At 48.5% G+C, this 144,179-nt stretch overlaps 1 protein-coding gene and 1 pseudogene across 1 annotated transcript; both read right to left on the bottom strand.

Moving 5' to 3' along the window:
* Positions 1 to 42,329: 42,329 nt before the first annotated feature.
* On the bottom strand, positions 42,330 to 134,170 carry RNPEPL1 (arginyl aminopeptidase like 1). Its single transcript, XM_075340370.1, has 11 exons — positions 132,878 to 134,170; positions 132,559 to 132,699; positions 106,763 to 106,914; positions 97,087 to 97,203; positions 94,979 to 95,214; positions 94,719 to 94,832; positions 82,063 to 82,175; positions 81,877 to 81,985; positions 81,573 to 81,800; positions 49,233 to 49,375; positions 42,330 to 45,950 (listed from the first exon to the last, which is right to left on the bottom strand). The coding sequence occupies exons 1-11, from the start codon at positions 133,883 to 133,885 to the stop codon at positions 45,708 to 45,710; spliced, it is 2,604 nt and encodes an 867-aa protein (XP_075196485.1). The 5' UTR covers positions 133,886 to 134,170; the 3' UTR covers positions 42,330 to 45,707.
* LOC142297910 (U6 spliceosomal RNA) lies at positions 103,987 to 104,100 on the bottom strand (annotated as a pseudogene).
* Positions 134,171 to 144,179: the final 10,009 nt, after the last annotated feature.

The raw sequence follows: 144,179 nt of genomic DNA, 5'->3' as shown, positions 1-144,179 counted from the left end.
TGTATAACTGACTAACTGTGACACATGAATATTTTCAACATTTTGACCTCTCCATGTTTACCAAAGGTTTTATAGTACGGGAATACCCGGGTAGATTAAGAAAGAGAGAAAAAAGAAACGAGTAAGACAAGAAAGGTTTAGCGAGAAACGAGCGGGGGGGGGGGGGAATACATAAGGGGAAAGGGGGAAGGAAGGGAAAGACACTGTGACACGAACGAACACAAAGCAGGGATCCACCCTCTCAGAGCACCTCCGTCCCACGGCATCCATGGGGCCCCCCTCAATCAGGGGGTATCCATGTGCCGTACTCATTAGAGTATTTAAACTCGATCCAGGAGAACTAAGTTTTGTGAAAGGCCTCATGTCTATCGTAAAGAGACGCTGTCAGGTCCCCAATGTACAACAATTCGTTCACCCTATTTGCCCACATCGATAACGTCGGCGGGGAAGGGGATCTCCACCACAGAGGGATGGACGTCCTAGCGGCCATCACCAGGAAGCTTAACAGAGACCCTTTGTACGCACGGACAGAGGACTCTGTTGATTGGAGCAGGAAGAGTTCCGGGCCCAGGGTCTGCGTGTGTACAGTCACATGCATGATCACTCCCCGTACCCCCTCCCAAAACTGCTGTAGCGCAGGGCATTCCCAAAATATGTGTAGGAAGTCTCCATCCCCTGTGCCACATCTCCAGCACTCCGGGTCCACTGCTGGGAACATCCTGTGGAGTTTTGTTGGGACCTTATACCACCGGGAAATGCATTTATAGTTGGCTTCTTGAAGTTTTGAACTGATGGATGCTTTGTGAGCAAAGGACAGCACCTTGTTTCTCTGCGTGGCAGAAAGGGTGAGGTCCAGGTCCGACTCCCACTGCAGGAGGAACCTACGAGGAAGCAGATCCGTAGAGTTGTTTAGCATGGTATGTGAGATGGCCAGTGAGTGTCTAAAGGTCCCCCCCTCCATGCATAATTTCTCAAATTCGGTGAGGGGTCTGTCAAACTGACTATAGTCTGGTAGAGAGCACAGAAAATGTCGAAGCTGCATAGAATGCCACAGGCCCAAAAGTCCAGGGACCCGGAAGTTCTGGAGTTCCTCCGACGTTGGCCAATGCCCCCCAACTCCAATTTGGTGGGCTCGAAATCTATTTCGGGAGATTCATAGGCAAAACACCGGGTCAGAGAGACCCGGGGGGAAATCTAGAGCGCCAACGATCGGGGAGAGGGTAAAGGGATTAGGGATCTCCGGACCACCTCTTGAGAACAACAAGTTGGCGTGGCGCCAATCGTCGGATGGGTCCTAAGTTCTTTACCTGTTGGGGAAATCACCCATGGGAGCGCCGCTAGTGGAATATCCGTGAATCTCTGCTCCACCGACACCCAGGGTTTGGCCTTGGAATGCCTGCGCCAGTCCACCACTCTGGCTAAGTGAGTAGACATGTGGCGCCTTGGACAAGCCAGGGGCCACAGAGAACAACACCCACGCACCCCACACTCCCGGTCAGGCACACCGAAGTCAGACACAAAACCCTTGTTGCCTTCCTCCAGGGGCTGATGTTCACACCAGGGGGGTGGGCCAGGCGGTTGGCCCTGCCCACCGAGGAGTTCACAGTCCTGGAGGCGGGAAAAGTAAGACAGTTCAGTTTTGGAGGTGAAAGTGGAAGGAAGGAAAGTGGTAGCAGAGCAACTAACTGACAGCGTCCGGGTGTGTGGCCCGGGCGGTACAGCAAGGTTGGCAGACGGTGGTGACCGTCTGCAGGAGTGGCCTATCGGGAGTCTACCGTAAGGACCGTGGACGGGCGGTGGCCCGGCGGTACCGGACCGGTACACAAAGAGAAGTCAGCACCATCTGGCAGGGGCTTACGGACCCCGGCAAGGCTAGGAGTCGCCGTGAATTTGCCAAATCCGTCAGCGAAGGGAACCTCCTGGGTTTCCCAGCAGCCAAGTCCCGACAGAAGGCAACAGTCCAACCGTGAGAGGGAAACACAGCCACCGCCAAGGCTACCGTTCCCAGGGCCAGAGCCTGCGGGCAAAAGGGGCTCCTCCAGCCCATATCCAAGCTGGGGAGCGGGTTACCGGTGGGAACCCATTGGAACCGTTTACCATACATAGGTGCAGGGAAAGGCAGTCACCATCAACCTGCCGGGAGAAACAACACCGCAGCCGTCTGTGGGACCCGTCTACCCAGCCGTGTGTTACCGAAAACTGTGTCCTCATCATTGGCTGAGTGAGTACCACCGTGCCGTGCGGCACAGCGCTGCCCCCGCGACCCTGCACCTCACCAGGCCCCGTAACCCGCCTGCCATCTACTCCTACCCCATCACCGGGCCACGGGACAACCAACCCCCTACCCACGGAGGGGAGAACTAACAACAAAGCTGCTCCCTGTCACCGCTCCCGGGATCCCCGTCCAGAGCAGCGGTGGTGTTACCAACTTCACCACAACCGTGGGTGGCGTCACGGACAATAACCAAATCCCCACAATCAATCCCCACCCTTTTCACTCACGGGCGAGGAGCGCCGCTCGAGTCCCCGGGATTCGGCCCACCGCTCGAGCCACCACCGAGCAGCGGCAGCAGCAGCGGCCGGACCCGAGCAGTGGGAGAGCGCAGCGTCTCCTTCTCCGCCCGCGACAGCTACATAGTATGCCTTGAGATCCGGGAGGCCCAGCCCACCCCGGGTTCTAGGTCTACACAACAGCGACCGCGCCAATCTCGCCGGCTTGTTTGCTCACAGGAACCTCGTTTGCATAGAAGAGACTTCTCAAAAAAAGGTCTTGGGGATCCCGATGGGCAGGGTCTGAAGGAGGTACAGCAATCTTGGGAAGATATTCATCTTAAGGATCGCTGACCGTTCAAATCACGTAAACGTGCCTTTTGACCAGGTTTTACAATCTTCTTTTATTTTTTGGAGGAGAGGAGTAAAGTTCAGCTTGAATAAGGAGCTCACATCTGCTGACAATTTGAGTCCCAGGTATCGCAATTACTGCGGGGCCCATTGGAAGTCAAAGGCTCCCCGCAGCTGCAAGACTACTCCCGAGGGGAGGTTAACGCTTAGTGCCTCTGATTTAGACAAGTTAATCTTAAAATTCGAGAGTGTGGAGTAGCGTTTAAATTTCTGCATTAGCGCTGTGAGCGATGTGGTTGGGTCTGTGATGAAAAATAATAGGTCGTCAGCAAAGGCCGCTATCTTATGGGTCGCGCTACATATCTTGGGCCCTTTGATGCTCGAGTTCTTCCGAATGTGTCACAACAGAGGTTCTAATGCAAGTATAAAAATTAATGGGGAAAGAGGACAGCCCTGCCGTGTGCCATTGGCTATAGGGAATCTCTCCGACAACACCCCATTAACCCGTATGCAGGCAGACTGGGAATTATAGAGATATCCTATCCATCTGAGCATGTTGCCCCCCAATCCCAGAGAGGCAAGGACCTCATCCAAAAACATCCAACCGACTCGGTCGAACGCCTTGTCAGCGTCCGTGGACAACAACATAAGAGATCCACCATCTGACCTAGCCCTATGAATCAGATTGATGGCCCTCGTGGTGTTATCCCTAGCCTCCCTGCCCAACATAAAACCCGCCTGACTAGAATGAACTAAACCCCCTAACATAGGGGACAGACGATCAGCTAGAATCTTAGCAAACAACTTTAAGTCTACATTAAGCAGGGAGATTGGACGATAATTGGCACAGCAGGTGGGATCCCTCCCCTCCTTGGGAATGACCACGATGTTAGCCGCTAGAGAGTCCCTGGGTAGTGGAGAGGATGTGCATGCTGAGATATTATTGAATGCTGCCAGAGAGTGAGGGGATAGTATAGGACCTAACCTCTTGTAATAGGACAGCGGAAGTCCATCCGGTCCCGGTGCCTTACCCGTGGGGGATTTCTTTAGGACCGAGGAGAGTTCCATTTCGGTTATCGGAGCCTCCAATGTCTCTATATCTTCCGGAGTGAGCCTCGGGAGGCCTGAGGATCTTATGTAGTCCTGGATGCGTTCCCTAGCTGTCTTCCTATCGTCCTTCGTCAGGATGTCGTCAATAGAGTATAGGGCAGTGTAAAAGTCCCTAAATGCTGAAGCTATGTCGCCCGAAAGTGAGGCCCTCTCCCCCGATTGCTTCTGTATGTGAGGTACATATCCCTTCAACCTCTGGGTCCGCAATGCCCTGGCCAAGGTCCTACTGTTTTTGTTACCGAATTCGTAAAAATGCCTCCGGCAGCGCGCTAGCGAGGCCTTAGCTTTATTAGAGAGTAGCGATTTCAGCTTCTCTCTTTTTTGAATGAGAAGGGTTTTGGCACCGTCGTCTAACCGGTCTTTGTGGATCCTCTCCAGGGCGTGTATGTCGACCAGTAGAGATTCCATCTCCGCATTCCTCTCCCGCTTCATACGGGCTCCATGTTTTATAAACAGTCCTCTCATTACACATTTATGGGCTTCCCACGTTACAGCGGGCGTGGTGTCTCCCCCGCGCAGAGGTCAAAATATTCTTTTACCACCGTCTGTACCTCCAGCATAGTCACCTGGTCAGCCAATAGCGAGGTATTCAATATCCACTGGCCCTGTTTGATAATCGGGCGCATCAGGGAAACATTAAGGATTATCAAGGCGTGGTCGGAGAACACAATCTCATCTATTTCAGCATCCAGCAGGCAGTGGAGGTCTCTGTGTCTGATAAAGAAGTGGCCTTGAGTACGAGTCATGGACCGCGGAATAGAAGTAGTCCCTGTCTGCCGGATGCTGCAACCTCTACGTGTCTACTAGCTGGTGTTCGTGTAGACCACGCCTGATCCGGCTATGGGCGGCCCTGGGCATGTTAGAGACCCCCCTCGAAGTATCCACCTCTGGATTCATAACAAAATTAAAGTCCCCTCCCATTATCAATGTGCCCTCTGAAAACTCATCCAGGATGTTCAGGAGTCGCAGCAGGGCATTACACTGTCTCGTGTTGGGCAAGTAGAGGGCTGCAAAAGTGAAGACCTGGGACTGGACCTGACCCTTTATCAAAATCTGTCTCCCCTCCTTGTCCGTGCGGGCTTCTATCAGCTCCCATGGCAGAGAACTCGCAATTAGGATGCTAGTCCCCCTGGACCGTGAATCAGGAGATGGGGAATGGTAGATCGTAGAGTATCTCCGGTCCGAAAGCTTGTAAGGTTTGTCTAAACAGTAATGTGTTTCCTGTAGAAAGATTACCTGAATTCACCTTCTCCACAATAGATTCATGAGGATTGAACGTTTCTCTGGGCTGTGAAGGCCCTTGACGTTTAGAGATCCCGCTCTTAGGTCAGGTCTGGATACCTGCTTCATGACGGTGACGAGGACCTATGGGTAGACGACAAGGACAAGACAGACAAACACACCACCAGGGGAAACTCAGAGCAAGGTGGGAAGAGGGGGAAGGAAGGAGGAAAGCTGAAGACTGTGAAAGGAAGTGGGATTAGGGAGAGGAGAGAAGAGAAAGGTTAGAAACGAAAAGAAAAAAGAGGAGAACAAAGAAACAAAAAGAAAAAGAGGAGAGGATAAACAGCTCACAAGGAGCTCGCAGACCTATGGACCAGCCCTAGGCCTACTAGGACACTACCGACGGGGTCGGGTATGAACACTCATATGGAGCCCCCCCACCCACCACCCTTGAATTAACTGACTACCTTCCCTGTGGAAATACCAGAGGCGAAACTTATTTTAAACTCTAACTCTAACGGCCTCTCCTCCGTCACCCCCCAAACCATGCACCATCCCAAACCTCCCCTACCAGCAAGGCGAAGAGGGATACAATCGCACAAGCCCCTCCCAAAATGATAGGCCAGGGGCCCTTTCCAACATGAATGGGCACAGTTTAACCTCCCTGCAGCTAGAATCCGTGCCGAGCTGACTTTTCAGCCCCAACCCCCAGATGGCGACAATGCTGGATCCTTTTCTCTCCTCCGCGTCGGGGGACCCAGGGACTCCCAGGATAGCCAATCAGGGATGGTAAGGTCAGGCAGTTCCAGAAACTTGCACAGTCCTGGTAGCTCTGCAGGACATCTCAGCGCGAATGTAGATGACCCCTTCCAGAAAATGAGGTGGAACGGGTGCCCCCAGCGATACGAGGCGTTCACCTCTTTAATTTTGACCAATAGCGGATGAAGCTGACGCCTCATGTAGAGTGTGCGACTGGAAACGTCCGGAAAAAGCTTGATAACCGCCCCATCCATCTTCACCGGTCCGAACTCCCAGGCCTTCCTCAGGATCTGTTCCTTGTCTGTAAAATAATGTAGGCAGCAAAGGACATCTCTTGCACTGGAGGAATTGGCACCTTGATAGGCTCTAGCAACTCTGTGGACCCTGTCACATAGGTATGTGGCATCCATTGCTCTGGCGGTAACTTTATTGAATATTTCTTGCACTTTAAAGTGGAGAGCCTCTGCAGGCCAGTCCTCTTGGATACCCTTTAGCCTTATATTGTTGCGACGGCCTCGGTTCTCTTGATCATCCAACAATAGTGCCATGTCCCTGGACCGGGCATTATATGCCTCACAGTTCTTTTCCAAGCGTGATACTCTGCATTCCAAGGACTCCTGGTCTTGTTCAGTGGCCGTGACTATCTTCTAGGGCACCTATCTCCTCCCTCACTGAGGAAATGGCTAGTTGGTGGGACTGTTCAATTCTGCAGACCAATTCGTCCAGGTCACTCTTGCTTGGAAGGGCCAGTATGAGCTCCCTCAGTGCCTGAAGATCTTGTGCCTGGGGGTGACTTGTTTGCAATGAGGAGATGGATGGGCTGCCCAGGGGGGGGCCCTCCACAGGGAGGAAGACTGCTGGGATTTCCTTGTCAGGCGATCCCTCAAGCAAGGGCAGGGGGCTGCTCTCCTTCGCTGAGCCCTGGGGCGGCATGGACAGTAGCCCTGTTAGCGAGACTCCGTTCTGGGCCCCCCCCCACTGCTCCGGATCCCCTCACCTTCCTCCACGTGGAGCTGCACCTCCCCCATCGCCGTCCTGTGTGCACCACTGCGGACCCGCTCCATGCCGCCTTCTCTCCCGGTCGGCTAGGTCCTCCACACCGCTTCAGCTCCTGGCTCCGCTTCCTCCAGCGGTCTCACTCCAGCAGCCGCTGACTTCTCCCGAGCCGCTGCGCCTGGGTATTCCCCTCCAGGCAGCGTGGGGATCTGCGCCATCTTGCCGCTGCAGCCCGCCGCTCGCTTCAAGGCAGGAGAGGGCCCACTGAGGAACCGCTCCATCCTCCCTCCTGTTTTCTGGGTCGCTGGTCCGGGCCCCGCAGTGAGTACCACCTGGGGCTTCTTTTTGGGAGGCATTGATCGGCGGAGAGGCCGAATTATAGCAGTTTTTGGCGGTGGGTGTGGGAGCTCTGCAAGGAAACGTCCTCACACCATCATGTCCAGGCCACAACCCAGTGCTCTTTTTAATGAGTGTTATAAATTGGCTTTTTCCTTCCTCACGTTAACTTTCGTTGTATAGCTGTAGGAGGGTGATAAATACTCAAAATTCTCAGATTCCAGATCAAGTTCTTGACACTGCTGTTTGGATAGATTATAAAACATGTGCCATTTTAATTTCTGTGCGAACAGATTAACCTCTTCACGACACGGATCATGTCAGGGTAATCGTCTGCTGCTGCGGTGATTCCCGCACATGTCAGCTGATTTGAACAGTTGACATGTGCCTCCCATGTGCGAGTGGATTCACAATCCACCTGCGTCTGTTAACCCCTTACATCGCACTGTCAAATGTGACAGCGTGATGTAAATGTCTGCCACAGTAAGCGCGCACTCGCCCATCGCCATTGGAAGTCACGTGACGTGATCACATGGAGTTGATGGTTGCCACGATAGCACAGGGTCATGTGATGACTCCTGTAGCAATAATGAGTCACTTCCTCTTACTGCCGGCACAGTGCAGTGTGTGAGAGGAGAGCAGCATTTCAGCAGATCAGAGCTGTGTAGCTGTGATCTATAGAAATGAACAAGTGATCAGACTGCTAATTCTTATAGGCCCTTAGGGGAACTCGTAAAATAAAATAAAAAGAAAAGTGAAAAAAAAACCCCCAAAAAATAAAAGTTCAAAATCACCCCCCATTCGCCCCATTGAAAATTAAAGGTTTAAAAGAAAAAAAAAAATATACATATTTGGTATCACCGTGTTCAGAAATGCCCGATCAAAATATAAAATCAATTAATATGAGCGGTAAACAGCGTAGTGGCAAAAAAATTCCAAACGCCAAAATTATGTTTTTTGGTTGCCATAAATTTTGCGCAAAATGCAATAACAGGCGATCAAAAAGTAACATCTGCCCCAAAATGGTATTATTAAAAATGTCAACGCAAAATGCAAAAAATAAGCAGTCACTGAGCCTCAGATCCCAAAAAATGAGAAGGCTATGGGTTTCGGAATATGGCACAAAAAATGCGCCACTTTTTTTGGACAAACTTGTGAATTTTTTTTAACCCCTTAGGCTGCTTTCACACTTTCGTTGTTTTGCATCCGTCACAATCAGTTGTCTGACTGATGCAACGGATGCGTTGCAGATAGTGGCACAACTGATGTGACTGATGCTGCACAAAAAACTGTTTGTTTTTTTTTCTGTTTTACCGGCGGCCGGCTTTTGTGAACGATCAGCTGATCATTCACAAAAGACGGCCGCCGGGCGATCAGCTGATCATTCACAAAAGACGGCCAATCACCTGATCATTCCGGCCGCTGGGACAGAGTTTACAGTAGATCATGTTTTTTTACTGTGTGCATGCTCAAAGTAAAAAAACGATCGACCGCATACAAAAAAAATTACATTCAGCATTGCTCCCGCCTGACGGTCAGTCAGTAAACAACTGATCCGTCACGCGGCAGATGCAACATAAGGCCATCAGTCATAATCCGTCGCTAATAGGGGGGAAAAACGTATTCCTGCAAAATATTTTGCAGGATACCGTAATTCCTCAAGGCGACAGATTGTGACTGATGCAAAACAACGCAAGTGTGAAAGCAGCCTTAGATAAAAGTAATCTTATACATTTTTAGTGTCTACGAACTCGTACCGACCTGAGGCATCACACCAAGACATCAGTTTTACCATATAGTGAACATGATGAATAAAATATCCCAAAAACCTTTGTGTAATCGCACTTTTGTTTGCAATTTTTCCGCACTTGGAATTTTTTTGGCGTTTTCCAGTACAGTATATGGTAAAACTCATGGTTTCATTTAAAAGTACAACCTGTCCCACAAAAAAACAAGCCCTCATATGGCAAGATTGATGGAAAAATAAAAACGTTATGACACTCGGAAGAAGTGTCAAAAATCAAACCCTAGGAAAACTGAAAATCACCCAGGGTTTGTGAAGGGATTAAGATCTTTAATCCATTCAAAAGTGCAGTATCTGGTTATGGGTACAAAAGACAAACCCTTTGAGAGCAGAGACATTAACTCATTTGTTAGGTGTGACAACAAATTTATACTATTAGTTGTATTTGGATCAAGATTTATTTCACTGATTGAGTTTGTATCCTGTTCTCCACTCGCATTGGGCGTTTCTGCTCTAAAACCTCTTGCTTGGACCCTAAAGGTCCAGTCACACATAACGAGATCGTGAACGAGATCGCTACAATGTCACAGTTCCCAGATCGTTGCTGAGTCGTTGGTGAAATCGTATGTGAGGTGTCACACACACCGACTTTAGGAACGAGCATGCGACCTGTATAACGATCTTGTAAATCGTCGGGTCCCTGTCACACAACAGCTGTGGTAACAATTCCGATCTCGAATCACTCATCTAGGTCGTTAACGAAATTGTTAGCTAGGTGTCAAACATACAGATCCATCCTGCCCAGCAGGACTCCAACGAGCCAAAAATGGCCCAGGCTGTTCAGCATCGACCAACGATTTCACAGCAGGGGGCGGATCGTTGGTACGTGTCAAACATGACGAGATCGCTAGTGAAGTCGTTGCGTCACAGAAACTGTGACGTAGCAACGATCTCGTTCACGATCTCGTTATGTGTGAAGTGGCCTTAAGGATTCCTACTTCTTTGGAATTTACTCTGTCCTGGTGATCTAAGAGTCGCGTATGTGTGAAAGTAGTCCTCGTGTGATAAGAGTTCTGGCCAATTCCTTTTCCTTAAAGGCCCTGTCACAAACAGAGATAAATCTGTGACAGATCTGTGGTTGCAGGGAAATTGTGGACAATCAGTGCCAGGTTTGTGGCTGTCTACAAATGGAACAATATGTCCATGATTTCACTGCAACCACAGATCTGCCAAAGATTTATCTCTGTGTGTGAAGGGGCCTTAGGTGAACTGTGTGATCCCTGAACTCAGCCAGACCCCTAGTAAATTGGCTATGCTTTCTTTTCTTAATGGACCACTGATATTTTTCAACCATTCTTGTAAAGTTGCCTCCAATCTATCAAAATTCTTATCGTTTTTGTATTTTCTGATTCCTTCTATCTGCTTTTGCTGGGCTTGTGTAGAAGATCTAAAAAGTGTTTCTCCTATTCTAGGTGTAATTTCTTAAACCATAAACTCTGTGGCTTCTTGCTCCCATTTAACAAGAAAACCTGGAGAACAGGTTCTACGTGCTGGAACTATCCCTTTGGGACACTGATGCTGTACTATCTTGGTACATCAATATCTAAGTCTGTTAGGGAACAATTATTGTTATATAGACATCTTCATACACAGCCTAATATGATATCTATGACCCTCTTATATGGGTCTCTTGAGATCCCCTATAATCTCATATAGCGTATAAAAACAAGGGGGCTATTGTCTAAGCTTTTATTATTCACTGAATTGACAATACATATGCCCCACAACACTTTATGAGTATATACATATATGCATTACAGCACTTTTAGGGTATGCACATGTATTTGAATACTCTAAGACATATACTCCGTGACTGTGTCTGTGAAAAGCATTTGGATACATGTCTATTCTGTAAATACAATATAACATGATTTAAATATATCCAGTACCCTGATATAAGGGCACATCAATCATTCTACATGGTTTTTGGTCAACTCCTATTAATATAGGTGTTGAGCATATGCCACTCATTGAATAGGCTGTATAGTCTGCTTGCAGTATGGCACTTCGTCTAATGTAAATATGGACCACAGCACTTTGATTATATATACAAAATCTCAGTTTTAGCACCAAAAGATCTGCTAGGGCTTATTTTCAGGTGATGTCTTCACTCAGACTGTCATACCTGCCCGTGGATCGCAGTGCAATGCTTGCACTGTCCGACGTGTCTCCTTGTAGCGCAGGCGTCCGTGCACCTCTCGCCCACCTCCCTGCAGGGACGCCTGCTCATTTAGTGCCACGGCCGGCCCGCACTGCCTTGCCTAGCTTCCCCGAGATCCTCCACATGGTCCTCCCCTGCTTCCTGCTCCCGGGAGATGTGCACGCTGCACAGCTCCTCTGAGACTGCGCCTAGAGCATGCAAGTGCACCGCTGCTCTTCTCTTAAAAGGGCCAGTGCACCATTTCCTATAAGTGCCTCTCAGCCTGTCACTGAGTGGCACTGGGTATTTAAGGCACTGTCCCACTAGGGGAGGTGCCTGATCAATGTGGTTTGTTAGTGGCCCGTGCCCTAGCCAGCTAGTTGTCAGGTCCCCTTGGCCACTGAGCATCCCAGTTTCATTGTGCATTACCTTGTCCTTGTTCCCTGGTACTGACCTATACTGGTTGTTTCATCTGTCCCAGCCGCTTTGGCTGCACTCCCTACACTAGTGACTCTGTCCCTCTAGCCTGGCTGGACCATCTGCCTCAGGTGTCCCGGCTGCACCTGCTACACTAGTGACTCTTCCTAACTGCATTTGTGTCAGCACTTGGTGTCTCCCTCTAAAGGGAAAGACCGGGTCCCGCTTTGGTCCAGTGGGTCCACTCCAGCGGCGAGTGTTACACTTCTCACCTGAGCGTGACAGCTGCATAAAAATAAATGTCGATATATTCGGGTTCGAAGACCCGCTGGCCAGTGCAAGCATTGCCCTGCGATCCTCTTGCAGTAATATGACAGTCTGAATGAATCAGTGACAGCCGTCGCAGAGTGGTGAACGGGGAAAGGGAGTGAATATTCACTTTTTCATGAACGGAAGTTCCAAATACTGATACTGGCAGAGGGGTGGGATGAATATTTATTACATTAACTAGCCGGCATGTGACACTAAGCTTCGGGGCTTACTGCAACACAACAATATAAAGGAAAATTGTATAGCTTTTCAATTTCTGTATCAGTTTCACAGGAATCTCTGCTTGCTGCCATTCAATAGAAAATAATAAAAATTTGTTTTAGTCATGTGCCACTCAACAAAAAGCATAAATCTTGAAAATTGCTAAGAATTCGTAAAGAAAAAGATTATTCAATTAAAAAGTAACAATTTCCAAAATGGTCAACATTTGCTGAAACCAGAATACCATTTTAAGAAGTCTTGACCCCATTACGACAGCCTTACGTTTTAAAATGGCAGCAAAAAAGGGTACTTATTCCTTTCTGCCGTTTTAAAACGGCGGTCAGAAAAAGGTAAATAGCGCCCCCCAGCGTCAGAAAATCTCCGGGGTTTCAGCTACCGGGGGTAGCTGAGACCCTGGAGATCATGATTCAGGCCGTTTTTTCCGGTCACCGCTCACGTGATCACCGGTATACACCGTATACCGATGACCACGTTACAATAAATGACCGCGCCGGTAAAAAATGATTTATTTCCCATCTGGCATGATCAAACATGTCAGATGGGAGATAAATCTCCTCCCCGGTCCCACGGTGTCGCCAAAGTGCCCCCCCCCCCGAACCCCCACCCAAAAATCCAAGATGGCCGCGCACACAGCAGCGCGCCGGCCGCATTTACCCTAATCCTCTGATTTCTGACGCATGTGGCATGACCCATGCGACAGAAAACTGCTCCCCAGGCCCTGCCAGGTCACCCTCTATTCCCCCCGGTGTCCCCCGTACCTGTCGGAGCGCTGATCGCTCGCGGCCCCCTCCACCTTCACAGCAGACGCCGGTCACATGTGCAGAGCGCGGCTGTCAGCTCAGCTTCCTGCTTTGCCTTCAGAAACGCTGGCTGCTGCTCGGCAAACTACTGCTGTGACCCGGGGAGAGTGGGTGCAGATTATTTGTACCCACTCTCCTCAAATGGAGGGTCTGCACTCCTAGAAAATGCGGGACACTTTCCCTGAACAAGCCCCCCATATTCTAAAAGTTCCAGAATCGCAGCCGGACTAACAAAATGGATTACTGTGGACCCGATTTTTTTCTTTTCTTTTCAAAAAATTGGTGAAAGAGGGAATGTTTTGGGGAGTGTTTTTTTCAAATAATTTTTTTTTTTTGTTGTCAATTTTTTTTTTTAATTACTGTCAATTAGTTATGTCTGGTATCAAATAGACGCCGTGACATCACTAATTGCTGGGCTTGATGCCAGGTGACCTTACACATCTGGTATCAACCCCATTTATTACCCCGTTTGCCACCGCACCATGGCAACGGGATGAGTTGGGGCGAAGCGCCAGGATTGGCCCATCTAATGGATGCGCCACTTCTGGTGCGGCTGCGGCCTGCTATTTTTAGGCTGGGAAGAGTCCAATAACCATGGCTCTTCCCACCCTGAGAATACCAGACCCCAGCTGTCAGCTTCACCTTGGCTGGTGATCTTATTTGGGGGGACCCCACGTTTGTTTTTTAATTATTTATAAAAAAAATTAAAAAGAAACAGCTTGGGGAGCCCTCCAAATTGATCACCAGACAAGATGAAGCTGTCAGCTGTGGTTTGCAGGCTACAGCTGTCTGCTTTACCCTAGCTGGCTATCAAAAATAGGGGGGACCCCACGTCATTTATTTTAATTATTTTTTTTGTCTAAATACAAGGCTAGGCACCCTTTAGTGGCACATGAAAGGCACTAAAGGGAGCCAGCTTAGAATATGCAGGGGGGTGGGACGTTATATATGTTTGACATCTATCCATTCACCCATTGTAGCATTTTACGCTGTGCGCCCACAATCAGGGTTTGCAGCGTTTTGGGCTCAGTGTTTTCGCTGTGTCCATAGCGCTGCGTTGTGCAGTAGAAGCACAGTGGAAGGATTTTTAAAAATCCCATGCCCACTGCATTTCTTTTCTCCGCAGCATAAATCGACCTGTGGTGCAGCTTCCCGAGCCTCAGCATGTCAATTTATGCTGCGGAGACAAGAGTGCTCTCTGCAGGTAGAATAGAGCTAAAGTCCACAGCAGCCTGAACCCAAATCGTGGGCATGGGCAGCTGCGTTCTCCCGTGGACAACACTCACATCTCTGCAGGAAGGCTGACCCTGTGTACTAGACGCCGTGTCGCTGGATCACTGGATCATTGCCACACAGCCTAAGGCCCCCTTCACACGTCCGTCAAACACGTGCGAGTTTGGTCCGTCCCGTATATACCGGAGACACGGACAAACGTGCACCAATGTTATTTAATGTTTGAGGACACATGTGCGTTTTTCATTAACGTCCGTGTGTCCGTGTGCGTGCTAAGTTTGTGTCTCTGTTTTGCATGGAAGCATGTCCGTTTTCAGCACGCAACACGCACGCACGGACCCAATGAAAGTCAATGGGTCTGTGCGCACGTCCGAGTGCACGGACGCATCTATGTTTGCTCCCTGTACGTTTTGTGCTTTTTTCATGTGATGTTGGTCTTTTTTCTTTTTCTGTTTCGTTCTCTCCCTCAGTCAGTTGGTCGGTCTCTCTGTCTTATCTGTCCCTCTCGCTGCCTGTCGGTCAGTTCCCACCCCTCTCTCATACTCACCGTTCCCCGATCAGCGGCGCGGCGCTGCACGGCTGTTCTCTAAACTCCGGCGGCTTTTCCTCTTTTGAAAAAGCCGGCCGCTCATTAATCAATCTCGTGTTCCCTGCTTTCCCCGCCCACCGGCAAATATGATTGGTTGCAGTGAGACACGCCCACACGCTGAGTGACAGCTAACTGCAACCAATCACAGCCGCCGGTGGGCGTGTCACTATGGAGCAGAAAAATAATTTTAAAAAACGGCGTGCGGTCCTTCCCCCTATTTTAATACCAGCCAGATAAAGCCATACGGCTGCAGGCTGGTATTCTCAGGATGGGGAGCCCCACGTTATGGGAAGCCCCCCAGGCTAACAATATCAGCCAGCAGACACCCAGAATTGCCACATACATTAGAGGCAACAGTTCTGGGACTGTACCCGGCTCTTCCCGATTTGCCCTGGTGCGTTGGCAATCGGGGTAATAAGGAGTTAATGGCAGCCCATAGCTGCCACTAAATCCTAGATTAATCATGTCAGGCGTTTCCCCGAGATACCTTCCATGGTTAATCTGTAAGTTACAGTAAATAAATACACAGACACACACACACACACACACACACACACACACCTGAAGAAATCCTTTATTTGCAATAAAAAACACTAGCACACACCCTCATTCACCACTTTATTCAGCCCGAAAAAGCCCTCCATGTCCGGCGTAATCCACGGACCTCCAGCGTCGCATCCACTGTTTAGACACCTTAGGGGCTTTCCAAATGCGACATAGCGTCCGCTAATTATTCCAGCCAATTGTTCAGTCAAATGGTACTTTTTCCCTTCCGAGCCCTGCTGTGTACCCAAACAGTTAATTTCCACCACACATAAGGAATCAGCATACTCAGGAGAAATTGCACAATACATTTTATGCAGATTTTTTTCCTTTTACTCTTGTTAAAAAAAAAAAAAAAAAAAAAAAGCTATCTGGTTGAAGTTACAATTTTGTGGTAAAAATGTATTTTTTTTATTTTCACAGCTCAACATTATAAACTTCTGTGAAGCACCTGGGGGTTCAGGGTACTCACCAAACATCTAGATAAATTCCTTGAGGGGTCTATTTTCCAGAATGGGGTCACTTGTGGTGGACCTCCACTGTTTAGGCACCTCAGGGGCTCTCCTAATGCAACATGGCGTCCGCTATTGATTCCAGACAATTTTGCAGTCAAATGGCACTCCTTCCCTTCCGAGCCCTGCAGTGTGCCCAAACAGTTTATTTGCACCACATACAAGATATCACCAAACTCAGGAGAAATTGCATAATAAATTTCATGGTGATTTTTTTCTTGTTACCCTTGTGGAAAAAAAGCTGCCAGGTTGAAGTAACAATTTTGTGGTAAAATTTTATTTTTTTATTTTCATGGCTCAACTTTATAAACTTCTCTGAAGCACCTGGGGGGTTCAGGGTACTCAAACATCTAGATAAATTCCTTGAGGTGCCTAGTTTCCAATATGGGGTCACTTGTTTTGTTTTTTTTTTGCTGTTTACGTACCTTAGGGGTCCTCCAAATGCGACATGGTGCCCGCAATCTTTTTCAGCCAAATTTCCTTTCCAAAATTCAAATATAGCTCCTTCCGTTCCAAACCCTCCCATTTCTCCAAACAAAGGTTTCAGACCACATGTGAGGTATAACCGCGCTCATAAGAAAGTGGGTAACAAACACTGGGGTCAAATTTTTGGAATTACCTCTTGAAAAAGTGAAAAAACTGATGCTAAAGCAACATTTTTGAGAAAAAAAATGAAACTTTTCAATATGACAACATAACGTTATCAAAATCTGTGAAGTACCTGTGGGTCCAAAATGCTCACTATAGCCTTGAGAGGTCTAGTTTCCAAAATGGTGTCACTTGTGAGGGGTTTCTGCTGTTTAGGTACCTTAGTGGACATGTAAATGCAACATGGTGCCCGCAATCTATTTCAGCCAAATTTGCTTTCCAAAATTCAAATATTGCTCCTTCTGTTCCGAGCCCTCCCATTTGTCCAAACAAAGGTTTCTGACCACATGTGGGGTATTGGCGCGTTCATAAGAAAGTGGGTAAGTTTTGGGGTCCAATTTGTTGTGTTATTTCTTCTAAAAGTGAATAAATATGAGGTAGAGCAACATTTTAGGTAAAATTTTATTTTTTACTTTTTTTCATTCCACTTTGCTTTAGTTCCTGTGAAGCACCTGAAGGGTTAATAAACTTCTTGGATGTGGTTTTGAGTACTTTTGGGGGGGGTGCAGTTTTGAGAATGGGGTCACTTTTGGGTATTTTCTTTCACCTAGGCCTCTCAAAGTCACTTCAAATGTGGTGTGGTCCCTGAAAAAATAGTTTTGTGAATTTTGTTGAAAAAAAAGAGAATTTTGTTTACTTACCGTAAATTCTTTTTCTTATAGTTCCGACATGGGAGACCCAGACCATGGGTGTATAGCTACTGCCTCCGGAGGACACACAAAGTACTACACTCAAAACGTGTAGCTCCTCCCTCCGGGCTATATACACCCCCTGGATGACAATCTAACCAGTTCAGTGCAAAAGCTGAAGGAGGACATCCACCCATAAGTAGAGATAGAGTAAAACTCGGAAAAACCGGAACTGTGTCTTACAACAACAGCCAGTGAAAACACACGGAACAAAAACTGCCAACAGGCAACAGGGAGGGTGCTGGGTCTCCCATGTCGGAACTATAAGAAAAAGAATTTACGGTAAGTAAACAAAATTCTCTTTTTCTTCATCGTTCCTTATGGGAGACCCAGACCATGGGACGTTCCAAAGCAGTCCATGGGTGGGAAATAAACCAAACTGAGAAGTAGGCAAAACCTAACTTCACAAATGGGCGACAGCCGCCTGAAGGATGCGTCTGCCCAAGCTCGCATCTGCCGAAGCATGAGCATGCACTTGGTAGTGCTTCGAAAAAGTGTGCAGACTGGACCAAGTGGCAGCCTGACAAACCTGCTGAGCCGTAGCCTGGTGCCTGAAAGCCCAGGAGGCACCGACAGCTCTGGTCGAGTGCGCCTTAATCCCCGGCGGGGGAGGCACCTGAGAACACTGGTAGGCATCGGCGATAGCCGACCTAATCCAACGAGCTAGGGTCGGTTTAGAAGCAGAGAGACCCTTGCGCTGACCCGTGGTTGGCACAAAAAGTGAGGTGCACCGCCTAAAAACGGCGGTGCGTGACACATAGATTCGGAGCGCCCGCACCAAATCCAAGGTGTGCAACGCCTTCTCAAAGCGATGCACAGGGGCCGGACAAAGAGAGGGCAATGAAATGTCCTGGTTAAGGTGGAAAGAAGACACCACCTTAGGGAGAAAATCCGGAGTCGGACGAAGAACCACCTTGTCTTGGTGAAACACCAAAAAGGGGGATTCCGAAGAGAGCGCAGCCAAATCAGAAACTCTCCTGAGAGAAGTTATGGCTACTAGAAAAACAACTTTCTGTGAAAGTCTAAACAAGGGAACCTCCCTAAGAGGCTCAAAGGGGGGTTTCTGTAAGGCCGTGAGGACCAGATTAAGGTCCCAGGGATCCAAAGGCCGCCGGTAAGGAGGAATGATGTGAGCTGCACCCTGCTTGAAGGTGCGCACCTGAGCCAGTCGGGCGATACGCCGCTGGAATAATACCGACAGAGCCGACACCTGTCCTTTGAGGGAATTGAGGGACAGTCCTAGCTGTAGACCAGACTGTAGAAAAGACAGGATGGTCGGCAAGGAGAACGGCCAAGGAGCATGGTCGGAAGAGCGACACCAGGACAGGAAGATCCTCCAAGTCCTGTGATAAATCTTGGCCGAAGAAGACTTCCGAGCCTGAGTCATAGTGGAGATGACCTCAGGAGGGAATACCTGAAGCCGTCAGGATCCAGGACTCAAGAGCCACGCCGTCAATCTGAGAGCCGCAGAATTCTGGCGGAAAAACGGACCTTGAGAGAGAAGGTCTGGGCGGTCTGGGAGATGCCACGGCACCTCTACAGACAGGCGGAGCAGGTCTGGGTACCAAGCTCGCCTGGGCCAGTCCGGAGCAATGATTATGACCCGACGGCCCTCCATTCTGATCTTGCGCAGAACCCTGGGCAAGAGAGCTAGCGGGGGAAACACGTAAGCCAGACGGAACTGGGATCAATCCTGAACCAGCGCATCCGCTGCGAAGGCCTGAGGATCGTGGGAGCGAGCCACGTAAACCGGAACCTTGTTGTTGTGCCGGGATGCCATTAAATCCACTTCCGGAGTACCCCACTTGCAGCAGATTGACCTGAAGACTGCCGGGTGTAGGGCCCACTCGCCGCTGTCCACGGTTTGACGGCTGAGATAATCGGCCTCCCAGTTTTCTACGCCTGGGATGTGGACTGCTGATATGGTGGACTTGGAGTCCTCCGTCCACTGGAGGATTCGTTGAACCTCCAACATCGCCAGGCGGCTGCGAGTTCCGCCCTGGTGATTGATGTAGGCAACCGTTGTCGCGTTGTCCGACTGGACTCGAATGTGCCTGCCCGCCAACAGGTGGTGCAAGGCTAGGAGAGCTAGAAACACAGCTCTGATCTCCAGCACATTGATCGGGAGGGCTGATTCGGACGGAGTCCAAGTGCCCTTTGCTCGGTGATGGAGAAAAACTGCTCCCCAACCGGAGAGGCTGGCATCTGTGGTGAGAATCACCCAGGACGGAGTCAGGAAGGAGCGTCCCTGTGACAGAGAGAGGGGTCGAAGCCACCACTGAAGAGAGCTCCTGGTCTGTGGCGACAGAGCCACTAGCTTGTGCAGGGAAGAGGTCCGCTTGTTCCAACAGCGGAGAATGTCCAACTGCAGGGGACGCAGATGGAACTGTGCAAATGGAACCGCTTCCATTGACGCCACCATCTGACCCAGCACCTGCATGAGGTGTCTGATGGAATGACGGCGGTGCCTCAGCAGAGAGGGCACCGCTAGCTGAAGGGACTGCTGTTTGACCAAGGGCAACTTCACAAGTGCCGGCAGAGTCTCGAATTGCATCCCTAGGTACAGAAGCCCCTGGTTCGGGGTCAGAGTGGACTTGGGAAGGTTGACAAGCCACCCGAACTGAACAAGCGTGGCGAGAGTGAGCGAGACACTCCGCTGGCAGTCTGCCCTGGATGAGGCCTTGACTAGAAGGTCGTCCAGGTAGGGGATTACTGCCAACCCCTGAAGGTGCAGGACCGCAACCACTGCTGCCATAACCTTGGTGAAAACACGAGGGGCCGTGGCTAACCCGAAGGGGAGAGCCACGAATTGGAAATGTTCCTCTCCGATTGCAAAGCGGAGCCAACGCTGGTGTGAAACCGCGATAGGCACGTGCAGATAGGCATCCCTGATGTCGATGGATGCCAGAAAATCTCCTTGGGTCATTGATGCAATGACCGATCTCAGAGACTCCATGCGAAAACGCCGCACCTGAACATGCTTGTTGAGAAGCTTGAGATCCAGGATGGAACCGTCCTTCTTGGGGACTAGAAAGAGGTTGGAGTAGAAACCTCTGAACCGTTCCCGAGCGGGAACCGGAACAATAACACCGTTGGCCTGCAGGGATGCCACGGCCTGAGAGAAGGTGGCGGCTTTGGAGCAGGGGGGGGTGGACAGAAAAAATCTGTTTGGCGGGCTGGAAGAAAATTCTATCCTGTAGCCGTGGGAGATGATATCCCGCACCCACTGATCGGAGACGTGTTGAAACCACACGTCGCCAAAGCGGGAGAGCCTGCCACCGACCAAGGACGTTGCTGGCGCAGCCAGATAGTCAAGAGGGGGCTGCCTTAGTGGCAGCGGCTCCTCCGGACTTCTGAGGACGCGGCTTTGCGCGCCAGATGGGTTTACAATCCTTGGCTGCGGTAGTGGACGAGGCTGAGGGCTTAGAGGCTGACCAGTTAGAGGAACGAAAGGAACGAAACCTCGATTGGTTCCTGCCCTGGACAGGTCTCTTGGCTTTAGCTTGTGGCAAGGAAGTACTCTTCCCTCCAGTAGCTTCCTTAATTATTTCATCCAGTTGTTCACCAAACAGCCGGGACCCAGCAAAAGGGAGGCCCGCAAGGTACTTCTTAGAAGAAGCGTCTGCCTTCCACTCTCGAAGCCACAAGATCCTGCGGATCGCGAGAGAGTTAGCGGAGGCCACTGCCGTGCGGTGAGAAGCCTCCAGAATGGCAGACATGGCGTAGGATGAAAAAGACGAAGCCTGAGAAGTTAAGGCCTCCATCTCAGGCATAGAGTCCTTGGTGAGGGAATGTATCTCCGCCAGAGAGGCAGAGACTGCCTTAAGAGCCCACACTGCCGCAAAAGACGGGGAGAAGGAGGCTCCTGCCGCCTCATATACAGACTTGGCCAGAAGGTCAACCTGGCGGTCAGTGGGATCCTTAAGAGAGGTGCCATCGGCCACCGCTACGACTGTGCGGGCTGAGATTCTAGACACCGGAGGGTCTACCTTTGGGGACTGAGCCCACTCCTTCACCACATCTGGTGGAAAGGGAAAACGGTCATCAGAACTACGCTTTGGAAAGCGTTTGTCAGGACAGGCCCTGGGTTTGGTGACAGTGGCCTGAAAACTGGAGTGGTTAAAAAACGTACTCCGAGCCTTCTTAGGTGAGGCAATTATGGTACACAAGAGAAAAAGAAAATGTGCAACTAGTGGGATCACCAGAAATGACCATGTAATATCATTTTATTAATCAAAAAAGACATACAAACACACAGATATTCATTAAAAACAATTAAAAAAAGCAAAAGGCTTATACATACATTTGGTACCAATAATATAGGCCACCAAAATACACCCCACCCTCTCAGCAAGCCAAAGAGAAACCCCACATAATAAATCAGAGTAAATGTGATAGCCAAAGGACCTTGTTCAATCAATAACAGGCAGCGAGCACGGCATACTAAACGAAACAATAGCAAGCAAAAAGACAATTGCTGCATACAAATACCTCAAAGCCGCATGAAAGTAATCTGCCCTGAAGACAAATGTCTGGAACAAGTAAGGCAAATCACATACCCAGGGGTCCTGCACGGGGTAAATGGCAAAGCAAATATCATGAGAAGGGTGGGGTGGAAACCCCACGCGTATCGCTACAAGGAGTTGTAGCTTCCTCAGGGGAAAGTGAGGCACACTATGGTAGATATGTCTTAAATAGCCATTATAATCAAAGAAGATTGCTTACCAGCATGGGCAAGGAGGAGGAGGGAGAGGTCGCTATGCAACCTGAAGACGCCGATGGGCGCCGCCATTGTGAGTCATGTGATCAAATCCCATGATCCTTTTTGGCAGGCCAACGTCACAGCCCGAACGGAAGCTCCCATGCAGGGTCGCTATGCAACCTGAAGACGCCGATGGGCGCCGCCATTGTGAATCATGTGATCGAATCACATGGTCCCTGTTTGCAGGCAAACGTCACACCCCGAACGCAAGCGCAGTGATATCCGCGCCACAAGCACGATTAGCAATCCCTTAATATAATGAAATGGGTATACAAAAGACATATGTATTATACACCATGCATACAAAACAGGTAATACATATGTGCTAGATGGATAATACAAGTCACTTTGTATATACGGAAATCCACATAAGTCTGCGCAGACTTATGTGGATTTCCGTATATACAAAGTGACTTGTATTATCCATCTAGCACATATGTATTACCTGTTTTGTATGCATGGTGTATAATACATATGTCTTTTGTATACCCATTTCATTATATTAAGGGATTGCTAATCGTGCTTGTGGCGCGGATATCACTGCGCTTGCGTTCGGGCTGTGACGTTTGCCTGCAAACAGGGACCATGTGATTCGATCACATGATTCACAATGGCGGCGCCCATCGGCGTCTTCAGGTTGCATAGCGACCCTGCGTGGGAGCTTCCGTTCGGGCTGTGACGTTGGCCTGCCAAAAAGGATCATGGGATTTGATCACATGACTCACAATGGCGGCGCCCATCGGCGTCTTCAGGTTGCATAGCGACCTCTCCCTCCTCCTCCTTGCCCATGCTGGTAAGCAATCTTCTTTGATTATAATGGCTATTTAAGACATATCTACCATAGTGTGCCTCACTTTCCCCTGAGGAAGCTACAACTCCTTGTAGCGATACGCGTGGGGTTTCCACCCCACCCTTCTCATGATATTTGCTTTGCCATTTACCCCGTGCAGGACCCCTGGGTATGTGATTTGCCTTACTTGTTCCAGACATTTGTCTTCAGGGCAGATTACTTTCATGCGGCTTTGAGGTATTTGTATGCAGCAATTGTCTTTTTGCTTGCTATTGTTTCGTTTAGTATGCCGTGCTCGCTGCCTGTTATTGATTGAACAAGGTCCTTTGGCTATCACATTTACTCTGATTTATTATGTGGGGTTTCTCTTTGGCTTGCTGAGAGGGTGGGGTGTATTTTGGTGGCCTATATTATTGGTACCAAATGTATGTATAAGCCTTTTGCTTTTTTTTAATTGTTTTTAATGAATATCTGTGTGTTTGTATGTCTTTTTTGATTAATAAAATGATATTACATGGTCATTTCTGGTGATCCCACTAGTTGCACATTTTCTTTTTCTCTTGTGTACCATAATTGTTGGCTTTGAATGTGCTAGTGGTTGTGATCCCATCTTTATTTATTTCCTCATTATTTTTGGTGCCCTCCCGCCTGTCTTGTTTACTATTCTTAGGTGAGGCAAACTGATGTATCTCCACCAGAGAGGCTGGTTCCTCTGACACTGGTGGAGTGAGGTTCAGAACGGAGTTAATGGACGCAATCAAGTCACTAACATCCGCATCATCCTCAGACAAGGCAATGGGGTACCTAGAGCTAGCGTCTGAACCCACAGTAAAAGTATCCTCCTCGCCCTGCACCTCGGCCCGTGAATCAGAGCCGTGGGACGAGGAAGGAGAAGGGTTCCTGCGTCTCCGTTTAGGAGGACGGGGACCTAAAACATGCTCTGAGGGCTCTGCAGAGCTCGGAGCAACAGAGGCGGCCTGAGAAGGAGGCTGATGCATGGTCAGCAGTGTCCGGGACAGTTGTCCCATAGAGTCGGCAAAAGACTGGGAAATAGCTCTGGAAAAAGATGCTACCCAGGCCGGGGGATCAGTCACCGGGGCTGGAGCGGCCGGAGGAACCCCTGAGGAGGCTCCAGGCTGAGGGACCACCATGTTAGAGCAATCATCACAATGTGGGTATGTGCTTGGCTCTGGCAGAATGAGCTTACAAGCAGTGCATATAGCGTACAGTTTTGCAGCCTTGCTCCTAGTGACAGACATGCTGCTGAGGTGGAGGCTCTGCAGCTAGAATACACTCCTGTAGAATGCCCTGAGAGTGTATAATAAAAAGCCCACAACCAGAGGTTGTGGCTTACCAGACCGCTCTCTGTGTGCCCTCCGGATTCCACAGCTCAGACCCCCAGTGAAGCGTCAGCCTTCCCCAAAAGCATCAGCTGCAGCATCTAGCGCCGATCAGTGTAAGAACGCTGAGACAATGGCGCTGGAAGGAGGAGGGGGGCGGGGAGAAGCCCAAGAGCGGGAAACCGGAGGGCCAAGGAGAGATACAGGGGAGGGAACATCTCCACAGAAAGGAGTGTCCTCCCCTCTGCTGGCCGGCCGGTGGGCGGCGCCACGCTATGCATCTGCATGAATGACATGCAGGGAAGCCGAAACCGAAACTAGGCCCAAACTGAAGCCGGGGCCTAGATTTATAACATGCGGCCGACGAGCAGGCACCCCCGGCGCGGTTCTCCGGAAAAACACCGAGAACCGGCCGGAATTACAGTAAAAGACAAACAACATACTCTCCCCTCAAGAAAAGTACCCGGGACCCCTGAAAAACGTCTCAATACTTAGCTTTTGAGACGCAGGGCCATGTCCCTGAGGGAAGGTCAAATGCTCCGTCCAGCAGGAACCTGACAGGGCTGCGGATGGAGACCGGTCTCCTGCACAGCAGAGAGGACCGTGATGGCTCCCACTTCAAACCAGAGCCTGAAAAGGATGTTGAAGGAGCGCGGCATGTGAAGGCTTCAGCCTTGCAAAGTCAACCTTAACAGCACCGCCGACACAGTGGGGTGTGAAGGGACATGCCGGGAGTCCAGATTGGACCCGCTTTTCTTCCATATCTTTAAAAACAAAATCTTAAAAATGAAAAAAATCAGAGAATGCATGTGTGTGTGTGACCTCCTGAAACACAAAGCATTGAACTGGTTAGATTGTCATCCAGGGGGTGTATATAGCCCGGAGGGAGGAGCTACACATTTTGAGTGTAGTACTTTGTGTGTCCTCCAGAGGCAGTAGCTATACACCCATGGTCTGGGTCTCCCATAAGGAACGATGAAGAAATCGGAAATTGCTAATGAACTTTGAACCCTTCTAACTTCCTAACCCCAAAAAATTTTGTTTCAGAAATTGTGCTGATGTAAAGTAGACAAGTGGGAAATATTATTTATTAACTATTTTGTGTGACATAACTCTCTGGGTTAAGGGCATAAAAATTAAAAGTTTCAAAAATGCAAAATTTTCATCAAATTTCTGATTTTTTCACAAATAAAAGCAAAAAATATCATCCTAAATTAAACTAAACTATCATGATGTACAATATGTCACAAAAAAACCCAATGTCAGAATCACGGGTATCTGTTGAAGCGTTCCAGAGTTATAACCTCATAAAGGGATACTGGTCAGAATTGCAAAAAATGGCCTGGGCATTAAGTACAAAACTGGCTTCGTCCTTAAGGGGTTAAAGCACTTTCCCATTGTAAACAGCAATAAAAATATACGAGTCTTGTTGAATTTTAATCCTTGCAAGACGACTTTCACATGCCAGCAGGGGCGTAAATACCGCGGTCGCAGAGGTCGCGAGTGCGACCGGGCCCGGCAGCTTTTAGGGACCCGCTCTGCAGATCAGCAAGCAGCTCCTTTCTGTGAGAGGAGCTGCACTGATCTGGCGCAGACCACGCGGCCGCTGTATGACCCGGTGCCTCCGCCGCTGACAGCGGGCCCCCCTGCGCGTTGTCAGCGGTGGCAGCACCGGGCCCCCCTTCACCGTCATCACGAAGAGCAACAATGAAGGAGCGTGGAGTAGCCTGTGCAGCTCCACGCTCCTTCAACATTCTCCCTCTGTGCCTGCGCGGTGACGTCACTCCTGTGCGTCCGCTGTGGTCAGAGCGCAGGGCGGGAGGACGCTGACCGCAGCGGCAGGGCAGCGGATTCTTCGAAGAGATGAAAATGGAGCAGCGGGGAACGAGGACACGTGAGGACAGCAGCGGGGGAACGAGGAGAGAGGTAAAAACGTGTTTGTGTATTTATTTAATTTTTTTAAATATCAGTGCATGGCCGGGGAAGCATGGGGGAGGCTGCCAGCAGTATATAGGGAGCATGGGGGAGCAGCCAGCAGTATATAGGGAGCATGGGGGAGCAGCCAGCAGTATAAAGGGAGCATGGGGGAGGCTGCCAGCAGTATATAGGGAGCATGGGGGAGCTGCCAGCAGTATATAGGGAGCATGGGGGAGGCTGCCAGCAGTATATAGTGAGCATGGGGGAGGCTGCCAGCAGTATATAGGGAGCATGGGGGAGGCTGCCAGCAGTATATAGGGAGCATGGGGGAGGCTACCAGCAGTATATAGGGAGCTGCCAGCAGTATACAGGGAGCATGGGGCAGCTGCCAGCAGTATACAGGGAGCATGGGGGAGGCTGCCAGCAGTATACAGGGAGCATGGGGGAGGCTGCCAGCAGTATATAGGGAGCATGGGGGAGCTGCTAGCAGTATATAGGGAGCATGGGGGAGGCTGCTAGCAGTATACAGGGAGCATGGGGGAGCTGCCAGCAGTATATAGGGACCATGGGGGAGCTGCCAGCAGTATACAGGGAGCATGGAGAGGCTGCTAGCAGTATACATGGAGTATGGGGGAGCTTCCAGCAGTATACAGGGAGCATGGGGGAGGCTGCCAGCAGTATACATGGAGTATGGGGGAGCTGCCAGCATTATAAAGGGAGCATGGAGAGGCTGCCAGCAGTATACATGGAGTGTGGGGGGGCTGCCAGCAGTATACAGGGAGCATGGAGAAGCTGCCAGCAGTAAACAGGGAGCGTGGGGGGGGTTTGCATTATACATGGAGCATGGGCGGCTGGCTGCATTATACATGGAACATGGAGGGCTGGCTGCATTATACATGGGGGGCTGGCTACATTATACATGGGGGGCTGGCTGCATTATACATGGGGGGCTGGCTGCATTATACATGGGGGGCTGGCTGCATTATACATGGGGGGCTGGCTGCATTATACATGGGGGGCTGGCTGCATTATACATGGGGGGCTGGCTGCATTATACATGGGGGGCTGGCTGCATCATACATGGGGGGCTGGCTGCATCATACATGGGGGGCTGGCTGCATCATACATGGGGGGCTGGCTGCATCATACATGGGGGGCTGGCTGCATCATACATGGGGGGCTGGGGTGAATTATAATATATGGAGGACTATGGGGCGCAGTATAATAAACGGATTTTTGTGTACTCACCGTAAAATCGTTTTCTCTTAGCCATCATTGAGGGACACAGGACCATGGGTGTTATGCTGCCTATTCATAGGAGGACACTAAGTAGATGCAAAAGCATAGCTCCTCCTCTGCAGCCCGTCCTAGTCACGTGTCAGTACGGGCTGCAGACTGATGATATTGGCTCCTGTGTTTCAACTTACAATAGCTGTATCACATACCTCAATCAGCAGTGCACTGCAATGTGTTCAGACGTTAGAGTCACTGGAAAGGCAGGCAATCAGATTATCACAAGGAATGGAAGGCCTCCCATACGAGGAGAGCTTGGAACAGTTGGAATTGCTTAGCTTAGAAAAAAGAGAATTTTGTTTACTTACCGTAAATTCTTTTTCTTATAGTTCCGACATGGGAGACCCAGACCACGGGTGTAAAGCTTCTGCCTCCGGAGGACACACAAAGTACTACACTAAAAGTGTAGCTCCTCCCTCCGAGCATATACACCCCCTGGATGACAAATCTAACCAGTTTAGTGCAAAAGCTGAAGGAGGACATCCACCCATAAGTAGAGATAGAGTAAAACCCGGAATAACCGGAACCTCTGTCTACAACAACAGCCGGTGAAAACACACGGAACAAGAACTGCCAACAGGCAACAGGGAGGGTGCTGGGTCTCCCATGTCGGAACTATAAGAAAAAGAATTTACGGTAAGTAAACAAAATTCTCTTTTTCTTCATCGTTCCTTATGGGAGACCCAGACCATGGGACGTCTCAAAGCAGTCCATGGGTGGGAAATAAACAGAAAACTGAGAAGTAGGCAAAACCTAACTTCACAAATGGGCGACAGCCGCCTGAAGGATGCGTCTGCCCAAGCTCGCATCTGCCGAAGCATGAGCATGCACTTGGTAGTGCTTCAAAAAGGTGTGCAGACTAGACCAAGTGGCAGCCTGACAGACCTGCTGAGCCGTAGCCTGGTGCCTGAAAGCCCAAGAGGCACCGACAGCTCTGGTCGAGTGCGCCTTAATCCCCGGCGGGGGAGGCACCTGAGAACATTGGTAGGCATCGGATATGGCCGACCTAATCCAACGAGCCAGAGTAGGTTTAGAAGCCGAGAGACCCTTGCGCTGACCTGTGGTTAGCACAAACAGAGAGGTGCACCGCCTGAGAGCGGCGGTGCGTGACACATAGATCCGGAGCGCCCGCACCAGATCTAAAGTATGCAACGCTTTCTCAAAGCGATGCACAGGGGCCGGACAAAGGGAAGGCAATGAAATGTCCTGGTTAAGGTGGAAAGAAGACACCACCTTAGGGAGAAAGTCCGGAGTCGGACGGAGAACCACCTTGTCTTGGTGAAAAACCAAAAAGGGTGACTCCGAAGAGAGCGCAGCCAAATCAGAGACTCTCCTGAAAGAAGTTATGGCCACTAGAAAGACCACTTTCTGTGAAAGTCGAAACAAAGAAACCTCCCTAAGAGGCTCAAAGGGGGGTTTCTGTAAGGCCGTGAGGACCAGATTAAGGTCCCAGGGATCCAAAGGCCGCCGGTAAGGAGGAATGATGTGAGATGCGCCCTGCATGAAGGTGCGCACCTGGACCAGTCAGGCGATACGCTGCTGGAACAACACTGACAGAGCCGAGACCTGTCCCTTGAGGGAATTGAGGGATAGTCCTAGCTGCAGACCGGACTGTAGAAAGGACAGGATGGTCGGCAAGGAAAAAAGGCCAAGGAGCATGGCCGGAAGAGCGACACCAGGACAGGAAAATTCTCCAAGTAATGTGGTAAATCCTGGCCGAGGAAGACTTCCGAGCCTGAGTCATAGTGGAGATGACCTCGGGAGGAATGCCGCTGAAGCCGTCAGGATCCAGGACTCAAGAGCCACGCCGTCAATCTGAGAGCCGCAGAATTCTGGCGGAAAAACGGACCTTGAGAGAGAAGGTCTGGGCGGTCCGGGAGATGCCACGGCACCTCTACGGACAGACGGAGCAGGTCTGGGTACCAAGCTCGCCTGGGCCAGTCTGGAGCAATGATTATGACCCGACGGCCCTCCATTCTGATCTTGCGCAGGACTCTGGGCAAGAGAGCTAGAGGGGGAAACACGTAGGGCAGACGGAACTGGGACCAATCCTGAACCAGCGCGTCCGCTGCCAAGGCCTGAGGATCGTGGGAGCAAGCCACGTAAACCTGGACCTTGTTGTTGTGCCGGGATGCCATTAGATCCACTTCCGGAGTGCCCCACTTGCGGCAGATTGACCGGAACACTGCCGGATGCAGGGCCCACTCGCCGCTGTCCACGGTTTGACGGCTGAGATAATCTGCCTCCCAGTTTTCTACGCCTGGGATGTGGACTGCGGATATGGTGGACTTGGAGTCCTCCGTCCACTGAAGGATACGTTGAACTTCCAACATTGCTAGGCGGCTGCGAGTCCCGCCCTGGTGATTGATGTAGGCAACTGCTGTCGCGTTGTCCGACTGGACTCGAATGTGCTTGCCCGCCAACAGGTGGTGAAAGGCTACGAGAGCTAGGAGCACAGCTCTGATTTCCAGCACATTGATCGGGAGGGCTGATTCGGACGGAGTCCAAGTGCCCTGTGCTCGGTCGTGGAGAAATACTGCTCCCCAGCCGGAGAGACTGGCGTCCGTGGTGAGGATCACCCAGGACGGAGACAGGAAGGAGCGTCCCTGAGACAGAGAGAGGGGCCGAAGCCATCACTGAAGAGAGCTCCTGGTCTGTGGCGACAGAGCCACTAGCCTGTGCAAGGAAGAGGTCCGCTTGTTCCAAAGGCGGAGAATGTCCAGCTGCAGAGGACGCAGATGGAACTGGGCAAAGGGAACCGCTTCCATTGACGCCACCATCTGACCCAGCACCTGCACGAGGTGCCTGATGGAATGACGGCGGGGCTTCAATAGAGAACGCACCGCCAGATAAGGGACTGATGTTTGACTAAGGGCAGCTTCACAAGTGCCGGCAGAGTCTCGAATTGCATCCCTAGGTACGTAAGTTTCTGGGTCGGGGTCAGAGTGGACTTGGGCAGATTGACAAGCTACCCGAATTGAACAAGCGTGGCGAGAGTGAGCGAGACACTCCGCTGACAGTCTGCACTGGATGAAGCCTTGACTAGAAGGTCGTCCAGGTAAGGAATCACTGCCAACCCCTGGAGGTGCAGAACCGCAACCACTGCTGCCATGACCTTGGTGAATACACGAGGGGCCGTGGCTAACCCGAAGGGGAGAGCCACGAATTGGAAATGTTCCTCTCCGATTGCAAAACGTAGCCAACGCTGGTGTGAAACTGCAATTGGCACATGCAGATAGGCATCTCTGATGTTGATGGATGCTAGAAAATCTCCTTGGGTCATTGAGGCAATGACCGATCGCAGAGATTCCATGCGAAAGTGCCGCACCTGAACATGCTTGTTGAGAAGCTTGAGATCCAGGATGGGCCGGAAGGAACCGTCCTTTTTGGGGACTAGGAAGAGGTTTGAGTAGAAACCTCTGAACCGTTCCCGGGCGGGAACCGGAACAATTACTCCGTTGGCCTGCAAGGATGCCACGGCCTGAGAGAAAGCGGCGGCATTGGAGCAGGGGGGAGTGGACAGAAAAAAATCTGTTTGGCGGGCTGGAAGAGCATTCTATCCTGTAGCCGTGGGAGATGATATCCCGCACCCACTGATCGGAGACGTGTTGAAACCACACGTCGCCAAAGTGGGAGAGCCTTCCACCGACCAAGGACGTTGCTGGCGCAGCCAGATAGTCAAGAGGAGGCTGCCTTAGTGGCAGCGGCTCCTCCGTTCTTCTGAGGACGCGGCTTCGCGCGCCAGCTGGGTTTTCGATCCTTGGCTGAGTTAGTGGACGAGGCTGAGGGCTTAGAGGATGACCAGTTAGAGGAACGAAAGGAACGAAACCTTGACTGGTTCCTGCCCTGGACAGGTTTCCTGGTTTTAGTTTGTGGCAAGGAAGTACTCTTCCCGCCAGTAGCTTCCTTAATAATTTCATCCAGTTGTTCACCGAACAGCCGGGACCCTGCAAAGGGGAGCCCAGCAAGGTACTTCTTGGAAGAAGCGTCTGCTTTCCACTCTCGAAGCCACAAGATCCTGCGGATCGCGAGGGAATTAGCGGAAGCCACCGCCGTGTGGTGAGAAGCCTCCAGAATGGCAGACATGGCATAGGATGAAGAAGCCGAAGCCTGGGAAGTTAAGGCAACCATTTCGGGCATAGAGTCCCTGGCGAGGGAATGTATCTCCGCCAGAGAAGCAGAGACTGCCTTAAGAGCCCACACTGCTGCAAAAGATGGGGAGAACGAGGCCCCTGCCGCCTCAAATACAGATTTGGCCAGAAGGTCAAACTGGCGGTCAGTGGGATCCTTAAGTGAGGTGCCATCAGCCACAGATACAACTGTCCGGGCTGAGATTCTAGACACCGGAGGATCTACCTTTGGTGAATGAGCCCACTCCTTGACCACTTCTGGTGGAAAGGGAAAACGGTCATCAGAACTACGCTTTGGGAAGCGTTTGTCAGGACAGGCCCTGGGCTTGGTCACAGTGGCCTGAAAACTGGAGTGGTTAAAAAACATACTCCTTGCTCTCTTAGGTGAGGTAAACTGGTGTTTTTCTACCAGAGAGGCTTGTTCCTCTGACACTGGTGGATTGAGGTTCAGTACGGAATTAATGGACGCAATCAAATCACTTACATCCGCATCACACTCAGATAGATCAATAGGGTACATAGAGGTAGCGTCCGAGCCCACAGTAAAGGCATCCTCCTCGCCCTGCACTTCAGCTCGTGAATCAGAGCCGTGGGACGAGGAAGGAGAAGAGTCCCTGCGTCTCCGTTTAGGAGGACGGGGTACGGGAACAGATAAAAAATCCTCAGAGCTCTGCAGAGCGGGTCGGAGCAGCAGAAGCGCCCTGAGAAGGGGGCTGGTGCATGGTCAGCAGAGACCGGGACAGCTGTCCCATGGAGTCGGCAAAGGACTGGGAGATAGCTTTAGAAAACGATGCTACCCAAGCCGGGGGTTCGGCCACCGGGACTGGAGCAGCCGGAGGGACCCCTGAGGAGGCTCCAGGCTGAGGCACTACCATGTTAGAGCAGGCATCACAATGTGGATATGTGCTCGGTTCAGGCAGAATGAGCTGACATGCAGTGCAAATAGAGTAAAGCCTTGCAGCCTTGCTCCTAGTGAGAGACATGCTGCTGAGGTGGAGGCTCTGCAGTAAAGAATACACTCTTTCAGAATGACCCCCAGAGAGTGTATAATAAAGTCCACAACCAGAGGTTGTGGCTTACCAGACCGCTTTTGTGTGCCCTCCGGATTCCACAGCTTGGACCCCCAGACAGATGCAGTAGCTGCAGCAGCCAGCGCCGATCAGTGTGTAAACGCTGATAAAATGGCGCCGGAGGGAGGAGGGGGGGCGGGGTTGAGTCCAAGAGCGGGAACTGGAGGGCCAAGGAGAAATACAGGGGAGGTGAACATCTCCTCAGAGAGGAGTGTCCTCCCCTCTGCTGAACGGCCGGTGGGCGGCGCCGCACTGTTCCCCTGCATGACTGACATGCAGGGGCAGTGAAATCAAAACTAGGCCGCATCTGAAGCCGGGGCCTAGATTTTTCCATGCGGCCGACGAGCAGGCACCCTCGGTGCGGTTCTCAGGAAAAAACCAGAGAACCGGCCGGAAATCACAACAAAGTGAAATAACACACTCTCCCCACAATAAATGTACAAGGGACCCCTGAATAACGTCTCAATACTTAGCTTATGAGACGCAGGGCCAGGTCCCTGAGGGGTGAGCGCTCCGTCCGGCAGGATCCTGACAGGGCTGCGGATGGAGACCGGTCTCCTGCAAAGCAGTGAGAACCGTGATGGCTCCCACTTCAAGCCAGAGCCTCAGAGGATGGTGAAGGAGCGCGGCATGTGAAGGCTCCAGCCTTGTAAAATCAACCTTAACAGCACCGCCGACACATTGGGTGAGAAGAGACATGCCGGGAGTCCAGATTGGACCAGCTTTTCTTCCAAATCTTTGAAATAAAAAATCAGATGAGAATGCATGTGTGTGTGTGACCTCCTGAACACAAAGCATTGAACTGGTTAGATTTGTCATCCAGGGGGTGTATATGCTCGGAGGGAGGAGCTACACTTTTAGTGTAGTACTTTGTGTGTCCTCCGGAGGCAGAAGCTTTACACCCGTGGTCTGGGTCTCCCATAAGGAACGATGAAGAAAAAGACGTCTCAGAGGAGATCCCATTTATATGTATGAGTACATGTGTGGCCAATACAAAGGACTGGCTCATGACTTATTCCTTCAAAAGACAATGTGAACCAGGGGGCATATACTGCGAGTGGAAGAAAGTCTATTCCGGTAGTTTTAAAAAAAAAACGGATTTTTGTGTACTCTCCGTAAAATCATTTTCTCTTAAGGCTACTTTACACGCTGCGATATCTGTCCCGATATCGCTAGCGTGGGTACCCGCCCCCATCTGTTGTGCGACACGGGCAAATCGCTGCCCGTGCCGCACAACATCGCGCAGACCCGTCACACATACTTACCTGCCCGGCGACGTCGCTGTGACCGGCGAACCGCCTCCTTTCTAAGGGGGCGGTCCGTGCGGCGTCACAGAGACGTCACTGAGCGGCCGCCCAATAGAAGCGGAGGGGCAGAGATGAGTGGCCGGAACATCCCGCCCACCTCCTTCCTTCTGCATAGTGGCCGGGAGGCAGGTAAGGAGAGGTTCCTCGTTCCTGCAGCGTCACGCATAGCGATGTGTGCTGCCGCAGGAGCGACGAACTACATCGTTACTGCTGCAGTAACGATAATCGAGAATGGACCCCCATGTCACCGATGAGCGATTTTGCACGTTTTTGCAACGATGCAAAATCGCTCGTCGGTGTCACACGCAGCAACATCGCTAATGCGGCCGGATGTGCGTCACAAATTCCGTGACCCCAACGACTCCGCATTAGCGATGTCGCAGCATATAGGGAGCATGGGGGAGCTGCCAGCAGTAAACATGAATTATGGGGGAACTGCCAGCAGTATACAGGGAGCATGGAGAGGCTGCCAGCAGTAAACAGGGAGCGTGGGGGGGTTTGCATTATACATGGAGCATGGGCGGCTGGCTGCATTATACATGGAACAGGGAGGGCTGGCTGCATTATACATGGGGGGCTGGCTGCATTATACATGGGGGGCTGGCTGCATCATACATGGAGGCCTGGGGTGAATTATAATATATGGAGGACTATGGGGCGCAGTATAATAAACGGATTTTTGTGTACTCACCGTAAAATCGTTTTCGCTTAGCCATCATTGGGGGACACAGGACCATGGGTGTTATGCTGCCCATCCATAGGAGGACACTAAGTAGATGCAAAAGCATAGCTCCTTCTCTGCAGTATACACCCCCTGGCCGGGCCAGGCAAGCTCAGTTTTAGTACACAAGCAGTAGGAGAAAAAGGCAGTAAAAACTTACCTCAACAGAGGAACATGAGAAAAAAAAAAAATAAAGAGTCATAACCAAATAAGGTACTGAGAGAACCAAGGCCCAACAGGGCAACAGGGTGGGTGCTATGTCCCCCAATGATGGCTAAGAGAAAAAGATTTTACGGTGAGTACACAAAAATCTGTTTTTCTCTGACGCCTCATTGGGGGACACAGGACCATGGGACGTCCTAAAGCAGTCCATGGGTGGGAAAAATAAAAACAAGACAACGCAACCCAAGGACTAGGAACCAGTACCAGACAGCCATGAGCGCCTACTGAGAGAGGTGCTCTACTGCTGTTTGCAGAATTGTCCTACCCAGATTTGCCTCAGCTGAAATCTGGGTATGGACTCTGTAATGCTTTGAAAACGTATGTAGGCTAGACCAGGTCACAGCCTTACACACCTGTTCCACTGAAGCCTGATGCCGAATGGCCCACGAAGCACCAACTGTTTGCGTGGAATGAGCCCGTAGCCCACTAGGAATGGGCTTGAGTTGCAAGCGGTAGACTTCCTGGATCGCAGAGCAAATCCAGCGAGCCAGAGTCGCCTTTGAAGCTGCCTGTCCCTTCTTAGGCCCCTCAGGAATGACGAACAAGAGTCAGTTTTCCTATAGGGGGCTGTCCTGGATATGTAATATCTGAGAGCTCTGACGAGGTCTAACGAATGCAGAGACTTTTCCACCCTATGAACTGGGTGTGGACAAAAGGAAGGCAGAACAATGTCCTCGTTCAAATGAAACGGGGTAGGAACCTTTGGAAGAAAATCCAAAAGAAGGTGCAGAACCACCTTGTCCTGGTGAAAAATCAGAAAAGGCTCGCGGCAAGAGAGTGCTGCTAGCTCCGAAACCCGTCTGATGGACGTAATTGCCACCAGGAACGTTACCTTCCAGGACTGAAAAACAAGGGAGGATTCCTTGAGAGGTTCAAAGGGGGACCTCTGGAGACCGTCCAGAACGAGATTGAGGTCCCATGGTTCCAACGGCCATTTGACGGGGGAACTAGATGGGAAACGCCCTCGAGGAAGGTCTTGACCTGCGTTTTTTTGAGCCAGTCGGCATTGGTAGAAGATTGAGAGCGCTGAGACCTGCCCTTTAAGGGAACTGAGAGCCAACCTGCAGAAAATCGAGAATTCTGGGGATGGCCAGAGGCAGAGGCTGGACGTTAGTTTCCCTGCACCATGAAAGGAAGATTTTCCCCGTATGGTGGTAAATGCGGGATGAAGCAGGCTTTTGGGCGCTGATCATGGTGGAGATAACCGCGGGCGAGAATCCTGCTCTTGTTAATACCCAGGTCTCAATGGCCATGCCGCCAGCTTCAGGGCTCTGAAGTTCTGATGGGAAATGGGCCCTTGTGTCAGCAAGTCTGGGATTTCTGGAAGGCGCCACGGTACGTCTGCGAGCATTTGTTCTTATTCGGCATACCAGGCGCGCCTGGGCCGGACTGGTGCTATCAGTATCATCGGGACTCCCTCTACCTTGATTTGCCTGATTACCCGCGGCAGCAGAGATAGGGGTGGAAATATGTAAGGCAGGCGGAAGTGGAGCCAGGAGCAGACTAGAGCATCCGCGCCGATGGACTGCGGATCGCGTGACCTGGCTATGAACGCGGGTACCTTTGCGTTCAACCTTGAGGCCATTAGATCCACGTCTGGTGTACCCCAGCGAGTGCAGATGTGTAGGAACACTTCTGGGTGGGGAGACCACTCTCCGGCGGCCAGGCCTTGGCGACTTAGAAGTCTGCTGCCCAGTTCTCTACTCCCGGTATGTGTACCGCTGATATCACTGACCCTGTCGATTTGGCCCAGCTGAGGATCCTGTGGGCCTCGAGATAAGCTGCCTTGCTGCAGGTGTACCCCTTGGCGATTGATGTAGGCTACAGCTGTCGCATTGTCCGACTGGACTCGAATCTGATGACCCGCTAGCAGAGGGCAGAATGCCCTGAGCGCGCGGAAGATCGCGCAGATTTCCAGGATGTTTATGGTTAGGGAAGACTCCTGGGGTGTCCAACGTCCTTGAGCAGTGTGGTGCCGGTACACTGCTCCCCAGCCTAGGAGGCTGGTGTCCGTGGTCAGGACCAACCAGTTCGCTGGGAGAAAAGATCTCCCCTTCAAAAGGGATGAGGACCAAAGCCACCAGTGGAGTGCGTACCTGACTGAGGGCGTCAGGTGAAGATGTCTGTCCGGGGAGAAGGGCTAGCTGCAGTGGGCGGAGGTGCAGTTGAGCAAAGGGTACTGCTTCCATAGCCGCCACCATCTTGCCGGGCACCTTCATGCTGAATTGATCGGAGTGAGACGGAGGACATAGAAGGCAGCATACCGCTCGTTGAAGAGCGATCGCCTTGTCCAGGGGGAGATAGATCAAGCCCCGACGGGTGTCCAGGGACATGCCCAGGAAGGTGAAGGATCGTGATGGGATCGGGAATGATTAGTCTAGATTCACTAGCCACCCTAAGCGGGATAGGGTGTCCACAGTGATCTGTACGCTGGTTGAGTAGTCGCGGAAGGAGGGGACCTTGATGAGGAAGTCGTCCAAGTGAGGGAGAACGACTACTCCCCTGGATTTACAACATGATAACATCAGATTTATAGGACTCTCATTAACCCTTGAATCACATAATCTCTGCACATAATAATAGATGCATGTCCCTAGCTAACCCTCCTGTGGGGTTAAATACAATTGTCGGGTTGGTGTAGCCACCTGATTTAAACCCTTTATACATATCCAGGAGATAAATTTACATTTAGTAATCTTAAACATCTGCTATAATTGTGGGTTAACACTGATTCTCTAACAATATCGGCACCTTCTTCATATTGTATATTAAGTAGGAACAAAATAGTTTCCCTACTAGCAGAGTGATCAATGACAGCTGGAGGAAAACTACAACTTTTAACCCACAATTCTATGCAGCTATAACTGGAACATTTAGCCCGTGGTGCTGTGTCAATTATATTGCAGAGATGTATATATTATTGGGTTTTCTTATGTCCTAATATAACACACTGGATTTATAAGGTGGTTGTATTCAATCCTTGATTTTTATAATGTCAAAATATTAAATAGTGGGTTATGCTGGTAATTGCAAACCGTTATGACTATAGTGGATGTTGGATTGATGCAGCCACCTGTTTTGATTCCCTGGATATGTCCGGCAGCAGTATCTCTATTTTAGCGCTGTACCAAATTCTAACAAATGTGCGGTTCTCCTATGTCTGCTGACTGTGCTGCTGATTTCAGCAACGTCTGCAGCCTACTATTATACAACTTATGTACAGATACGATTTTATACTCATACAATATTGCAGGATGTATTAATATCATGGCATAGTATATTTGATTAAAGTATATCATTAGGTATCTGTTATAAAGGTTGGAGGCTGCATAATACTATTTGGACAACTGGTCTTTGTCATACTTTATATGTTACAATATTTTGGAAAGCCGATGATTGTTTATTAATAATTATAGGTGGATTTGCCCAGTTTGAATTTTGTTTTTATGTTTTTATGGTGTTTTTTACCTGCACCTGATAAAATAAATATTGCACATTAATGGACTGTTTGATCGCCTCTTTTTCCTCTTTTCTTGCTAATTGTTAATTGCGATTGTCCTGATAGTCCTGATAATCCATATATTTAAAATAACTCATGAATATGTAAAATTATGATAAAAATTGGATCTATGTGGATATTCGGTATGGTCTTAATGTTTGTATATCCCCTGGCGTGAAGGACGCTCATGGCGGCCGCCATGACTTTGGTGAAGACCCTTGGTGCGATGGCAAGGTCGAAGGGTAGAGCTACGAATTGAAAGTGGGAGTCCTGAACTGCGAAGCGGAGGAACTTTTGGTGATCTGGGGCGATGGGTATGTGCAGGTACGCGTCCTTGATGTCTAAGGCGAGGAATTCCCCTTCAACCATGGATGCAATAATGGACCTTAGGGACTCCATTCTGAATCTCCGTACGTGCACATGTTTGTTCAGGTGTTTGAGGTCCAGGATGGGTCGAACTGACCCATCCTTTTTGGGGACCACAAAGAGGTTGGAATAAAACCCCTGAACTTCACGTCGTCCGGGACAGGTATTATCACTCTTGCTGTTTGGAGCGAGTGGATTGCTGAGAAAAAAGCTTTGCGTTGTTTTCGAGCCTTTAGGGGGGGGTTTGAGAGAAAGAACCGACTCGGGGGTCGGGTCCTGGTAACCGAAAGACACAAGGTCTTGCACCCATTTGTCGTCTGAGGCGGCAGCCCAGATGTGTTGAAAAAAGCCGCAGTCGACCTCCTACAATGAGTGTGTCTTCCGGGGCGCCGAAGGAGTCATGAGGGGAGAAAACGTCGTGGACGAGTCCTGGACTATTTCGGTCTAGGCTGCCATGACGAAGTGGGTTTCGGGGAGAGCTGAGAAGGTCGGTCCCTGCGTAGTCCGTGGCTGGCGGCGGGGACAGCACGGGATGTCGACCAACCAGTGAGTTCCGAAGGAGCGGAACGAGGACTGTGGACGTTTGGTGAAGGTCGTCCTGGACTTCAGGTGGGGGAGGGAGGTACTCTTTCCTCCCATGGCGTCAGAAATGAGCTTGTCCAGACGTTCGCCAATCGGTTTGGAAAAAAGGGAAGGCCCGTGAGAGACTTCTTGGAGGCAGAGTCCGCTCGCCATTGTTAGAGCCAGAGAGCTCTATGGATGGCTATGGTATTTGAGGCGGCAAACGCTGCGCAGGTAACAGCATCCATGGAGGCCTGCATGAGGTACTCCGCCGCAGCGGTAATTTTGAGCTGTTACCTCTGTGAAGGTATGAGGGAACTGGGATTCCTCAAGCGAAGTGTTAAGGAATTCTGCCCATACCGAGATCGCCTTTGCGACCCACACAGAGGCAAAGGAGGGCGAGAGGGTGGAACCCGCGGCCTCCAAAGCAGAGCGGGCGAGGTGCTCCACCTGTGTCTGGGCGTCTTTGTGGCAAAGCGGGAGACCAGGGGGCGTCGACCGAGGGCGGATCGGCCCAGCCCTTAGGGGCAGGTGAGGCAAAAGGGTACCGGGACTCCATGAGTTTTCGGTTACCGAAGCGCCTGTCAGGCTTCTCCCTTTGCTTTGTGAGGATATCCTGAAACTCTGGGTTATCAGCGAAAAACCTTTTGGGGTGTCCTTGCCCTCTTAAAGGAGGCCGCATGGTCAGTGGTAGTGGATGGGGGATCCTCCACATGCAGAGTTTGGTTGATTGCTGCTATAAGGGAGTCTATTGCAGTTTGATCATCTGTGGAGGCTGAAGCCAAGGAATCCTCTTGGTATAAACAGCATTCTCCCTCCTCCAGCTCTTCAGAAGCCGTGGAGCGTGTGGGAGAGCCTGCCCTGTGTGCTTCCGAGGGAGAGCCCGCTGGAGACAGCCGGTCGTGTGCTCTTTTCCTGAAGCATGTGCCCGGATTACCTTAGAAGGATCCTCCATAGGGGTATCCTCAGGCTGCGTTCCGTCCAGGGACCCAGAAGGGTGTGGAGGACGACATTGCATAGCCAGCACCAGGTTCTATGACAGTTTTTCCATGGATTGGGACAGAAACTGTGTCCATTCCGGTGGGCTGGGAGCCCTAGGCTCTGGGCTGACTGTTGCAGCGGTGGTGGCAGGGGGGTCTTGGGGGGCTATAGGGGCACAGGACTCACAGAGAGAAGAGACCCTCCTCCTGTGTTTACGTGGTAGCTCAGCGTGGCAGGCAGTGCAGGCTGAATAATAGACTATGTGGGCCTTAGCACTCTTAGTGCCCTTAGATTTCTGCATGTTCCTAATAGGAGTATGCCAGGAGGGGGAGCAATACTCAGCAGAGCTACAATTGAAGCAAGCACCTCACCAGAATCAGCCGATGACCCTGTCCTCAGGAAGAATTAAGCTCTATGGAGATCTTCGCACGCTTTCCTGGGGGGGGCGAGGCTTATCGCGGCCGTGCGGGGGGGTGGGGGTGGGGCTTAGCGCTAAAAGAGCGGGAAGATGAGTCAGTGTCCCCCCCCCCCGCTGTGGGTAGTAAAAAAAAAAAAACGGCGGGAAGGGAGCTTCTGATAGTTTTCCTCCCTCTTCCTCCAGTCAGCACACAGCTTGTCACTGGTGGTTATCAGCCGGCTTTTCTGCTAGAGCAAATAAACAGAGCAAATAAAACAGTGTGAGTCCCTGAGCCCTCCCCCCTGCCACCGGGAAATTATCTGCAGGACTTCTGCAAACAGCAGAACTTCCCCTTCCTCCAGCCAGCAAGCTAGAGAAAAGTTAACACTGTGTGTGCAGGATCCTTGCTCCTTGCACATAATAAATACTGTAAATGTCCTGGGAACCTTCCTGCAGCGTCTTTTCTCCCTTTTTCTGAGAAACCAGTCAGGGGAGATCTCACCTTGAAACACTGCTTCCGTCCAGGCAGTGAAAATAGCAGAGTCAGATTGCTGTGTCGGTGTCATATTCAACTCAGAGCCTGCAAAGAGGGGCTGAGGAATTGGTGCCATCTTCAACTCAGAGCCTGCAAAGAGGGGCTGAGGAATTGGGCTATAGGGGCACAGGCCTCTACCCTGGGCTTTGGAAAATCGGTGTCTGTGGAACCCGTCGTCCAGCCCAAGATCCAGTGTCGCAGGAAGGGGTACGTGGAGGTGACACTCCACGTTCCCGCCCGTTGATGGTAGTGGGAGATCGGTCCCAAAAGGAAACCGTCGCCCTCAAAAAATAACAAACCTTGAAAGAAAGTGCCTACTACAGACATTAAGCTAAAACTGAGCTTGCCTGGCCCGGCCAGGGGGTGTATACTGCAGAGGAGGAGCTATGCTTTTGCATCTACTTAGTGTCCTCCTATGGATAGGAAGCATAACACCCATGGTCCTGTGTCCCCCAATGAGGCGTCAGAGAAATATGGAGTATTATGGGGTGAATTATAATACATTGAGAACTATGGGAAATGCATTATAATACATGGAGGACTGTGGTGCATTATAATACATGGAGGACTGTGGTGCATTATAATACATGAAGGACTGTGGTGCAGTATTATATATTGAGGACTGTGGTGCAGTATTATATATTGAGGACTGTGGTGCAGTATTATATATGTAGAACTATGGGAAATGAATTATAATTTATGGAGGACTATGAAGCTGCATTCTAGTATATGAAGGGTTATGTGGGACCCTTTATACTATATGGAAGGCTATGTGGGGGCCATTATAGTATTTGGAGAACTTTATACAACAGGGGAAAAAGATACAAGCAGGGGATGGGAACGTTTTGTGCTTAGTCAAAAGGGCTCTTTCCCTCAGCACCCAGCTTTCCCATGCTCTGCTATACATCTCTCAGCACCCAGCTTTCCCATGCTCTGATGTGCATATAGAAGAGCATGGGGAAGCTGGGTGCCGATGACTAGATGGATATCAGAACATAGGGAAGCTGGGTGCTAAGGGAAAGAGCCAAGTGTCAGCATCATTATCCCATACCCCAAGTGTCGGTGTACGTAGAGGGGAGGGGGGGGGCCAGGTTTGAACTTTGCACCGGGGCCCATCAAACTCTAGTTACGCCACTGCGTGCCAGTATTCTACATCAGTGTTTCTAAACTAAAGTTTTGATGCAGAATACTGACAAGTTGAAAAGGACATAAGGTTATTTAAAAATATTAATAAAATAAGCCGGTTTTATTTTTTTTTATTTTGTTTCACCATAGGAAAATTTGCTTACAGCAATACAAAAGAGCATGATATGGTTGATTAGTAAAACAAGAGTCATTGATTTGCTGGTAAATGTGGGTGATTGGAGTCATTTTTCTAGCTTAGACGTCTACATATCAGCAAGTGCTTGTTTACACAGTAAAGCGCTGGTGCAGTTTTTGAAGCCTTTTTTCCAAACTAAAAGGCCCGATTCATCAAAGCATTTCTAGAAGTGTTATGGCATAAAAAAACCTTTGAAAAGTCGCAAAAATTTCGCTCAACTTGAGGATGTGATGAAATTTTAAGACTACTGGTGTTTTCACGCCATTTTCACCCAGCTCTGACAAATTTGTGACAAGTGGTGGCATTCGGAGCAAACAGCAAACAGAGGTGCACGCCACTTGTCCGATGCTTCTGATTCATGAAGAGGCGTATGCCACTTCATCAACTAGGGGCATCTGACTTCAGCACACCTCCTCATCAAGACCAGGGTGAACAACGCCGCTATTGATAAAAGCAGGGCAAAATCTATTCCCACCTTTGTTTAAATGGATAAAAAACCAAAAACTTGCACCTGAATATACTGGGTGAACACGGACAGACAAAAACTGACTTTTTTCAAGTTGTTATGACAATCATACAAAGCCAAAAATCTCAAAAATGTTGGTAACTCCAAAAGCCCATATCTAGTATACAACACTTCCCTTGGGCTTGGTATTCAAACCCACAAATGCCTTAAGGATGTGCTTTCGACATATGTTTGGCCAATAAACAGATGAGTATTTCAGTGTTTACACCAGTTCTGCACAATCATGGCGTCAAGGAAGTAAAAGTATTCCAATATCACACGTAAAAACAAATGTAAAATGGTAATTATGCACAAAGTATTTAACATAATTAAAATTTGTTAAAATAAGACAACTTAAACTCAGTCCAGGATTAAAAAGTAAAAAAAAAACAAAAACAAAAAAAAAAAAAAAAAAAACAACCAACAAAATCATAATTGCTGCATTTTCCATCAACCTAAGAAGTCATAGTAAAAAAAAAAAAATAAAATAATAAACACAAAAAAAAAATAAAAATCGTTTTTTGACTGAAGACCCAAAAGCATAGTGTAAATATAAAAAGAAAAAAGTTAAATTGAGGAATAACGTCAGGCTGTGATCAATCATCTTCAAAAAAGATATGAAACACCTCAAATGATGGATGGGCTACATAGGTCACATTCAGAAAAAAAACTGTTAGCCAAAGTCTGTAGGCTACATCGTCGAAAAAGAAAAATATGAGGCTTGAGTGCAGGACAACCCATTTGCTATATTTTCAGAGTTATACGGTCACATGGTTTACCCTCCAGGAAAGTCTGTAGTGAAGCCCTAGCCTCAGATGTAAAATGCATAGATGTTAAGTGAATAAACTCCAAGCAAACCAACCGCAGGCTCAACCCGAAAAAAAATAATTTACAATACTGTACAAAAGTTTTAAGCATGTGTGGGAAAAATGCTACAAAGTATGATGCTTTCAAAAGTAGAAGTGATGTTAATAGTTTATTTTTATGATTTAGCAAAATGCAAACCGAATGAACATAAGAGAAATCTAAACCAAATTAACATTTGGTGAGGCCACCACTTCTTATAGGTAGACTTCTACAAAGTCAGATTTTGTGGAATTATTTTCAGGGGTATGAATAACCAATTATACAAAGCAGGTGAGAATGATCATCATTTTACATGTGGGTTGAAACAGTCATTAGGCATAGGAATCCAGATTCTCCCACAAAGGTAACATTGTGGAAGACCGTTTCATTTGACAGATAAAACACCATGATGAGACTCAGCAGAGTACCGATAATAAAGGTAGTTATACTGCATCAACAAGGTATCTTCCAAGCAAAGATTTTAATGTGGACTGAGATTTCAAGATGTGTTACCTGCCTTGAAAAGGCAACAAGAAATTGTCAATGTTCAGCACCACAGACAGTCAAGACAAGGAAACTTGGTGGAGAAGAAGAAGCCAGTGGGACCTAACTACAGACATCTTTTGTTTGGAGAAGTTTGTTGAAAAGTGGTGTTCAATCAAGTTATAGCTAAAATAAACATAACTTTGTCATTGAAACAAGCAGAAGAGACTCAACTTTGCAGTTAAATATAGGACCTCAGGTGCAGAAAAACAGCAGGGTGCTCTGGATTGATGAATCAAAATTTGAAATATTTGGCTGGAACAGTAAGCAGTTTGCTTGACAGAAAAGCTAGAGCGGTGCAATGAGTGTTTGCAACGAAAAGTGAAGCTTGAAAGAGGTTCCTTGCAAATTTGGGACTTCATTTCAGCAAAGTTAGTTAAGTAATTGGTCAGGATTAATGGTGTCCTCAATGCTGAGAAACACCAGGAAATACCTATCCATCATGAAATACCATCTGGTAAGCATTCGATTGGCTACAAATTTATTCTGCAGCAGGCTGATCCAAAATATATAAGCAATGTCATTCATAAATATCTTCAGCGTAAAGAAGAAGGCGTAATAGAAGTAATGATATAGCCTCCACAAATGCCAAAATGTTCGGAACAACCTCCCTGACAGGTTCCTTCAAAAAACCAAGTTTACAAGTGTACCTAAAAGAATTGGATGCCTTATTCATCATTTGTATTATTTTTTGTTTAGCAAAGTAGATGTGGCGTACAAAATATCACTAAGTGGGGGGGGGGACTGCAATATGTTTTTAAATTTTTTTTACCACTATTGTTGAATCAGAGGTGAAAATGTGGAAACCCTAAACTGCCCACAATGGCAAACTACAAAAAAAGTGAACACATATCGACTTAAAAAAAAGTAAAATCGAAAGATGAACATGGTGCAAACAAAACAGGGGTGGTGGGAGTTGGGGGTAGAGAAAAACCCTAAACACTAAACAAAAAAAAAAAAAAAAGAAGAGGCACAAATGCACAAATGCAATAATGAATCGGCAAAGAAAGGGAAAAGGTAATCACACCAAATACTGATTTTAGATTTCTCTTTTGTTCATTTACTTTGTATTTTGGCAATTGCTAAAAATAAACTAACACTTTTTTTCATTTTTGTAAGCATTCTTACTCTACAGCATTTTTTCTACACCTGTCTAAAACTTTAGCACAGTACTGTATATCCACCACTTGGCACCTCTTTGCCCTCTGAAGGCTTAATATAGAACATTCTGTCATTGGGCTGAGTGGTTTCCCCACCTGAGCATTCTTGGGTGGTACAGCATTTTGCTTCAACCACCCCAGTGCAAAGAATATCGGCACTTCCTCCTCCCATTGGGTCTGGGCAAGGCACAGCCAAAATGAATGAATGAGACGCTGCTAATGAACACATCGTTTTAAAGTGAGTACTGTCAGGCTGTCACATTCACATCCCTGAGAGAAGAGGAGCCTTGTGCACAGAGCTCAGTAGACAGGACAGGTAAGGCAGTGTCTGACTGCACCACAGAACCTCCCTGAGCCAAGATCTGTTGAATCGTTTTGCGGAGGTTCGGATGTAAACGTCCATGTGTCTGATAGAAGATCTCTAGAGCACAGGATTTTAGTGGTCCAGCAGTGAGGTCTTCATAAAGAGGGATGGTATACATCCTAGATGTCTAAAGAAAAGAAAAAAAAAATCAATCCTAAAAAGGGCAAAATAATGTTCAAAAGAACGATTAGTATAATATAAAAAAAATACATGTATGTGACAGTATATAACATAAGAGGAAAAACAGACTAAACTGTAAATAATAATGGCATTCACAGGCTGCTGAAATAAGTATCTTACTTCCAAGCTTTCCTTTTCAAGACCTGAGGTGCCTGGATTACAGGCCAGTATTTCCTTGTTTATGAAATTCAGCATCATAAATGCTCAAAGCTGTAACTGCTCTGGGCACACCTAGAAGGCTGAAAGCTCCTGGAAAAAATAAGGTTTATTTTCTCCAGGTTGCTGCACTTTCAGTACTGCGGTGGGCATCTTCATAATGCAATTAACCTACAGATTAACCCTATATCTGCAGGTTAGTAGCATTATTGGACATAACAGGTTCGCTTTAAAGGGAACCTGTCAGGTCAAAATAACCCCTATATCTGCAGGTTAATAGTGTTTATCTGCAGATTAATAGAGTTTTAAAACTGCCCGGCCACCACACTGAAAGGCGGCTACTGGGCGGAAGTGAACTTGATTCATTTCCTCTAAGCCAAAGATTGCTGGGAGGATTAAAGTTCATTTCCTCCAGGGAGGCGCCTTTCAGAGTGGTGGCCGGGCAATTTTAAAACTCTATTCATCTGCAGATTAACCCCTATGTAAAATAGTTTTAAAACACTATTAACCACTAGATTAACACCATATCTGCAGGTAAATAGTGGTTTTTGACATAACTGATACTTTAAGGGGAACCTGTCATGTCAAAAATCACTATTTACCTGCAGATATGGTGTTAATCTACTGGTTAATAGTGTTTTAACACTGTTTTACAACACTATTAAACTGCAGATATAGGGGTTAATCTGCAGATTAATAGAGTTCTAAAACTGCCCCGCCACCACACAAAGGCGCCTCCCTGGAGGAAATTAACTTTATTCCTCCCAGCAATCTTCGGCTTAGAAGAAATTAATCAATTAGTGGTTTTTGACATGACAGGTTCCCCTTAAAGTATCAGTTATTATTTCAATTAAGCCAGACGCACGTGAACTTCTCTTACTCCTAGGGACACTGACCACTACTAATCTTTGTTATATTTACAAAAAAAAAAGTAATTAATAAAAGTGAAGTTTTATTTCTTTGTGAATGTCTGGGAAACAGGTTAAATCATTCTGTCCTTTGGAGAGTATCAACTGGTTGTGAATTTACCAGATGCTAATGAAGAGATCAATCCTTTTTGATGATCCACATGTAATTCACATTATGTTAATCTATTATAATTAATGAATTATATGGTTAATATGATGACATTACTATGTGCATGCCCTTTTGGTGTATTTAATGGTGACTGGCTGCACTATTTTGCTGCAGACTCAAAATCTTGAGTGGAGTAAGCTTGAAAATCAACAACAAGGTCATTGAAAGTGTTATCCATTTTTTTTTTTCCCATGCACAAAATGTCTTTTTGGCAGCCATAGAACTGGTACAAATCAGTATATCATGTTTAAGCATATAGAAAAGACTAGTCAAGCAGATGTTTATTTAAATATTGATGAATTCATCTTTTCATGTCAGTCCATGTCATCGATTCCAGAAGTGAGAATATCCTTCATTTTAGATGTTTATAGGGGTTGGCCACTACTAGGATAACACCTTCTGATTCCACATTTCCCCCAGATGAAATAAAAAAAAAGCTTTTACCCACCTTGCCAGCAGTGTCGGGATGAACAGGACGTTGTGACGTCACGCGAGTCCCTGCGTCCAATCACCACCGGCTTCTCTCTCCCCGCCTTTGGAAACAGAAGCAATCAACAGGAAGTGAACAGAAGCCGCCAAGCTCAGCTCCTGTTTATTAACTCATTTGTCTGAAGGCGAGGAGAGAAAATCCAGCCATGATTGGATGCAGGGATCACGTTAGGTCACAATGTCACGTGAGCCCCAGGAACACGAGGCCCGACGCTGCTGGAATGGCGCCAGCACAATAGGTAAGTAAAGGCTTTTTTTAATTTTACCTGGGGGAAACGTGGTAACATAAGGCGTTGTCCTAGCTGTAGTCAACCCATTTAAAGGAAAAACTAATCTGTTTTCTTGAATTTTAACACGCTCAATGTTTAGTTATCACATGAGATACATGGTCACCAGTATTATCTGATAGTGGCCTATTCCTCTACAATATAATACCACTTAAACCATCAAACCACATAATTTTCTTCTGTACTAAAGCGTTTCCTATAGTTCCAAAAGAATCATATAATTTTATATATTCCCCCTGGAAGTCTGTTATATTGATAAGACATTATGTATCCAGCCAAATAAAAAGAGTGAAGTATGTTTTATGTATTCAGATATACAACTTTATTTCTGCCTTCAAAGCCTAATTGACAAGCTGCAGTTTATACTGAGCAGTGAGGTTACAGCAGCAGGGAGGAAAAGGGAAGAGCTTGTCAATCAGGTTAGGAGGGCAGAGAATGAGTATAGCTTAAGAATACACTGGATTAAGATTTTAAGAATATATGTGACATCAAAATTTGATATAATCCTTCAAAAAGTATTACACAGCTATTCTGACATGGATTTTTTTTTTTTTTTACAGTAAGTACACCAGCCTTGTCAGGTGTAAGATGTATTCAAAGGGGATGTCCACTACTTGGACAAGCCCTACCCATTCCCCTTCTTACCCACCGTAAAAATAAATAAGTCTATACTCGCCTCCGGGGCAGCAGCGGTTCCAGCGATTTCTGAAGCCACGTTCCTGGAACACACATAACATTGTTAGGACATGCAAGCCCCGTGACCAACCAGCGCCTGTCTCCCCGTCTTCAGACATTTGAGCAGCATATGAGCGCTGCACTGACTTCCTACTCAGATATCCGAAGGTGGGGGGAGGATGCCAGCACGGATTGGTCGCAGGGCTCGCGAGTCATAATGTCACGTGGGCCCTGGGAATGAGTCTTTAAACATCACTGGAGTATAGGCTTATTTATCTTTACGGGGGCACACAAGGAGAATGAGAAAAGTGTGTTCAAGTGGTGGACAACCCCTTTAATGATGTGTAGAATTTGCATGGTAAACTCTGGTGACAGAATCATGTGGGTTGCAACAAAAAAAAAAAAAAAAGTCAAGTTTAAAATGTAACTGTGGAGATTCAAGCATTTAAAGACTTTTGCACTGAAAGTGTTAATGGTAAAAAGGAAAAATAGAAAGTGGTATCAGATTTTTTTTTTTTTACTTTATCAAAGATGATGTTACTAACTTGGCATAGAAGGAAGTGGCGCACTCTAGGCAGGTCTGGCTGGAAGTTGTTCCGCACCACGATTTGCAGCCAGCGGATGCGTATTTCTGTGTTCATAGTAGCTATATCAGCAGAATAGCAAAGAGACAACTGGAGCATAACCTCTGGAGAAAGAATGCAACAAAACAGGTTCTTAAGCAAAAAACCCCCATAACATTATAAAGGTGGCAGAAGAAGGTTATACTTAAAGTGATTAAATTGGTGTAGGTTGTTATCTCAGAAGCAATGAAGCCTTTTTGGCTGAACTCACGGAACACAATAATGCAGAGTTATCGAATGAAGATAAAACAAATGTGAACTTCTTGCCCAAAGTAACCAATAAAAGCTCAACTTCAATTTTCAAACTGGTCTGCTGACAGAAAGCTGCACTGTGATTGGTTGCACGGGTAGTAAGGGCAGTTTCACTGTTAATGTTCCCCACTGTACACACTGTTTTCTTAGTCTGTTTACACACCTCCGTTTTTTGCCGTCAGGCACAATCCGGCGAAATGTAGATAAAACTGATCCGGCGCCGGATCCATTTTATTCCCCATTGACTTGTATTAGAGCTGGATTGTGCTGGATGGCCTTGCGTTGCATGTGGCGTCCACCGAATCCGGCGAAATTTCTTCGTCCAGCTGCCGGAAAGGACGCAGCATGGAACATTTTTTGACAACAGCAAAAAAACGGAACACGCCGGATTCGGCGCCGTTCAGCATTTTGTATAATGGAAGCCTATGAGCGCCGGGTCCGGCGTCATCCAGCATATGCCGGAAACCAACAATGGATCCGGTTTTTGTTTCTGGACATGCCCAGACGTTGTGTAAATTCACTTCTGGTCACAGAAAAAGTCTCTCTCTCTGTCGATGTCAGTCTCTCTCTCTCTCTGTTGAGGTCGGTCCCTTTCTCTGTTGGTGGGTTTCTCTGTCGATGTCAGTCTCTCCCTCCTTCATACTCACCGATCACCAGCACAGCGCGGTGTTGCACAGCTGTCACACTGCTCTGGCGGCTTCTCCAGCTTTAGAAAATGCTGGCCACTTATTATTCCATCTCGTATTCCCTGCTTCCCCCGCTCATTGGCGCCTATGATTGGTTGCAGTCAGACACGCCCCCACGCTGAGTGACAGCTGTCTCACTGCAACCAATCACAGCCGCTGGTGGGCGGGTCTATATCTTTCAGTAAAATAATTTAAAAAAAAAAACCGGTATGCAGTCCCCGCAATTTTGATACCAGCCAAGGTAAAGCCACACGGCTGATGACTGGTATTCTCAGGATGGGGAGCCCCATGTTATGGGGAGCCCCCCAGCTTAAAAATATCAGCCAGCAGCCGCCCGGAAATGCCGCATCCATTAGATGCGACAGTCCCAGGACTGTGCGGTGATGATGGGGGCGGTAGTGCCTGCGTGTGTGCGGTGATGATGGGGACGGTAGTGCCTGCGTGTGTGCGGTGATGATGGGGTGTCTCTCTCTCTTTGGCATGAAAAAGAAAAAAAAAAAAAAAAAAACTGATGTGTTGCATCAGATTTTACACAATCTGTGACGGATCTGTTGCATCAGGCACAAACCGGATTGTGCGTGACGGCAAAAACCGGATGTGTGAAAGTAGCCTTAGACTGTTGTATCAGAATTACACCCTTCCATGACATACACTGACAAGCAAAAGGGTAACGATGTTTTTAACGTTAGACTTTCAGCATCCATATCTCACCATCCACTACAGGTTTGAACATAAGCCTACCATCATTTTATAGACAATCATTTTGGCTATCTCATACATACATTTACTTGTAACTATTTAGCATATGATTAGTTCTGCAGATTCTTGTCAGGTCACTGCAATGCTACTGTTTTGTACCTAAAAATGTAGATTTTTATTATTTTGTTAGTATTTTATAAATCCACCTTGGACTTTCAAACACTGCCTGAATCCTTCTGGACATACTCTCGATCAGATTCAAGCATTTCTAGACTGAAATCTTACCTCAGGTCTCTTCTACACGTTCCCATTGTTGATGCATACTGGTCAACTTACTTGGGTATGTATAAAGCTTTTTCTTCAACTTTACCCACACGAGTTTGATTGGGTTAAGGTCTGGGGAATATAGGGGCCAATCAAGCACCTTTACCTCATTGTCATTGAGCCGCTTCTTCGCCAATCTCGCCTAATGCTTCGTGTCATTGTCTACTGGAACACGGTGTTATCCTTTTTATACCCATAGTACTCGAGTGTACAAAGTAACTTGTCTTGTAGGATACTTACATATAGCTCACCATTGAGACCATTTGATCCTGGTCAAGTATCCGACACCTTTGGCTGTGAATCAACCCCCATATCATCAGGCTCTACCGAACTTGACCGTTTCTTCAATTTCTTGGCTCTGCACTCACCCTTGTTTCTTCCAGACCCATTTTCGCCCATCAGAGCCTAGTCTACTGACTTATGTCTCATGCCTCAATTCACTAGTTTCCAATCTTTTCTACTGTCCACTTTTCATACCTTTTTACAAACTCAAGTCGATATTTCTTTTGAGGATATTGAAGTCAAGGCTTCTTTACCTTTTTTCAGGCTACCATTCCAAACTTGTGCAACATGTGTGACATGGTGCTTGCATGGACATCTGTGAATTCACTATTACGAAGCACTGTCGGGTTTGTCACACCAGAACTGAAAGACCTTCTGATGAGCTGACTTTTTGATTCCGATATTTTGCCTGGATGTCCACTTCTTGGCTTTTGGATGGATGAATGGACTTCAATTCGTATTCTTCCAACTGTCATAGCACTAACATGATGCAGTTTAGCAATTTTCTTGGCTGAGAGACTATTGCTGAGCAGGATGATGCAGTTTCCCATATCTTGGGAAATATTCTTCATGGGTGCTCCTTGATTCAAACTAGTGATCTTTCACTTGGGAATCGACCTAATACAACACTGAGCTATTAGGGAATGTGAGAAGAAGTTGTAAATTATAGTGTACATTAATTTTCCACCACCAGGAGCAAAACAGAAACAATGCAATGACATGACAAGAATCTGCATAACTATACATAGCTGAAGTGCATGATGAGATATGGAGCCTGAAAGTCAAAAGTTCAAAACATTGCTACCCCTCTTGCTCGTGAGCATACATTCAACAAAAAGCAGGTGAGGATGAATCGAGCAGACTCAGTAACTTATGTCTGCTCCAAACAAGGCAGAAGACAGATGTTTTATTATGCTGAAGGCCCTGTAAACGTCATAATGGTGCTCCTGTAAAGATCAGCTATAGGGGTTGGTTTCATATGACGCCACAATTTTTCCGATATACTACAATATTAACGTATTGCAATATACAGTACAAATAACGCAAAGAAATTTTCAATAGGAGGAGGGGGGGGGGGAGAAATCGAGAAAGGTTTGGTATTACCATATCCATAAAAGTTTGGCAAAATATAAAATTATTAAACCCATAAGGTAAGAGCGATATCTGGTCCTCTGGCTGTTCCAGTCTGGCTGCATCATTTTCTCCCCTGCCGCTGCTTGCTTACCGATATACACGCTATCTGCATCCACAGGATGCAGACATTTGTGAATACATTAGTGGAAGGAGCCAGCAGCACCGTCCTCCACCAATGAGAAAAAGCAGACACAATGACATCACAGCGTGTGCTGGGCAGAGCGTCATCACTGGAGGCTATATGGGGTTCAGAAATGTGTATATAGGAAGCTATGTGGGGGCTCATACTGTATTTAGTAGGCTATGTTGGGACTCATGCTGTATATATGAGGCTCTGTGGATCTCAATGTATTTAGGAGGCCATGTAGGGGCTCAAAGTATATAGGAGGCTATGGTGAATATAATACTGTATTTATGAGGTTCAATGTCTATGCAAGGCTATGTTGGGGCTTATACTGTATATATGAGGCTATGTGGGGCTCAATGTATATAGGAGGCTATTTGGGGGGTCATGGTGTGTATAGGAGGATCTATGGGGCTTAATGTATTTAGGAGGCCATGTGGTGGCTCAATTTATATAGGAGGCTATGTTGGGGCTTATACTGTATATAAGTTTATGTCGAGCTCAATATATTTATGTGCCTATGTGGAGGCTCATGATGTATTTAGGAAGCTATGTGATAGCTTATACTGTATATAGAGAGGTTGTGTGTGGGCTCACACTAAGTAGGGGGCAATGTGAGGCTCGCACTATATGTGGGGTGAAATTGCAAAAAAAGTGCAACGCACGATTGTTTTGGGGTCTTTTACTCACAGTTTTCAAAATATGGTAAAACTGATGTGTTGGTATGATGCTTCAGGTCGGTACAAGTTCGTAGACACCAAACATTAATACTTTTATCGAAGGAGTTAACAACATTTCAGAAGTTTGTCCCAAAAAAAAAAAAAGAGAATTATGCTTTTATCATTATTTTCCAAGATCCGCAGCGGTTTCATTTTTTGGGATCTGGGGCTCAGTGACTGCTTATTTTTTGCATCTTGAGCTCATGTTTTTAAAAACTATACCATTTTTGTGCAGATGCTACATTTTGATCGCCTGCTATTGTATTTTAACAAAAATGTTGTGGCGACCAAATAAAAAATGTGAGTTTGGAAAAAATGTTCTCGCCACACCATGTACCGGATCAGATTAATTGATTTAATATTTTGATAGATTGGGCATTTCTGAACATGGAGATAAAAAAATACACATATTTGGGTTGGTTTTTTTATCGCTTTATTTTCAATGGGGCAAAAAGGGGGGAATTTAAACTTTTAGGCTTTGTGCGCACTGGAAAAAAGAATTTTGTTTACTTACCGTAAATTCCTTTTCTTATAGTTCCGTATTGGGAGACCCAGACCATGGGTGTTTAGCTTCTACCTCCGGAGGACACACAAAGTACTACACTTAAAAGTGTAGCTCCTCCCCCTGAGCTTATACACCCCCTGGTGAGCAGACCCAGCCAGTTTAGTGCAAAAGCTGAAGGAGAATAGCCACCCACAAGTAGAACAGAGCAAAAGCCGGAACAACCGGAGACTCTGTCCACGACAACAGCCGGTGATAACACGCGGAACAAGAAAATTGCCAACAGGCAACAGGGAGGGTGCTGGGTCTCCCAATACGGAACTATAAGAAAAAGAATTTACGGTAAGTAAACAAAATTCTCTTTTTCTTTATCGTTCCTTTGGGAGACCCAGACCATGGGACGTTCCAAAGCAGTCCCTGGGTGGGAAATAAACCGAAAAAAGGCAAGAAGTAGGCAGAACCTAACTTCACAAATGGGCGACAGCCGCCTGAAGGATGCGTCTGCCCAAGCTCGCATCTGCCGAAGCATGAGCATGCACTTGGTAGTGCTTCGAAAAGGTATGCAGGCTAGTCCAAGTGGCAGCCTGACAGACTTGTTGAGCCGTAGCCTGGTGCCTGAAAGCCCAAGAGGCACCAACAGCTCTGGTCGAATGTGCCTTGATCCCCGGCAGGGGAGGCACCTTAGAACTCTGGTAGGCGTCCGAAATGGTCGATCGAATCCAATGGGCCAAGGTCGGCTTAGAAGCAGAGAGGCCCTTGCGCCGACCTGTGGTTAGCACAAAAAGAGAAGTGCACCGCCTAAGAGCAGCGGTGCGAGACACATAGATCCGGAGCGCACGCACCAGATCCAGAGTATGCAGCGCTTTTTCAAAGCGATGAACAGGAGCCGGACAAAAGGAAGGTAGGGTAATGTCCTGGTTAAGGTGGAAAGGAGAGACCACCTTAGGAAGAAAATCCGGAGTCGGACGGAGAACCACCTTGTCTTGATGAAAAACTAAAAAAAGGTGACTCTGAAGAGAGCGCGGCCAAATCAGAGACTCTCCTGAAGGAAGTTATGGCCACCAGAAAAACCACTTTCTGTGAAAGACGATGCAAAGAGACCTCCCTAAGAGGCTCAAAGGGGGGTTTCTGCAAAACCGTGAGAACTAAATTAAGGTCCCAGGGATCCAAGGGCTGCCGGTAAGGCAGAATGATGTGAGACGTGCCTTGCATGAAGGTGCGGACCTGAGCCAGCCGAGCGAGACGCCGCTGGAACAGAACTGACAGAGCTGAGACTTGTCCCTTGAAAGAGCTGAGGGACAGTCCTAGCTGCAGACCGGACTGTAGAAAAGATAGAAGGGTCGGCAAGGAGAATGGCCAAGGAGGATGGTCAGTAGAGCGACACCAGGACAGGAACATTTTCCAAGTCCTGTGATAGATCTTAGCGGAGGAAGACTTACGGGCCCGAGTCATAGTGGAGAGGACTTCAGGAGGGATACCAGAAGCCGTCAAGATCCAGGACTCAAGAGCCACGCCGTCAATTTGAGAGCCGCAGAATTCAGGCGGAAAAACGGACCTTGTGAGAGTAGGTCTGGACGGTCCGGGAGATGCCACGGCATCTCTACGGACAGATGGAGCAGGTCTGGATACCAAGCTCGCCTGGGCCAGTCCGGTGCAATGAGGATGACTCGACAGCCCTCCGTTCTGATCTTGCGCAGAACTCTGGGCAACGGGATGCCATTAGGTCCACGTCCGGAGTGCCCCATTTGCGGCAGATTGACTGAAACACTGCCGGGTGCAGGGACCACTCGCCACCGTCCACGGTTTGACGGCTGAGAATCTGCCTCCCAGTTTTCCACACCTGGGATGTGGACTGCGGATATGGTGGACTTGGAGTCCTCCGCCCATTGAAGGATGTGTTGTACTTCCAACATTGCCAGGCGGCTGCGTGTCCCGCCTTGGTGATTGATGTAGGCAACCGCTGTCGCGTTGTCTGACTGGACTCGAATGTGCCTGTCCGCCAACAGGTGGTGAAAAGCTAGGAGAGCTAGAAGCACGGCTCTGGTTTCCAGCACATTGATTGAAAGGGCTGACTCGGACGGAGTCCAAGTGCCCTGCGCTCTGTGGTGGAGATATACCGGTCCCCAGCCGGATAGACTGGCATCCGTGGTGAGAATCACCTAGGACGGGGCCAGGAAGGAGCGCCCCTGGGACAGGGAGAGGGGCCGAAGCCACCACTGAAGAGAGCTCCTGGTTTGTGGCGACAGAGCCACTAACCTGTGTAAGGAGGAAGGCCGCTTGTCCCAACAGCGGAGAATGTCCAGATGCAGGGGGCGCAGATGGAACAGCCTCCATGGACGCCACCATTTGACCCAGCACCTGCATCAGGCGCCTGAGGGTATAACGGCGGGGCCTCAGCAGAGAGCGCACCGCTAGCTGGAGGAACTGTTGTTTGACTAAGGGCAACTTCACAAGTGCCGTCAAGGTCTCGAACTGCATCCCTAGGTACATGAGACTCTGGGTCGGAGTCAGAGTGGATTTGGGCAGATTGACCAGCCACCAGAATTGAGCTAGAGTGGAGAGAGTGAGCGAGACACTCCGCTGACAGTCTGCGCTGGATGAAGCCTTGACTAGAAGGTCGTCCAGGTAAGGAATCACTGCCAACCCCTGGAGGTGCAGAACTGCAATCACTGCTGCCATGACCTTGGTGAATACCCAAGGGGCCGTGGCCAACCCGAAGGGGAGAGCCACGAATTGGAAGTGATCTTCTCCTACTGCAAAATGTAGCCAACGCTGGTGTGACACTGCAATTGGCACATGCAGATAGGCATCTCTGATGTCGATGGATGCCAGGAAATTCCCTTGGGACATAGAGGCAATGACTGATCGCAGAGACTCCATGCGAAAGCGCCGCACCTGAACATGCTTGTTGAGAAGCTTGAGATCCAGGATGGGCCGGAAGGTACCGTCCTTTTTGGGAACTAGGAAGAGATTTGAGTAGAAAGCTCTGAACCGTTCCCGGGCGGGAACCGGTACAATTACTCCATTGGCCTGTAAGGCTGCCACGGCCTGTGAGAAGGCGGTGGCCTTGGAGCAGGGGGGAGTTGAGAGAAAAAAATCTGTTTGGCGGACTGGAAGAGAATTCTATCCTGTAGCCGTGGGAAATGATATCTCTCACCCACTGATCGGAGACGTGTTGAAACCAAGCGTCGCCAAAGTGGGAGAGCCTGCCACCGACTAAGGACGTTGCTGGAGCGGGCAGATAGTCACGAGGAGGCTGCCTTAGTGGCAGCAGCTCCTGCGGTCTTCTGTGGACGCGCTTTTGTGCGCCAGTTGGATTTCTGGTCCTTGGCTGAGTTAGCGGACGAGGCCGAGGGCGAGGGCTTAGAGGACGACCAGTTGGAGGAACGAAAGGAGCGAAACCTCGACTGATTCCTACCCTGGACAGGTTTCCTGGCTTTAGTTTGAGGCATGGAAGTACTCTTCCCGCCAGTAGCTTCCTTAATAATTTCATCCAGCTGTTCTCCGAACAGCCGGGACCCAGCAAAAGGGAGCCCAGCAAGGTACTTCTTTGAAGAAGCATCTGCCTTCCACTCTCGAAGCCACAAGATTCTGCGGATAGCGAGGGAATTAGCCGAAGCCACCGCAGTGCGGTGAGAAGCCTCCAGCATGGCAGACATGGCATAGGATGAAAAGGCCGAAGCTTGGGAAGTTAGGCATCCATTTCAGGCATAGATTCCCTGGTGAGGGAATGCATCTCCTCTAGAGAAGCAGAGATGGCCTTGAGAGCCCACACTGCTGCAAAAGTCGCCGCTTCATACACAGATTTGGCCAGAAGGTCAATCTGGCGGTCAGTGGAATCCTTAAGGGAAGTGCCATCAGCCACCGACACAACGGTCCGGGCTGCGAGCCTAGACACCGGAGGGTCTACCTTTGGGGACTGAGCCCACTCCTTGACCACCTCAGGTGGAAAGGGAAAACGGTCATCAGAACCACGCTTTGGGAAGCGCTTGTCAGGACAGGCCCTGGGCTTGGTCACAGCGGCCTGAAAACTGGAGTGGTTAAAGAACACACTCTCTGCTCTCTTAGGCAAGGTAAACTGGTGCTTTTCTGCCAGAGAGGGTTGCTCCTCTGATACTGGCGGATTGAGATCCAGTAAAGAATTAATAGAAGCAATCAAGTCACTAAGATCTGAGTCACTTTCGGACAGATCAATGGGGCACATGGAGTTAGCCTCCGAGCCCCCTGTAAAGGCATCCTCCTCATCCAGCGAGTCAGCTCTGGAATCAGAGCCACGGGAGGAGGAGGGTGAGGGAACCCTGCGTCTCTTCTTAGGAGGACGGGGTCTGGGCCCTGATGATGAATCCTCTTGTGAGCTCCGGTCCTGAGGGACCCCTAGCAGCAGAGGCACCCTGTGAAGGGGGCTGATGCATATTCATCAACGTCCTGGACAGAAGTCCCATGGACTCAGCAAAAGACTGGGAGATAGACCTAGAAAAGGATTCTACCCAAGCCGGGGGTTCAGCCACAGGAGCAGGAGCAGCCTGAGAAACCACTGGGGGTGAGACTCCAGGCTGTGGCACCGCCAAGTTAGAGCAGGCATCACAATGTGGGAAGGTGCTCGGTTCAGGCAGCAGGAGCTTACATGCAGCGCATACAGCATAAAACTTTGGGCCCTTGCTCCTCGTGTGAGACATGCTGCTGGAGTGGGGGCTCTGCCAGAGAATGAACCCCAGAGAGTATATACAGAGGTCCACAACCGGAGACCGGTTGTGGCTTACCAGACCGCTGGAGCGGTGTTGTGTGCCCTCCAGATCCCGAAGCCCGGACCCTCAAGCACAGCACCTCAGCAGAGATGCTGCAGACCAGCGCTGCAATGACTGATCGCAGAGAGAACGCTGAGAAAATGGCTGCCGGAGCGAAGAGAGGGGGTAGGACTTGCTTGAGGAGCGGGATCTGGAGGGCCATAGAGACCTACAGGGGAGGGGACACACACTGCAGTGGGGAGTGTCCCTCCCCTGTACAGAACGGCCGCCGGGAGGAGCCGAGCCTGTCCCTCTGCATGAGTGACATGCGAGGGTAGTGAAACAGAAACTAGGCCTCCGGCGAAGCCGGGGCCTAAATTTGAGCGGCGCGGCCGACGCGCAGGCACCATCGGCGCGGTTCTCAGGCGACAGCTAGAGAACCCGCCGGAAATGTCAGTAAACACAATAAGCACACTCTCCCCCAACAATAAAGTACAGGGACCCCGAAATCTAAACGTCTCAGGTACTTAGCTGCTGAGACGCAGGGCCAAGTCCCTGGGGATGAGTGCTCCGGTCCAGCAGGGTCCTGAAGGGCTGCGGATTGAGACCGGTCTCCTGCCAAGCATGGAGACCGTGCTGGCTCCCACTTCAAGCCAGAGCCCAGGTGGGATGGTGAAGGAGCACGGCATGTAAAGGCTCCAGCCTAGGAATCAACCTTACAACACCGCCGACACAGTGGGGTGAGAAGGGACATGCCGGGGGTCCAGACGTGGACCCCACTCTTCAATCTCGTTCCAAAAGGAAAAAATCATATGAGAATGCATGTGTGGATGTATGCCTCCTGAACACAAAGCGATAAACTGGCTGGGTCTGCTCACCAGGGGGTGTATAAGCTCAGGGGGAGGAGCTACACTTTTAAGTGTAGTACTTTGTGTGTCCTCCGGAGGTAGAAGCTAAACACCCATGGTCTGGGTCTCCCAAAGGAACGATAAAGAAATGGAATTTTGTCAAGAAAATTCCGCAGGCATTGAAAGATTACCGCACCCGCGGTAAAAAAACGCAGCAAACCGCACCCGAAAACCGCATGCGATTTGCCGCGGTTTTACCGCTGTATTGTTCGCGGTATTGCCGCGTGCGGGTTGGTACATGTGCTTTATTGCATTCAATGCAATAAAGCACATGGAAAAAAAAAAAGAAAAAAAAAAAAGTCATTTCATTCTGAGATAGAGAAATAGACAGATAGAAGAATAGATAGAAGAATAGATAGATAGAGTCCCTGTGAGCACACGCTGCATTTCTCACGGTCGGCAGTGTGTTCACATTACCGGCCGTGGGAAATGCCCTGTAATTACCTCTCTGCAGTCTGTCTCGTTGCGAGGCTGCATTCAGCGCTGTGTCAGTCGCAGCTGGATGCAAGCATCGCCGGATATGGATTACGCCGGAGCTGTGTGTTTCGGGGGGTTAATAAAATGGTGAACCACAAGCTTTTTTGTGTTTTATTTAAAATAAAGGATTTTTCGGTGTGTGTTTTTTCACTTTACTTACGGGTTGATCATGTCAGCTGTCTTAGACGCTGCCATGATCAAGCCTGGACTTAGTGGCGGCGATCCGCCGCCATTAACTCCTTACATTACCTTGATTGCCACTGCATCACGGCAACAAGAAGAGCCGGGGACACTTCGGGACTGTTGCATAATGCATGCGATAGTCCTGTGGCAGCTGCGGCTGATATTCTCGGCAGCGGGAGGTAGGAGGGAGGCCGGGGACATTAACCCTGCCCCTCGCCATCCCCAGCCTGAGAATACCGGGCCGCCGCTGTGTGCTTACCTTAGCTGGACGTAAAAATACAGCGGAGCCCACGTGTTTTGTTTTCTATATTTCCGTTTGATTTCTATGTGTATTCTATATGTCTGTGTTCTATGTCTGTGATGTCTGTGTGTGTGTGTGATGTGTGTGTATTTACTCTCTGCTCCGCTTCCTCTTCCTGTAATAATGACATCACTTCCCTGCAAACCGCAGGCAAGCGATGTACATTACCGCAGGTAAACCGCGAAATACCGGAGGGAATAACGCAGGAAAACGCAATGAAACTCACAGAATTTGCTGCCTGCGTTATTCCCTGCGGGATTTTACGATTACATGGCAGTCAATGGAGTGAAATCCTGCAGCGACGTGCGGAAAAGAAGTGACATGCAATTGTTTTTGCTGCGGGAATCCCGCAGCAAAACATGCAGCTGTCAAATTCCACATAGTGAGCACATAATTTTTGTTTTCCATAGGTTTTGCTGGGGATTCACTGCAGAGATGTTATGAACATTTTCTGCAGCGAAACATGCAGCAAAACCGCAGGAAATCCGCGGGAAAAACCGGTAAGTGCGCACAGGGCCTTAGGTTTTTTAATTTCTTCATATTTTAATACTATATTTACTTTTTTTTATTTATTTTACTAGTCCCTCTATGGCTGATCGCCTGTTCATTTCTGCTAATGAGAGCAGTGCTTTCCTGTGACACTCAGCGCTCACAAGAAATACATCATGCTAGCGTTAGGGGTCATCAGCTGACCCCTTGCTACCATGGCAACACATTTTTGGCGCCCTGTGATCACGTCAGGGGGCCGCTGATGACTGCGTAGAAAGGCGATTAAAATTTCCCTTTCAAATTTTGACAGCACAATCTATGCAGCAAGCAGGTACAGGTGGATTTGTGGCCTGTTTTTAATAAAAGAATAAGATAAAATAGTGTAATATTTTTGTAATAACATTTTTAACTGAGCCGTTGGGGGGGGGTGCCTTTTTTTCATTGGTGTGCAAGTGTCAGAACATGACAATTACACACAGCAAATGCAGCAATCCTAGGCCATAGGAAACAAACATATCCTGCGCTGTATAAGCTGCAAACATATAGTAGTAATTTCTAATTTCTTGTAGTCACCTGCAATTGCTGTAATTAGAGCTTAGCTATCATATCATTGCGGATTAAAGGAATGTGGAAAGCGCTCACTAGGTCCAGACAGCAGCGCTTAGGTAATTATTTTATCCAGTCACATGTATTTATCATTGGATGAAGTCATCACCATGGCTCTGGTGCTCAGACCCTATGAGCTGTAACTACTGTGATCGGAACAGAGCAGACCTGTCATTGCAGTAGCTCAGGTAGTATTAAAGGGAACCTGTCAGGTAAAATATGCACCAAGAAACACAAGCAGTTCTGGGTGCATATTAGTAATCCCTACCTAACAGTCTCAGCCTATACTAGCATAGACAAATGGATCTTTAGTAAAAGTATTTCTAAAGATCCTTTGATATGCTAACGAGCAGGGCTGTGGAGTCGGAGTCGTGGAGTCGGAGCTTATTTTGGTGGAGTCTGAGTCGGTATAAAATGCACCAACTCCGACTCCTAAAATATATAATAAATTGGGGACAGTAGTGCAATGCCGAGTGTGATGAAAATTTTTTCATAGGAATTTGGGAAACTTATTAAATGTCCTATAAATGGCTGTTCTATTCCTGATCTAAGGCTACATTCACACACAGCGTTTTTGCTGCGTTTGAGCATACGTTTTTCAGCTGCAAAAGCAGATCAGCTTTTTAAAAAACCGCATCACCTGAAAGGCTTTTGAGCTCATAAATAATGCTTTTAACAGCAAAAGCAGATTAGTAAAACACAACAAACTGACTGCTCATTCTTTGTGAGGATCCTCACAACACGCTGTGTCTGAATGTCCTATCTTGAAACCCATTGCCTTTGCGGGGATGCCCAGAGTCACTGCATTTCACTGACATCAATGTTCGATATGTTTGTGACGAGAAAGAAATTATTAGTAAGACACTGGCAGTAAAAGTAGTAAAGCACATCACACCGGCCAGTTTCTCCAGGCCTTAGTGGAAAACGTTCTGGAAGATTAGGAACGCAAAAAAGAACAGGTTCTTGCTATTGTAACGAACAATGCTTCAAACATAAGTACAATTAAACTGATGAAGGAGAGTAATGAGCAACAGCTAGAAGAACATTTAGGATTCAGTATGTGTGAGATGGAAGGCCACAGTGCTGCACATGTAAGTGAGGAACAAACAGATATTACAACAGAAGAACGGCAAAATGATACTTTAGGATTAGATGATCTGGTTGAAGCTGCTTCAAAACACTTTCATATTCATCACATGCGCTGTGTTGTGCACACGCTGCAGCTGGCAATAAGAGATCGTCTGCAAGAAGGACCCCGGTTTCACACATTTGTCTTTTCGCCGGTTTAGCGGATTACAAACAACGGTCAAATGCTTTCATGTGACTGGAGCATGTGACCCAGAAGTTGTGGCGCTGCCACTGTACTGTATCGTACTGTACTGGCGTGCACCACATCCGCCAAACCGGCGAAAAGCCAATGTGTGAAACTGGGCGGACATGCTGGAAATCTGAATGGAAAAGTGAGGAAGTTGGTTATTGCCGCCAGAACCCTTAAAATTGATTCCATCTTGAAGAGACGTGCTGGGAAAGGGGCAATTGTTGATCAAGCCACTCGGTGAGGCAGCACTTATTTAATGACTGAGCGATTGCTTGAACTAAAATCGTTTCTTATAGATATGGTGAACCCTCAAGTAACCTTAAATGAAGGTCAATGGACACAGGTGGCTGAATTGAAGGAATTGCTTAATCACCCATTTACCGTGACTAAAAAATTACAAGCTGAGGATTTAACGCCTGGCATTTTCATAAAGGAGTGGAAGAACTTGCTATTTTGCCTGTCCCAAAGAGGAGGTTTAATCGCAGATGGCATTTTTGCTTCAATGAAACGGAGAGAGACTCAGCTATTCGGAAGTAAAATTCTTCTGGCAGCTGTTTATGTGGACCCAAGTCATCGTATACTGCTTGATGATCAACAGTTTACTAAATGAAAAGAAGCTTTGAGTGAGGCAACAGTTAGGATGAGCGGCTACAGGACTGCCAGGCGCAAGAGGACTTGGGGCCCGACAGTGCTACTGCTGCCATATCTTCATCCTCATCAGATGAGGAGTTTAACTTTGACAAGTATTTGGATGACATGGAGCAGCAAAGTGTTGCCACAAGGAAAAAGATTTCACTCCGTCTCCTATAGAAGTAGATTGAAAAATTTCACTGAAATCTGGTCACTTGCTCTCAAAGAAATATAAAAATTCAACCGTTCATCAAAACTGACTGTGCATGAGGCAATTCCTTTATACCCGGAAATTGTTAGAGATGTTGCCCATGTGGTTACGGCTTTGCCCGCAACCCAAGTTACTGTAGAGAGGTTGTTCTCTACCCTTAAAATTATTAGGTCATATTTCAGGTCATCTATGAAGGAGGATCGGATGGAAGCAATTCTATTTCTTAAAACAAATTCATAGACTGCACAAATGTTATATAGTATGTTTTTGTTGAAAACTGTTTTTTGCCACTTATATGTAACAGTATGTAATACACTATGTAACACTATGTAATACACTATGTAAGTGGCAAAAAACAATTTTCAACAAAAACATACTAATAACATTTAGTATATTGCTTATATTTAAGTGAAAAATGTATTGTAGTACAAAGTGAACATCAGACATTTAATCATTTTTATGATACAATAATCAAGATATTTAGATAGAACATAAAATATATTTATTGGAATACAACTTTAGAACACAAAAAACTATAATAAATTGTAAATATGTAATACAATATATAAAATTACATATTTTATTCCAATAAATATATTTTATGTTCTATCTAAATATCTTGATTATTGTATCATAAAAATGATTAAATGTCTGATGTTCACATTCTACTACAATACATTTTTCACTTAAATATAAGCAATATATGTGGGAGTCGGAGTCGTGGAGTCGGTGCAAGGGAAATTGAGGAGTCGTAGTCTGAGTCGAAGTTTTGGCTTACCGTCTCCACAGCCCTGCTAACGAGTGCAGGGACTAGTTGCAAGGGCGCTTAGTCACTGCGCTCACTCCGCCCTCTTAGCATGGTAGCACACCCACAGGGGCGTGCTAACATGCCATTTAATACCCATTGCCCAGTGTCATCATCGGCAGTGACGCGCATACTTGTGTCCGTTGCACCGCCTCAGAACGCAGGAGTTTGAAGTCAGTGCGGATTATCAGAAGTCCACGGACTTTTGATCATGCGCACTACACCAATTTAAAGCCGGGATGCGTACATCCAGCATCATAGTGTGCATGACCAGAAGTCCGGGGACTTCTGATCGTGCGCACTGAGACGAAAACCACTGTCGGCCGCGGTGACAGCAGAGAGGTGAGCGACCATGCCTCTGAAGTTGTGCATTCATTAGCTTCTCACAGGGGCGTGCTTACATGCTAAGAGGGCTGACAAGCCAAGGGAAGTAACGCCCTTGCGACTAGTTGCTGGCCTCATTAGCATATCAAAGGATCAATAGAAATACTTTTTGTAAAGATGTCTATCTATGCTACTATAAGCTGGGACTGCTAGGCAGGGATTAAAAATATGCACCCAGAACCGCTCTTCGTTTTGGGCGCATACAGGACAAAAGGTTCCTTTTAAGAACCATTGAGTGGAGAGCAAAAGACCAGGTGACAGAGCTGCGGCGGTGATCTCATCTTGTGGTAAGTATACGTCACTGGATGAAGTCACCACCATAGTGCTTGTACCCAGACATGTACTCACCGGTTACTACTGTGATCGAAGCACTGAAATGTCATGAATGCTCTGCTCAGATCACAGTAATTGTCCTCTAAGCCGTGTATGTAATCCTATAATGTGTAATACAGTCTGCAGAGCCATGTATCTAATTCTATCGTGAGACAAATCAATCACTGATATCGGGGAGACCAGCCAGAGAAAACACTGCCGGCAGCCAGCAAAGGCGCTCAACACAGTAAAATCCTAGGTGCATTGCCCCCTGGGAAGTATGCAAATCAAAAAAAGGTCCGTGGAGCCTCTGTTAGGAGTCTCGACACAGAAAATAGCCAGATATCCCTCCGGGAAGGATCTAGCCAAGGAGTGGCTCTTTTTAAGGAGACCACCATAACCACCATATTAAGTGGCCCTTTTAGTCAATATCCAACTCCTTGGCTAGGTCCTTCCTGGAGGGATATCTGGCTATTTTCTGTGTCGAGACTCCTAACAGAGGCTCCACAGACCTTTTTTGATTTGCATGCTTTCCAGGGGGCAATGCACCTAGGATTTTACGGTGTTGAGCACCTTTGCTGGCTGCCGGCAGTGTTTTCTCTGGCTGGTCTCCCCAAGATCAGTGATTGTTTTGTCTTGCTTGTCTACTAGGCATTGCTCCCACCTGGTCAGAATCCTACTCCACACTGATTAGGGGCAATACCCCGAAACAGCTGTCTGTGGATGGATACCTGGCCTTGGTATTTCCCTTGTCATATCTGTAAACTCGTCAAAGAGTTGGATATTGACTAAAAGTGCCACTTAATATGGTGGTTATGGTGGTCTCCTAAAAAGAGCCACTCCTTAGCAAGGTCCTTCCCGGCGGGATATCTGGCTAGTTTCTGTGTCGAGACTCCTAACAGAGGCTCCACAGACCTTTTTTGATTTGTCTAATTCTATCGTGTGATACAGCCAAAGAGCCATGTACCTTATCCTATAATGTTTGATAGAGACCGCTGAGCTGTGCATCTAATCCTATCATATGTGATATTGACTGCAGAACTGTGTAATTACTGTGATCTGAACGCTGCAGTCAGAATGATATAACTGCTTTGTCCTCATCCCTATAAAGACCAGAGAGCAGTGCAAACTAACAGAATCAGGGTGGCAAGTAATACACACACATTGTCCACATCTCTGTATTACATTGCAGTCACCAACAAAACAGCTCTACATTGTGATAATAAACTTAATTCCCTCTTATCCCTTAGCAAACACCCAGAAAAGGATTGAAGAAGTTACATCAGACACAAGCAAGCAATAACCAGCAACATTTACTGCAGCTGTACCGTGCAATAGCATTACACTTGGTTTTCATGGCAAATTACAACAGCTACTCCCTGTAGTGTTTAAAAGTTGAAATTATCAAAACTAACAATTTCCTCAAATTTATATTGTTAAAAAAATAAAATTTAAAATGAAAAAATTACTTTTGATTTTTTTTTTCAATTACCTTTAAATCAAAGTTTCCATCTAAAACTTCAAACAATGTGACTCTGTCAAAACCCCCATCGGAGCCACTTCATAATGAGACAGATGGTGTGACATTTGACTCTGTCTGGACGCTCTTCTGATAGTATGGCATGCATAAAAATGCGGTGTCATCAGACCTTTTCGTCCTAAAAAGACATCTAAAATGATGAGACATGACCAGAACAGATGAGGCCAAAGTGATTCCATCTGCCTCATTATGGAGAGTAGTTCAGTTGGGAGACTTGCTCTGAACCATATTTTTTGGTAAGTTTGACGTTTGAAAAAAATGTTCAGCGACGATCACAGGATAAATGTGAACCGAGCCTTATACTGATATTTGGGAAAAGAAGGGAATTTTGTTTACTTACCGTAAATTCCTTTTCTTCTAGCTCCTATTGGGAGACCCAGACAATTGGAGACCCAGACAATTGGGTGTATAGCTTCTGCCTCCGGAGGCCACACAAAGTATTACACTTTAAAAAGTGTAACCCCTCCCCTCTGCCTATACACCCTCCCGTGCATCACGGGCTCCTCAGTTTTGGTGCAAAAGCAGGAAGGAGGAAACTTATAAATTGGTCTAAGGCAAATTCAATCCGAAGGATGTTCGGAGAACTGAACCATGAACCAAAAGAACAATTCAACATGAACAACATGTGTACACAAAAGAACAACAGCCCGAAGGGAACAGGGGCGGGTGCTGGGTCTCCCAATAGGAGCTAGAAGAAAAGGAATTTACGGTAAGTAAACAAAATTCCCTTCTTCTTTGTCGCTCCATTGGGAGACCCAGACAATTGGGACGTCCAAAAGCAGTCCCTGGGTGGGTAAAAGAATACCTCGATAAAAAGAGCCGAAAACGGCCCCTTCTTACAGGTGGGCAACCGCCGCCTGAAGGACTCGCCTACCTAGACTGGCATCTGCCGAAGCATAGGCATGCACCTGATTGCGTTTCGTGAAAGTGTGCAGACTCGACCAGGTAGCCGCCTGACACACCTGCTGAGCCGTAGCCTGGTGCCGCAATGCCCAGGATGCACCCACGGCTCTGGTAGAATGGGCTTTTAGCCCTGAAGGAATCGGAAGCCCAGAAGAACGGTAGGCTTCAAGAATCGGTTCCTTGATCCACCGAGCCAAGGTTGACTTGGAAGCCTGCGAACCCTTACGCTGGCCAGCGACAAGGACAAAGAGCGCATCAGAACGGCGCAGGGGCGCCGTGCGAGAAATGTAGAGCCGGAGTGCTCTCACTAGATCTAACAAGTGCAAATCCTTTTCACATTGGTGAACTGGATGAGGGCAAAATGAAGGTAAGGAGATATCCTGATTGAGATGAAAAGGGGATACCACCTTAGGGAGAAATTCCGGGACCGGACGCAGAACCCTCTTATCCTGGTGAAAAACCAGGAAGGGGGCTTTGCATGACAGCGCTGCCAACTCCGACACTCTACGGAGCGATGTAACTGCCACTAGAAATGCCACCTTCTGCGAAAGACGTGATAGAGAGACATCCCGCAGTGGCTCGAAAGGTGGTTTCTGAAGAGCCTTTAGCACTCTGTTAAGATCCCATGGTTCCAGCGGCCTCTTGTAAGGTGGGACTATGTGGCAAACTCCCTGCAGGAACGTGCGGACCTGCGGAAGCCTGGCTAGACGCTTTTGAAAAAACACGGAAAGCGCCGATACTTGTCCCTTGAGAGAACCGAGCGACAAACCCTTGTCCATTCCTGATTGAAGGAAGGAAAGAAAAGTGGGCAAGGTAAACGGCCAGGGGGGACAACCCTGATCAGAGCACCAGGATAAAAAGATCCTCCAAGTCCTGTAATAGATCTTGGCGGACGTTGGTTTCCTGGCCTGTCTCATAGTGGCAATGACATCTTGAGATAACCCTGAAGCCGCTAGGAGCCAGGACTCAATGGCCACACAGTCAGGTTGAGGGCCGCAGAATTCAGATGGAAAAATGGCCCTTGAGACAGCAAGTCTGGTCGGTCTGGGAGTGCCCACGGTTGACCCACCGTGAGGTGCCACAGATCCGGGTACCACGACCTCCTCGGCCAGTCTGGAGCGACGAGGATGGCGCGGCGGCAGTCGGACCTGATTTTGCGTAACACTCTGGGCAGCAGTGCTAGAGGAGGAAATACATAAGGCAGTCGAAACTGCGACCAATCCTGAACTAATGCGTCCGCTGCCAGAGCTCTGTGATCTTGAGACCGTGCCATGAATGCCGGGACTTTGTTGTTGTGCCGAGACGCCATGAGGTCGACGTCCGGCGTTCCCCAGCGGCAACAGATCTCTTGAAACACGTCCGGGTGAAGAGACCATTCCCCTGCGTCCATGCCCTGGCGACTGAGAAAGTCTGCTTCCCAGTTTTCTACGCCCGGGATGTGAACTGCGGAGATGGTGGAGGCTGTGGCCTCCGCCCACAGCAGAATCCGCCAAACTTCTTGGAAGGCTTGACGACTGCGTGTGCCGCCCTGGTGGTTGATGTACGCAACCGCCGTGGCGTTGTCCGACTGTGTGCGGATCTGCCTGCCCTCCAGCCACCGATGGAACGCCTTTAGGGCTAGATACACTGCCCTTATCTCCAGAACATTGATCTGAAGGGAGGGCTCTGTCGGAGTCTAGGTTCCCTGAGCCCTGTGGTGGAGAAAAACCGCTCCCCACCCTGACAGACTCGCGTCCGTCGTGACCACAGCCCAGGATGGGGGCAGGAAGGATTTTCCCCTCGACAAAGAAGTGGGAAGAAGCCACCACTGAAGAGAGGTTTTGGCTGCCAGTGAAAGAGAGACGTTCCTGTCTAGGGACGTCGACCTCCTGTCCCATTTGCGGAGAATGTCCCATTGAAGTGGACGCAGATGAAACTGCGGAAAGGGAACTGCCTCCATAGCTGCCACCATCTTCCCTAGGAAGTGCATGAGGCGCCGCAAGGGGTGTGACTGGGCCCGAAGAAGAGAGTGCACCCCTGTCTGCAGCGAACGCTGTTTGTCCAGCGGAAGCTTGACTATTGCTGAGAGAGTATGAAACTCCATCCCGAGGTACGTCAGTGATTGGGGAATTTTGACTTTGGGAAATTGATGATCCACCCGAACCTCTGGAGAGTCTACAGAGCAATGGTCAGGCTGTGTTGGCATGCCGCCCGGGAGGGAGCCTTGACTAGGAGATCGTCTAAGTAAGGGATCACCGAGTGGCCCTGAGAGTGTAGGACCGCCACCACGGATGCCATGACCTTGGTGAAGACCCGTGGGGCTGTCGCCAGGCCGAAAGGCAGTGCCACAAACTGAAGGTGTTCGTCCCCGATGGCGAAACGCAGGAAGCGTTGATGCTCTGGTGCAATCGGCACATGGAGATAAGCATCCCTGATGTCGATTGATGCTAGGAAGTCTCCTTGTGACATCGAAGCGATGACCGAGCGGAGAGATTCCATGCGAAACCGTCTGGTTCTCACGTGTCTGTTGAACAGTTTGAGGTCCAGAACAGGACGGAATGATCCGTCCTTTTTTGGCACCACGAACAAGTTGGAGTAAAAGCCGCGACCACGTTCTTGAAGGGGAACGGGGATCACAACTCCTTCTGTCCTCAGAGTGTTCACCGCCTGAAAAAGTGCATCGGCTCGCTCGGGGGGTGGAGATGTTCTGAAGAAACGAGTCGGAGGACGAGAGCTGAGCTCTATCCTGTAACCGTGAGACAGAATGTCTCTCACCCATCGGTCTTGGACATGTGGCCACCAGGCGTCGCAAAAGCGGGAGAGCCTGCCACCGACCTAGGATGCGGTGTGAGGAGGCCGAAAGTCATGAGGAGGCCGCCTTGGAGACGGTGCCTCCGGCGGTCTTTGGAGGACGTGACTTAGACCGCCATGCATAAAAGTTCCTCTGGCCCTTCTGAGGCCTGTTGGACGTGGAGGATTGGGACTTGGCTGAGGGCCGAAAGGACCGAAACCTCGACTGAATCTTTCGTTGCTGCGGTCTGTTTGGCTTGGACTGGGGTAAGGACGAATCCTTTCCCTTGGATTGCTTAATAATTTCATCCAATTGCTCGCCAAACAAACGGTCGCCAGAAAATGGCAAACCGGTTAGGAACTTCTTGGAAGCAGAGTCTGCCTTCCATTCGCGTAGCCACATGGCCCTGCGGACTGCCACCGAATTGGCGGACGCTACCGCTGTACGGCTCGCAGAGTCCAGGACGGCATTCATGGCGTAGGATGAAAAAACCGACGCCTGAGAAGTCAAAGACGCAACTTGCGGAGCAGAGGTACGTGTGACCGCATTAATCTCAGATAGACAAGCTGAGATAGCCTGGAGTGCCCACACTGCTGCAAAGGCTGGGGCAAAAGACGCGCCTATGGCTTCATAGATGGATTTCATCAGGAGTTCTATCTGCCTGTCAGTGGCATCCTTGAGCGATGAAGCATCTGCCACTGATACTACGGATCTAGCCGCCAGTCTAGAGACTGGAGGATCCACCTTGGGACATTGAGCCCAACCCTTAACTACGTCAGCAGGAAAAGGGTAGCGTGTGTCATTAAGACGCTTAGAAAAGCGCTTGTCCGGAAATGCTCTGTGCTTCTGGACAGCATCTCTGAAGTTAGAGTGATCGAAGAACGCACTCCGTGTACGTTTAGGAAACCTAAACTGGTGTTTCTCCTGCTGCGAAGCAGACTCCTCTATAGGTGGAGGTGGGGGAGAAAGATCTAGCACCTGGTTGATGGACGCTATAAGATCATTTACTATGGCGTCCCCTTCCGGTGTATCAAGATTGAGAGCAACGTCAGGGTCAGAGCCCTGAGCTGCGACCTCCGCTTCATCCTCCAGAGAGTCCTCAAGCTGAGACCCCGAACAGCGTGATGAAGTCGAGGAAGGTTCCCAGCGAGCCCGCTTAGCCGGTCTGGGACTGCGGTCCGTGTCGGAGTCCTCCCCGTGAGACTCAGGTGTCACCCCAGGAGCACGCTGCTGCGCAGACCGAGAGGGGCCTGGGGGCGATGAACTCACAGTGCCCGAGGCCTGTGTAAGGACCGATCTGGACTGCAAAGCTTCTAGTATCTTAGCAGACCATCTGTCCATAGACTGAGCCATGGATTGTGACAGCGACTCAGAGAGTTTCTCAGCCAAAGCTGCAAACTCTGTCCCTGCCACCTGGACAGTGGAGGCCGGGGGTTCTACCTGAGCCGAGGGCCCCACCAGTGCCCGAGGCTCCAGCTGAGCGAGTGCAACAGGGGCCGAGCATTGCTCACAGTGCGGGTAGGTGGAACCTGCAGGTAACATAGCCGCACAGGAGGTACAGGTTGCAAAATAACCCTGTGTCTTGGCACCCTTGCTCTTTGCGGACGACATGCTGTTGTCTCTTCTGAGAGTGATCACTGAGGGTATATAGCCAAAAGTAAAAACAATGCGGCCGAACAGAGAAAATGTATACAGATATATATATAAATATATACACTTCGGCACCCTGGGGGGACCAGCACCGGTGACCGGTGTGGCTTACCGACCGCCCAAAGCGGTTGTGTGTCCACCAGATTCCCTGCCTTGGGCCTCCCAGAGCTGCAGAGCTCTTCCTGAAATCCTCCACCGGCAGAATGATTGTAAAAATGGCTGCCGGAGCTCTCAGGGGAGGAGGGGGCCGTGGGCGGCGACTAATAAAGTGCGGGAATCTGGTGCCCCACAGTGATCAGTGAGGGGGGAGGAGGACACCAAAGTATGCTCCAGCCCTCACTGTCGACGTCAGGTCGACCGTCCCGCCCTTACCCCTGACTGGCAGGCCCGGGGGCGGGAGTTATGGTACTAGGCCGCAGAAGCCAGGGACTAAATTTAATACCGCGGCCGACAAACAGGCACGGTCGGCGCGGTAGTCCCGGCCGTCCTAAAAATACAGCAGCCGCTGCAGTGTCAGTGACACGAGCGCTCCATACACCGTCCCCAAGGGGACACAGAGTACCTTTTGGATGCAGGGCCTGTCCCTGATGATATTAAGTCTCCTGTCCGGCAGATTCCCACAGGGGCTGCGGAGGGAGCCCGGTCCCAGTGCCTGGATGACCGGTTAGGATCCCACTTCTCCCAGAGCCTCTAAGGGATGGGGAAGGAAAACGGCATGTGGCTCCAGCCTTTGTACCCGCAATGGGTACCTCAACCTTAGCAGCACCGCCGACTTAGTGGGGTGAGAAGGGAGCATGCCGGGGGCCCTGGGGCCCTCTTTTCTTCCATCCGATATAATCAGCAGCTGCTGCTGACTAAAATGTGGAGCTTGAGTGAATGTGTGCCTCCTTCAACACAAAGAACAAAACTGAGGAGCCCGTGATGCACGGGAGGGTGTATAGGCAGAGGGGAGGGGTTACACTTTTTAAAGTGTAATACTTTGTGTGGCCTCCGGAGGCAGAAGCTATACACCCAATTGTCTGGGTCTCCAATTGTCTGGGTCTCCCAATGGAGCGACAAAGAAAGAAAGAGTAAAGGTACAAGAATTGCTCTTATTTTTTACACCACTCGCCATGAAGTATAAGTGATAAAACAGCTTTGTTCAGACATAGCTCCGGGGGCGTGTCCGAGACATGGTGGCGTGAGGAAGCTTACCTCCAGAGCTCCTGCGCCCACAGCCTTATTTTGCAGACTCCGGCGGTCCCTTCTCACCCGAGATGGCCCCCAAGAAAAGACCGGGCGGTGCCCCCGCCTCCGCATCCCCCGGAGTGAGTCAGAAGCCCCAGGGGAGCCTCTCTAGATACCTGGCGGTGTCGGGCCGGGAGATCCCGCCGGCGGCCCTGGACAAGATGGCGCCGGCGTCTCAGCAGCGTTCCCCGGCTGGGGATTCCCCTGGAGCGACACGGCGCCCGCCCACAGCCTCTGCAGCAGCTCGGGTGTCGGGTGAAGGGGAGAAGCTGGTGAACGTCACAGCAGGGAGACCGGCGGCGGCAGGTCAAGGTACAGAAGCATGGAGGAGGGGGGGACCCACAGGCACGGCCACACAGCATGTCACTGAGGGGGCAGAGGAGGCCTCGGCATCTGGGGGATCACCTGTGCTGGGATTCCCTACGTTCCTCTGCACCCCTGGTACACCTCCTTCTCTGGGGCAAGCAGAAGACCCCTTGATGACAGGCGACCAGCCCCCTGGCCCCCCCCGGGATGACTTGCAGGCTTTGAGAGAGCTTATATTGGCCCTCCCCAGCAAAAAAGATCTGGAGGATGTGGTGGCCAGGATAGAATCCTCCCAGCAGATGGCGCTGACCACCCTGAGGGAGGAAATGGTGGTGCTGGAAGATAGAATAGAGGCAACAGAGCAAGCACAGGAGTCCCTGGAGGGTAGAATGGAGAGGATTGAACGGGACTGTGAGTCTTCTAATGCCCGCATTAGGGAGCTAGCTCTGCTATTGGACGATCAAGAAAACAGGGGCAGAAGAAATAATATAAGGCTGAAAGGTATACCGGAGGACTGGCCCCAAGATCTGCTGCGCACCAATGTCTTATCCATATTCAATCAAGTCACTGATCGCCCACCTGAGGCCTCCTATCTCTTTGACAGAATTCACAGGGTCGCAAGGCCTGGCCCCAGATCTGCTTCCTTCCCCAGAGACGTTTTATGTCGCCTGCATTACTATGGGGACAGAGAGAGGATTCTTCAGGGAGCCTGGTCGAAGGGCTCTGTGGATGTAGATGGGGCTGTGGTGAAGCTATTTCCGGACGTCTCCAGCCGCACACTATACATGAGACGGTTGCTTCACCCCCTCCTGCTCAAAATCAAAGAGGCAAGCGCCTCGTACAGATGGGGCCACCCCTTTCATCTGATTGTCCGCAAGGGGGACTCCGTGTTCCCATTGAGGAGGCACTCTGAGCTTTCAAAATTGTATGACTTTCTTGGAATACCAGACTGCTCTATCCCGGACTGGATGGAGTGGGAACCTCAGGCCCCTACAGGGCGGCGAAGGAGGAGGGACGGCGTCCGGGCCTCCCCCTGTGATGATTTTGGAGGGTCATGAAATCTCTCGGTTGCTGATGGGTCGGGGAAGTGACCAAAGTGGTGGCTGAATGGTCGGGAGAGGAGTATGGTTGGGGGTTGTCTGGGGGTGCCCCCTGACCTCCTGGCTCCGAGGGCAAGTGTTCTGGCCATTCGACAGGCCCTACAGTTCACTGCATACTGACTAATGTTCATTGCAACTTTGATCTGTTGTCGTTGGGTCGTTTGTGGGGCGGGCGGGGGAGGGGGGTCCTGCATTTCCATCTTGGGTGGGAGGGTCCGTGGGAGGTTAATTTGACAGACCCTCCCCGGTTGTTTGGGGTCTGGGTCATCAGGCATAAATAAGTGAGGCGCGGCTTGGAGCTCTGGCCACATGTCAGTTCTTGTCCCTATCTATTCCCAAGCAGTTTCTGGGCTGGTCCCTGGTACTGCGTGCGGCAGAACAGCTGCTTTTCCACTCTCTGTCTTTTCACTTTCTGCTCTTCTACATCTTTCTCTCTTCCCTGCTAAAGGGTCTTTGCTTTCGCTTGCCTATATCCTTTCCACCCCCCCTCTCCCACTCATCCGTTTTCCCTCTCTCTTTCCCCCTCCCTCTTATTTCCCCCCTTTTTTTTTTTTTTTTTTTTTTTTTTTGTGTGTAACTTGTTGTTTGCTCCTCCAGAGGTCAGTGACGGAGTATGACGAAGCTGCGACAAGCTGAGCTTCGGGTGGGCTCACTGAATGTTAAGGGTCTTCACAGCCCGGAGAAACGGTCTATTCTCCTGAACCTACTATGGAAAAACCGAATTCAGGTCGCTTTCCTCCAAGAAACACACTACTGTGAGGCAAAGCCATACAAGCTTGCCGATAGAAGGTATCCTGTTGTGCATCATTCACCCTCCCCTGACTCTAGATCCAGGGGCACAAGCATCTTAATGTCCAGTACGCTCCCATGGGAACTGTTGGACTCTCGATCGGATGATCAGGGAAGGCTTCTGATGCTCAAGGGACGCATTGCTACTCAGACTTTCACCTTTGTGGCGGTCTACTTGCCAAATTCGGGTCAATGCCCCACATTGCTGCGTTACCTTGAGCAGATAGAGGAATTCTCTGAGGGTACTCTGGTCCTCGGGGGTGACTTTAATGTTGTGTTGGAGCCGCCGAGGGATAGCTCCAAAGGGGTGTCCAGTGTGCCACATTCGGCACTACGTCGCTTGCGACGGGGTTTACATGACCATCAACTAATAGACGCATGGCGATTGATGCATCCATCAGACAAAGATTTCTCATTTTACTCGGCAGTACATGATTGCTACTCCAGGTTAGACCTCTTTTTCCTCAAACATGGGGATCTACATTCTCTGGTGGCTTCCTCAATCGAGTGCATATCATTCTCTGATCACGCCCTGATCACAATAACTCTATCCCTCGGTTACCCCATCGGGAGGCAGAGTCAGTGGACCCTGAACACTTCGCTACTCGACGAACCGGTGACAATGCAGGAAATAAGGGAGGCCTTGAGGGAATATTTCAGCGGCAGCGGGGGGGGGAGAGGTGTCCCCGGGAATTGTCTGGGAGGCACACAAATGTGTGGAGAGGGGACTGTTCATCAAACATGGGGCACGTCTGAAGAGAGAAAGAGAGGCTAAGGTTACTTCCCTTCTGGCAGACATTAGGGAGTTGGAGGCAATCCACAAGGGGTCTCTGGGAGGGGACGTGGGGGCCATTTTGGTCAAGAAGAGGGAGGAGTTGCGGTCCCTGCTATATTATAAGGCTAGGGGAACATTGGCTAGGTGCAGACGGCATTTCTATGAATTTGGCAATAAGAGTTGCAGGGCCCTGGCTAGAGCTCTGAGGACTCAGAGAGCGAGAGGATATGTTTCGAAGGTGCACATCGCGGGAGACAGGTGGGCTACTCTGCCGAAAGACATTGCCTCCGCTTTTAAAGATTTTTATTCCACCCTTTATGCAGTTGATGAGGGGCGGTCTGGGAAGGCCAGGACGGAATTGCGTAGCCGTATACGGAAGTACATCGCGGACTCCGGCTTGGGAGGTCTCAAGCCGGAGGCTGCGGCCGATCTGGAAAGGCCCATCTCGGAGGAGGAATACTGGTCCGCACTTAAAAAATCTCCCACAGGCAAGGCCCCTGGTCCGGATGGTTTCCCTCTGCTCTATTACAAAAAGTTGGATTCCATTTTGATTTCCCCGTTTCTCTCAGCATTTAACCATGGCCCACATGCTGAAGCTGTCCCCTTGCCAAGGGATACCCTGGCTGCTAATATTGTAGTTATCCCTAAAGAGGGCAAAGACCCTACTTCGTGCTCTAGTTACTGACCCATTTCTCTCCTCAACACAGATCTGTAGCTCTTCACTATGATTCTTTCGGATAGACTTTCCCCATTGCTGGGGGAGATTGTTCACCCAGACCAGGCGGGGTTCATGATGGGTAGGGAAGCAAGGGACAATACGACTAAGGCATTGAACATAATACACAAGGCTAAATCCGATGGGCTGCCTTTGATGCTTCTGTCAACCGACGCAGAAAAAGCGTTCGACAGAGTTAACTGGATTTTTATGGAGGAGGTCTTGCGGGCTGTGGGGTTGGGGAGCATGATGCTTGCTTGGATTTGCTCCCTGTACAGCATCCCTTCGGCAGCAGTCAGAGTGAACGGTCTCCTTTCAGAGAGATTCCCCATTCGCAATGGAACAAGACAGGGCTGCCCTCTCTCGCCCCTGATTTTCATATTGACTCTGGAACCCCTGCTCAGTCGGATCAGAAGCAACGTTAACATTTCGGGCCCTAACGCCTCAGGTTCTACTTATAAAATCGCGGCTTATGCGGACGATTTGCTTTTTTTTTATTACCAACCCGCGGGTTTCCCTCCCTAACCTTCTGAGAGAGTTGGAAACATACTCCTCTCTATCCAACTTTAAAATTAATATGTCAAAATCGGAGGCCCTAAATATATCTCTTCCCCTTGAGCAAGTCACATCGCTACAATCCGCGTTCGAGTTTAGGTGGGCTAGCCAGTCCCTGAAGTATTTGGGCGTCCAGTTGACTGCGGACCCTAGTCAAATTTACAAGTTGAATTATCTCCCGCTTCTGCAATCAATTGGGAAAGATTGCGCTAACTGGGGGAAGGGCTACTTCACATGGTTCGGGAGATGTGCAATTTTGAAGATGAATATCCTGCCACGTCTCTTATACCTTTTCCAAGCCTTGCCGATTAGAATCCCTAGCTCTTTCTTCAAGGAACTGGCCTCTCTACAGATCAAATTTATCTGGGCCAACAAGCCTGCGAGACTTTCCCGGTCTCTTTTGTGCAGACCTAAGAGTAGGGGAGGCTTGGGTATCCCAGACCTCAAAAAGTATTATTTGGCCACGCACATGGTTAGGGTATTGGACTGGTGCCGTCATTCCGGCACAAAGCCATGGGTGGCCCTAGAACAGAGTTTCTCGGAAATACATCTCCCGGCCATCCCCTGGCTTTTGAACCTCTCCCTGCCGGCTCTGAGATCCCATCCTACCATTGGCGCCACTCTTGATTGCTGTGCGATAGGGGAGGTCAGACGACTCATTTTGCCAGTGCCTTCTCCTATGACACCCATACTGGGTGACCCGGAATTCCGTCCTGGTCTTTCGGACCCGGTCTTCAGAAAGTGGGTTCAAGGGGGCAAATTCAGAGCTTGTCATCTGGGTAGAGAGGGGGATTGGCTTTCACTAGCGGATATCCGGGGCTTCTTGCCTTCGGGTCCCCTGGGGGATTGGAGGGCTATGCAGTTGAGGCACTACATGCACTCCCTCCCTCGCTTCAGTCGATATGTCGGACCTCCTACGGGATTTGAAAAGTTGTGCCTGGGAGAGGGAGTCTTACGGCACTCACTATCCCTGGTATATAACATGCTATCAGATCCGGGGGATTTGCCCCCCCCCGGCCTACCTGCTGCAGTGGGAGAGGGACCTGGGGATTAGTTTATCTGACTCACAAACAAACAACATTCTCCAGCTGGCACATAGAACCTCGATCAGTTCCAGACTGTTGGAAGCTAACTACAAATTGTTGGCTAGGTGGTACAGGGTCCCGACCAGACTCCATAGAATGTTTCCCTCAGTCGACCCAGTTTGTTGGAGATGCGGTTTGGGGGAGGGTGATTTTATGCACATTTTCTGGTCCTGCCCTTCGTTGCAGCGGTTTTGGTCAGAAGTGGGGGAGGTAATCAGACGAGTGACCGGTACTACTGAGACATTGGGTCCGGAGCTATTCATTCTAGAGCTTTCCGAACTCCCGGTCTCTAAATATAGGCGATCTTTGCTTAGATTTCTGGTCATGTCGGCCAGGTCTTGCATCCCGCTTGGTTGGAAGTCTAATACCCCCCCCACGGTGACACAGTGGGTTTTGCGGATTAACGATCTGATGTACATGGAGGATTTGACATCCTCTATTAACGATCGCCAGGAAGACTTTTATAGGACATGGTTTCCATGGATGGAGTTCACCCACTCGGCGGAGTATGCGGACTTGCTCTTGGAACCTCAGGAGTCGTGATTTACCCCCTTTTTTTTTTTTTTTTCCTTCTCTCTCCTTCTCTCTTTCTTTCTCCCCCTCTCTTCTTTCCTTTTCCACACTATTCCCCGATTTTCCTTCCTGCTTACTTCTTCCACCCCTTTCTCTTTTTTTCTCTTTCTCTACAGGCCTTCAATCTTTTTCAGGCTTTGACTTCTTTTTCTTCGCTCTTCTCCCTACTTTCCTAAAGTTGGGTCGGCTTATAAATGATGTAAACTGGGCCAGACTTGAGTAGTAGTGGAGATGGGAATTGCATATGTGTGCTGACTGTTTGTATATATATTACCGTCATTTCTGTAATAATACCTGCGTCCCAGTTGGGAGCAGGGGATGTATTGTTTGATACGAGTTTGGCTTTAAAATAAAGAATTTAAAAAAAAAAAAAAACAGCTTTGTTCTTGGGGTCAGTACAATTAGAGAGATACCAGATTTTTGGAAGAAAAAAAATAAAGAAATTATATAAATATTGAATGACCCAAACTATAAAACTGTCGTCATTTATATTGCATAGAGAACATTGTGGGGAAAAAAAAAATCTAAACCTAAAAAAAAAAAAAAAAAAAAAAAAAAAAAATAGATTATATTTTATTTTTAATTATAATGCAACACAAAAAATGGAATTAAAAAGGATAAAAAAAATTGTATGTATAAAAAAAAAAAACAGCCCCTTGAACAGGTCTGTGAAAAAAAAAAAGTTATAGCTCTCGGAATATGGTTATGAAATTGTTTTCAGTGTGTGAATATTTATTTTTTGTGGGATGGGATGTGGTTTTCAGAATCCAGTTTTTTTTTACATACAAATTTTTTATCCTTATTAATTCCATTTTGTGTGTTCCATTATACCGTATTTTTCGCTTTATAAGACGCACCTGATTATAAGACGCACCAAATTTAGTGAAGGAATAGAGAATTGTTTTTTAATAAATGGGGTCCATCTTATAATGCCAGTGTCCGTCTAACAAATCATATAGGGTATATGTCCCTCATAGCCCCCCCATCCTAAAATTAACCCCCTTAATCTGGATATGGCCACCTTATATGGAATATAGCCCCCTGTGGCTGCCACACGCCCCCTGTGGCTGCCACATACTCCCCCCCTGTGGCTGCCACATACTGCCCCCCTGTGGCTGCCACACACGGCCCCCCTGTGGCTGACACACACGGCCCCCCTGTGGCTGACACACATATATATGTGTACACCTCCCCCCCGTATATTCGGTTTATAAGACGCACCCCCTACTTTCCCCCAAAATTTGGGGGAACAAAAGTGCGTCTTATAAAGCGAAAAATACGGTAATTAAAAAAAATCTACATTTTTTAAGTTTTGATTTTTTTTCACGATGTTCTATACAATATAAATGAAAGTTTTGTAGTTTGGGTTAATTTTTTGTGATTTTTTTGAAGTTTTGTTTTTACAAGAATCCTGCATTATTAGTGGCCTTAACACATTTACATTAATTTTTTTAAAGCTTTTTTTTGTTTTAAAATTGTTAGAAATTTCATATTTTATTTTTTTAATACAATTTTTACTTATCCCAACAACAGGACTTGAATACTTTATATGTTTATTGCTGGTCTCATACACTGCATAAGAGTTGTCTGTTACACAAACGCTTGGCCGTTAAGCCCATTACCGGGCCTTGGACCGGCTACGGTTACTGTCAGGACTTTGCAACCAAATGTGGTTAATCATCTAAATGCTGTTGTTTTTGACAGCAGCATCTAAGACGCTAAAAAGGTCATTATTGGTGATAATACAAATCATAGCCGAGGCAGGAGGATGTGACATTTCTGAGAAAATCGGAGCTGGCTAATCTATATAAACAGACCATTCAGAGCGATCGCCGGCAGCACCAAAGCGGATTGGTTCCGGACCAGCTAGCTGTATGTCTTTGGAGTAGGATACTACAGATTTTATGAAATGGTCACCAAGCAGTTGGAGCGGTGACACTTTAAAACAATCACGTACATGTATGTATGACTGTGATAAGGTCTTGCATCCCCTGACGTACATATTAGCGATTATGAGTTAAGGGGTTAATTTACAACTGTATTAGCCAGGTTTATGACTAATGGCATCAGGAACACTGTAGTGCATTTACACTAATATCTCTAGTGATTAGTAAGCAATGCTTTCAACAGACTTCTAATGTTAATGACAAACTTTTCCAATGCCACAATTATTGAAATAAGAGAAAAATATCAGATGCATTCACCTGGCCGCAATGGTGACTGATCTAAGAGCTTGTCCAAAAACAGCACAGTCTGAAAAGTTTGCCAGTCTGCAATGTTGGCGAAATTGGCAGCAGCTTCAATGTCTAAAGGTTCAGCCATCCACAGCTCACTCAATGCTTCCACGATGGAAGTGAAAACGGATCCCTGAGAAAGATCTGGTTGGGACATCGGAGGCCCTGGGGCATTCAGCCACCGCTCAAACTCCAGGTCTGGTGGGGAAAACAGATCATGAGGATGTGAACATTATAATTTAAATGACACATGCTATCAAAGTCTGTGACTCACCTTCACTGTATGTTGTACTATCCCCCTTCAGATGAGGGAAAAAGCCAAGATAAGACTCCAGCAGATCTTGAGCTACAACACTGCGGAACTTAAATTTCTCAATATAATCCTGTATGAGAAGGAGATGAGCATTACTGTGTGACACTAGCCATCATTAAGGAAATAAAGGATGGTAAATTAGAATACCCTGAGGAAGGCATCAAAGTTGTCTTGGTCCCCGCACAACTGGGACAGATAGTGCACAAAGCAGAAGCCCTTCTCATATGTGAACAAATTCATGAGGTTACTAGGGTTCACACCTGCGGAGAAACACAGAAGACTACAAACTTATATCTCACACTTAACATACAAAAGCAGCAATTTTAGCGATTCTAAGCAACTTTAACAGTTTCACGTACAATTGTGACATGATGAAACCTTAAAGGGGCTGTCTACTACTTGTACAACCCCTTCTCAACCCCCATGTTTGACCTCAAATAAAAAAACACCTACTTCCCTCCCATTTCAGCATTGCCAGCGTTCACGTGAGGTTGTGATGTAATGTGAGCCTTGTGCCCAATCACCACCGGCTTCTCTTTCCATGTCTTTAGATGTGTGATTAATCAACAGGAAGTGAGACCTGTGGCTGGCCACTCACTATCTTTTGATTACGTATACGTCTGAAGGCGGGGAGAGAAAAGCCGGCGGTTATCGGGGATTGTATGACATCACGACCGCACATGAGCCCTGGGAGGGCGAACACTGGCACTGCTGGAACCAGAGGGGAGTATAAGCTTTTTTATTTTAATGGGGCAAACATGGGGGATGAGAAGGGGTTCTCCAAATAGTGGACAACCCCTTTAATGTGACCTTATTCCACATGGTGAAACATTTGGACAAATTGCAACAAATTACGTATGATGTGGATTTTCACCTCAAAAGAAAAAATAAAAAATTCACTGATACACAACATAAATGCTGCAGATTTAAAAAGCATTAGGGGTACTTTGCACACTACGACATCGCAAGCTGATGCTGCGATGCTGAGCGCAATAGTCCCCGCCCCCGTCGCAGCAGTGATATCTTGTGATTGCTGCCGTAGCGAACATTATCGCTACGGCAGCTTCACATGCACTCACCTGCCCTGCGACGTCGCTCTGACCGGTGAACTGTCTCCTTCCTAAGGGGGCGGGTCGTGCGGCGTCACAGCGACATCACATGGCAGGCAGCCAATAGAAGCAGAGGGGCGGAGATGAGTGGGATGTAAACATTCCGCCCACCTCCTTCCTTCCGCATAGCCGGCGTGAGCCACGGTGACGCAGGTAGGAGATGTTCCTCGCTCCTGCGGCTTCTCACACAGCGATGTGTGCTGACGCAGGAACGAGGAACATCGTACCGTCGCTGAACCTAAAATTATAGAAATGTCGGACACTACACCGATGATACGATTACGACGCTTTTGCGCTCGTTAATCGTATCATAAAGGATTTACACACTACGATATCAACAGTGACGCCGGATGTGCGTCACTTTCGATTTGACCCCACCGACATCGCACCTGCGATATTGTAGTGTGCAAAGTACCCCTTAGTCTAAGAGCCCCCCATCTACAAGACCTATTATTGATAACATATCTGAAGTCTGGCATAATTCTCATCTTAAAGGTGGTTTCCAACAAATAAAGTTAATTTTAAAGTTCATTTTAATCAATAGATCTTGGCATAATAATTTCCACAAATGGACGTGTTTAAAAAGCTTCCTGTGCTGAGAGAATGTTATCTATGTGCCCCTGCTGTGTACTGTGTAATGGCCGTGTCTGACCGTACAGGGACATGGTCTGATCATACCACATCTCCTGGGCTGGGGAGGAAGTATAAAAAGTATAAAGACATTACACTATGGGATTATAGATTATTCTTTTTGCGAGATAAAACATTTCCATGCCTGTTTTTAAAAATGTTTTATCTTAAAGAATTATTTGCAGTTGTATACGTTTACTGTCTATATAGTTTTTACTTTATCACCCGCCCAGGAGCTGTGGTATGATCAGACCATGTCCCTGTACTGTCAGACATGGCCATTACACAGTACATAGCAGGGGCACATATATAACATTATCTCAGCACAGGAACATTTTTTTTTTTTTTTTTCATCACATCCAATTGTGGTAATTGTTATTCCAAGATCCAATGATTCAAATGAACTTTCTTCATAGGAAAAGCCTTTACGAATACAAAGTGCCTGTCTTAGGCTATGTGTCCACGCTGCGGAAAATGCGCGGATTTTGCCGTGAATTTCTCGCGGAAAAGCCGCGGATTTTCCGAAAATCTGCAGCAGCGGCACTTCCCAGCCATTTCTATGGCATTTTGGAAATGCTGTGCCCATGCTGCGGATTTTACCGCGGCGGATTTGACGCGGATTTTGATCCGGAAAAATCTGCAGCATATCAATTATTGTTGCGGATTTTGATCCGGATTTTGGCTATAGAATGGGGAAAAAAAAAAAATCTGCATCAAAATCCGCGGTAAATCCGTGGCAAAAAAAAGGTGTGGATTTTCATGCAGAAAAATCCGCAGCAACATTCTACCTTGGACACATAGCCTTAAACAGGATTGATCTTCTACAGCATAGATTTCATTTAACATCCAAAACTCAAACTGACACTTTAGACAAATATCCCCACTTTGTTTTAAATTAGACTGAAGCAAATGCACTCTACAAATTGATCAGCAGGCAAAACACAAAATATACTTCATTTAAGGCCCCGTCACACTAAGCAACATCGCTAGCAACATCGCTGCTAACGAACAACTTTTGTGACGTTGCTAGCGATGTTGCTGTGTGTGACATCCAGCAACAACCTGGCCCCTGCTGTGAGGTCGTTGGTTGTTGCTGAATGTCCTGGGCCATTTTTTAGTTGTTGCTGTCCTGCTGTGAAGCACAGATCGCTGTGTGTGACAGCAACAACTAAATGTGCAGGCAGCAGGAGCCGGCTTCTGCGGAGGCTGGTAACCAATGTAAACATCGGGTAACCAAGAAGCCCTGTCCTTGGTTACCCGATATTTACCTTTGTTACCAGCCTCCGCAGCTCTCACTGTCAGTGCCGGCTCCTGCTCTGTGCACATGTAGCTGCAGGACACATCGGGTTAATTAACCCGATGTGTGCTGTAACTAGGAGAGCAAGGAGCCAGCGCTAAGCATTGTGCGCTGCTCCCTGCTCTGTGCACATTTAGCTGCAGCACACATCGGGTAATTAACCCGATGTGTGCTGTACTAGGAGAGCAGGGAGCCAGCGCTCAGTGTGCGCTGCTCCCTGCTCTCTGCACGTGTAGCTCCGTGCGCTGGTAACCAAGGTAAATATCGGGTTGGTTACCCGATATTTACCTTAGTTACCAAGCGCAGCATCTTCCACGCTGCGCTGGGGGCTGGTCACTGGTTGCTGGTGAGCTCACCAGCAACTCGTGTAGCGACGCTCCAGCGATCCCTGCCAGGTCAGGTTGCTGGTGGGATCGCTGGAGCGTTGCAGTGTGACATCTCACCAGCAACCTCCTAGCAACTTACCAGCGATCCCTATCGTTGTTGGGATCGCTGGTAAGTTGCTTAGTGTGACTGGACCTTTACATAAGTACCACAATTAAACCCTATGTTTGAGCACCGAACGCCATAGAGCAGAAAATTAAAACTTTTACATATTATTAACACCTATGAATTCTGTTTTTAAGACATTCAGGAACTAACAAGAAGGTCAAATCTTACTGCAAGACCACAACTGGAGCCAATTACACATCCTGACAGTTACTAGATACACACTGATAACCCCTGACCACCTTTTATGTAGGTTCAACTCTGGTAAACATGAGTATCTATTACTAGATGAAAAGAAAAAGAAGGCAGACAGTTGTTAGGCTTTGTTCACATTTGCACTGGAGGTGAATGGCGCTTCTGTCACAAATGCAGTCAGCTTTGAGAGGAAAACAAACACTGCATACTGCGCTGTTCTATCTGTTCCAATGATGTATACCGTATTGCAACTCATAAGGCAACAGTGGCCGTCAGGTTTATTAGATCTTGCAAATGTATTATGGCTTTCATTATAGGTTTCGGGCTGACCCCAGATTTACACTTCAAAACTAACTATGTAGCTTTGTAGGAGATGGAGCAACAATATGTTTGTTGCCCCAGAAGAAGGGAATTTTGTTTACTTACCGTAAATTCCTTTTCTTCTAGCTCCAATTGGGAGACCCAGACAATTGGGTGTATAGCTTCTGCCTCCGGAGGCCACACAAAGTATTACACTTAAAAGTGTAAAGCCCCTCCCCTTCTGCCTATACACCCCCCGTGCATCACGGGCTCCTCAGTTTTGGTGCAAAAGCAAGGAGGAAAAGTTATAAATTGGTTTAAAGTAAATTCAATGCGAAGGAATTTCGGAGAACTGAAACCATTCAACATGAACAACATGTGTACACAAAGAACAACAGCCCGAAGGGAACAGGGGCGGGTGCTGGGTCTCCCAATTGGAGCTAGAAGAAAAGGAATTTACGGTAAGTAAACAAAATTCCCTTCTTCTTTGTCGCTCCATTGGGAGATCCAGACATTTGGGACGTCCAAAAGCAGTCCCTGGGTGGGTAAAGTAAAACCTCGTAATAGAGCCGTAAAACGGCCCCTTCCTACAGGTGGGCAACCGCCGCCTGAAGGACTCGCCTACCTAGGCTGGCATCTGCCGAAGCATAGGTATGCACCTGATAGTGTTTCGTGAAAGTGTGCAGGCTCGACCAGGTAGCTGCCTGACACACCTGCTGAGCCGTAGCCTGGTGCCGCAAAGCCCAGGACGCACCCACGGCTCTGGTAGAATGGGCCTTCAGCCCTGAGGGAACCGGAAGCCCAGAAGATCGGTAAGCTTCGAGAATTGGTTCCTTCATCCACCGAGCCAGGGTTGATTTTGAGATGAAAGGGGGATACCACCTTAGGGAGAAATTCCGGAACCGGACGCAGAACCACCTTGTCCTGGTGAAACACCAGGAAAGGGGCTTTGCATGACAGCGCTGCTAGCTCAGACACTCTCCGAAGTGATGTGACTGCTACTAGGAAGACCACTTTCTGGGAAAGGCGTGAGAGAGAAATATCCTTCATTGGCTCGAAAGGTGGTTTCTGAAGAGCCATCAGCACCCTGTTCAGATCCCAGGGTTCTAACGGCCGCTTGTAAGGAGGGACTATGTGACAAACCCCCTGCAGGAACGTGCGTACCTGTGGAAGTCTGGCTAGGCGCTTCTGAAAAAACACAGAGAGCGCTGAGACTTGTCCCTTAAGGGAGCCGAGCGACAAACCTTTTTCCAATCCGGATTGAAGGAAGGAAAGAAAAGTGGGCAAGGCAAATGGCCAGGGAGAAAAACCCTGATCAGAGCACCAAGATAAGAATATCCTCCACGTCCTGTGGTAGATCTTGGCGGACGTTGGTTTCCTAGCCTGTCTCATAGTGGCAATGACCTCTTGAGATAACCCTGAAGACGCTAGGATCCAGGACTCAATGGCCACACAGTCAGGTTGAGGGCCGCAGAATTCAGATGGAAAAACGGCCCTTGAGACAGCAAGTCTGGTCGGTCTGGTAGTGCCCACGGTTGGCCCACCGTGAGATGCCACAGATCCGGGTACCACGACCTCCTCGGCCAGTCTGGAGCGACGAGGATGGCGCGGCGGCAGTCGGACCTGATCTTGCGTAACACTCTGGGCAACAGTGCCAGAGGAGGAAACACATAAGGGAGTTGAAACTGCGACCAATCCTGAACTAAGGCGTCTGCCGCCAGAGCTCTGTGATCTTGAGACCGTGCCATGAATGTCGGGACTTTGTTGTTGTGCCGGGACGCCATTAGGTCGACGTCCGGCATCCCCCAGCGGCAACAGATCTCCTGAAACACGTCCGGGTGAAGGGACCATTCCCCTGCGTCCATGCCCTGGCGACTGAGAAAGTCTGCTTCCCAGTTTTCTACGCCCGGGATGTGAACTGCGGATATGGTGGAGGCTGTGGCTTCCACCCATAGCAGAATCCGCCAGACTTCCTGGAAGGCTTGCCGACTGCGTGTTCCGCCTTGGTGGTTGATGTATGCCACCGCTGTGGAGTTGTCCGACTGAATTCGGATCTGCTTGCCTTCCAGCCACGGCTGGAACGCCTTTAGGGCAAGATACACTGCCCTTATCTCCAGAACATTGATCTGATCTGAAGGGAGGACTCTGGCTGAGTCCAGGTACCCTGAGCCCTGTGGTGGAGAAAGACCGCTCCCCACCCTGACAGGCTCGCGTCCGTCGTGACCACAGCCCAGGATGGGGGCAGGAAGGATTTCCCCTTCGACAGAGAAGTGGGAAGAAGCCACCACTGACGGGAAGCCTTGGCTGCCCGAGAAAGGGAGACGTTCCTGTCGAGGGACGTCGACTTCCTGTCCCATTTGCGGAGAATGTCCCATTGAAGTGGACGCAGATGAAACTGCGCAAAAGGAACTGCCTCCATTGCTGCTACCATCTTCCCTAGGAAGTGCATGAGGCGCCTCAGGGGGTGTGACTGACCTTGAAGGAGAGATTGCACCCCTGTCTGTAGTGAACGCTGTTTGTCCAGCGGAAGCTTCACTATCGCTGAGAGAGTATGAAACTCCATGCCAAGATATGTCAGTGATTGGGCCGGTGTCAGATTTGACTTTGGAAAATTGATGATCCCCCCGAAACTCTGGAGAGTCTCCAGAGCAATGTTCAGGCTGTGTTGGCATGCCACTTGAGAGGGTGCCTTGACAAGCAGATCGTCTAAGTAAGGGATCACCGAGTGTCCCTGAGAGTGCAGAACTGCTACTACTGTTGCCATGACCTTGGTGAAGACCCGTGGGGCTGTCGCCAGGCCGAAAGGCAGTGCCACGAACTGAAGGTGTTCGTCCCCTATGGCGAAACGCAGGAAGCGCTGATGCTCTGGTGCAATCGGTACGTGGAGATAAGCATCTTTGATGTCGATTGATGCTAGGAAATCTCCTTGGGACATTGAGGCGATGACGAAGCGGAGCGATTCCATCCGGAACCGCCTGGTTTTTACGTGTTTGTTGAGCAGTTTTTTAGGTCCAGAACAGGACGGAAGGATCCGTCCTTTTTCGGCACCACTAACAAGTTGGAGTAAAAACCGTGACCCTGTTGCTGAAAAGGAACAGGGATCACCACTCCTTCTGCCTTCAGAGTGCACACCGCCTGAAGAAGAGCATCGGCTCGCTCGGGGGGCGGAGATGTTCTGAAGAATCGAGTCGGAGGACGAGAGCTGAACTCTATCCTGTAACCGTGAGACAGAATGTCTCTCACCCAACGGTCTTTTACCTGTGGCAGCCAGGCGTCGCAAAAGCGGGAAAGCCTGCCACCGACCTAGGATGCGGTGTGAGGAGGCCGAAAGTCATGAGGAGGCCGCTTTGGGAGCGGTTGCTCCGGCGGCCTTTTTAGGACGTGACTTAGACCGCCATGAATCGGAGTTCCTCTGATCCTTCTGAGGCCTTTTGGACGAGGAGAATTGAGACCTGCCCGCGGACCGAAAGGACCGAAACCTCGATTGTACCTTCCGTTGTTGAGGTCTGTTTGGTTTGGACTGGGGTAAGGATGAGTCCTTTCCCTTGGATTGTTTAATGATTTCATCCAATCGCTCACCAAACAGGTGGTCGCCAGAAAATGGCAAACCGGTTAAGAACTTTTTGGAAGCAGAGTCTGCCTTCCATTCACGTAGCCACATGGCCCTGCGGACTGCCACCGAATTGGCGGATGCTACCGCCGTACGGCTCGCAGAGTCCAGGACAGCATTAATGGCGTAGGACGCAAACGCCGACGCCTGAGAGGTTAAGGACACCACTTGCGGAGCAGACGTACGTGTGACTGCATTAATCTGCGCATGACAAGCTGAGATAGCTTGGAGTGCCCATACGGCTGCGAATGCTGGAGCAAAAGACGCGCCAATAGCTTCATAGATGGATTTCAACCAGAGCTCCATCTGTCTGTCAGTGGCATCTTTGAGTGAAGCCCCATCTTCCACTGCAACTATGGATCTAGCCGCCAGTCTGGAGACTGGAGGATCCACCTTGGGACACTGAGCCCAGCCCTTGACAACGTCAGGGGGGAAGGGATAACGTGTATCCTTAAGGCGCTTGGAAAAACGCTTATCTGGACAAGCTCGGTGTTTCTGGACTGCCTCTCTGAAGTCAGAGTGATCCAGAAACGTACTCATTGTACGCTTGGGAAACCTGAAACGGAATTTCTCCTGCTGAGAAGCTGACTCCTCAATTGGAGGAGCTGGGGGAGAAATATCCAACACCTGATTGATGGTCGCTATAAGGTCATTCACTATGGCGTCACCTTCAGGTGTATCTAGGTTGAGAGCGGCCTCAGGATCAGAATCCTGATCTGCTACCTCCGCTTCATCATCCAGAGAGTCCTCCTGCTGAGACCCTGAACAGTGTGATGAAGTCGAGGGAATTTCCCAGCGAGCCCGCTTAGGCGGTCTGGGACTGCGGTCCGTGTCAGAGACCTCACACTGGGACCTATGGGTCACCCCAGGAGCACTTTGCTGCTCCAACTGAGGGGGGCCTGGGGTCAATGATTCAACAGTGCCCGGGGCCTGTGTTACTGGCCTGGACTGCAAGGCTTCTAGTATCTTAGCAGACCATTTATCCATACTCTCAGACAGTTTGTCAGCAAATACTGCAAACTCCGTCCCTGTCACCTGGACAGTGGTAGCAGGTGGTTCCACCTGGGCCACCAGTAGCAGAGGCTCCGGCTGAGTAAGTGCCACAGGGGCCGAGCATTGCACACAATGAGGGTCGGTGGAACCTGCCGGTAGTATAGCCGCACATGAGGTACAGGTTGCAAAGTAAGCCTGTGCTTTGGCACCCTTGCTTTTTGCGGACGACATGCTGTTATCTCCTCTGAGTACAATCCAGGAGGGTATATAGCCAAAAATCAACAGTGCGACCGTACAGTGTAAATGTATAGCATATAAGCATATATATATATATATGTACACTTCGGCACTCAGTGGGGCCAGCACCTCAGGTGCTGCTTACCGACCGCTCAAAGCGGTTGTGTGATCACCAGATTCCCTGCCTGGGCCTCCCAGAGCCGTGTTGTCTCTCCTCTCCAGCGTCAGAAGTGCTGACAGGAATGGCTGCCGGCGTTCTGTGGGGAGGAGGGGGCCGTGGGCGTGCCCTAGAAAGTGCGGGAATCTGGTGCCCCACTGTGCTGAGTGAGGGGGGAGGAGGATACAAAGTATGCTCCAGCCCTCAGCGCTGACGTCCTGTGCAGCGTCTTGCCCTTCCCCTGACTGGCAGGCCTGGGGGCGGGAATATGCGATACTAGGCCGCAAAAGCCGGGGACTAAAGTTATAAGCGCGGCCGGCAAATAAGCGCGGTCGGCGCGGTAGTCCCCGGCGCACTAACACACCCAGCAGTGCTGCAGTGTGTATGGCACAAGCGCTCCATGCGCGGTCCCCCAAGGGGACACAGAGTACCTCACAGTAGCAGGGCCTTGTCCCTGACGATACCCGGCTCCTGTCCAGCAGATTCCCCAGGGGCTGCGGAGGGAGCACGGTCCCCGTGCCTGGAGACCGATTAGGATCCCACTTCACCCAGAGCCCTTAAGGGATGGGGAAGGAAAACAGCATGTGGCTCCTGCCTATGTACCCGCAATGGGTACCTCAACCTTTACAACACCGCCGACCAGAGTGGGGTGAGAAGGGAGCATGCTGGGGGCCCTGTTATGGGCCCTCTTTTCTTCCATCCGACATAGTCAGCAGCTGCTGCTGACTAAGATGTGGAGCTATGCGTGGATGTCAGCCTCCTTCGCACAAAGCATAAAAACTGAGGAGCCCGTGATGCACGGGGGGTGTATAGGCAGAAGGGGAGGGGCTTTACACTTTTAAGTGTAATACTTTGTGTGGCCTCCGGAGGCAGAAGCTATACACCCAATTGTGTGGGTCTCCCAATGGAGCGACAAAGAAAACAACTTTATTGTAAACTGCAAGTTACTGTGCTCAGTGCACCCTTTGTGTGGCTAAATTTCTCATTGCCCTTTCCACCCCTTATTTAGATTACTTACACTGCTATGTTGATTGACAGCGCGGATTTGCCCAGAGCCAGAGCAGTACGAAGATAAACCTGTTACGGAATCACTGTCCCTGTGCAGGAGAGAAAACACAACTATTCTAGCTTCTGACATTGCTTGTCCCCTCTGCTAGCACTTCAGTGCAGGATAGTGCTCAGGTAAAGGAGACAGTGATTTGCGTGGAATGTGATCAGCAAGGAAAGAGTGATTTGTGTCCGCTCTCCTAACATTACTGTCTTATGTATAGCTTCAGTGCAGGATAGAGCACACAAATCGCTCTCTCCTCCCTTCTGACATTGCTCTACTCCTTTGCTATCACTTCAGTGCAAGAGAGTAAGCAATCACTCTTGTCCCTTGTGACATTGCTGGACTACTGCAGAGAGGAGTAGAGAGTAATTTGTATGCTTTCACCTGCACTGAAGCTATAAATAAGAAGAGGACAGAGTGATCTGTGTGCCCTTTTATGACACCTTGAGGAAGGAAGAAAGACCGAAACGTACGTAGGGGTTGGCGTGCAGCGTGGCCATACATGTGTGACTCCATTTACTAGGTATATTCTTATGCTCACCACTTATTATTATGGTCTTCATTGTTCTGGTCTTATTGCTTACCTTGCATAGTAACCTGTTGAATGCACGCACAATGTTCTAACATCTCACTACTCTTTACTATTATTTACTGGGTGCATTGGGTAACGTGTGGGCTATACAGTATTAGTCCCTTTGGCACAATATAAGCATATATATATATATATTTTAGTGTATTATGATCCTACTGGTGCAATACAGACATTTGTATATGTAATGGGCCCTAAGCTTGATGCAGTATATCTCTATAAGTGCAATATTGACCTTTATAATGTGCAAGAGGCCCTATATTGCTGCAGTATAGTTTTATTGGTGCAATATAGATTTTTGGTGCAATATATATGATTTTTAATTACATCTGTGTATTGATGTAATATAGCTTATGATCTTTTTTGTGTGTATTACGGTATTCCTGGGCATTATGTAATTTGTTTATTGATATTTATTAACTTGCCTATTTATGTATTGTCCGGTCTAATATTTATCTACATATACGTACCTTATCATGCGAGCATTCCATCTCATATCTCCACGCAAGTCTCTTTTTAGGATTGTTTTTTGTTGTAGCCACTTTTCCAATTTCAGTTCCACCAATAAATTCTAATATTGTCAATAAAATCATATTTTCACCCCATATCTCGGCTTTTCTTCTCTCTTTCTTTTGATTACTGCAGAGGGGGGTAGAGAGTAAAGGCCCCGTCACACACAGCAACATCGCTAGCAACATTGCTGCTAGCGAACAACTTTTGTGACGTTGCTAGCGATGTTGCTGTGTGTGACATCCAGCAACAACCTGGCCCCTGCTGTGAGGTCGTTGGTTGTTGCTGAATGTCCTGGGCCATTTTTTAGTTGTTGCTGTCCCGCTGTGAAGCACAGATCGCTGTGTGTGACAGCGAGACAGCAACAACTAAATGTGCAGGCAGCAGGAGCCGGCTTCTGCGGAGGCTGGTAACCAATGTAAACATCGGGTAACCAAGAAACCCTGTCCTTGGTTACCCGATATTTACCTTTGATACCAGCCTCCGCCGCTCTCACTGTCAGTGCTGGCTCCTGCTCTGTGCACATGTAGCTGCAGTACACATCGGGTTAATTAACCCGATGTGTGCTGTAACTAGGAGAGCAGGGAGCCAGCGCTAAGCAGTGTGCGCTGCTCCCTGCTCTGTGCACATTTAGCTGCAGCACACATCGGGTAATTAACCCCATGTGTGCTGTAGCTAGGAGAGCAAGGAGCCAGCGCTAAGCATTGTGCGCTGCTCCCTGCTCTGTGCACATGTAGCTGCAGCACACATCGGGTAATTAACCCGATGTGTGCTGTAACTAGGAGAGCAGGGAGCCAGCGCTATGCAGTGTGCGCTGCTCCCTGCTCTCTGCACGTGTGGCTGGTCACTGGTTGCTGGTGAGCTCACCAGCAACTCGTGAAGCCACGCTCCAGTGATCCCTGCCAGGTCAGGTTGCTGGTGGGATCGCTGGAGCGTCGCAGTGTGACATCTCACCAGCAACCTCCTAGCAACTTACCAGCGATCCCTATCGTTGTTGGGATCGCTGGTAAGTTGCTTAGTGTGACTGGACCTTAATTTGTGTGCTATCTCCTGCACTGAAGCTATAGATAAGATGAGGACAGAGTGATCTGTGTGCCCTCCCATGTACACCATGATCACATAATGGTGGCTTATCTTCAGACAGCACTGGCTCTGGGCAAGTAAGCTCTGTCAATCCATATAGGAAGAGTGGAGATCATCTAAATAAGTGGGTGAAATGGTGCACCGAGGCACTTTCACTTCCATATTCCTATAAAGTTGTTCTTTTGGGCAATGAAGGAACAGATTTAAAAACAAAGACAATTTCTATTGTTGCGCTCTCTCCTACACAGCTATGTAGTTAATCTATAAATTTGGGGTGACACGCCCTTTAAAAATTAGGCTTTTTGCATGCTTAACTATTTTGTGATTTTAGGATTTAAGCATGGAAATCTTTGTATAAAAGGAAAAACTGAACACTGGAAAAAGCAGCGTGCTTTCAATGTATAGGGGAGAAAAACAAACAGAATCCAAAGCACAATCCATGTTTTTTTCTACAAAATTGGAATAGAATTGTAATGATTCACGGCTAAAAAATTCCACCGTGTGTAGCCTATCCCTATCATAGTTTAAAATGTCCTACAGATATGGATTTTACCTGCATCCAGTTTAGCCTGCAATCGACTGAACGGTGTATCCTGACCCAGTATTCGAATTTGTCTGTGCAACGCTTCCAGACGGAAAGTGGTTTCGAGGCATGTGAATGAGGCACCTGACCAATACAACGAGTGACAAACAAGTAAAGGTAATGTAGACAACGTGTTAAATATATAGCATAAAAGCAATCTGGATGAGAAAAATGACTGCACAAAGGGCACTTCTCAAAGAGTAGATACAGTCATCGGAAAGTTTACTCACCATATACCAAAGTGGTGATGCGGCGCTGGGCATAGGTTGCCAAGCCTTCACTCAGCCACATTTCCTCCCAGCTGGCATTTGTCACTGCATTTCCAAACCAGCCATGTGCAATTTCATGAATAACATCAATTAGAAGGAAATCCTCACTGTCCAGGATGGAGCAAATGACGAATGTCAGACAGGGATTTTCCATGGCAACTATGGGGAAGGATGGGGGCAGGAAGACTATATCGTACCTAGAATGAAGGAAGGGAGGACGATTGTTGAGAGACGCTTAAAAGGGAATGCACTGAGGCAAACAATGTATAACAGTTCTTAGAGCTGAGCAAAAGATTAGAAGGACACTGGCCCGGAGTCCACGTCAGTGCTCTGCCGAACTGGAGCAAGACAATGCAAACTGCAGTAAGAAAATTGGCCCTGGCATGGCTGCCATGGAGCTCCAAAGTGGACACCAGACCAATGTTCTACAAGGAATATTTTGGAGAAAAATATAAGAAAGAGCTGTGTAATAACTGCATAAATATAGATCTATAATTAGAGCATATGGCACAGAAATAGCAGTGGCCCCATAGGGACTTGGGCCCACTGTGCCCATTAAGGCTGTAGTTCCTAAGAGTTCCCACATCTGCTCACATCTACAATGAAACAGATGCTATAGAAACAATACTATGATAATAGTGAATCCAGGGATCACAAAGCTTTTACAAGACTGCAAGTGAGGTGCACAAACGAATACTATCAGATTCATCAATGTTTATTCCGTACAGAATGACAAATTCCACAGCATATCTATAAACATCTAATCCCACAGTCAAGTGTGTTCTAAAACCAACAATGACAGAGTGAAGCTTAGTCTTCAGTTTATAGTGTTAAAGGGAATATGTCAGGTGCAATATGCACCCCGAACAATTTTGGGTACTTATTGCTAATCTCCCTGCCTAACTGACCCAGCCTATAGTAGCATACATAAGGAGATCTTTAGAAAAAAGTATTTCTAAAGATCCCATATAATATGCTAATGAGGCCAGGGACTAGTCGCAAGAAAGGACGTTCCCTTGTATAGTCGGCCCCCTTAGCATGTTAGTACACCCCTGTGGGCGTGCTAACATGCTAACGAATGCACAGCATCAGAGGATGATCTCACTCACCTCTCTGCTGCAATCGCGTCCAACTGCTGGATTTCAGCTCAGTGCACATGATCCCGGACTGTCAGTCATGTGCACTATGTAGCCGGGTGTACGCGTCCTGGCTTCAAACTTGTGTAAAGCGCATAACAGAAAGTAAAGGATCATGCGCACTGAGCTGAAACCAGGAGTCGGCTGTGATGGCAGTGGAGAGGTGAGTGTGATCATCCTCTGATGCTGCACATTCATTAGCATATTAGCACGCCCACAGGGTTGTGCTTACATGCTAAGGGGGCCAACTAGCCAAGGGAACTAACGCTCTTGCGACTAGTTGCTGGTCTCATTAGCATATTATAAAGGATCTTTAGAAATACTTTTTCTAAAGATCTCTTTATCTATGCTGCTATAGGCAGGACAGCTAGGCAGGGGGGATTAGTAATATGCACCCAAAACTGCTGTTTGTTCTGGGCGCATATTGCACCTGATAGGCTCCCTTTAAGCCAGTTTATGAACTCCAAGACCAGGCTACAGTACCATGTGCTAGCTTACTGCTTATGACACCTCTGATTAATGAAGTGTTCTCACACGGGGTTAAATTTAGTGGAGTTGCAGCATTGTAATGCACAGCTGAGTGTTCATCTCCAAACTAAGACCTAAACAACAGCAGCTGCTGGATCTTACAGTGTTTGATTGTGCTGCGTTTATAGTGCTAAATGTGTATTATGTTTCCACAGAGAGCAAAGTAATTTACCCATGATTATTTCCACCTAAAATGAGCTGTTTGACATCTAAAAAGAGTTTCCTTTGAGGGTTATTTGGGTGTTCCTACTGTGCAGATACAAGAATGGTGAACATTGAACATTTCTAAATTACCCCTAAAATTATTTGCAGATTGATCTTATATAGAATATTCACTTAAAAACCACATCATATTTCAAACTGATGAGAATGTCAGGATACACCTGATAAACAATAGTGTCTCACCTTCCCCAAATGTAGGGGCCGTACAAAGTTTCTGCAGCTTGAAGCCACTGTTCCACCCGGCCTGCCAGTTTACCCACAGCCATAGGCAGCACACAAGGTTCAGCCCATACTCGACTTCTATGAGAAATAGAAAATGAAAAGAACTAATATGAATATGGAGTACAATATTTTTCACACTAAATAGGTGCTGTTTTCTAAAAGAAAAAAAATCTTAGTGTTTCATATTCTAAAGTGAGAGGACCTGGCAGCATCAGACTTCCCCAACTGCGTCCTTGAAGATAAGCAGAGCACCCAAAGTCCTCTGCTAATCATTTCACAGCCAGTCAGAAAAAGTGCCTGCTGACATGGGGATAGAACCTATCTTCTGAAGCAGCCAGATGTCTTTCACGTAGGAAACTCCCTGCAGTGGTGTCAAGTGTCTTCTCCCAATTTTTGAAGCTTCCACTCAATGCCCCAAGTGACATATCCATGATCGGAAGCTGCCATTGTCAGGAGACAGAAGCCTTAGGCTATGTGCGCACTAGAAATGTGAAGTTTCTCAAGAAAATTTCTTGAGAAACTTCTGCCAGTGAAAGATTTCCGGACCTGCGGAAAAAATCCGCACCAAATCCGCATGCGGTTTTGCCGCGGATTTGCCGCAGGTTTGTCCCTGCAATAAATAATAAAGATAATCGATAGACAGATAATGGATAGAGGGAAAGATGGATAGATGAATAGATGAATAGATAGATAGAGGGATAGATAGATAGATGAATAGATGAATAGATAGATAGATAGATAGATAGATAGATGGATAGATGGATAGATGGATAGATGGATAGATGGATAGATGGATAGAGGGATAGATAGATAGATAGATAGATGAGAAAAACCTATATAATGTTCCACCTCCCTGCATTTTCTAAGCTGGCACCCTTTAGTGACTTTCATGTGGCACTAAAGGGTGCTTAGCCTTGTATTTAGCCATAAAATAAATAAATAATTAAAAAAAATGACGTGAGGTCCCCCCATTTTTTGTAGCCAGCTAGGGTAAAGCAGACGGCTGCAGCCTGCAGACCACCGCTGGCAGCTTCACCTTGGCTGATAATCCAAAACAGTGCGCACCCCACACTGTTATTTTAAATTATATAAATAATTTAAAACAAAAAACGTGCGGTCCCCCCCATATTGGATCACCAGCCAAGGTAAAGCGGACAGCTGGGGTCTGATATTCTCAGACTAGGGAGGTCCACTGTTATTGGACACTCCCCAGCCTAAAAATAGCAGGCCGCAGCCGCCCCAGAAGTGGCGCATCCATTAGACGTGCCAATCCTGGTGCGTTGGCAAACGGGGTAATATATGGGGTTGATGCCAGATGTGTAATGTCACCTGGCATCAAGCCCTGGGGTTGGTGAGGTCAGGCGTCTATCAGATACCCGACATCACCAACCCAGTCAGTAATAATTAAAAAATAGACAACAAAAAAAGTTTTATTTGAAAAAACACTCCCCAAAACATTCCCTCTTTAACCAATTTATTGAAAAGAGCACAATCAATTCCACGTCCGGCGTAATCCAATAAGGGGGGGGGGGGGCACGGCGATCCATACCATAGTCGCTGTCCCAGTCAATGAAGAACAGAATGTTCCCCATTGGCTGGGAGAGCAATGCAGTGACCTGAGCTAACATCAATAGGTCAGCTCAGGTCACTGCAGGGGATGACGAGCGTTGCCATCAGGAGCATAGATGAGATCATTACCTTCTGTGATCATCTCCTGTACTGCTGACGTCAGCGCTGTCACTGACTTCTATGCCCGCCGCGTTGTCAGAAGTATCGCGAGAGCCCGTGACGTCACCGCTAGTGACAGTCTCGGGCCGCTCGCGAGACGGGCATAGACAGCAGTGACCGCGGTGACGTCAGGAGGCAGGAGATCGTCACAGCAGGTAATGATCTCACCTCCTGACAGCAGCGATCGTCATCCCCGCGGCTCCCAGCACTGCAGGATGTCAGTGTCTGCCTGCGCTGCCGCGTGACAGGCTGCTGACACTGCGGGCAGACACTGACACCCTGCAGTGCAGGCAGCCGCGAGGCCGGAGCAGGACACAGACTGCACGGGCACCTGGAGGTCGCACGGAAGTGCTTCTGTGCGGCGTCCAGGGAGTGCGACGTCTGTGTTTCAAGAAATTTTCTTGAGAAAAATCCGCACAGTGCGCACAACTATTTTTTTTCTCATTGAATTTCATGGGAAATGTCTGCACAAAGATTGCAGACATTTCTCAAGAAATTTCCGGGGCAAATCCGCGGGTAAATCCGCAGGTAAAAAGCTCTAGTGCGCACATAGCCTTAGGCTGCTTTCACACATCAATTTTTCGGCATCAGGCACGATCTGGCGAAAAAAACTGATGCGATGGATCCGGCGAAAAAACGGATCAGTCGCATCAGTTTTTTTCCATCAGTTCCTTCAGTTTTTTTGACAGATCCGGTGTGATACTGAGCATGCTCAGTTCAAAAAACCAGATCCGGCGGCCGGATCCGTTTTTATGCCGCATTACGCCGGATCCGTCGTCCATAGGCTTCCATTATAAAACACGCCGGACAAAAAAACGTTCACTTCAACGTTTCATTCGGCCGCCGGACAAGTAAATTTTGCCGGATCCGGCAAAAAACGGATGAAACGCAAGGCCATCCGGCGCTAATGAAAGTCTATAGGGGAAAAAACTGATCCGGCGGCAACAGACGCCGGATCAGTTTTTTCATGTTTTTGCCGGATTGTGCCTGATGGCAAAAAAACTGACTCTACAGTGCCTATTGCATTATATAGTTCCTCCAGCACAGAAACCTTTCAGCTGCTTTCCCTGCAGTCTCCTCCAAAACTCAGGAAAGCGGCTCAAGACAAGCAGCGTCCTTCCCAGCCTCTCCACTTCTGACTGCCATGTCTGCTAAGACCTACAGATAAATACTGAAGTAGTGAGTGCTGTCACTGCATTGCAGCCTGAATGGTATTTCTGAATGTAAGGAAACATCCAAAATATAATAAAAGCGCCTACACAACGAGGAGCTATTACGCCTCGGAGGCTCTACCAGCGAAATCATGGCTGCACTTGGGAGAACAGTGTAGATGTACACTCCTATTGAGGGGTCTGGAACCTATTACATTTTTTAAGAATCAGAGAAGCCTTAAGGAGATTCTCCAAGTAGTAGATAAAATGGTGTTCTTACCTTAACCCAAACTGCAGCCCGTCCTAGTCACGTGTCAGTACGGGCTGCAGACTGATATTGGCTCCTGTGTTTCAACTTACAATAGCTGTATCACATACCTCAATCAGCAGTGCACTGCAATGTGTTCAGACGTTAGAGTCACTGGAATGGCAGGCAATCAGATTATCACAAGGAATGGAAGGCCTCCCATATGATGAGAGCTTGGAACAGTTGGAATTTCTTAGCTTAGAAAAAAAGACGTCTCAGAGGAGATCCCATTTATATGTATGAGTACATGTGTGGCCAATACAAAGGACTGGCTCATGACTTATTCCTTCAAAAGACAATGTGAACCAGGGGGCATACACTGCGAGTGGAAGAAAGTCTATTCCGGTAGTTAAAAAAACGGATTTTTGTGTACTCACCATAAAATCGTTTTCTCTTAGCCATCATTGGGGGACACAGGACCATGGGTGTTATGTTGCCTATCCATAGGAGGACACTAAGTAGATGCAAAAGCATAGCTCCTCCTGTGCAGTATACACCCCCTGGCCTGGCCAGGCAAGCTCAGTTTTAGTACACAAGCAGTAGGAGAAAAAGCCAGTAAAAACTTACCTCAACAGAGGAACATGAGAAAAAAAAAAAGTCATAACCAAATAAGGTACTGAGAGAACCAAGGCCCAACAGGGCAACAGGGTGGGTGCTCTGTCCCCCAATGATGGCTAAGAGAAAACGATTTTACGGTGAGTACACAAAAATCCGTTTTTCTCTGACGCCTCATTGGGGGACACAGGACCATGGGACGTCCTAAAGCAGTCCATGGGTGGGAAAAATAAAAACAAGACAACGCAACCCAAGGACTAGGAACCAGTCCCAGACAGCCTGGAGCACCTACTGAGAGAAGGTGCTCTTCTGCCGTTTGCAGAATTGTCCTACCCAGATTTGCCTCAGCTGAAACCTGGGCAAGGACTCTGTAATGCTTTGAAAAACGTATGTAGGCTAGACCAGGTCGCAGCCTTACACACCTGTTCCACTGAAGCCTGATGCCGAATGGCCCACGAAGCGCCAACTGCTCGCGTGGAATGAGCCCGTAGCCCACTAGGAATGGGCTTGAGTTGCAAGCGATAGACTTCCTGGATAGCAGAGCGAATCCAGCGAGCCAGAGTCGCCTTTGAAGTTGCCTGTCCCTTCTTAGGCCCCTCAGGAATGACGAACAAAGAGTCCGTTTTCCTAAAAGGGGCTGTCCTGGATATGTAATATCTGAGAGGTCTAACGAATGCAGAGACCTTTCCACCCTATGAACTGGGTGTGGACAAAAGGAAGGCAGAACAATGTCCTCGTTCAAATGAAACGGGATAGGAACCTTTGGAAGAAAATCCGGAAGGGGGTGCAGAACCACCTTGTCCTGGTGAAAAATCAGAAAAGGCTCGCGGCAAGAGAGTGCTGCTAGCTCCGAAACCCGTCTGATGGACGTAATTGCCACCAGGAACGTTACCTTCCAGGACAGAAAAGCAAGGCAGGATTCCTTGAGAGGTTCAAAGGGGGACCTCTGGAGACCGTCCAGAACGAGATTGAGGTCCCACGGTTCCAACGGCCGTTTGTACGGGGGAACTAGATGGGAAAAACCCTGGAGGAAGGTCTTGACCTGCGTTTTTTGAGCCAGGCGGCATTGGTAGAAGATTGAGAGCGCTGAGACCTGCCCTTTAAGGGAACTGAGAGCCAACCTGCAGAAAATCGAGAATTCTGGGGATGGCCAGAGGCAGAGGCTGGACGTTAGTTTCCCTGCACCATGAAAGGAAGATTTTCCACATACAGTGGTAAATGCGGGATGAAGCAGGCTTTTGGGCGCTGATCATGGTAGAGATAACCGCGGGGGAGAATCCTGCTCTTGTTAATACCCAGGTCTCACTGGCCATGCCGTCAGCTTCAGGGCTCTGGAGTTCTGATGGGAAATGGGCCCTTGTGTCAGCAAGTCTGGGATGTCTGGAAGGCGCCACGGTACGTCTACGAGCATTTGAACTAATTCGGCTTACCAGGTGCGCCTGGGCTAGTCCGGTGCTATCAGTATCACCGGGACTCCCTCTGCCTTGATTTTCCTGATTACCCGCGGCAGCAGAGGTAGGGGTGGAAATATGTAAGGCAGGCGGAAGTGGAGCCAGGAGCAGACTAGAGCATCCGCGCCGATGGACTGCGGATCGCGTGACCTGGCTATGAACGCGGGTACCTTTGCGTTCAACATTGAGGCCATTAGATCCACGTCTGATGTACCCCAGCGAGTGAAGATGTGTAGGAACACTTCTGGGTGGAGAGAGCACTCTCCGGCGGCCAGGCCTTGGCGACTTAGAAGTCTGCTGCCCAGTTCTCTACTCCCGGTATGTGTACCGCTGATATCACTGACCTGTCGATTCGGCCCAGCTGAGGATCCTGTGGGCCTCGAGATAAGCTGCTTTGCTGCAAATATACCCCTTGGCGATTGATGTAGGTTACAGCTGTCGCATTGTCCGATTGGACTCGAATTTGTCGACCCTCTAGAAGAGGGCAGAATGCCCTGAGTGCGAGGAAGATCGCGCAGATTTCCAGGATGTTTATGGGTAGGGAAGACTCCTGGGGCGTCCAACGTCCTTGATCAGTGTGGTGCCGGTACACTGCTCCCCAGCCTAGGAGGCTGGCGTCCGTGGTCAGGACCAGCCAGTTCGCTGGGAGAAAAGATCTCCCCTTCGATAGGGATGAGGATCGAAGCCACCAGCGGAGTGCGTACCTGACTGAAGGCGTCAGGTGAAGATGTCTGTCCGGGGAGAAGGGGCTCTTGTCCCAGGCCGCTAGAAGGGTAGCTGCAGTGGGCGGAGGTGCAGTTGAGCAAAGGGTACTGCTTCCATAGCCGCCACCATCCTGCCGAGCACCTTCATGCTGAATCGAATGGAGCGAGACGGAGGACGTAGAAGGCAGCGTACCGCTCGTTGAAGAGCGATCGCCTTGTCCAGGGGGAGATAGATCAAGCCCCGATGGGTGTCCAGGGACATGCCCAGGAAGGTGATGGATCGTGATGGGATCGGGGATGATTTGTCTAGATTCACTAGCCACCCTAAGCGGGATAGGGTGTCCACAGTGATCTGTACGCTGGTTGAGAAGTCGCAGAAGGAGGGGGCCTTGATGACTAAAGCGAGGAATTCCCCTTCAACCATGGATGCAATAATGGACCTTAGGGACTCCATTCTGAATCTCCGTACGTGCACATGTTTGTTCAGATGTTTGAGGTCCAGGATGGGTCAAACTGACCCATCCTTTTTGGGGTCCACAAAGGTGGATTGCTGAGAAAAAAAACTTTGCGTCGTTTTCGAGTCTTTGGGGGGTTTGAGAGAAAGAATTTCGGACCCGCCCCCGAGTCGGTTCTATGTGGTAACCGGAAGACACAAGGTCTCGCACCCATTTGTCGTCTGAGGCGGCAGCCCAGATGTGTTGAAAAGAGCCACAGTCGACCTCCTACAATGAGTGTGTCTTCCGGGGCGCCGAAGGAGTCATGAGGGGAGAAAACGTCGTGGACGAGTATCCCTAGTCCTGGACTGTTTCGGTCTAGGCTGCCATGACGAAGTGGGTTTCGGGGAGAGCTGAGAAGGTCGGTCCCTGCGTAGTCCGCGGCTGGTGGCGGAGACAGCACGGGATGTCGACCCGACCAACCAATGAGTTTCGAAGGAGCGGATGAAGACTGTGGACGTCTGGTGAAGGTAAAATGTTGAATGTTTCACGAATTTCCATGTCATCCTTGATCTGTTGAGCAGGGGCCATGCTAATCTTCTGTGTAGCTCTGCATTTGAGCATATGTGCTGCCGAAGCTAGCACCATCCTTGACTTCAGCTGGGGGAAGGAGGTACTCTTTCCTCCCGTGGCGTCAGAAATGAGCTTGTCCAGACGTTCGCCAAATAATCTGTCTGGAAAAAATGGAATGCCCGTGAGAGACTTCTTGGAGGCAGAGTCCGCTCGCCATTGTCAGAGCCAGAGAGCTCTACGGATGGCTATGGTATTTGAAGCAGCAAACACTGCGCAGGTAGCAGCGTCCATGGAGGCCTGCATGAGGTACTCCACCGCAGCGGCAATTTTGAGCTGTTACCTCTGTGAAGTTATGAGGGAACTGGGATTCCTCAAGCGAAGTGTTAAGGGATTCTGCCCAGACAGAGATCGCCTTTGCGACCCATACAGAGGCAAAAGGAGGGCGAGAGGGAGGAACCCACAGCCTCAAAAACAGAGCGGGCGAGGTGCTCCACCTGTCTGTCGGGTCCTTGATGGCGGAACCATCGGGTAAAGACAGGAGCGTCTTTGTGGCAAGGCGGGAGACTGGGGGTGGGGGGGTTGTCGACTGAGGGCGGATCGGCCCAGCCCTTAGGGGCAGGTGAGGCAAAAGGGTACCGGGACTCCATGAGTTTTCAGTTACCGAAGCGCCTGTCAGGCTTCTCCCTTTGATTTGTGAGGATGTCCTGAAACTCTGAGTTATCAGCGAAAACCTTTTGGGGTTTCCTTGCCCTCTTAAAGGAGACCACATGGTCAGTGGTAGTGGATGGGGGATCCTCCACATGCAGTGTTTGGTTGACTGCTGCTATAAGGGAGTCTATTGCAGCTTGATCATCTGGGGAGGATGATACCAAGGAATCCTCCTGGTACAAACAGCATTCTCCCTCCTCCAACTCTTCAGAAGCCATGGAGCGTGTGGGAGAGCCTGCCCTGTGTGCTCCCGAGGGAGAGTCATGGGGGCCATGAGAGAGTGCTGGAGACACCCGGCCGGCTCTTTTCCTGATCCCTGCAACCGGTGAAGCATGTGCACGGATTACCTCAGAAGGATCCTCCATAGGGGTATCCTCAGGCTGCGTTCCATCCAGGGGCCCAGAAGGGTGTGGAGGACGACATTGCATAGTCAGAACCAGGTTCTGTGACAGTTTTTCCATGGATTGGGACAAACTGTGCCCATTCCGGTGGGCTGGGAGCCCGAGGCTCTAGGCTGACGGTTGCGGCGGCGGTGGTGGCGGGGGGTTCTTGGGGGGCTATAGGGGCACAGGAACCACAGAGAGAAGAGGTGTGTTTACGTGGTAGCTCAGCGTGGCAGGTAGTGCCGGCTGAATAATAGACTATGTGAGCCTTAGCGCTCTTAGTGCCCTTAGAATTCTGCATGTTCCTAATAGGAGTATGCCAGGATGGGGAGCAATGGTCAGCAGAGCTACAAGTGAAGCAAGTACCTCACCAGAATCAGCCGATAGCCCTACGTCCTCAGGAAGGAGTAAGCTCTGATTTGAGCTGTTATCTCTGTGTGGAGATCGTCGCACGCTTTTCGGGGTGGCAGGGGGAAGGGGGCTTATCGCGGCCGCGGGGGGAGGGGGCTTAGTGGTAAAAGAGCGCCAAGAATAAGTCAGTGTGCCCCCCTGCTGTCTGTAGCAAAAAAACGGCGGGAAGGGAGCTTCTGTGACATCTCCCTCCAGTCAGCACACAGCTTGTCACCGAAGGATAATCTCTGCCAGCTTTCTGCAATCAGAGTACGTAGCTGAAGCAAATAAACAGAGCAAATAAACAGTGTGAGCTCTGGGCTTGATGGTATTGGGAGATCGGTCCCAAAAGGAAACCGCCACCCTCAAAAAATAACAAAACCTTGGAAGATGTGCCTCCTACAGATACTAAGCTAAAACTGAGCTTGCCTGGCCCAGCCAGGGGGTGTATAGTGCAGAGGAGGAGCTATGCTTTTGCATCTACTTAGTGTCCTCCTATGGATAGGCAGCATAACACCCATGGTCCTGTGTCCCCCAATGAGGCGTCAGAGAAAGGAAGGGTTCTTCACAGTTAGAGCAGTCAGATTGTGGAATGCCCTACCACAAGAGGTAGTAATGGCAAACAAAAACTTTTAAAAAAAGGACTGGATGATTTCCTCAGTACACAAAACATTGTTTGCTATAAATGATTTAATGACAAAATATATATTTGGTGGAGGAAGATTGAACTAAATGGACCCAAGTCTTTTTTCAACTTATGTAACTATGTGTTAAGAAATATTTTAACCAATGATGTGCTCGATAAGGAAATCTCTAGCAACATCCCCGTGTCCTTCTCAGCGAGCCTTACATCTTCATAGGAGTGCATGGAGACTGACTGTGCCCAACCAATGTAAAAATTGAGGAGAATGACCCCAAAGATCCTGGAGATAACTTTATTGTGTTCAGCCAGAGGAAAAGATATATTTCTTTACCTATGACAGTCTGACTGACGGGTGTGATACAGCTCGTTAGTTGACACACAGGTTTTGGGAGCTATATATCTTCAGACAATAATAACACGGTATTAAGACAGTCTCCAGTTTGAATTATACCACAAATGCCATTTAATCTCACTCTTGAAGAACCCCTTCAATCTGTAGGAAATATCTTCTATTTTCTGTTGTTTAAACCTGGGGGGAACCTTTTAGGCCAAAAACATGGCAAATGTCACTCATATAACTATGCTGTAAGATAAAAAGAAGGACCCTTACCTGGGACCTATATCAGCTGGAAGGAGATGACCTGCAGTAAGGGCCACTAAATAAGCAGGAACGGGATGTTCCATATAGAATTGAAAGATGCCCATCTCTTCGATGTAGTAACTGTGAGTGCAGCTCATGAGGACCCGAATTCCAGCAGGTGCCTAGGAAACATTTAAATGTATGGTCACTATGCACATCAATGAGCTTTGCCAATTTTGTGTGTAGTTTAAGACCAGTAATAGAGTTGAACAAAAAGATTTACGTTGGTCTAGTCCCTGATCTTGATCGGTCCTCCATGGCAATCAGAATAGGGCAGCCTGCACCTCTGATGCCAGCATCCTATTGTTCACAAGTCCCAATAACGTCGGTGTGCAGCACTACAAATAGGGCTTTACACGCTACGAGATCTCTACAGCGATCTCGTTGGGGTCACGGATTTTGTGACGCACATCCGGCCGCTGTAGTGATCTCGTTGTGTGTGACTCCTAGGAGCGATTTTGGATCGTTGCAAAAACGTCCTAAATCGCTCCTCGTTGACATAGGGGTCCATTCTCAAATATCGCTGCTGTTGCTTAGGCGAAGTTGTTCCTCGTCCCTGCGGCAGCACACATCGCTACGTGTGACACCGCAGGAACGAGGAACCTCTCCTTACCTGCCACACGCCAGCAATGAGGAAGGAAGGAGGTGGGTGGAATGTTCGTCCCGCTCATCTCCGCCCCTCCGCTTTGATTGGCCAGCCGCTTAGTGACGTCGCTGGGATTCCAAATGTCCCTCCCCCTTGAGGGAGGGATTGTTTGGCAGTCACAACGACGACGACGACCAGGTAAGTGCGTGTGACGCTGCGGTAGCGATAATGTTCGCTGCGGCAGCGATCACAAAATATCGGCATAACGATAGAGGCGGGTGCTATCACGCTCGCCATCGGCTAGCGATGTCGCAGCGTGTAAAGCCCGCTTTAGGCTTGCAGGACGTAACAACCTCACTTGAGCCCCGGGAGAGCGAGTGCCAGCACCACTAGATTGTTGCTGACACCAGAGGAGAGTATATGTGTTTTATTTTAATGGGGCAAATATGGTGAATGAGAAGGAGTTGTCCAAGTAGTAGGCAATCCCTTAAAAGAGCAACTAAACATTTTTTATTTATTTTTTTCCATAAGTTTTAGCCGTCATGGAAAATTTTGCAAATTAATCTACTAAGGGATTTTTTTTCCATGTGTGAAGAAAAAAAAAAATTGCACGTAAATGGCTTCAAAATGCTTTCCCCCCAATCTAATGCATGCGTTCAACTATATGGATATCAAAATGTATTCATTTGGAGTACAAATGATGGCAGTAAAAGGATTGACGCCGGTTTCTTCCTCTGAGAAATCTGCTTATCAGAGCGATCTCCTGCAGCACCTTATCCCCAGAGTGAAGCCTCATTTAAGTGTCTGAAGTTTTCACAGAGAGATTATAATGGGCTCTATTAGGTTGCTAACATGTCTGTGTTTTATGTTTTTGCAAACTAAGTGGTCACATAAAATCACAGACAAATTTAATTTTGATCTAAATCACATATCAAAATTACCCATACAAGTCTATGGCCTGTGTAAATAGTGGACAGCAGGCGCATGCTGTATATGATTAACACTGCAATGTATAGGAGAGGTTTTCCAGTTGTGGTTTTTTTTTTTTTTTTTACTATCAATGAAACCTCACTGAGGGTAACAACTGACACTGACCAAAAAATTATGACAATCGGTTCTTGTTTTTATGCATAAGAAAAATCACCAGCTGAATTTTTTAGTGACACAAAGCTGAAGCTGCTAATCTGACCCAAATGGGAGTACACACCGATACCAGTGCAGCTAAAGCTTTGTTCTGTTCAATGTAACAAGATTTTAAGGTTTATTGATGACATCAAAAATATCACACGATGAAGACCGCTTCCTTGCTAAAATTTGTTACCGTAGAATAACCACCAAGCAGACGGCTGATGAGCACCTCCAACAGAAATATCATTTCTGTTTCCACAAACTTGGGCTGAATTTGAGAGCATTTTAGTCACTGTTTGAAGTTGGTCTTAAGGGCTCATGCAGAGGGCCGTAGATCCTCTCATTAAAGAGAATCGGGACAATAGTGCAAATGTGACGGATGAAACTCTGATGAGAGTTTGATCCGAGTGTTATTACAGTGTGCTCAGATTATCTCACTATGGTTTATCCTGATGAAGAGGCTGGAGTGCCTTGCAACGTGTAGAAACGATACATTTATCCCAAGATGTTGTGGACTCATTTATCCGGTTATTCAGGGCAGTGCACAGGAACCACATATCTCTCCTATCATATCAAACTCGATTATCACTCGTGGATCTACAGCAGCCTGTTTCTTGCACATAACTGGTTGTGTATAACACGACCATCACAAGGATACCCTCATTCCTTTTACCCACTAAACCAGTTAAGCCCTATTGCATTGTTTTTCTGCCTTATCTCTCTCAGATTATCTCAGATAAGAGAGTCGGAGCACACTGTGAGGATAACGCTATGTTCACACTGGGCGTTTTTCCAGCGTTTTTTTAGCTACGGATTTGCCTTGGTTTTATGCAAATCCATGCTAATAAAACACTGCTTTTTACAGTCCCTGCAAAGTCTATGAGATTTTTGAAATCTCATGCACACACAAACACCTCCAAGATTTTTTCCTGACAGTTTTGTGAAATACCTCCGGTTTTACTGCGTTTTGAAATGAATGAGCATGTCAATTCTTTTCAGTACTTTTGCTACGGTTTTCACCCTAGTGACAGGTGGACTCACAGATACCCGTAATTGATCCAGGGTATCTGGCCGGCACTTAAATGGTGGTGGGGATAGCGGGACTGGCGCAGGCACGGCACGGTATATTTACCGAATCACCAGCGCGGCTGTACGCTCCCGTGACTCCTCCACTTCCCCGCTCATTCCATATTCACTGCTTTCCTCTGTGATTGGTTGCAGTCAGACGTGCCCCCAGCATCTGACTGCAACCAATCAAAGACCTAGTCTGTGGGTCTAGCGTAGAGAATGACCTGCTCATTCAGCGGTGACCTCACTTAGGCTATTTACAGTCACAGGTATCGCAAGCTGTGACCGGGAATCACCTGAGTGAAGTAACCACTGATCGGCTCATTTATTCTCTGGAGCTCACAGCAGGCATTCCAGTTCTATGGCTGCTAACTGTGATCTTCAGATGTAGCAGAGCTGAATTGTCGTGGGACCTTGTGTGGATTACGTCGGACCTGCACGGGTGATTATGGGGTTAATAAAGTGGTGAAAGAGGGTTTTTTTTTGTATTTTACTTCAAATAAAGGACTTTCGGTGTTTGTGCTTATTTCTTGTCACTTATTACAGACTGGTGATGGGGGTGTCTCATAGACGACTGCCATTACCAATATAGGGCTTAGTTGCAGCTAGGAGCTGCGATTAACCCCTTATCCCGATTGCCATCGCACCAGGGCAATTCGGGAAGAGCCAGGTAAAGTGCTGGGATTGTCGCATCTAATGGACGCGACAACCCTGGGTGGCTGCCGGCTGATATTTTTAGGCTGGGTCTTTACAGCCTGAGAATACCAGCTGTCGGCTTTATCTTGGCTGGGTATCAATTTTGAGGGGGACCGCACGCGGTTTTTTTTTTTATTATTATTATTTTTTTTTATTTAAATAATTTAAAAAAAAACAACAAAAAAAACAGCGTGGAGTCCCTCTTATTTTGAGACACAGCCAAGACAAAGCCCACAGCTGGGGGGCTGCAGCCTGTGGCTGTAGGCTTTATCTGTGCTGAGTATGTTAATATGGGGGGACCATACGTAATTTTTTTTTATTTTTCACTGTACGATAGACCCGCAGACTCCAGTGGTGGGGGGGGGGGGGGGAAGCAGTGAATATGCATGATGCTAATGAGCGGCTCTGGAAGTAGGAGGGGCCACGGGAGCATGTATGGATGATCCTAGAATGTATGGGCTCCTTCCATGTTAATGGGCGTGGCTAGCCGGGTTAGGGGTCGTGACCAGCTGGGTTAGTGAGCTTGGCCAGGTTTTCTCCCTTCCACTACAATCATGCTTCGCCCCCCCTGACCTCCATGTGACAGGGGCCTGTTGAAGACGTCATACCTCGAAGGAGCCCATACACTCTAGCATCAACCGGAGACTGGTAAGTATAGCGCGCTTGCTTTACTTTTTTTTTTTTTTTTTTTTTTACTACCCGAGTGCCGGATCCAGGTCAATACTGGCCCGGCACTCGGGTACTCTTGAACCCTTGCAGGTCTTGACATCACAGAAAAAAAACCGCTGTAAAAACTCCACAAAAAAATGCACCAAAACCACAGATGACTCCCATGAGACATTCTGTTAACAAGGTCAGGTTTTGGTAAGGAAAAAAAAAACGCTTCAAAAAAGTCCTGTGTGAACATAGCCTAAGATGGAGAACAAAGAAGGGAATTTTGTTTACTTACCGTAAATTCCTTTTCTTCTAGCTCCTATTGGGAGACCCAGACAATTGGGTGTATAGCTTCTGCCTCCGGAGGCCACACAAAGTATTACACTTTAAAAAGTGTAACCCCTCCCCTCTGCCTATACACCCTCCCGTGGATCACGGGCTCCTTAGTTTTGGTGCAAAAGCAGGAAGGAGAAAACTTATAAATTGGTCTAGGGTAAATTCAATCCGAAGGATGTTTGGAGAACTGAAAACCATGAACCAAAAGAACAATTCAACATGAACAACATGTGTACACAAAAGAACAACCAGCCCGAAGGGAACAGGGGCGGGTGCTGGGTCTCCCAATAGGAGCTAGAAGAAAAAAAATTTACGGTAAGTAAACAAAATTCCCTTCTTCTTTGTCGCTCCATTGGGAGACCCAGACAATTGGGACGTCCAAGAGCAGTCCCTGGGTGGGTAAAAGAATACCTCAATAAACAAGAGCCGAAAAAACGGCCCCCTCTTACAGGTGGGCAACCGCCGCCTGAAGGACTCGCCTACCTAGACTGGCGTCTGCCGAACCATAGGTATGCACTTGATAGTGTTTCGTGAAAGTGTGCAGACTAGACCACGTAGCTGCCTGACACACCTGCTGAGCCGTAGCCCGGTGCCGCAATGCCCAGGACGCACCCACGGCTCTGGTAGAATGGGCTTTCAGCCCTGAAGGAAGCGGAAGCCCAGAAGAACGGTAGGCTTCGAGAATCGGTTCCTTGATCCACCGAGCCAAGGTTGACTTGGAAGCCTGCGAACCCTTACGCTGGCCAGCGACAAGGACAAAGAGCGCATCTGAACGACGCAGGGGCGCCGTGCGAGACACGTAGAGCCGGAGTGCTCTCAACAGATCCAAATAGTGCAAATCCTTTTCACATTGGTGAATTGGATTAGGGCAAAATGAAGGCAAGGAGATATCCAGATTTAGATGAAAAGGGGATACCACCTTAGGGAGAAATTCCGGGACCGGACGCAGAACCACCTTATCCTGGTGAAACACCAGGAAGGGGGATTTGCATGACAGCGCTGCAAGCTCCGACACTCTCCGGAGTGATGTGACTGCCACTAGAAAGGCCACCTTCTGCGAAAGACGTGATAGAGAGACATCCCGCAGCGGCTCGAAAGGTGGTTTCTGAAGAGCCGTTAGCACCCTGTTAAGATCCCAGGGTTCCAGCGGACGCTTGTAAGGTGGGACTATGTGGCAAGCTCCCTGCAGGAACGTGCGGACCTGCGGAAGCCTGGCTAGGCGCTTTTGAAAAAATACGGAGAGCGCCGATACTTGGCCCTTGAGAGAGCCGAGTGACAAACCCTTGTCCATTCCGGATTGAAGGAATGAAAGAAAAGTGGGTAAGGCAAACGGCCATGGAGGAAAACCGTTACCAGAGCACCAGGATAAGATTTGCCAAGACCTGTAATAGATCTTGGCGGACGTTGGCTTCCTGGCCTGTCTCATAGTGGCAATGACATCCTGAGATAACCCTGAAGACGCTAGGAGCCAGGACTCAATGGCCACACAGTCAGGTTGAGGGCCACAGAATTCAGATGGAAAAACGGGCCTTGTGACAGCAAGTCTGGGGGGTCTGGAAGCGCCCACGGTTGACCCACCGTGAGATGCCACAGATCCGGATACCACGACCGCCTCGGCCAGTCTGGAGCGATGAGAATGGCGCGACGGCAGTCGGACCTGATCTTGCGTAACACTCTGGGCAGCATCGGCAGAGGAGGAAACACATAAGGCAGTCGAAACTGCGACCAATCTTGAACTAACGCGTCCGCCGCCAGAGCTCTGTGATCCTGAGACCGTGCCATGAATGCCGGGACTTTGTTGTTGTGCCGTGACGCCATGAGATCGACGTCCGGCGTTCCCCAGCGGCGACAGATCTCTCGAAAACACTTCTGGGTGCAGAGACCATTCCCCCGCATCCATGCCCTGACGACTGAGAAAATCTGCTTCCCAGTTTTCTACGCCCGGGATGTGAACTGCGGAGATGGTGGAGGCTGTGGCTTCCACCCACTGCAGAATCCGCCGGACTTCCTGGAAGGCTTGACGACTGCGAGTGCCGCCTTGGTGGTTGATGTATGTGACGGCAGTGGCGTTGTCCGACTGGATACGGATCTGCCTGCCCTCCAGCCACCGATGGAAAGCCAATAGGGCTAGATACACTGCCCTTAACTCCAGAATATTGATCTGAAGGGATGACTCTATCGGAGTCCAGGTTCCCTGAGCCCTGTGGTGGAGAAAAACCGCTCCCCACCCTGACAGGCTCGCGTCCGTGGTGACCACAGCCCAGGTTGGGGGTAGGAAGGATTTTCCCTGCGATAGAGAATTGGGAAGGAGCCACCACTGAAGTGACGTCTTGGTTGCAAGGGAAAGAGAGACGTTCCTGTCGAGGGAAGCCGACCTCCTGTCCCATTTGCGGAGAATGTCCCATTGGAGTGGCCGTAGATGGAATTGCGCGAACGGCACTGCCTCCATAGCTGCCACCATCTTCCCCAGGAAGTGCATGAGGCGCCTTAAGGGGTGTGACTGACTCCGAAGAAGTGATTGCACCCCTGCCTGCAGAGAAAGCTGTTTGTCCCGCGGTAGCTTGACTACCGCTGGCTGAGTATGAAACTCCATCCCGAGGTAAGTCAGTGATTGGGTCGGTGTCAACTTGGATTTCGGGAAGTTGATGATCCACCCGAACTGCTGGAGAATCGCCAGAGCGACGGTAAGGCTTTGTTGACACGCCACCCGAGAAGGGGCCCTGACTAGGAGATCGTCTAAGTAGGGGATCACCGAGTGGCCCTGAGAGTGCAGGACCGCCACGACGGATGCCATGACTTTGGTGAAAACCCGTGGGGCTGTCGCCAGGCCGAAAGGCAATGCCACGAACTGAAGGTGTTCGTCCCCGATGGCGAAACGCAAGAAACGTTGATGTTCGGATGCGATCGGCACGTGGAGATAAGCATCCTTGATGTCGATCGATGCTAGGAAGTCTCCTTGTGACATCGAGGCGATGACCGAGCGGAGAGATTCCATCCGAAACCGTCTGGTTCTCACGTGTCTGTTGAGCAGTTTGAGGTCCAGAACGGGACGGAATGATCCGTCCTTTTTTGGCACCACGAACAATTTGGAGTAAAAGCCGCGACCACGTTCCTGAAGGGGAACGGGGATCACAACTCCTTCTGTCTTCAGAGCGTCCACTGCCTGAAAAAGTGCGTCGGCCTGAGCGGGGGGCGGAGAGGTTCTGAAGAAACGAGCCGCAGGACGAGAGCTGAACTCTATCCTGTAACCGTGAGACAGAATGTCTCTCACCCATCGGTCTTGAACATGTGGCCACCATGCGTCGCCAAAGCGGGAGAGCCTGCCACCGACCGAGGATGCGGCTAGGGGAGGCCGAGAGTCATGAGGAGGCCGTCTTGGAGGCAGTGCCTCCTGCGGCCTTTTGGGGGCGTGACTTGGACCGCCACGCATAGGAGTTCCTCTGGCCTTTCTCCGGCCTGCTGGACGAAGAGGATTGGGGCTTGGCGGAGGGACGAAAGGACCGAAACCTCGATTGTATTTTGCGTTGCTGAGGTCTTTTAGGTTTGGACTGGGGTAAGGAGGAGTCCTTTCCCTTGGATTCCTTAATAATCTCATCCAATCGTTCGCCAAACAAACGGTCGCCAGAAAACTGTAAACCGGTTAAGAACCTCTTGGAGGCCGAGTCTGCCTTCCATTCGCGCAGCCACATGGCCCTGCGGACTGCCACAGAGTTAGCGGATGCTACAGCTGTACGGCTAGCAGAGTCCAGAACTGCGTTCACGGCGTAGGATGAAAAGGCTGATGCTTGAGAGGTCAAAGACGCAACTTGCGGAGCAGAATTACGTGTGACAGCATTAATCTCAGCCAGACAAGCCGAGATAGCTTGGAGTGCCCACACGGCTGCGAAGGCCGGGGCAAAAGACGCGCCCGTGGCCTCATAGATGGACTTCACCAGGAGCTCTATCTGCCTGTCAGTGGCATCCTTTAGCGATGAGCCATCTGCAACCGATACCACGGATCTAGCCGCCAATCTTGAGACTGGAGGATCCACCTTGGGACAGTGAGCCCAACCCTTAACGACTTCAGATGGGAAGGGGTAACGCGTGTCAGTGAGGCGCTTAGTAAAGCGCTTGTCCGGGACCGCTCTGGGCTTCTGGACAGCGTCTCTGAAGCTAGAGTGATCGAAAAACGCACTGCGTGTACGTTTGGGGAACCGAAACTGGTGTTTCTCCTGCTGAGACGCCGACTCCTCTACAGTAGGAGGCGGGGGAGAGAGATCCAACACCTGGTTGATGGACGAGATAAGATCATTCACTAAGGCGTCCCCTTCAGGTGTATCAAGGTTAAGGGCGACGTCAGGGTCAGAGCCCTGAGCTGCGACGTCCGCCTCGTCCTCCAGAGAGTCCTCAAGCTGGGAACCCGAGCAGCGTGAAGAAGTCGGGGAAGATTCCCAGCGAGCCCGCTTAGCCGGTCTAGGACTGTGGTCCGGGCAGGAGTCCTCCGCCTGAGACCTAGGGGCCAACCTGGGAGCGCTCTGCGGCGCGGACCGAGAGGGGCCTGGAGGCGACAAGCCAACAGGGGCCGGGGCCTGTGAAAGGACCGGTCTGGACTGCAAAGCTTCTAGCAGCTTGGCAGACCATTTGTCCATAGACTGAGCCATGGATTGTGAAAGTGACTCAGAGAGTCTCTCAGCAAAAGAGGCGAACTCTGTCCCTGCCGCCTGGACAGGGGTAGCAGGGGGGTCTACATGAGCCGAGGGACCCACTAGTGACCGAGGCTCCGGCTGAGCAAGCGAAACAGGGGTCGAGCATTGCTCACAGTGAGGGTAGGTGGAACCCACAGGTAACATAGCCCCACAAGAGGTACAGGCTGCAAAAAAAAACCTGTGCCTTAACAGCTTTGCTCCTTGTGGACAACATGCTGTTGTCTCCTAGGAGAGTGATCACTGAGGGTATATGGGAAAAAAGGGGTATACAGCCCGACCGAACAGATATATATATACGTATCTATTCCGGCACCCTAGGGGGACCAGCACCGGGTGACCGGTGTGGATTACCGACCGCTAACAAGCGGAGTGTGTCCTCCAGATTCCCTGCCTTAGGTCCCCCGGAGCTGCAGAGCTGTTCACTGAGAATCCTCCACCGGCAGAATGGCAAAAAATGGCTGCCGGAGCTCTCAGGGGAGGAGTGGAGCCGTGGGCGGCGCCAGGAAAGTGCGGGAATCTGGGGTCCCCACAGTGATCAGTGAGGGGGAGGAAAACATGCAGGATGCTCCAGCCCTCACATCCGACGTCAGGTCGGTAATCCCGCCCTTACCCCTGACAGGCAGGACCGGGGGCGGGATTTTTGCGACTAGGCCGCGATGAAGCCGGGGACTAAATTTGAGACCGCGCCCGACAAGCAGGCACGGTCGGCGCGGAAGTCCACCGGCCTTCTCAATTCAGCAGCTGCCGCAGCTTCCGGGAAGAAGGTGCGCTCCCTGCACAGTCCCCAATGGGGACACAGAGTACCTTTGAGTTGCAGGGCCCGGTCCCTGAGGTTGAATAGGCTCCGGTCCGGCAGGTTCCCACAGGGGCTGCGGAGGGAGCACGGTCCCAGTAAATGGATGACCGCTTAGGATCCCACTTCTCCCAGAGCCGCTAAGGGATGGTGAAGGAGACGGCATGTGGCTCCAGCCTTTGTACCCGCAATGGGTACTTCAACCTTAACAACACCGCCGACGTAGTGGGGTGAGAAGGGAACATGCCGGGGGCCCCGTGGGGGCCCTCTTTTCTTCCAACCGACATAACTAATATGAGAATGCATGAGTGGATGTGTGCCTCCTTCCACACAAAGCATAAAACTGAGGAGCCCGTGATCCACGGGAGGGTGTATAGGCAGAGGGGAGGGGTTACACTTTTTAAAGTGTAATACTTTGTGTGGCCTCCGGAGGCAGAAGCTATACACCCAATTGTCTGGGTCTCCCAATGGAGCGACAAAGAAATTTATCTTCTCCATTCTGCGAGTTTGCAGAAATTAGACTACTCATGTACTGAGAAGTTATCACAGTGCAGTTCCCACACATTAAGTGACTTGCATGACAAAGTGAGATCCGAATATCAGGTCAAATCTAGGACATGCAGTAATTTTTTTCTTGACAGACACTGCAAGGAAAAAATTCTGACTTGTGCTCAGCTTCATAGACTAACATTGTTCCGAGAGTGATCCAATGTTTTGTCGGACCACAGTCATACGAAAAATAGGGCCGTCTGCACCTGCTAGTGGGCAATTAATTGGAAGCCCTTTAGCTTAGAAAGTCTGTGAACACAATCTTGATCTCTTGAGAAAATACCCAACTGACTGTAAAATAGATGTTAGGTTCAAATCCCACCAAGGACAACAACTGCAAGGAGTTTGTATGTTCTCTGTTTACAGTGGGGAAAATAAGTATTACATACACTACCGATTTTGGAAGTTTTCCCAACTACAAAAAATGGAAACGTCTAATATTTTTATCGTAGGTACACTTCAACTCTGACAGACAGAATCTCTCCCAAAAAAAAATCAAGAAAAATCACATAGAATTTTTAAATAATTAATTTGCATGAAATAACGATTTTATCACCTACCAACCAGCAATAATTCTGTCTCTTACAGTTCTGAATGGGCTGCATTACAACCACGCTCCCTATCACATGACAGAAATGACATCATACCTGGAAGGAGCCCATACAGTCTAGCATTTACTAAAGCCAGGCAGGCAGGTGCGGGAATAGATGGCAAAACCCGACACACACATTCCCGCACCTGTTGCACCAATCAAACAGCAGTGCACTGCACTAACTTTAGTTGTACATCTTTCTGAAAACCCTCCAATCTCAGAGCAAAAGGTATGGTTACATTCAGCTTCCTAGCGCCAGTATAGCACTGTCTTTGCTTTATTTATGAAAAGCCTGATGGTTGGTTCTCATTAAGAATCCCTCCTACTCTGCACTCATTACCTGTATTAATTGCACCTGTTGACCTAGTTACCTGTATAAAAGACACCTGTCCACACACAATTAGTCACACTCCCACCTCTCCATCATGGTCAAGACCAAAGAGCTGGCTAAGGACACCCGAGACAAAATTGTACATGGCTGGGATGGGCTACAAGACAGTAGGCAAGCAGCTTGGTCAGAAAGCAACAAATGTTGGCGCAATTATTAGAAAATGGAAGACAATATGACTGTCAATCTTACTCTGTCTGGGGCTCCATGGAACATCTTGCCTCGTGGGGTAAGGATGATTCTGAAGAAGGTCAGGATTCAGCCCAGGATTACACAGGAGGGCCTAGTCAGTGACCTGAAGAGGGCTGGGACCACAGTCTTAAAGACTACCATTAGTAACACTATGCAGTCATGGATTAAAATCCTGCAGGGAACACAAGGTCCCCCTGCTCACTCCTGCACACGACCAGACTCGTTTGAATTTCGCCAATGACCATCTGGATGATCCAGAGGAGGCATGGGAGAAGGCCATGAGGTCAGATGAGACCAAAATAGAACTTTTTGATATTCGCTTCACTCGCCGTGTATAGAGGAAGAAGAAGGATGAGTACAACCCCAAGAACATTGTGCCAACCGTGAAGCATGAGGGGGTGGAAAAATCATACTTTGGGGGTGCTTTTCTGCAAAGGGGACAGGACAACTGCACCATATTGACAGTAGGATGGATTGGGTAATGTAAGTATGGGATTTTGGCCAGCAACCTCTTTCCCTCAGTAAGAGTATAAAAAATGGGTCGTGGCTGGGTCTTCTAGCATGACAATGGCCTGAAACAAAGCCAGAGCAACTAAGGAGTGGCTCCGTAAGAAGCATTTCAAGGTCCTAGAGTGACCTAGTCAGTATCCAGACCTGAATCCAATAGAATATCTATGGAGGGAGCTGAAACTCAATGTTGCCCAGCGACAGCCACGAAACCTGAAAGATCTAGAGAAGATCTGTATGGAGGAGTGGGCCAAAATCCCTACTGCAGTGTGTGCAAACTTGGTCAAGAGCTATCAAATACTGATTTACTGCTATAAAATGCAAATTAATTATTTAAAAATCATACAATGTGATTTTATGGATTTTTTGGGGGATTCTGTCTCTCATCGTTGAAGTATATCTACGGTAAAAATTACAGACCTCTACGTTCTTTGTAAATGGCAAAAGTTGCAAAATCTGTAGTGTATCAAATACATATTTTCCCCACTTCATGAGTATTTCCACCGGTTCCCTCCCACACTCTAAATCAGGGGTGGGGAACCTCCGGCCCGCGGGCCGCATGCGGCCCGCCATGACCTTTTATGTGGCCCCCGGGCAGATTCCCGGGGGAGGCAGTGCTGGTGCTGTCAGCGCAGTTTGCTGCCGCCGGCCCTTTAAATCCACACATTGCTGTTTGTACTGCAATGTGTTCTCCCGTCGGCCAGTGCCAATTGTGGGCGGGTCCACATCAGCCTCAGCTTCCAGCGTTGTGTGTCCGCCCCCTGCCCTCCGGAGATCAGTGCCTGCCTTCTCCTTCTGATGCAGTGTGTCCGGCTCCTGCACTCCGGTGATGTGAGTGCAATGCTGCTGTGAGTCCAGCGCCGACCCTCTGCTGCTATATGCCCTGCCCAATGCTTTGTGCCTCCCCACACCAGTTCTGTAAACCTTCTCCCCCAGAGTTGCATGAAACTCAGTGCAGTGTGCCCCCCAATGTCCTGTGTGCACCCCTCCCCCAGTCCTGTGTGCAGCCCATCACCCAGTAGTCCTGTTTGCACCCCCCCAATCCTGTGTGCACCCCTCCCCCAGTCCTGTATGCACCCCCACACAATCCTATGTGCAGCCCATCACCCAGTCCTGTGTGCACCCCCCCCAGTCCTGTGTGCACCCCCCCCAGTCCTGTGTGCACCCCCCCCAGTCCTGTGTGCACCCCCCCCAGTCCTGTGTGCACCCCCCCAGTCCTGTGTGCACCCCCCCAGTCCTGTGTGCAGCCCTTCACCCAGTAGTCCTGTTTGCACCCCCCCAATCCTGTGTGCACCCCTCCCCCAGTCCTGTAAGCAGCCCCCCAATGTCCTGTATGCACCCCCACACAATCCTATGTGCAGCCCATCACCCAGTCCTGTGTGCACCCCCCAGTCCTGTGTGCACCACCCCAGTCCTGTGTGCACCTCCCCAGTCCTGTGTGCACCCCCCAGTCCTGTGTGCACCCCCCCAGTCCTGTGTGCACCCCCCCAGTCCTGTGTGCACCCCCCAGTCCCGTGTGCACCCCCCAGTCCCGTGTGCACCCCCCCAGTCCCGTGTGCACCCCCCCCAGTCCCGTGTGCACCCCCCCAGTCCCGTGTGCACCTCCCCAGTCCTGTGTGCACCTCCCCAGTCCTGTGTGCACCCCCCAGTGCTGTGTGCACCTCCCAAGTCCTGTGTGCACCCCCCCAGTCCTGTGTGCACCCCCCAGTGCTGTGTGCACCTCCCCAGTCCTGTGTGCACCCCCCCAGTCCTGTGTGCACCCCCCAGTGCTGTGTGCACCTCCCCAGTCCTGTGTGCACCCCCCCAGTGCTGTGTGCACCTCCCCAGTCCTGTGTGCACCCCCCCAGTCCTGTGTGCACCCCCCCAGTGCTGTGTGCACCCCCCCAGTGCTGTGTGCACCCCCCCAGTGCTGTGTGCACCTCCCCAGTGCTGTGTGCACCTCCCCAGTCCTGTGTGCACCCCCCCAGTCCTGTGTGCACCCCCCCAGTCCTGTGTGCACCCCCCCAGTCCTGTGTGCAGCCCCCCAGTCCTGTGTGCAGCCCCCCAGTCCTGTGTGCAGCCCCCCAGTCCTGTGTGCAGCCCCCCAGTCCTGTGTGCAGCCCCCCCCAGTCCTGTGTGCAGCCCCCCCCGTCCTGTGTGCAGCCCCCCCAGTCCTGTGTGCAGCCCCCCCCAGTCCTGTGTGCAGCCCCCCCCCGTCCTGTGTGCAGCCCCCCCAGTCCTGTGTGCAGCCCCCCCCAGTCCTGTGTGCAGCCTCCCCCAGTCCTGTGTGCATCCCCCCCCCAGTCCTGTGTGCATCCCCCCCCCAGTCCTGTGTGCATCCCCCCCAGTCCTGTGTGCATCCCCCCCAGTCCTGTGTGCATCCCCCCCCAGTCCTGTGTGCATCCCCCCCCAGTCCTGTGTGCATCCCCCCCAGTCCTGTGTGCATCCCCCCCCAGTCCTGTGTGCATCCCCCCCCTCCAGTCCTGTGTGCAGCCCCCCCCTCCAGTCCTGTGTGCAGCCCCCCCCCCTCCAGTCCTGTGTGCAGCCCCCCCAGTCCTGTGTGCAGCCCCCCCAGTCCTGTGTGCAGCCCCCCCAGTCCTGTGTGCAGCCCCCCCAGTCCTGTGTGCAGCCCCCCCAGTCCTGTCTGTGCCTCCCCCTCAGTGATGTCTGTGCCTCCCCCCCAGTGATGTCTGTGCCTCCCCCCAGTGATGTCTGTTCCCCCAGCCCCTCCAGTGGTGTCTGTGCCCCCAGCCCCGCGTGTGGTGTCTGTGCCCCCAGCCCCGCGTGTGGTGTCTGTGCCCCCAGCCCCATGCCCCCAGTTAATTAATTGCTTCACCCAATATAGCAGGGTCATTTAAACATTAATAATTTTGTGCGGCCCCCGAACATTGGTAGAAATTTCCAAATGGCCCCCGACAGAAAAAAGTTCCCCACCCCTGCTCTAAATACATACTGATAGGAAATTTAGACTGTGAACTCCCAATGGGGACAGTCATTAAAGCACTGAATGGAATTAATAGCGCTACAAAAGTGAGTAAAAATAAATAAATGTCTAGATGTTCCACTGACACATCATATACCAGCTGCAGAAAAAAAGGCACTGGAAACAAGTTAATCTGACCTCTCAAATAATATCCAACAGGCCAACTGGACTTGGGCCATTGAAAATATCAGATATCGCTTAAAGGACAGGGTTGAAAGCACTACTTTAAAGTCTTCCATTACATTGCAAAATATAATTAAAAAAAAAAAAAACAGCAACAAAGTAGTAATCAGATATATCAAATACAGAATATAAAGAAACAGCCATGTCAATATAGTACACAAACAGGTGTAAAGACCTTATCAGGGTGGCCAAAAAGTCGGTAACAATCTACTGGTTAACTGAAACCACTGGCCAGCACAATTCCCGATTTAGTAGAAATGCCAGCGCATTAGCTTACATTTTTCTCATCAGGTTATGCGCGCACCAAACAAAAGGCTCCGATTCATAAAGACTGACATTGTTCTTGCCAGTCTATAATGAAGAGGTGTGCTGGAGTCAGTCGCTCCTGAGGCGTAAACCTCTTTATGAATCGGGCACACCTGACAAGTGGCATGTGCCTGCATATGCACCTTGCCACAAATCAAAACACTGCTCATCATGAACTTGTGGAACGAGGGTTGTCATGCCCCCATCCCGCCTCAGATCGGTCCACCTTGTCAGATATAGCCAAAAATAATGTGAGTATACCATAAGTTGGAAAAATTTAGTGCAGCTTTGGATTGAAATATTGCAACTTTTCAAAGCTTTTTAACCCAAAATTTTGTCATAAAAGGTGTTGATTAGTCACGCCAGGAATTTGGGGGTTTTGAGGACGATTTAGGCCACATAGACACATGGAGTATTTGGTGCATTTTTTACCTTTTTTTTTTACGTGTTTCTATTATACTTTTTCTCCGATTGTTCCACTCTTTGTTTTGGCTCCAAATACGGAGGTAAAAAAAAAACAACTTGCCAAATTCTCAATGTGTACATGTGGCCTAAAGAGTTTCCGATCAGTTTCTGCTCCCAAAACTCCTCAAAAAAAGTAATTGTCCACATAGCCTAACATTTCACAGGGAGAAATCCAGCGTGACACACGCAGCATGAACTCATATACCATAGATTTCGATTCCACAGCGCTGCTACCATGATATGCCATAGATTATTCCAGACTGAAAATCTTGTTGGAAAACCAGCTGCTATATGCCCAGGTTACATGAGTATAAAGCAAGAACCATTGTGATGCCATTTTAGAAACTTCTCGGTTACTAGGCTTCGCATAATGTCTACCTGTCCCTGGTATTTTCCATCCCACTTCTAGATGTGACATGTGTGTACTTGGGACTTGTATACAAGTATAAAGCATGATGAACATACAGTATGTCCAAATGAAGCAAGAAAAAAATGTTTCATCCAGCACTTGAAGAAATAGTATCCCAAGTCCACGAAATTCACGGACTTGATAAAAACATTATTGATTTTATTGGTGTACAAAAGTACAAATAATTAAAATCATTGCGTCTAGAATTGGGATACTATATCTTAAAGAGCTGGATGAAACATTTTTTTCTTGCTTCATTTATCCCGGGATCCGGCCCGCTGAATGTCCGTGCACGGATCTCTAAAACCGGCCCCAGCAAATCTAGAGAGGAGCTGATCCTAAAAATGTTCTTAGTATGTCCAAATATCAGACAAGATACATGCCCTAGAACAAGAGATGAAAACTCCTCCACTGAGAGTCTTAATTTATATTATAGCCAGTATCAGACTATGCCACCCTATGCAAGTGTTGTAGGGGTCATGGCCCGCTGTCCTGTTAGCCAAAACGGCACCAAAAGAATTGTCCAGTTTCATTTAATAAGAGTGAAGAAAGAATGTTCCCGCCATATCATTTATGAGATTAAAGCGTACAAGAGATGATCCCCACACTTATCTCATGGCTTACTCACATGAATGTATAACTTGAACAAGTGCTATTTGATGGTTGATCGTATATTACTCGGGAAATGTTATACTATGGGGCAGTGCCGATCAGCCTTTTTTATAATGCCGATTTGACATGAGGAAAAAAATTGCATCATGCTGCAAGTGGCAGCACAAATCAGACGGCATGCACCCATTCAAGTCTATGGGTGCATGGATATCATCAGACTGTACTGAAATCTCATCCGAGTGCAGTCAGATTTCCGCAAACTCACAGAATGGAGATGGAGAAATTGTGTTATGCATCCTCTCCTCTGTGCTCGATTCTCACATGTGAGAGAATCAGATCAAACTAACCTGACACTCGAATTTAACTCTGATCAGAGTGTCATTAACACAATAGATCCGATTCTCTCACAGATATACGATCGTGTGACCCCGGCCTTACTGACAGGCTGCTGTGATAAATGTACTACACTTCTGCCTTAAAGGGGTATTCCTATCTCCAAGATCCTATCCCAATATGTGTTAGGTGTAATAACAATAACAGCAACAATGTTATCAAATACCTCCAATTAGAAATGTAGTATAGTTCTATTGATTAGCTATGTCACTTACCTCATGTGCAGGGCATTACAGTAGCTTGGGTATTCATAGTTACAACCACGAGCATCTGTCACTATATAAGTGGTTGTAACTATGGATACCTAAGCTGCAATGCCCTGCACATGAGGTAGAAGACATTGCTAAACAGGAGATCTATACTACATTTCTAATAGGATGTATTTGCTATTATTATTACATATACTACATATTGGTATAGAATCTTGGAGATGTGAATAACTTCTATAACAATTCTGGATGTTAAAAGTAGATAATTGCAAAACCAGATTCTTACTTCTTTTATATAAAAACGTATAATTTTATTAGTATCAAATTACGTACATAACAAACAATTAAAAAGCAAAGTGAATAGAGGAAGGATGATCTTACCCTATCCTGTTCCTTCCTCAATACGGGGGTCGGCGTCCTAATGTGAAGACGCCCCCGTTCATCGACGGCTATCCCTGGGTATTACCCTCCCTATTGGTAGAAAGTGATCCCTCTCAGAAAGGAAACAACCCCTACAGTAGTAACACCACAGTGAGGAAGAGGTGCTCAGTCCGCAGTGGCTAATTTGTCTGTATCACCACTCAGATGAGTAGGGATACGGGGCCTAGGGAAGTCGTCAGATGTTCATAAGTCTATGTGCTCAGTAAGAAGGGTAGATAGGTGAGTCACATTTCTTATGAGAAGCAAGAAATGCCCAATAGAAAGGTAAGTAACATTTCTTATAAAACTCAATTCAAGAAATGCCCGACGCATTTCGCCCTTGTCAATATCAGGGGCTCATCAGGGGCTTTTCAACAATTTCTTGAGAGAATTTCTTGTCTTTGGACAGATCAGCAATCGCTGATTTGCCACTTCAATAGTACATAGGGAGAAAAACGTGCTGCCTATTCAGCTAGTTTATCCTAGAATATGTCAGGATGAATTTTTCACCTTTCTGAATGGTAATTCCTATGTTACTCACACCTCAATGGAGTTAGGGTACTACTGGACACTAGAGTGGTTATAGATATCCACACTGGGCCATGTCATACATCACTCATAACAGTGGCTGAGGAATGTACTCGTATGTATAGCCTCCAAGAGAGTCAAATTACTCACAACGGGGGAACCTCAGGTTCATCCAAAGGACTGAATACGTTTAGGGCAGTCAATCACGTATTATTGGCAATATACCCACTTATGCAGCCTCCAGTAATAAAAGAGGGGGTACTTCTACTCCAGAACCTTAGGCTACTTTCACACATCCGGTTTGAGCCCTGCGGCTCAATCCGGCTGTGAAAACTATGCAACGGATGCGGTGAAAACACCGCATCCTTTGCATCAGTTTTTACATGCGGCCGGTCCGGTTTTTTCCGGTTGCGGCATGCTACTGAGCATGCGCAGTGGAAAATACCGCATGCGGCGACCGGATGCGTTTTTTTCCGCATCGCGCCGCATCCGGCCTCCATAGGGATGCATTGAAAAATGCGCCGCAGCGGCCGGATGCGGCGCGATGCGGTGTTTTTTGCCGGAGCAAAAAACGTTGCAGGGTACGTTCGATCCGGCCGCCGCATCGGCTAAATCTGCCGCATGCGGCAAAAACCGGACCGAACGCAAGCCCCTACGGCACAATGCGGCACTAATGTAAGTCAATGCAAAAAAACCCGCAATCGGCGTTACAAAAGCCGGTTGCGGTTTTTCTGCAGAACGCCGTATTGTGCCGCAGAGCAAAAATCCGGATGTGTGAAAGTACCCTTAGAGAGGTCCGTATGGGGGAATCCAGGTATGGCGTCCATTGGGTATATTGCCAATAATACGTGATTGACTGCCCTAAACGTATTCAGTCCTTTGGACAAATACAGACAAATTAGCCACTGCGGACTGAGCACCTCTTCCTCACTGTGGTGTTACTACTGTAGGGGTTGTTTCCTTTCTGAGAGGGATCACTTTCTACCAATAGGGAGGGTAATACCCAGGGATAGCCGTCGATGAACGGGGGCGTCTTCACATTAGGACGCCGACCCCCGTATTGAGGAAGGAACAGGATAGGGTAAGATCATCCTTCCTCTATTCACTTTGCTTTTTAATTTTTTGTTATGTACGTAATTTGATACTAATAAAATTATACAAAAAAACAAAAAAGTGAGCCGGAGTATGAGATGGTATACATGGAACTTGTGAGACCATGTTCACACTGGCCATGAGACAAAGAGAAACCAAGGAAAAAAAATTGTGAAAACATACCCTGCTGTAACTAAATAAAAGCATAGTGCATATAAACATAGGGTACTTAGTAAACACTGTTTTTGATCAAAAAAAGCATAAAGCTATCCCACCAAACGTCAAGGTGTATTCAGTTGGGATAGTACCTACACTCTCTAATATTAAAACCTTACCATGGGTCTAAGATAGGCCTCAATGTGGCTAAGGGCTGAGAGCGACCGGGTCCCAACAGGACACACACAGTCAGGGGGATTCACAGAATGAAATGTCCAGCTCGCTTAGAAGGGGGCCACTCCCTGTTTGTACTGAATACAAAAAAACTACATAAAAACAAAAAAAACAAAAAAAAAAAAAAAAAAAATTTTTTGTTATGTACGTAATTTGATACTAATAAAATTATACGTTTTTATATAAAAGTAGTAAGAATCTGGTTTTGGAGATGTGACTAACCCATTAAAAGGTCATGTTCACTAATGGACAATCCCTTCTTAACAGCAAAAGTCTGCTTCACAAAATCAAAAAGCGGAGACTTCTCTCCTGTGCTGGCAACAGTCTGCCTGTTGTGTCTCCTGGCAGGCATGTCACACTGTTATACGAGATGACCGCTGAAGTTGAACTCTATTGAGTTACAGCACTGGAAGACATAGCTCTGTGACAGGAACAACAGTACCCATCCACCATTTTGTGCAGCAGACTGGAGATAAGGTGTTGTCCAGTAGTGGACCACCTCTTTAACTTGCACCCCTTTTTTGATGTGTGTTAGTTTTTGTGCCTCCCTTAACCCCTTCACCCCCGGCCACTAAAACACCCTAATGACCGGGCCAATTTTTGCAATTCTGACCAGTGTCACTTTGACAGGTTATAACTCTGGAACGCTTCAACGGATCCTGGCGATTCTGAGACTGTTTTTTCGTGACATATTGTACTTCATGTCAGTGGTAAATTTAAACCGATAATTTTTGCGTTTATTTGTGAAAATTTAGGAAATTTTGCGAAAATTTTGAAAATTTCGAAATTTTCAAACTTTGGAAATGTATGCCCATAAATCTGAGCGATATGTCACACATAATAGTTACTAAATAAACTTTCCCACTTGTCTACTTTACACCAGCGCAATTTTCGAAACAAAATGTTTTTTCGTTAGGAAGTTAGAAGGGGTCAAAGGTCATCAGCAATTTCTAATTTTTTCAACAAAATTTAGAAAATAAATTTTTTTTAGGGACCACATCACATTTGAAGTGACTTTGAGAGACCTAGGTGACAGAAAATACCCAAAAGTGACCCCATTCTAAAAACTGCACCCCTCACTCTGCTCAAAACCACATCCAAGAAGTTTATTAACCCTTTAGGTGCTTCACAGGAACCAAAGCAATGTGGAAGTGTCAAGGGAGGAATTTTGGGTCAAGACTGCTAATGGAGTCTTCATTTAGGATCCAGAGACGGTGCCCCATTAATGCTGTATACCAGTGCCGATATATATCAATGTATATAAGACAAAGAACACAGACATGCTCTCTTTTCAGCCAGCATCACCAACTGAGCTCGTATATTACGATAGATCCAATTATACAGTAAGTAAGCATAAATAACCTTGAAACTAACGAAGGAGTGTGTTCACTCCCCAATTTCTCTCATCCCTCCTGCCCTCCCGTACATTCCTTTTGTGTGAACATTACTGATAAGAGTTTATAGCTTCACATTCTGGCTTTATCATCTTTAGTTAACTCCTTCATGATTATACAACTTTGAATTATACTACGGGTCTGTGCAATTGCTACACAGACAGACAGATAATTTTGCATCTACATCTACATTTTGATTTAGTTATATACACAGATATTCTTATTACGTTTGAACAAACAAGCTATAGCTCAGTGCCACCTCCACAGAAGGAAAAAATGAAAATTTTACTTTTTAACACAAAAATGTTAATTTAGCCATAAAATTTTCATTTTCACAAGGGAGAAAAGAGAAAGTACACTCTACAATTTATTGTGCATTTTCTCCTGAGTACGCAGATACCTCATATGTGGTAAAAATCAATTGTTTGGGCGGACAGCGGAGCTCGGAAGGGAAGGCGCGCCATTTGAATTTTTGAACGCAAAATTAGCTGCACTCATTAGCGGGCGCCATGTCGGGTTTGAAGACCCCCTGAGGTGCCTAAACAATGGAGCTCCCCCACAAGTGACCCCATTTTGGAAACTAGAGCCCTCAAATATTTTTTCTAGATGTTTGGTGAGCACTTTGAACCCCTGGGGGCATCACAGAAGTTTATAACGTTGAGCTGTGAAAAGAAAAAAAAAATTATTTTTTTTTTACCACAAAAAACTGTTGCTTCAACTAGGTAGCTTTTTTTTCACAAGGGTATCAGCAAAAATTCACCATAAAATTTATAGTGCATTTATTCCTGAGTACGACGATACCTCATATGTGGTGGAAAGTAATTGTTTGGGCACATGGCGGGGCTCAGAAGAGAAGGAGCGCCATTTGACAGCAAAATTGGTTGGAATCATTAGTGGACGCCATGTCACGTTTGGAGACCCCCTATGGTGCCTAAACAGTGGAGCTCCCCCACAAGTGACCCCATTTTGGAAACTAGACCCCTCAAGGAGTTTATCTAGATGTTTAGCGAGCCCCAAGGGGCTCCACAGAAGTTAATAATGTTAAGCCATGAATACAATTTTTTTTTCACCACAAAACTGTCACTTGAACCAGGTAGCTTTTTTTTTCCACAAGGGTATCAGGAAAAAATGCACCATAAAACGTATTGTACAATTTCTCCTGAGTACGCAGATACCTCATATGTGGTGGAAAGTAATTGTTTGGGCACATGGTGGGGCTCAGAAGAGAAGGAACGCCATTTGAGTTTTCAAACGCACAGACGCGGTGCACTAATCGGCCGCTGCAGGACGCACGGTCGGATGAGATACAAAAAGCGTTGGGGATACGGAAGAAAAAAAAAAAGGTCACGCCAAAAATTGAGCAGGGATGCCAATCCGTTATGTGCATCCCTGATCAGCGCTCGTCGGGACGCACGGACGGCTGCGATACAAAAAGCGTTGCGAATCCGGAAAAAAGTCACGCCAAAAATTGACCACGGATGCAGATCCGTTATGTGCATCCCTGATCAGCGCTCGGCGGGATGCATGGACAGATAAGATACAAGAAGCGTCGGGGATATGGGAAAAAAAAGTCCCGCTGAAAACTGACCATGGATGCAGATCCGTTATCTGCATCCCTAATCAGCGCTTGGCGGGACGCACGGACGGATGGGGTGTAAAAATGGACAGGAAACAAGAAAAAAAAAAAAAAAAAGTTATACTCACAGTACCAAGAGGATCACTGACCAGAGGAACAAGAAGACAGTGAGATGGACAGCTTTACACGAGCAGCAGGTAGGACGTTGGACAGATCAGCAGAAGGACCCAGCGACGGAGGCAGATGTGATCGGGCCAGTGAAGACCTCGGACGACCCGTGAAGGCAGGTAAGAGGATGTCGGAGGGGGGGGGATGGGGAGGGGGGTGCAGAGAGGGAGAGCAGAGGGGGCGGAGAAGCAAAGGCAGTAGGAAGGAACTTTGGAAGCAGAATAGAGATGACAGAGGAGGCAGGCAGATCGCGTGGGGAGCAGATCGGGATGCCGGGGGGCAGATCGGGGGGGTACGGGCAGGGGCCTTCACGGGAGCGCGCAGGGTCCATCGCGAGAGCGCGCAGGGAGCGGAATACTTACCATTGGAGCAGGAGCGGTGACATCAGAGGCTTCGGCGGCAGCAGCAGCGGTGCCGTGGTACCAAAAGTACCAGCCAGTGCACGCTGCAGACATGTTGGGGGAGGGTCCCCAGACCAGCACAGGCCTGGGGAGGGCGGCCACCTGCAGATCACACCGCCCCACTGCACACTGATTGGAACGATCGTGCTATGACGCGCAATCGCTCCAATCAGTGCTGCAGGGGCTGGGGGCGACATGTTTGAGATCCATCTATGATCTGCTGTAGCTGCTACAATAGATCATAGCAGGATCTCACAGTATCGCACTAATTCGGGCATTATTTTTGCCGAAATTAGTGCGAACGATGTGGTTGGCGGTTCAGATTTGAACAGCCAATCACATCGATCGCCTATGGGGGGTGGCGATGCCACCCCCCCTGGGGTCAAGCAAAGGTCCCCTGCTGTAAGAAACAGCAGGGGACATCATTTGAAAGCCGTGGCTATGGCCACGGCAATCAAATGAAGTTTAGGCCGTAAAATTACGTCCCTGGTTGTTAAGTCACGTTAAAATAGGACGTAATTTTACTGCCCGCGGTCGTGAAGGGGTTAACAGGGAGTGTGGCTTAGAATAAAAATGACATGGCTCTATGGGAAAGGTTATGACTTGAGATTAGATACTGTGCACCAAAATTATGCAAAAATGTTGGCACAAAGTCAGTCAACTAATATCAGATATAGACTAAAGATGCATTAAATTTGTACAACAGCAAACGCCATTGTGATATGTTTGGTGCATTTTTAGATTCTTTTGTTCACACTGTCTAAAGATTTAGACAGTTTTGGTAAGTTTATTCCATCAAGGGTAGCATCAGGGTGAATGTCAGCAGTCACTCGTCACGTCTCCTCAATGTGGTCATTCATTGAGAAGGAACATGGGGGCTTGTTCTAGTGACCGGTCGATGTTTCCGAATTCAGACCTTTATTATGTACCTTGTGGAAGTCTCGATGTGAAAACCATTTAGAGAGGTTTATCAGGGCAAGAAAATGTTCAAACCAAGCACAGCTCTTAGGCTATGTGTCCACGGTAGAATGTTGCTGCGGATTTTTCTGCATGAAAATCCGCGACTTTCGCGGCAAATCCGCACCTTTTTTTTGCCGCGGAATTGCCACGGATTTTGGTGCGGATTTTTTTTTTTCCCAATTCTATAGCCAAAATCCGGATCAAAATCCGCAACAATAATTGACATGTTGCAGATTTTTACGGATCAAAATCCGCGGAAAAATCCGCAGCATGGACACAGCATTTCCAAAATGCCATTGAAATGGCTTGGAAGTGCCGCTGCTGCAGATTTTTGGAAAATCCACGGCTTTTCCGCGAGAAATCCGCGGCAAAATCCGCGCATTTTCCGCAGCGTGGACACATGGCCTTAGGTGTTGCAGGAAAGCTCAGTTCACCATCCACCTACAACGTCCACCTTTCTCTGGCTTCTGCCATCTAGAGCATCAATAAGGCTGGGGCCACACGGGGATTACTGCGATACCCTCGCATGACACTCGGCTCACGCTGTCAGTACAGCAGAGCCGAGTGTCCCTGCGACTGAAGTCCGACTGTGCGAGCGGACCTCAGCTGCAGGGGGCGGCCGGCTCTGAGAAGGGGAGGGAAGGATTTATCTCCCTCCGTAGCCGGCGATTGCCATTCTCGCACTGCACTCGTGGTACACCGGTGTACTGCGATTTTTCTCTCGCCCCATAGACTTGAATGGGTTCCAGAGAAAGAGTCTCGCATTACAGTCGCAGCATGCTGCGATTGTTTTCTCGGTCCAATTAGAGCTGAGAAAATAATCACTCATGAGTGCTGACACACAGGCTAATATTGGTCCGAGTGGAATGCGATTTTTTATCGCACTCCACTTGCACCGATTTTCATGCCGTGTGGCTTAGGCCTAAATGGTAGGATATAAACGTAAAACAAGTAGGTAGAAAGGTGCCATGAATTTGCTCAGCCACACCATGGTGCACCAACTGCAAGTGCTTGGTTTGAACAGTTTTGTGCTGACAGACTCCCCTTAAATGCACAATTTTGCGCTTTCTAAAGGAAACAGTACGATAAAACTTCAATTTTTCAGTTCAAATGCTACAACGTACCTTGACAGAGGCGGAGTAAGTACACTTTACAGCCGGTGTATCAAAGCAAGGGAAGAATGAACGGTTGCAAACGGAGTGTCCTTGAGTGAACACAAACAACTCCGAGCTTCCATAGGAGAGTTCAGGGTCCAGCCACCATACCTGGGAAATGAAACAGAGAAGAATATAAGAAGTATAACACAAGTAAGCTTCCTGAGCAAACTCTGCAAGACTACATCATACTGACAAATCCGCTACAACCGCCACGGAGGACAATCCCTGTAGAGAAAGCTTCCATATCCGATTGTCATACATAGCCTAAGCTATGCGGCAGACTCACCGCAGGACCCTCTCCGGTGACGTAGTGTACGATGACCTGGAACGTCTCGTTGGTCTGTAAAGTTTCAGGCACAGTGATGGTGAGAGCCGAGCCATAATCTGTCAACTCATCGACCCTAAAGTCCAAAGGGAAGCAGCAGGTGCAACGAGAGGGCCCAGAATCATTGGCATTATGGATGCCACAAGGCTGTCTAAAAGTGCTAGGCAATTCCTCCATTCCAGGAATGTCCATTGGTGGGAAGTGGGGAGGGGTAACTGCTGGAGCAAACATGCCCTCAGGGGTTGGAGAGACCAGAGGATCTGGTGACAAGGTGTAGCCAGAGGACGAGGAGTGGAAGGACAGGTCAGCGGTGGGAGAATATGGGGCGGCTAAGGGGTTTAGAGATGGAAGTGGAGATACTGGGGGGCGATGACCATTCACAATGGGGCCACCCGGTGAACATGGAGGCGTGTGGTTACGAGAAAAGGACAGGTCAAGGGGCTCAGGGGCCACAATAGGGGGGCAGTCCAATGTGCCAGGGGGCATTGTGCCAGGCTCTTGTGCCACACACCATAACTGTTCAGTGAGTGGAGAGCTGCCGGGGGAGTCAGGCGTCCCCGGGTGTGGGGGGCACACACCTGGGGCATTTCCAGTCCGGGAGTCCTCGCCCTTGGGGCAGGTCTGCTTGGCACACTGGTAATATCTGGGACTGGCACTCTTGCTGTGCCGTCCTCCCCTCCGGCAGCGCACAGAACTCACTCTGACCACCGGGTGAGTGTCCAGGACCAGAGTCGGGCCCCCGGGTACCAGCGGGCTGAGCTCCAGCACCAGACAGCCGGACAGGTCCCTGGTGTCCGGCCGCAGCTCCAGCCCCAGGTGGAAGTGATGCAGGCGGTAGAGCTGGAAGCTGGAGGCGGACGCAGGGTCTGGAGGCCCCGGGAGAAATTGCTGCGGAGGCTCCGGGACAGGCCCGGGGTGCAGGGGACGGCGGCAGCAGCAGAGCGCCGGGCATGGCGCGACCGAGGACATGCCCAGGACACTGGTCCGCAGCGTCTGCCGGCGAAAATCTCTGCAAACACCGCTTCCACTATGTAAAATCCATGGGGCCCCGAGAGGCCTAATCCGGGTGGAGCAGTAAACACCGGCCGGCCCGGGACAGGAAGTGACAGAGCGGGGAGGCGAGGCCTGAGCCTGGTCAGCCCCCCCCGGTAGTCAGAAATGGATCCTGTGTGTTGTTCTGGGCTCTCCCACTGCCCGCATACCGGGTATTACCGCCAGTGTACCTGCACACGGCCCGCACTGACAGCTACCGAGTAACGGAACTAGCCTAGGGGGCGCCAGTGAGCTGACAGCAGGCGCCCATCACGTGAATGCACTGGAGACTGCAGGATGAAGGCTGCTGCTCTGTGTAAGGGTCCTGTGTATCCTCCTAAGGTTGTTATAAGGGTCACATAACCCTGACCCTGTGCTGCAAAGTTATAAATTGAATATGACATGATATTGCCCTATTGGGACTGGAAAATATCACCGGACTGTGAAAGGAAAATATCACCGGACTGTGACAGAAAAATATCACCGGACTGTGACAGGAAAATATCACCGGACTGTGACAGGAAAATATCACCGGACTGTGACAGAAAAATATCACCGGACTGTGACAGGAAAATATCACCGGACTGTGACAGGAAAATATCACCGGACTGTGACAGGAAAATATCACCGGACTGTGACAGGAAAATATCACCGGACTGTGACAGGAAAATATCATCGGACTGTGACAGGAAAATATCACCGGACTGAGACAGGAAAATATCACCGGACTGTGACAGGAAAATATCACCGGACTGTGACCGGAAAATATCACCGGACTGTGACCGGAAATTGTCACCGGACTGTGACAGGAAATGGTCACTGGACTGTGACAGAAAAATGTCACCGGACTGTGACCGGAAAATATCACCGGACTGTGACCGGAAAATATCACCGGACTGTGACCGGAAAATATCACCGGACTGAGACAGGAAAATATCACCGGACTGAGACAGGAAAATATCACCGGACTGTGACAGGAAAATATCACCGGACTGTGACTGGAAATTGTTACCGGACTGTGACCGGAAATTGTCACCGGACTGTGACAGGAAATGGTCACTGGACTGTGACAGAAAAATATCACCGGACTGTGACCGGAAAATATCACCGGACTGTGACAGGAAAATATCATCGGACTGAGACAGGAAAATATCACCGGACTGAGACATGAAAATATCACCGGACTGTGACAGGAAAATATCACCGGACTGTGACTGGAAATTGTCACCGGACTGTGACCGGAAATTGTCACCGGACTGTGACAGGAAATGGTCACTGGACTGTGACAGAAAAATATCACCGGACTGTGACCGGAAAATATCACCGGACTGTGACAGGAAAATATCATCGGACTGTGACAGGAAAATATCATCGGACTGAGACAGGAAAATATCACCGGACTGAGACAGGAAAATATCACCGGACTGTGACAGGAAAATATCACCGGACTGTGACTGGAAATTGTCACCGGACTGTGACCGGAAATTGTCACCGGACTGTGACAGGAAATGGTCACTGGACTGTGACAGAAAAATATCACCGGACTGTGACCGGAAAATATCACCGGACTGTGACCGGAAAATATCACCGGACTGAGACAGGAAAATATCACCGGACTGTGACTGGAAATTGTTACCGGACTGTGACCGGAAATTGTCACCGGACTGTGACCGGAAATTGTCACCGGACTGTGACAGGAAATGGTCACTGGACTGTGACAGAAAAATATCACCGGACTGTGACTGGAAATTGTTACCGGACTGTGACCGGAAAATATCACCGGACTGTGACCGGAAAATATCACCGGACTGTGACAGAAAAATATCACCGGACTGTGACCGGAAAATATCACCGGACTGTGACCGGAAAATATCACCGGACTGTGACCGGAAAATATCACCGGACTGTGACCGGAAAATATCACCGGACTGTGAAAAAAAAAATTCACAGGACCGTGACACGAAAGCTGCTGCGACCTTTATGAGACCAACACCTCACACCTTTACCGCAGCCACGCACCGAGCACTTTGAGGTAGTCACTGTCAAAATGTTGCAAGTATTTCTAAATGGTATCAATAGATACTAGCTCTAAGGCTATGTGCACATGCTGCAGATTTGGTGCAGAAATTTTCTGCATCAAATCTGAACCTTCTGGCAGAAAAAACGCACCAAAAAACGCATCCGGTTTTGGTGCTTTTTTCTGTGCTTTTTTTTCGTGACGTCAATTGCTGAAAGGGCTAAAAACACAGAAAAAACAGCCCAACAATTGACATGCTGTAGATTTTTCTGCATCAAAATCTAAAGGGGAAAAAAATGCAATTTTACTTCAGAAATCTCATCAACTTTGCTGACTTCAGGAGAGGCTTGCAGATTTAAAAAAAGAAAAAAAAATGCATCAAAAACCTCAGCGTGTGCACAAGGCCCAACCCTGCATAGCAGGCCCCACACAGCTCCATCAACGAGAGACAAAAAGTTCTCTCAGAAATCTCAGGTCTTAGAATATACCGTCATGGCCAAAACTTATTAGAATGACACAAATTGTGGTTTTCTCACTTCACTGCTGTTTTTAGATGTTTTACTCATGTTTCTATGGTTACTGAACTACAATTATCAGTATTTCAAGGTTTTACACTTTTAATGACAAATACATCAAGTCTATGTAAAGACTCAATATTTACTGTGCTGACCCTTATTTTTCAAAACTTCTGCAATTCGCTGTGGCGTGCTGGATATCACCTTTTGGACCAAATCATGACAGATGACAACCCATTCTTACTTAATCATTGCTTGGAGTGTACACAATTTTTGTGTTTAGGTTTGTCTACCCACTTAATGAGGATTGACCACAAGTTCTAAATTGATCTAGGGAGTTTCCTGGTCTTTGACCCAAAATGTCAATGTTTCCTCATCTGCAGCGACCGGTTTAGGTGAGTATTGTAAAGTGTTTTTTATGTTCTACACAGCGGTCTGGAATCTTATTGTAACACCTGCCTGGATCCACAGACTCAGACGGGCTGTAATGGACAGGCTAGAGGGAAGCCATTCACCAAGCAGGACCCCCAGAACCCTGAAACCCTTTAACCCCTATACAGGGATTTGGAATTACACAGGGCCCTGGAGATCACTACCTGTGGAAGGCTGCAGTCTGAGAGCGTGGTCGTCAGGCAGGGTCAAACCAGGAATTGCAGAACAGGGACAGAATCGGCAGGCAAGGACGTAATCAGAAACAAGCAGAGGTCAAAACCAGATCCGGCAGAGAGGTACAAAAACAGCAGGCAGGAGGGTAGTCAGGAAACGAGCGGTAATCAGCACACAAATTCACAGAACAGGAGAGAGAATTTTCAGAACTATCTCTGGCAGAGGTCAGCAGACAGGAGGGGCATTAAAAAGGGTGTGGTGTCTTCCCATAGGCTGTAGCTGAATGATGGTACTTCAGCTGGGAGACACCCGCCACCTACAGTCAAGCCAGTGGCACTGCAGATCCCCAGGAAACCCAGACCAGTGCATGAGCAGAGCCTGTGCCCACCGGCGCCGCTAGCATCGACTCCTCTCCCATCACCAGCACTATCCAAGGCAGGAACACGGCGTCGCCTGGCGATCGGAGTAGAAGTCGATGGAGCGGACTCCCGTGGTGACGTAACACTTATATACAGCATGTTAGAATGCTGTATATAAGAGCCCACTGGTGGTGGCCGCAGCTTATAGGGCAAAAAACTGGTGATAGTTTCCCTTTAATGACACTTGCTGGACTCCAGTAGTATTACAAAGCAATAACATATTTAATCTGACAGAATAATACCAGGCAATACGTCAATGAAAGAACTTTTCCACCGGCTCCTATCAATGCAGATACATTTGTAATGGCCTCTTTTGGATTATTACATAATCCCTTGAAGAGGAATCAAGCCGTCCAGTATGCCTAAGAGGTGTCGCCAAAATAGATGAAGGGGCATTGTCCTGTAACCACCCAGATGTGTAGTGATGAAGACCTGAAAAGAATGCCTTTATCCTTTCGTAGTGCAAAATTATTATTTTCCTGTTACTGTTGTTCTACAACCTCTTTTGAGTTCATGAGGATATTCTTTATGTAGGTCCTGTAGCGAATTAGCTCAAGTAGGCAATGGCACGGATGTTGTAAAGAGGCACACACATGTTAACAGTCCAAAAATTCAGTGTTTTATTCACACAAATAGCAAACAGAAAAACACAGTCTTACTTCAGATAGGTATGCAAAGGAAAAGTTCATCTTGTCTAAGGCTGCTTTAACACCTCCGGTTTTTCCTGTGCGGCACAATCCGGCGCTTTGCAGAAAAACCGCAACCGCAGTGGAACATTCTGCAATGACCAAGTCAATCACCAGATCTTAACCCAATTGAGCATGCATTTCACTTGCTCAAATCCAGACTTAAGACGGAAAGACCCACAAACAAGCAAGACCTGAAGGCTGCGGCTGTAAAGGCCTGGCAAAGCATTAAGAAGGAGGAAACCCAGCGTTTGGTGATGTCCATGGGTTCCAGACTTAAGGCAGTGATTGCCTCCAAAGGATTCGCAACAAAATATTGAAAATAAAAATATTTTGTTTGGGTTTGGTTTATTTGTCCAATTACTTTTGACCTCCTAAAATGTGGAGTGTTTGTAAAGAAATGTGTACAATTCCTACAATTTCTATCAGATATTTTTGTTCAAACCTTTAAATTAAACGTTACAATCTGCACTTGAATTCTGTTGTAGAGGTTTCATTTCAAATCCAATGTGGTGGCATGCAGAGCCCAACTCGCGAAAATTGTGTCACTGTCCAAATATTTCTGGACCTAACTGTAGCTAAGGTTCCAGAGTTGCTAGTCCATTCAGGTATGTTTTTCCCACCAAACCAGATTCATTTTTCCAGCCCAACAACCCACACACTGAGGAGTTAGGCCTGTCTATTTATGGTGTCCTAATGCACCTGTGCACCTAGAGCATTGCCCAAAAAACCCGATCTAACAGAGAAGGTCCAAGCCAGGTTTGACCTCCTTCCCTGTGGCTCCCCAGTGTGAAAGGCACTTGCTGGGAGAAATATATCTTCCATCCAGCACCACACCCCTTCACTGTCGTAGGCCTGCAACACACTTCCGTGCCGCCGGTACGGGTTTGGAACATTTTTACATGTAGTGGCGGCACGAGCACACGTGCACCAATGTTACCCTATGGTAACAGGCACACACACGTAATGCCACACGGACCGTGTGTCCGTATGGAGCATACATGTGCCCGTGTGATCCACACGTAGACATGTCCGTTTTTCTCTGGCATCACGGGTGTCACACAGAACGCAATGTGTTCCGTGTGACACGCACCGAAGAAAACACGTGTCTGAGAAAAAAATAAAAAACTTTACTCACCTTCTCCAGCCCTGCTGTCTCTACCGTTGCTGTCACTTGCTTCTTTGGCGCCCCTGACACGGTCAGGCACCACTGAGTACTGCACCCATGCTGGGATAGTACTTCCAGGTAATCCTAAAGGCCAGAATGAGGTGTGTACGCACAGACACATAGCAACCAGGTCTCCCACACCTTTATGTATAATCTTTCTTTATTGAATAGAAGATAAAGAGAATAACATACAAACAACCAAGGATACAGAGATGGCATCACAAGTATCACCATTATATGAACAGTAGTACTATAAACATTCTACAACTGATACACTTCATCCTTTAAAGTATTAGAGCCATCTAATTCAATCTGTCTTCCTGTATCGCTACACAAGTCTGATATTTGCATATTTAAGAGGAAGAGGAGAAAGAGAAAAAAAAAAAAAAAGCCACTCCTCACTTGTTTTACATTATGATCTCCTCCATCGCATGGGTCATTTTTCTTTAATAAGAACTTATTGTACTCAAAATCTAGTATGATCCTTAAGAATAACCGACACCTTCCATTTTTACCTGTACAGAAATAGAAAAGAAAAGAGTATCGAGAGAAAAGAATAATCATATATAGACCAGAAAAGTAAGCTTAAGAAGATAAAGAGAAACATCTAAGGATTTGGGAGGGGGAGGGGGGTAGCCGCTTATAAAGCCTATCCTGATCCGTCCACTAACTATTGCCGTTCCACTGAGGCTCAAAAAAGTGTTCGGTAACCATCTGTATCTTTAAAAAGTATCCAAGACGTCCAAATTTTCAAAAACCTCTCGTTGCGTCCCTCTGCCTCTGCCATCAATTCCTCCATATGATAAATATACTCAAATTCCTGTGTCCACTCCCTCAAAGCCGGGACCTCTTGTGATCTCCAGTGTCTGGGTATCACTGCTCTTGCCGCTGCCAAACAGAACCGTAGTATATCCCCTTTTTGGGCTTTAATGGAACCTGGGAGCATTGACAACAGTGCTATTTGAGGGGTCTGTGGCACTACTGTCCCAGTTATTTTTGTATATGTTTGAAAAATTGCCTCCCAGAATGGTTTAATTTTGTAGCAGTACCACCATATATGTGTCATCGTCCCCCGGACTGCCCCACAGCGCCAACACTCCTCGGCAACAGAAGGGAAGATCCTGTGCAGCTGCACCGGACACCGATACCATCTTGTCAAAATCTTATAGTTTTTCTCTTTTGTGTACCCGGCAGTTGACATTTTATGTGTAAATATATAGGCTCTCTGTTTTTCTGTGTCTGTAAAAGTCGTCTCCAGTTCTTCTTCCCACCTTGTCATATATTTGGGATCCGAGTCCGCAGAGGGAACTGCCTGACCTATCAACTTATATATGAGGGACATCAAATGGGGTGGTATAGAATCCTGCATAAACAATTTTTCAAAGGGCAAAACCGAGGTGTCTGACCGACCTCCTATTCCCCGTGACCTGGATTTAACAAACGAATAGAGTTGTCTGTATTCCATCCAGGACAATATCCGAGGGGGTTCCATATTTTGCATCTGCGTGAAAGATCTCATGTTGGACGCTATGAGGGTGTGATAAATCCTACCGTCCTGTTGAACATTCCATCTTAAAAAGTTGGACCGACCGACTCTCGGGGGAAATTCTGGGTTGGAAATGATAGGTGCTAAAAGGAAGGGGCATCCCACCAACCCACCTCTCTGTTTTACCTGATCCCATACCCTCAATGTGGCTTTAATAAAAAAATCCGCCGAAGATAATCTCACCCCCTCTCTGGACTCAAGCCATGGAAGATATTTTAAGGGAGTTGAAGAGCTTTCCTGCTCAAGTGTGACCCATTTCTTAACCCTTTCGTTAAAATGCCAATCAAACAGTCGAACTAACAAGGCCGCCTGATGATATCCGCGTAGGTCAGGAAGTCCAGCGCTCCCATCATTAATATGCCTTGTAAGTGTATGATATTTTATTCTGGCTCTAGAGTGTCCCCATATAAAGTGAGTTAGGGCAGACCTGAAGGTCCGAAAAAAACTAGCGGGAGGGAGAATCGGAACTGCCTGAAATATATATAGAAACCGGGGTAGTATATCCATCTTAAACGTGTTGATGCGCCCGAACCAAGATATGGGTTTTCTATGATATGACCGAAGCTCCTTGACTGTTCGTGTTAATAATGCTAGGTAATTCATAGAGTACAATGATCCCAGATCTGCGGGGACACTTATGCCCAAATCTTTGATAGCCTAGGATTGCCACTTAAATGGGAAGTTACTTTTAGCCAATAACACGTCCTGTGACTGCAGTGTGATATTCAAGGCCTCTGATTTCGCGTAATTAACCCTGAAATTACTCAGATCCCCAAATCTCTCGAACTCTGCCAACAAAGAAGGGAAAGTAATGTGTGGCTGGGAAACATATATTAACAAATCGTCAGCATACAGCGCTGCCTTATATGCCTCTCCTCCTATTCGCATACCGTGTATACTGGGACTTCTGATCGCATTAGCGAGGTGTTCCATTGTAATTACATACAACAGCGGGGAGAGAGGACACCCCTGCCTTGTTCCATTTTTAATTTTAATAGGTTGTGATAAGAAACCGTTTGCCTTTATACGGGCCGAAGGACAGGTATATAAGGCCATTACCTTATTTAAAAAGCCTGAACGTAACCCTATTTGCTTTAAAGCCGCCCTCAGGAAGTCCCAATGTGCACTGTCAAACGCTTTTTCGGCGTCTACTGATAGTATACCCAGCGGCTGAGACGAGTTTTTGGCATGAGCTATGAGCAGCAGAGTCTTGTTAACATTATCCCGCGCTTCCCTCCCTTGTATAAATCCTACTTGGTCTGTATCTATGATGGAGGGGAGAAGGGGAGCAAGCCTATTAGCCAGAATCTTGGAGTATAATTTTATGTCTACATTGAGTAGAGATATTGGTCTATAATTAGAAACCATGGTGGGGTCTTTACCAGGTTTCGGAAGAACCGTAATATGCGCCGCCAGTGACTGAGCTGCAAAGGGGGTATCCCCTGATATTGCGTTAAAGACCTTTGTTAGGAATGGGGTAAGCATTTCTCGAAATGTTTTATAAAATGTAGGGGAAAATCCGTCAGGGCCTGGACTTTTCCCATTTGGAGTATTCTTAATAGCTTCACCCACTTCCTCTTCCGAGAGCAGGCATTCTAATTGTAGTACCTTCTCAGTTTTCAGAGTCGGTAAAGCTGTGTCCGCCATATATCCCTCAATGCGCTCAGTCAATGCCTGTGGCTCCATATCAGAGAACTTCCCTCGGATATTATACAAGACCGAGTAAAACCCCCTCAATTCCTCCAAGACCTCTGTCGGATTGCTCGTCTCCCCTCCCCCTCGCCGCCTCAGTCTAGGAATGTATGTTGTGAGATTGCGGGGATGTAAAAGATTGGATAGAGATCTGCCACATTTGTTGGCGTGCTGATAAAGGAAACGCTTATAATGATTACGATACCGGAGATATCTTTCATTCAAAAAAGTCCGAAGTTCCTCCCTACATTTTGTAAGTTCCGTCAGTGTCCCCCTCAACTGTCTGCCCTTGTGCGCTGTTTCCAGCTTATGAATCTTGTCCACTAGCTCTTTTATTCGGGCATTCCTCATCTTCTTGATACGTGCCCCATGCTTTACCAGCACCCCTCTAATTACACACTTAAATGCCTCCCACTGTAAAGGCAGCGAAGTGGGATCCGATTCGTGAGTGGACATGAAGATCCCAACCGTATCTCTGATATCAGTCATGCAAATTGCATCTTTAAGCAAGTTATCGTTGAGTCTCCACGTCCACTCCCGTCTCCGGCCATCCGGGGGAGAAAAGGCCAAAAAGATGGGGGCATGATCAGACCACACAAAGCTGCCAATCGTGGGATCCGGTCTCCAGGCCAATACACAATGGCTCACCAGAAATAAATCTATGCGACTGTATGAGTCATGTGGGGTGGAATAAAAGGTGTAGTCCCTACCCGTAGGGTGCATGCTACGCCACACGTCATTTAGTTGCATCTGATGTATGTCCCGCTTCAGGGAGGCCAGTCGTTTCAGGGGGACTTTGCTCTTTCCGGCCGATGTGTCTACTAAGGGATTCAAAGACAAATTAAAATCACCCCCCAATATCATTATTCCCTCCGTGAACTCAGATAAAACCTGTAAAAAGGCCCTACATGTCTGTGTCTGCCCTACATTTGGGGCATACCATCCTGCAACCGTGTACACTGTATCAGATATCCGAAGCTTAATTATGACATATCTACCCTCTGTATCCTGTTTCATATCAAGAATGGAGTGTGGCAGGCTTCTATGTATGGCCAGCGACACTCCCCTCGACCGAGATTCAGTGTTGGCACTGTGAAACCACGTCACATAATTACGATCTCTCAAAGTTGGGATATGTCCCACCTTAAAGTGTGTTTCCTGAAGAAGCAGTATATGGACTTTCTGTTTGTGCATTTCAGTTAGTATTTGGGCCCGTTTTTGTGGTGTGTTAAAACCTTTTGTGTTTAAGGATCCAAATTTCAATTCCGCCATATTTGTTTTGTTTTCCTGGCTACCTGACATACAAGGGGAGGACACAAGGGGGTAAAGGATAGAAAGCGAGTAGGGTTACGTCAATAAAGAATATAGAAGAAGATGCAGGGAAAGAAGAGAGCAGAACAAAGAAGAAGAAGATTTATATAGTAAAGCAATATAGAATAGAGCACCAACGACGATGCCCAAGGACCTCAGTCCACCTGTATTGTTGGGGGAAACTATGTCTAGCTATACCTTGTCCAGCACGGTACAGCTCCCCTTAAAGTGAGGTGGTCTTTCCAGGGAGAGTCACTCCCCACCGGCGCGG

This window comes from Anomaloglossus baeobatrachus, chromosome 3, assembly GCF_048569485.1.
Source record: "Anomaloglossus baeobatrachus isolate aAnoBae1 chromosome 3, aAnoBae1.hap1, whole genome shotgun sequence".
NCBI lineage: Eukaryota > Metazoa > Chordata > Amphibia > Anura > Aromobatidae > Anomaloglossus > Anomaloglossus baeobatrachus.
The sequence above is the reverse complement of the archived record's forward strand: the minus strand, read 5'-3'. Positions and strand labels throughout refer to the sequence as shown.

What these genes read in the sequence shown, in the direction of transcription:
- RNPEPL1 (XM_075340370.1), bottom strand. Translation starts at nt 133,885, where the DNA reads ATGTCCTCGGTCGCGCCATGCCCGGCGCTCTGCTGCTGCCGCCGTCCC. An exon ending in CTTACTCCGCCTCTGTCAAG is followed by an intron (nt 106,915 to 132,558) that starts GTACGTTGTAGC and finishes AATGTTTCCTAG; the next exon opens with GCACCTGCTGGAATTCGGGT. An exon ending in GGCCCCTACATTTGGGGAAG is followed by an intron (nt 95,215 to 97,086) that starts GTGAGACACTAT and finishes CCTTCATTCTAG; the next exon opens with GTACGATATAGTCTTCCTGC.